The sequence below is a fragment of the Erythrolamprus reginae genome, chromosome 3, assembly GCF_031021105.1.
Source record: "Erythrolamprus reginae isolate rEryReg1 chromosome 3, rEryReg1.hap1, whole genome shotgun sequence".
Taxonomy (NCBI): Eukaryota; Metazoa; Chordata; class Lepidosauria; order Squamata; family Dipsadidae; genus Erythrolamprus; species Erythrolamprus reginae.
In genome coordinates this window covers 30,208,532-30,352,710 of record NC_091952.1, presented here as the reverse complement: position 1 = coordinate 30,352,710, position 144,179 = coordinate 30,208,532, and the positions used below count along the sequence as shown (strand labels likewise).

The 144,179-nt window shown below is 40.1% G+C and overlaps 1 protein-coding gene across 2 annotated transcripts; it reads left to right on the top strand.

Annotated features, from left to right (window-relative positions):
* The first annotated feature begins 24,243 nt into the window (after positions 1–24,243).
* RIMS4 (regulating synaptic membrane exocytosis 4) lies at positions 24,244–142,012 on the top strand. 2 transcript variants are annotated; one of them, XM_070748811.1, is made up of 6 exons: positions 24,244–24,340; positions 104,222–104,360; positions 129,593–129,705; positions 132,686–132,787; positions 136,141–136,280; positions 141,472–142,012. In XM_070748811.1, the coding sequence occupies exons 1-6, from the start codon at positions 24,244–24,246 to the stop codon at positions 141,688–141,690; spliced, it is 810 nt and encodes a 269-aa protein (XP_070604912.1). In that variant the 3' UTR covers positions 141,691–142,012. The 2 variants fall into 2 exon arrangements, with proteins under 2 accessions (XP_070604912.1, XP_070604910.1); XM_070748809.1 differs by having other exon boundaries at positions 104,219–104,360.
* Positions 142,013–144,179: the final 2,167 nt, after the last annotated feature.

Below are 144,179 nucleotides of genomic sequence, written 5' to 3'. Positions count from 1 at the left end.
CGGCGAGCCTGCGCGCACAATCGGTGCGTCTAATGGCCTATTTGGACGACATCGTGATCTTGTCCAAATCACGTGCCCAGGCTCAACAAGATCTCGCACTGACGATGAGGACCTTGACGGAGCACGGCTTTACCATCAATGTGCCCAAGAGTCAGCTGATTCCATCTACCACACTCCTACATCTGGGCTCCATCATCGACACGACTTCGTGCATGGTGTACCTCTCCCCAGAGAGAAGGAAGAACATAAGGTCTCTCATATCATCCGTCCAGAGAGACAAACGGTCATCTCTGGCCTTTTTGTCCAAGGTGCTGGGGACCTTGGTCTCCTGCATCGGGATAATTCCGTGGGCCAGACACCACATCCGGAGCCTTCAATGGTTTCTACTACCAGCCCAGAAGGTTCGGACCAGCCATTCCACCATGCGGGTTCGTCTTCCAAAGGAGGTAAAGGACTCTCTAGCGTGGTGGGTCTCCCCAGCCTTGTGCCGTGGACTATCGTTCAGCACGCACGACCTAGTCACTCTAACTACAGACGCCAGTCTCTCGGGTTGGGGAGCGCATATTGGCCAACAGTGCGCCCAAGGCCTCTGGTCCAAGGAGGACCTCAACCCGGTAAACATAAACTTTCTGGAGCTCAGGGCAGTTTTCCTGGCTCTCCAGCACTTTGTTCCTTTTCTTCACAACAAACATGTTCTGGTCCTGACGGACAACATCGCGACCAAGGCCTACCTCAACCATCAGGGGGGTACGAGGTCGCGACGTCTCATGCAGGAAGCCTCGGCCCTTTTCACCTGGGCCGAGAGGAATCTGGCATCATTATCAGCGGAACATATCGCGGGGGTCGACAATACTCAGGCCGATTGGCTGAGCAGGACCACTCTCGACCCGACAGAATGGAAACTGGATTCGCGATTGTTCCAAAGAATCACGGAGATTTTCGGTACGCCTCTGGTGGACATGTTCGCGACACACACCAATGCGCAGCTCCCCAGATTTTACACCCGTTTCCCTTCGCCCAGGGCGGAGGAAGTAGATGCTCTCACCTCCCGCTGGCCGCAGGGTCTCCTCTACGCCTACCCGCCGACGAAGATTCTACCGAAGGTGGTGGACAAGATTTTGCGGGAGAGGGCAGAGGTGATTCTGGTCGCTCCGTACTGGCCACGCAGACCGTGGTTTTCGGATCTAGTGTCTCTTTCAACATCCCCACCGTGGAGGATCCCGGACACAGAGATATCCCTCAGCCAGGGATCGGTCAATCATCCGGAACCCCAATGGTTTCAACTGACCGTCTGGAGATTGAACGGAACAGGTTGAGGGGACATCATTTACCTGATGACATCATTTCAACGATACAGGCGGCTCGACGACCATCCACCTCGAGAATATACCAGGCCACCTGGTCAGCCTTCTGTAAGTTCTGCCAGGAGAACAGTACTGACACGGAGGCGGCTTCGGTGTTGCAGGTATTGGGGTTCCTCCAGGCGGGTCTGGATCGGGGATTAGCCCCCAATACCCTCCGGAGACAAGTTGCAGCCTTGTCCACAATCATTAGAACAGGGGAGCAGCGATCCTTATCTTTCCATCCTTGGGTCAAGGACTTCCTTAAGGGCGCTGCAAACACGCATCCTCCCACAATCCATCGTTTTCCATCGTGGGACCTGTCGTTAGTGTTAAATGCATTGACTGGTCCACCGTTCGAGCCATTGAGGTCCATACCACTTAGGTTCTTAACGATTAAGACAGCCTTTCTAGTGGCTGTGACATCGGCTAGGAGGGTTTCGGACATCTCTGCGCTCTCTGTACGTTCTGATCTTTGTATATTTTATCCTGACAGGCTAGTCCTACGGTTAGATCCAGCGTTCCTGCCCAAGATTAACTCTTTATTCCACAGGAAGCAGGAGATAGTGTTGCCTGATTTTTGTGCTGGTGGGAATCATCCGTTAGAACTCAGGTGGCACAAACTGGATGTCAGGAGAGCCGTAAAAATTTATATTCGACGGACAGAGCCATTTAGGCGGTCCGAAAGGATGTTTATCTCTTTTTCACAGACTAAATCAGGGCTTGGGGTTTCCCCCAAGTCAATCAGTCGCTGGATTCGTGAGTGTATTGCTGAAGCCTACGAAACCACCACTCAGACTCTACCTCAGGGGATCACTGCTCATTCCACTCGCAGTGCAGCCACTTCAGCAGCCTGGAGGACCCAGGCTTCGGCTGAGGATATATGCCGGGCAGCAACGTGGTCCGCGCCTTCTACCTTCATCCGGCATTACAAACTGGACACGTATGCCTCAGCTGAGGCTTCCTTTGGGAGAAGAGTTTTGCAGACGGTTTGTTCTACTGTTAATCCCTGAATCTGCACTCTCCCACCCTTGGACTAGAACTGGGGCATATCCCATCCTGGACTCTCCTTCCAGAAGCAGTGGAGAAGAACCGTTGTACCTACCTGAACGGTCTTCTCGATGCTCTGGAAGGAGAGTCCAGACCCACCCAAGTAATCGTTTGATTCAAGGGATTTGGGTTGTGTTTTGTCTAATCGTTATGTTTCATAAGGGTTCAATAAAATTGTGTTGGATATTAATGACTTCGTTTTTTAAAACTGAGCCCTTGGGGGCAGGCAAGGGGCGGTGCCTAATTAACATGTTAATTTATAACTCAGTCTCAACCAATAAGATTGAGGGTTAACCCATCCTGGACTCTCCTTCCAGAGCATCGAGAAGACCGTTCAGGTAGGTACAACGGTTCTTCTCATTCTCCATCCTATTTCTTAAAATGCTCCTTATATATACTGCATTTAACAGCACTGCAGAAATTTTGAAAGCTAGCATCTTGCAGGAGGACCTGCTGGTAATTACATGGGCAAAATTATTCATTTCTTGGCAACAATATGGAAATTCTCACCCCACTCTGGGGCCCAGAGGTGGTATTTGCCGATTCTCCAAACAAAATTTCTGCTACCGGTTCTCCAAAACTTGTCAGAACCTGCTAGATTTAACCCCTGGTACAGAAGGATTTTCTTTTTATTTCATAATCTAGCTACCAAATTAAGGATTCCCTTGATTTGTTTGATCCAGATAATCAGCAATTAGTGCGAGCTGCACTGGTTGCTGATTAGTCTCCAAACATAATTCAAAATGTTGGTTATGACCTATAAAGCCCTACATGGCACGGGGCAAGATTACTTACGGGACCGTCTTCTGCCTCATACATCCCAGTGGCTGGTCAGGTCCCACAGAGTTGACTTTCTCCAAGTCCCGTAAGCCACACAATATTGTCTGGCAGAGCCTAGGAGAAGAGCCTTCTCTGTGGTGGCCTCGGCCCTTTGGAATGAGTACCTCCCAGAGATTGTACTGCCTCCACTCTCCCTGCTTTCCATAAGCCACTCCAAGTCCTCGGAGAGTGATGGCATACAAATCTAATTATTATTATTATTATTATTATTATTATTATTATTATTATTATTTATTATTATTATAAAGCTTTAAAGACCCATCTGTGCTGGCAGGCTTGGGGCCATTGAAACTTTGATATTTTGCCCCGCCCAATGAATGAATGTAGGATGTATGAGATATGGATCTGTTTGTCCCCTTTTGCCTTTCTACACCCAGATGCTCCGGGAGGCAACCTTGCACCTGGTGTATGGGAGGCAGCACGAGGGAGTCACCACAGTGAAATGGTTTATTCCCACTCCAAGCACCCAGAGAAAGGAAAACGTACCATTCACTCTGGGCTTCCAAAGCCTCCTTAAGTGCCACCGAAAGGCTCCTCTGGCAGCCCAGAAAAGCCAGAAATGGCTGGGATTAAAGGGGGAATGGCAGGAAAATGGCCGGGCCTTTGTGACGCTCTCAAATTTCCTGGGAAATTTTTCCGGGCTCAGGTTCTTAAGTAGAAAATGGTTCTTAAATTGCGGCAAAAAGATCTTGAACACCTAGTTCTTATCTAGAAAAGTTCTTAAGTAGAGGCATTCTTAAGTAGAGGTACCACTGTATAAGGATTTTAATGCTTATAATTCTAAAGTGAGATTTAGAAGCAGCGAAAGGAGCAACTCTACCAAGTTACATATGAAAGATTTTAAATGAAGACATGAAGTTGTAATATATGTTTTGCTTTTATAATGTTGAGTGAACCCACCTCATTATGTTTTGTTCATCTATGGTGTATCTGAACCCAGCTAATAATAGTCTAATCAAATCATAGTTAAACAGATTAAACAATTGATACTTGGTGATTATCTACAATTGTGACATTAAAAATACAGGACATTGATGCATGGTGATTGTATTCAATTCATCACACTGAGCAAAAGTGTGTGTGGGTTTAGCTTTTTGTGTAAGGTGAACATAGTCATTGTGTTTGCATACCTTGCATGGTGGCTTAATATAATAGCATAAGCCCAGTCAAAAGAACCTTATTAAACAAAACATATTTAGGATATAGTCATTTGCATCCAATTTGTTACAGACATTAACACCCTTGAAAATGTCCAAAAATACTTCACCAGAAGAGCCCTTCACTCCTCCACTCGAAATAGAATACCCTATGAGACTAGACTTTCAATCCTGGGGCTAGAAAGTTTAGAACTAAGACGCCTTAAACAAGATCTAAGTATTGCCCACAAGATCATATGCTGCAATGTCCTGCCTGTCGGCGATTACTTCAGCTTCAACCACAACAACACAAGAGCACACAACAGATTTAAACTTAATATTAACCGCTCTAAACTTGACTGTAAAAAATATGACTTCAGTAACCGAGTTGTCGAAGCATGGAACTCATTACCGGACTCCATAGTGTCATCCCCAAACCCCCAACACTTTACCCTTAGATTATCTACGGTTGACCTATCCAGATTCCTAAGAGGTCAGTAAGGGGCGAGTACAAGTGCACTAGAGTGCCTTCCGTCCCCTGTCCTATTGCTCTCCTATATCTCCTATACTTTTCTTCTATTCCTATATCTCTTATATTCTTTCATTGATATGTTCTATTACTATACCTTCTTTTCTATTATTTCTTAGATATATTTTACTATGAGTATCTCCTTTATAACCATCATCATGTATTTTACTATGTGTATATAGATATACAGTATACCCACTAAAACCCTCATTGTGTATTGGACAAAATAAATAAATAAATAAATAAATAAAATAAATAATGGGCTTTGTCAGTTTGGAAGGGTCACTGGGAATCCTAATTCCCATTCCTTGTGAGTCTCTATCAATAACTGACAAATTCAGACAATCCATTTAATAGCAGATGAGAGGCCAGGAATACATCCTGATATAACTAAGAGTAAGGTTAATAATTCCAAGGCCTTTCTAACTAATTCGGATTACACTTCTATCCATATGATGTTACAACACTATATTTCTCCTTAGATTTTCATTTATACATGAGAGAAAAAAATATTCTTGCTTTTCTCAGTATTGATCCATCAGTTATGTAAATGGTAATTATTTTTCCAATAAATTCATATTTTAAAAAATGAGCACATATACCGTACTCAAAAGTATTTTTTAGGATATATTTCATGTGCCGTAGAAGGTTTTTAGTGAATGAACAAGCCTATGCAGTTCACTATAAATAGCACAGCAAACATTAATTGATTAAATTCATGTGACAGACTATTTATTGTTTCCATCCCAGATAAAAATAGACCTCTCCTTAACAAGAGCAAGTTCTTTAGATCTGGACTTTTAAATGCCCACTGCTAGGCCCAAGTTAGATACATTTACCCTATCAAAGCCCCATTTCACTTCTCAATTCCTTGCTCAGGCTTTCAATATATTTGCTATGAAGGATCAAGACCTACAGATAGAATTACATTATAATGGAATTGGATTTTCCTGCCTGTGTAAATATTTTTTATTATTTTTATTTTTATTTTTATTTATTGGGTTTGTATGCCGCCCCTCTCCGTGGACTCGGGGCGGCTAACAACAGTGATAAAAACAGCATGTAACAATCCAATACTAAAACAACTAAAAAAAACCTTATTTATAAAACCAAACATACATACAAACATACCATGCATAAATTGTAGAGGCCTAGGGGGAAAGAATATCTCAGTTCCCCCATGCCTGAGAGCAGAGGTGGGTTTTAAGGAGCTTACGAAAGGCGAGGAGGGTGGGGGCAATTCTAATCTCTGGGGGGAGTTGGTTCCAGAGTGCCAGGGCAGCCACAGAGAAGGCTCTTCCCCTGGGTCCCCCCAAACAACATTGTTTAGTTGACGGGACCAGGAGAAGGCCTACTCTGTGGGACCTAACTGGTCGCTGGGATTCGTGCGACAGAAGGCGGTCCCGGAGATAATCTGGTCCGGTGCCATGAAGGGCTTTATGGGTCATAACAAACACTTATTATTATTTGTATCCTGCCTTTTTATTATTTTTATACAACTCAGGGCAGAGAACATATCCAATACATCTTCTATTTTCCCCGCAATAATCACAATGTGAAGTAAATTGGCCTGAGAGTGAGTGACTGGCCCAAACCCACCCAGCCAGGTTTCATGACGAAGGCAGAACTAGAACTCATTAGTCTCCCAGTTTCTAACTTAGTGCCTTAACCATTAGATCAAACTGGCTTTCCATATACAGTACATTACATCCTTTTTTCAGTATTTTCCGCTGTGTCTTTCAATTGCTATAATACGTAAGCACATTAAATGTGTATACTCGTGTATACTGCATGAGTTAAAAACAGGACCGTGAAAATGTTTACTGACTCCTCGCATCCTGGATATAAATTGTTTCAACTCCTACCCTCAAAACAATGCTATAGAGCAGAGGTCCCCAACCTTTTTAGCACCAGGGACCGGCTTTAAGTTAGACGAGTTTTCCACGGCCCGGTGGGGGGGGGGGGCTTTGGTCATATGGGGGTGGGGTTATGGAGGGGTGGAGCTTAGTGACGCAGCCCTCCACACTTCTCCACAGGGCGGGGAGAATCAGGAGGCTCCTTTGGCGGCTGGGGGCTGCCTGGCTTTGTGATTTTGGCTGGGGGGGGGGAGTTAGGAAGGTCCTACTTCTCCCCCCCCAGCCAAAAATTCAAAGCCTATCTGCTGGATACGGGCGATGAGTGGGACAGAGCGGCGCCGAAGCCTCTTGCAGCAGCTGCCACAGCCACCGGCTTCGGCGCCGTTCGTCCCGCCCATCGCCCGTATCCAGCAGAAGCTGCTGCCCGAGTGCTCTTGGCCGGCGGGATTTAAAGTGCTGCGGTGGGGGGTGTCCCAGCGGGAGGCGAAGCACTGGGGTGGGGGGGCTGTCAGGACACCCCCACCGCAGCACTTTGAATCCCGCCGGCCAAGAGCACTCGGGCAGCAGCTTCTGCTGGATACGGGCGATGGGCGGGACGAACGGCGCCGAAGCCGGTGGCTGTGGCAGCTGCTGCAAGAGGCTTCCGCGCCGCTCTGTCCCACTCATCGCCCGTATCCAGCAGATAGGCTTTGAATTTTTGGCTGGGGGAGGAGAAGTAGGACCTTCCTAACTCCCCCCCAGCCAAAATCACAAAGCCAGGCAGCCCCCAGCCGCCAAAGGAGCCTCCTGATTCTCCCCGCCCTGTGGAGAAGTGTGGAGGGCTGCGTCACCGCCCGACGCCCCACCCCGTCCTGCATAATGTTCTCTGCCGGGAGGGCAGCGCCGCCGCGGACCGGCTGAAAACCCCCAACGGCCCGGTCCTGGTCCGCGGACCGGCGGTTGGGGACCTCTGCTATAGAGCACAGCACACCAAGACAACTAGACACAAGAACAATTTTCCCCCGAATGCCATCTGTTCGGTCCCAGCATCAAGCCCCCCAAAATAAGTTTAGTACTAAAAGTTTACTACAAATAAAAGTCTTTGCAGTGTTGAGTCTCTTCTAAAATAAAGTAAAATCTAATAAAGTCTTCACCATGCTGCTAATAATGTCTTAGCAGCTGGCCAGAGTCCTAGGAATAGACAAACACAACAGTAATTACTAGATTGCAACAGAGTTCCTTATCATAGACTTACAGAGATTGGCTGGAAGCCCGGAGCTAATGAATATAGACAAGAATATGGTTCTTTTAAAATCACAAGCCAAAAACAGGAGATGCAGCCAAAGTCTGGAATGAAATGTCGTCCTTTGCACTGAAGCGTTGTGTGATGCAGCCTTAAATAGCCTGAGGGCGTGGCCCAGTAGCCAGCAGTGCTACTCACAAGGAAGCCTCCTCCTGAGTAATGACTCTTGCCTCCTATAGGCCCTGTGAGTCCTATTATCAAGAAGAGGCTCCTCCTCTTCTCCTGAGTCACTCATCTCAGGAGGTGCAGAAGGCCCTGATTGCTCTTCAGCCTCTGACACAATGTCCTCTAGGCTCTCATGTTCGGGCTGCTTGTACCACCCCACCACTGCCTTTGAGTCCTCTGGATCTATTGCTAGTTGCGCAGGACATGAACGGGTCACAACAACACTATCCCTCACCGCAGAGCCCCTGGGTCTTCCCCTTCCCCTGGGTCTGTTGGTCGAGATGCAGTTTGGACGGGAAACACTTGTGGAACACCCGGACGAGATCAGGAGCATGAAAAGAGGTTGCATCCTCCCATGCAAAGTCTTCCAGCTTATGCCCCTTCCATTCTACAAGGTATTTGGAACTGGCCCTTCGACCATCGAATACCAGAGACCTCGGACTCTGGTGGAGCATCCCAAACACTGGGCACTGACGGGGATCGAGCAGAAGCATGGAGTGGGCAGGCAAGATGGGCTGGGACAAGAAGGGAGTGATGGAACACAGGATGCATCCAGAGCATGTGGGGCAAGGTTAGTCAATAGACCACTGGATGAATGACTGCTTCCAACAGAAATGGGCTCAAGAACTGATGATTGAACTCCTGGTGAATTGCACCACCTTTGGCAGTAGGGGATCACGTCTGGCTGTCCACAAAGCATCTCCCCACCAACTGACCGGGTCATAAGCTCAATCATCAGTTCTTGAGCCCATTCCTGTTGGAAGCAAAGGTGGTGCAATTCACCAGGAGTGGTCTGCTAACCTCTTATAGTCCTCCTTGACCTGATTCAGAGGCTCCTGCTCGTCTCCTGAGTCACTCATCTAAAGAGGTGCAGAAGGCCCTGGTTGCTCTTCAGCCTCTGACACTACGTCCTCGCTCTCAGCTTCAGGTGCCAGGAACACAGGCCGCTTGTACAGCGCCACCACTGCCCCTGGGTCCTCTGGATCCATTGCTAGTTGCACAGGATGTGAACAGGCCACTACACCATCAATTTGCTAAACAAGCAGTTCCCCCACTACTGTCAAACTATTCACTAAGGCTGCATTGCTATTACTATTAGTCTTCTCATCATTTCTATCAGCCATCTTCTCTCCATCACTGTATAGGATGTCCTAATTGAGCAGGGGGATAGACTACAAGACTTCCAAGATCCCTTCCAACTCTGTTTTGTTGTTATCCTATAAAGCAGTGGTGGCGAACCTTTTTTTCCTCGGGTGCCAAACAGTGTGCACATGCACTATCGCACATGCACGAGTGCCCACACCCATAATTCAATGCCTGGGGAGGGCGAAAACAGCATCTTCTGCTCTCTGGAAGCCCTCTGGAGGTCAGAAATGGCCTGTTTCCCAAATTCGGGTGGACCCAGTAGGCTTGTGTTTCACCCTCCCCATGCTCCAAATGCTTCCCTAGAGCCAGGGGAGGGTAAAAATGCCCTTCCCCATCTCCCTGGAGATTCTCTGGAAGCCAAAAAGAGCCTCTGTGTAAGCCAAAAATCAACTGGCTGGCACACACATGTACATTGGAGCTGAGCTAAGTCAATGGTTCGCATGCCAGCAGATATGCTCCTCGTGCCCCCTGTGGTATCCGTGCCATAGGTTCGCCATCACTGGTATAGGGTGTCCTAATTGAGCAGGGGTTTAGACTAGAAGACCTCCAAGATCCCTTCCAACTCTGTTATGTTGTTGTCAGTAATGGGCAGCCAAAAGTTTTAGTGCCACATCTGTAGGTGTGGCTTATTTTGTGGGAGTGGCTTGATGGTCATGTGAATGGGTAGGAGTGGTTTCCCAGCAATGTGACCAGGTGGGAGAGGCTTGAATTATTATCATCATTCAAGTCAACTGTTAAGTCCTCGACTTACAACCTCACCAGTGTCTCGTTTCCTGTGTTCTCCTTCCTGGATCAACCCCTGCCTCAGGCTGGGTAGCTAGGTGAACTGATGCCAATCAGCTGTTGCGAAAAGAGGGTGGAGGGAGGAAATGGGCTCCCTGCTGCTTTTCGAGGAGGTGAAAGAGGGTGAGAGTGGGGGATAGTCAGCTGGAGCTGGGCACACAGCTTCATTTCCGCCGGCGGAACTGTGTTCCACCCCGTCCTGCCTGCTGCCCACCCCTGGTTGTTATCCTATAAAGTGTTGCACTTAGGAACCTTTCCCTTCTACCCTTCAAGCATTCCTGGGCCACCTTTCTTTGTATTATCCTTCCACATATACCATGAAGCCCTAACAGGTGGGAAATTTACATGGAATTAGATTTAAATTATGTCCAGCCACTGTGCTTGTTATTCTTTGTGGGTAAAGTGCTTATTAAAATTCAGACAGTTGAAAATGCGCCTGTCTTTTCAACACTGCCGCTATTTGTAACACTGCCAGAGATATGAGTGGGAATGAATGAAAGTCATGTGAAGGAAGCAGATTGCCTGCACAATAACCACACTTCCATTCTGCTAGGTTTTTTTTAAAAATTATGTTTTCCAACTCCTCCTATACATAGCCCAAAACGTCTGTTCCACATTTTGCAAAAGGAAGCTATATGGGTCAATCTTTTCCCCCCATAAACAAGCAACTTCTGCTTTTGCATACGCAAGCAGTACCAATTTCCAAAGATAACAGAAACAAAGCTGGCAACAGCTTCCTATCGAAGATCAGATGAGATTAAGTGTAATGAATTAGGTAACAAATGAGGCTCACCTGGTAATACCTTAACAGGATTCCAAATGTCATGAAACACTGAATAATGAAATAATGTATTACCGAACAATACCGAACTAGAAAGGCACAGCTTGCCAAACAGTGCAAGTGATTAACTGGCTATTCAGATTCAATAGTTCATATGGAAATGACTTCACTGAAAACAATAGCTCAAAGGTCCGTTACCCTAAGCCAGAAACAACATCAGTATGCAGAATAATCTAACCCAGCATGAGGAATAAGTAAGTGGATTGCTGATTTTGCCACTTCCGGAAATGGAAATCTTCATTAGATTTTTGTATTCTTCTCCAAAACTAAACTATTGAAATTGTAACTGACTCATTAGGGCAGTGATGGTGAACCTTTTTTCCCTCAGGTGCCGAAAGCCCCCGCACTCACCCATAATTCAATGTCTGAGGAGGGCAAAAACAGCTTAACCTTGACCCCAAGGCCCTCCAGAGGCCGGAAATGGCCCATTACCTGACTTCCGGTGGGCCTACTAGGCCCAGTTTTCGCCCTCCCCAGGCTCCAGATGCTTCCCTTGATCCTGGGGAGAGAGAGAATGCTCTCCCCTGCCTGCTAGGAGGCCCCCTGGAAGCCGAAAAAGCTTTCCCAGAGCCTCTGCATGAGCTGAAAATCAGCTGGCCGGAACGCACATGGCGCTAAGCTAGGGCAATGGCTCTTGCACCAGCCGATATGCCTCCACGTGCCACCTGTGGCATGCATGCCATAGGCTTTCCATCACTGCATTAGGGGTTTTCACAGGATATAATGAAAAAAAAGAGGAAATATGGCATTGTGACTCCCATGTTATCTTTTTTTTTTTAACCGTATCCCATGGACACCCCTTCACTCTTCAGAAGTAACTTCCCTTCAGAAATAATTGTTCTGTGTCTGAAACCTTTATATGTACAATAAGGCACAGAAATAACAATTGTAATGGGAAAGCTTGTTCCTAGATTAATAAAATTCAGGAGATGTTTATGAAAGCATTTATTCAGGAGATGTTTCTTTGTGAAAGCCTTTTGGCACCCTATTCTTCTTCTATGTTATTCAGGATATTATGCATGATCTACCACAGTGTTTCCCAACCTTGGCAACTTGAAGATATTTGGACTTCAACTCCCAGAATTCCCCAGCCAGCGAATGCTGGCAGGGGAATTCTGGGAGATGAAGTCCAGATATCTTCAAGTTGCCAAGGTTGGGAAACACTGATCTACCATATTGAACAGAACATTATATCTAAACATATTAATTTCTCAGGTTTCTTGTCCATTATTACATCATATGGTTTCAATATTAGTAAAAATCCAATAGTACCCTTTCTTAAGAAACGTCTGCAAATCCTAGAAAAGCCAATTGAAGAACGAACCAACACCTTGTTTTTCATTTGAAGTTTGAGTCATTCAGATTCTCTACAGCAGCAAGAGATCCCTCCATCCAAATCGAAGCACACGATGCAATTGTGCCTACACTACTTCTGAGTTTCCTGGATGAGCAATGCTCATCTTCTGAGGACAGCTGGCACTTTTGACCCACTGCCAGCTTTCCGAATGTGCTTCAAGAAAAGACAAGGGCAGAAAGAGGCCTTCAGAAGGAAAGATTGAAAGACGCTTCCACCTAAACCTTTGGCTATCTCTGTTTCATTCAAACGCTTCTAATCAGTAAATGTGGAAGTAATTAAAAGATTAACGATAAAGAGGGTTCTGGAATTCTTGCAGAGTGGTACATGTTTATAGGCAGACTGCTTGGATTTCCAGTAAAGTGGTACCTCCACCTACAAATGCCTCTACTTACCAACTTTTCTAGATAAGAACCCGGTGTTCAAGATTTTTTTGCCTCTTCTTAAGAACCATTTTCCACTTACAAACGTGAGCCTCTGAAACTGTAACCAGAAAAGGCAGGGAGAAGCATCCGTGGGGCCTCTCTAGGAATCTCCTGGGAAGAAACAGGGCCAGAAAAGGCTGGGAGAAGCCTCCGTGTGGCCACTCTAGGAATCTCCTGGGAAGAAACAGGGCCAGTAAAGGCGGGGAGAAGCCTCCATGGGGCCTCTCTAGGAATCTGCTGGGAGAAAACAGAGCCTCTACCCTCCCTGTGGTTTCCCCAATCGTACACATTTGCTTTTACATTGATTCCTATGGGGAAAATTGCTTCTTCTTACAAACTTTTCTACTTAAGAACCTGGTCACGGAATAAATTAAGTTTGTAAGTACCACTGTACTTCATGCCTACATGACACAAAGAATTTGATACGACAAAATATAAGACCCTGATATAAGACCCTAACTGAGACTGTATTGTGAATCAGACCACTTATCTCTTATTATAGACGTTGAAAATATTTTAATACATACATTAAAATAGTACACCAGGCTGCCCAACTAATTTAAAAATCAATGCACAGTTTATTAAAATCAAACACTTCCTTGAGAAACAGTAAGGTATACCAATACCTCCTCTTCTAGAACTCTTACATGGACATAAAGATGCAGGACAATTTTCATCAGTTTCCAGCGTTCTTATTTTAGGAAAAGCTGTTGAGAAGATGATTGGCTTACAACTCCAAAAGGTTCTGGGTAAAATGGATTATTTTGGCCCCTTCCACTCAGGTTACAAGAAGTTGCATTTATAGAGTATCCATCCTAGCCCTCTTTGACCTTTGGGGGCTTTCTATGCCATGGTCAGGATAACCTAGTTGCATCTGTTTAAATTTAGTTTATTTATTTAATTTATTTATTTATTTTGTCACTCATGTATTAGATAACAGATGTAGATAACTCATGTATTAGATAATAGATAAACATGGTTATTAATACTATACATAAAATGGATACAAATAAAAGGGGATATTAGGACAGGGATGGTAGGCACATTGGTGCGCTTATGTTTATTACAGACCTCTTAGGAATGCTTCGATAGTAGATAGTCTAAGGTTAAAGTTGAGGGTTTGGAGAAGAAACCACAGAGTCAGGTAGTGTATTCCAGGCATTGACCATTCTGTTGCTGAAGTTGTATTTCCTGCAATCGAGTTTGGAGAGGTTTACCCTAAGTTTGCATCTATTGTGTGCTCATGTGTTGTTGTGGTTGAAGCTGAAGTAGTCATTGACAGGTAGGACATTGTAGTAGAATAATTTTATGTACAATGCTTAGATCAGACCGAAGGTGGCGCAGTTCTAAATTGTCTAAACCCAAGGTTTCAGGTTACGAACAGAGGAGTAGAGGACTCTTCTTGTGAAATATTTCTGGACTCTCTCAATTGTATCAATGTCCAATATGCAGTGCGGGTTCCAGACAGATGAGCTGTATTTGAGAATTGGTCTGGCAAATGTTTTGTGTGCTCTAGTTAGCAGTACAATATTACCAGAGAAGAAGCTAGGCACAATTCTGTTAACACTCTTAATGCCTTTTTGGCAATGTTGTTACAATGGACTCTGGCACATAGATCATTAGAAAAGAAGTACTCCACGGTCCTTGACAGAGTGAGGGTCATGTCCATCCAACTTATATTTTATGTTCTGATATATTTTTTTTGCCAATATGTACAGTAAGACAGAGCATTTGTCTGGTCATTCAGTTCTAAAAACCCTTGCTGTGTCTGTTTCATGGACATGGTATGCAATTTATTTATTTATTTTTTATTTATTTGTTTTGTCCAATGCACAATGAGGGTTTTAGTGGGTATATATCTATATACACATAGTAAAATACATGATGAAGGTTATAGAGGAGATACTCATAGCAAAATATATCTAAGAAATAATAGAAGGTATAGTAATAGAACATATCAATGAAAGAATAGAAGAAGAGATATAGGAATAGAAGAAAGGTATAGGAGATATAGGAGAGCAATAGGACAGGGGACGGAAGGCACTCTAGTGCATTTGTACTCGCCCCTTACTGACCTCTTAGGAATCTGGATAGGTCAACCGTAGATAATCTAAGGGTAAAGTGTTGGGGGTTTGGGGATTCAATGATGATCCAACCATATTTTTGATACAGCCCCTACCATGAAATGCAAGTATTAATGAGAGGATGGAATAAACCAAATGTGAATCACTGAAGAAGAAAGGGGCAATTACTCTACAAAGCATTCACATCCAAGACAATAACAACTTGACATTAGAAGATGATTCTCCCAGGTTATTCTAGTGCATTTCTAGATATGCATCAAATGAATGAGGAACAGCAAAAGAGCATGTGTGAATAGCACAAAGATTTATCCAGTGGCTGGATTAAAGCTAAAGGGACGTTTGATTGCTGATATACCAAGAAACAAAAGGAAAATCTGAAGCTGTAAAGATTTCTGATAATGGAATATCAAAATCGTTCAAACTTGTTGTAAGAGCAGAAATGCCAAGTTTGAGCAGCAACATTCTGATAATCAGCTAGCTGAAAAAGGTAATTTTATATCAGAAGAGCATCAAATCTATTGCAGACAATAAAAACGTAGAAGACATTGAGTAGTCGTAACTATTAATAAAGAGGTGTCAAGATTAGTGCTGGAATACAACCTCCCAAATGGTATATAATTATCTCAATTCAAGTTCAAGGCCAGTGAATTGATGTCATGGTGATTCAGGTCTATGTGCCAATAGGATTTAGAGAAAACAGATTATTTTGATGATGACTAGCAACATCTTCTTGATGCAGTACCTTAAAAATATATCATACTAATTATAGGAAATTGGAATGCTGAAATAGGAAAAGTAATAGCATCTGAAATAACAGGAAAAACCATCCTTGGTACATGAAATTAAGCAGAAGACAGACTGAAAGAGTTCTGCTGAGGAAATTATAGTAAATACCTTCTTCGAGCCACCTAAAAGATTATTTTATTTCAGGGGTGGGTTCCAACTTACCTCGCTGCCAGTCCACTCCCTCCGGCACTGCATGGGTGCGCATGCGTGCATGCACAGTAACAAAAAATCTGGAGAAAAAAAAACATTCCCCCCAGGACCAGAACTCGGCTTCTGCACGTGCTCAGAAGGATTTTTTTAAAAAAAATATTATTATTATTTTTTAAAATTAACTATTGTTCTGTCGGGCTCTCTGGTAGACTTCTCCCAAAAATTCACAGGTACAAATTTCAGACACATACACGTTTGAAAATTCAAAACAATGTTCTTTATAATGAAAAGTCACTTAAACCAAGCTCTCTTTTGGTATAGCAAAGAGCACTCGCCTCCAAACAAACTGGTAATTTGTACAAGTCCCTTATCAGTTCTGTGATACTTAGCTTGCAGCTGTGAGGCAATTCACAGTCCTTCTTCTGTCACAAAGTGAAACACACTTTGCTCAGGTTTAGTTTCAAAGCGGGGAAAAATCAGCACACAAAAGGTCAAAGTCAGTAAAGCAGTCACGAAACACAACGATCAGATAATCCTCCACAATGGCCAAACCCACAGGCTGCTATTTATAGCAGCCTCACTAATTACCACAGCCCCACCCAACCACAGGTGGCCTCATTTTCTTTGATAATAATCTCTCAGTTGTTGTTGCCTATGTATCGCTCTCCGCATGCGTGGCTGTATCATTAACTCTTGTTCTGAATCCAAGGAGGAGCTAGATAATTGATCTCCTTCTGAGCTGTCTGCCACACTCTCCTCCTCCCTGTCACTCATGTCTTCTTGGTTAGAGGAGCCTTCATCAGTAGATTCCACCCGGGGGGGGCAAAACAGGCCTGCAGCATGTGGCTCTCTCCCCCACATCCACAGTCCTTGGGGCAGGAGCTGGGCCAGAGCTAACCACAACAACTATTATATTAACTATTAATTTATAAAAAATTATATTTAAAAAAAAAATATAAAATTAATTAAAATTAATTATATTTTTAAAAAGTTGGTGGCACCCATGGACTGGCACTGATGGAATCAGTTTGGTGACATCATCGTGACATCACCAGTGGGTTGCTACCAGTTCAAGCAAACTGATCCAAACCTGGAGGAACTCACCCTTGCTTTATTTACCTGAATATCACCAGATGGACCCACAAAATCAAATTAACTATGTACTGTACTGTGCAAGTTAAAATAGAGAAGTTATTTTCAATCAGCAAAAACAAGATGTGGTGCTGATCATGGCTGAGATTATGGTCGCTTTTCAAAGCAGCAAATTAAACTTCAAATAAACCATAATGATGAGACAATAAAATATTTATTTATTTATTTATTTATTTATTATTTATTTAGATTTGTATGCCGCCCCTCTTCACAGACTCGGGGCGGCTCACAACAGAATAAAAAAGCAATTGATAACAAATCTAAATTGTAGTTTAAAATATTTTAAAAAACTCATATACTAAACAAACATTACCTCAGCAATATTCCACATGACCAAATATTAAGGCAAAGAACAAGTGTAATAGGTCAGACGTCATTAACAGGATGCCTGAAGGCTAAAACTCATGACAAGATTAAAGATGAAGTGAATAAAAATATCCTGAAAGCTGTAAGCAAAAGAATGCAGAATATTTTCTGCTGATACAGTGAAAATAGATTAAAAACAAAGTGAAAAAACACCAAGTCATGAAAATATGCCCAATAAAAACTAAATTCTAAAAAACATCAAGTTTCAAAAATTCATATCAAAAGTAACTATAGATATGAAATGACACCTGCTTGGTTGGTAGACCACAGGTATCAAACTCACTTCACCATGGCAGTGTCATGCAATGTATTGGGACTTTCCCCCCTTCACTAAACCAGGCATGGGTGTGGCCAGCACATGACACCTCCAGTCCTTGGGCCAGGAGTTTGACTGCTATGGTCTAGACAAAAATTTGAAATGTAGAAACATCACAATTACAATGAAGAATTACATTGCCAGGGACTTGGGAAAACTCTCAGTTATAACAAGAGTCAAGGTAAAGCTACCATATTTTTTGGAGTACAAGACGCCACGGAGTATAAGACGCACCTTAGTTTTTAGGGAGGAAAATAGGGAAAAGAATCTGCTTACCAGGTATTCATCTGGCTAGCATCCTTAGTCTTCCACATATTGTTTTATCCCCTGGTTAGGGCTTTTAAAAAAACTTTATTCAGAGAGAGTAACAATGAAAGAATTGTACCACTGTAATAGGCAATCCAGGTAAAATTATGTCTATGTGGTCAGATAAAGTCAAAACAGACCAAAGAATAATAGATTCTCCAATGATACAAGTGGAGATAAGATTGAGAATGATATCCTGAAATATTGGAGTTGCTTTGCATTAAGAAGAGACAAGTACTAGAATGAATAAGCAGTGGGGAGGAGGAAGTTGGACAGACTCAGGATAAAAAAAAGTACCACTAAGTTCTTTAGTTTAGGTCAAAATTCTCTACATGATGTTTATGTAGAGCATCAAGTGACCTATGCCCATCTCTCATTCAGCTCATCTGTAGATAATTTAAAAAATAAAGATGATATCTTTTTTTGATTGGATATGTGCACTACACAAAAAAACAAAGATTAATTGAAATGATAAGGATCATCTTAGCCTGGAAGGAATACTGGTAGCATCCTCACCCAGACTATGTTTTGAAAATGAGTATCTTGTGAGCATTCATGTTCACTATCTCAGGCATTTCATGCACATTTAAAGTTTTCAGAACAGCTATTTTGATAATGACCAATAATGATCTTTTTAGAATTAAACCGATTCTGATTTTTTTATATCTAAATCTCTAAGTTAAAGGATGACAGTTTGAAAATATATATAAATAAATGTAATAAAAGATAATAAAATGAAGAGATCTGTGCTATAACTGATCTTTATGTTTGTGTTTCATTCTTTCATGAGCCAAATTTGTTTATTTCTTACTTGTCTTTCTTTTACAGTTTTCTTAAAGCTTGACTGCTAATCAAAAGTTAATATTACAGCAAAGCATAGATATGTGCCTCGATTCTGATTATTTCAGCGGTTATCTTCTACTGATATACATTAACACCTCATTCATTCAGCTGACATGTTCAAACTGACAACATTGCCATCTGAAATAAGTGCAAATAAATATGTACAATATATGACTTAAAAAGTGCTGCTGCTTTTCTAGAATACCGCTGGTGGTCTTCATCCCCCGGCGCGTTTTGCGGGAGGGCCGGGGGACACGGATACCAGCATAGCTGCCATTTTGAAGAAGGGGCCAAGATCTCGCGAGACTTTGGCGAGATCTCGGCCAAATTCGGGTGGCTTTGGCTTACCCGATGACGAGTCCGGGGAGGAGCCTGCCAGCCCTATAAAAGGGCTAGCAGGCTCGAGATCTTTCTTTCACTCCGGACTCATCAGAAAGCAAACACCCACCCGCCCTCCCTATCTTGCAGTGTGCCACTGAGGGTCGCCCTAGGGGGCCGAATAGGAATTTTAGGCGGTCTTGGCATTTTGCCACGATCGTTTTTTCGCCTATTCCACACTGTGGAGACGGATAAGCGGTTAGGGGGTGCTTTGCCCCTGTTTAGGCTAATTGGCTTACCTTTGGTCATTTGGGTAGGCAGGTTAGGGGCGGAAAACTGGGTGGTGGTTTAGCAACTGCGTGTTCTCTGTTGGGCATCTTTGGGGATTGTTCTGTCTGGGTCCCCCCAGATGCCAACACCAACAAAAAAGAGTATCCAGACACACTGGTAAAAAGCAAAGGCAGTTTATATACTGGAAAGCAAACATAGGTAACAAAAACTGTTCTTACAGACAGGAACACGATGCAGTTTCACAGAGGTTTCACGAAGGCCAGGCAATAAAACAGGATTCTTGCTGGCAAAAACAACTCTGGAGATAATAAAACCCACGCCTCCCCCAAGTCTTCCAGGCTTCTAGGCCACAAGCCAAGATCAGAGACACCAAGAATCGAAGCAAGGTCACAGGACCCCCAGTTGATAACTCTCCACGAGACTGTAAGGGCGGGCCTGCCTTTTCAACCCTGCTGAGGAGAACCACACCCAAACCCAGCTGTTGCCAATTCAGGGATGGAAATATCTTTCTAATTGGTCTGCCTCTGAGCTGCACGTCTCTGCCTCATGTCTATTATAGCCTGTGCGTCTTCATCCAAGGAATCCAGGCTACTAGCTGGGGAGAGGGCCCCCCCCCGGGGGTCTCAGGCTGCTCTCCCTCCTCCTCCTCCTGACGTTCCTCTCCCCCGTCTGCCTGGTCCTCCCCCTCCTGGTCACTGTCCTCTTCCTCTGGGCATGGATCTGGCAGAGCTCCAGCCGGTCCCTGAGGAGCCTCAGGCTGAATCACAACAGGGATGATTGACAGGTTCTCTCCAAAGGATTGTGGTGTGAGCGACCTGAGCAATTGGGGGGAACCTGTCTTTGGGTCCCGCCTATTTAATTCCCCTTGTAGGGGTTAGCCGGCGGGACCTCCCACATGCAAGTGCATGGCAATGTCTCAGGTGAGGGAGTGGTCCCTCACCTGGATCAGCATGGAGCTACGCCCATAAGTTGCCCCAGAAGTTTTTCTGATGTCATTTTCCGCCCCAGAAGCAATTGTTTGACCCTGCGGGTCCTTGTTAGGGTTATAGTTAATTATGCTAAATATGCTAATTTATTTAAACAAATTATGCAAATTTAATTAATAAAAATGACCCAGTTTTAAATCCAGCTCTTGTGTCCGTGTCGTTACTCCGCCTCTCCTGCAATAGTGTATCTTATTGTTACTTTCTTAGCAGTCTTTAAAAAGTTTGGCCCATGTGACCTCTTAATTTTTGTGCAGCACTTTATCTATTTATTACTCTTTTACTCCAGCCTCATGATTTACTGCTGTGATGGATTTACCCTGCCACCTTTAAATTTCAGCTAGCTAGCTGCATTTGGAAGTGTAATTTCTGTTATAATGACTCTGGCATTTCTTGACCTACTCACCATAAGAGGCAGACAGAGTCAAAGATTTATTCTGTCTCCCTTATATCACTTTGCCTCTTGTCTGTGACATCGTTTCAGGATGGGGTCCCTCTGCCTTTGCTCCCAGGCCTTCACATATACACTCTTACTTTCTAATTCTCCTCCTGGTAGGATGCAATTAGCCAGGTGCTAGGCTTTTTGTATCTTTAAAATGTATATCCTTAAACAAATCTTTGTGTATAGTTAGAAAACCTGTTCCTCTATTGCTCAGGTTGGATTCCTTGTCTAATTAAGGTGTACCTATAAATCCTCTCCTTCCAGCTAAACATATCAGCAGGGCATTGCTTTAAGGCATAGGTGCAATCCAGCAGGTTCTGATTTTGAGTAGTTTGGGGAAATTTTGAGTAGTTTGGAGAACCGGTAGTGGACATTTTGAGTAGTCCAGGAACTGGCAAATACCACCTCTGGTTGACCCCAGAGTGGGGTGGGAATGGAGATTTTGCAGCATCCTTCCCCTGTCACACCTACCAAGCTACACCCTCAGAACTGGTAGTAAAATATTTGGATTCCACCACTGCTTTAAGCTATAAAGCCCTTCATGGCATTGGGCCAGAATATCTCCAGGACCTCCTTCTGGCGCACGAATCCCAGCGACCGATTAGGTCCCACAGAGTTGGCCTTCTCCGGGTCCCGTCAACTAAACAATGCCGTTTGGCGGGTCCCAGGGGAAGAGCCTTCTCTGTGGTGGCCCCGACCCTCTGGAACCAGCTCCCCCCAGAGATCAGAACTGCCCCCACCCTCCTCGCCTTTCGTAAACTCCTTAAAACCCACCTTTGTTGGCAGGCATGGGGGGAATTGAAACATCTCCCCCGGGCCTATATAGTTATGTATGGTATGCTTGTGTGTATGTTTGCTTTTAATAATGGGGCTTTTAGCGTTTCTTTTAAATTATTAGATTTGTTATATATTGTTTATTATTGCTGTGAGCCGCCCCGAGTCTACGGAGAGGGGCGGCATACAAATCAAATCAAATCAAATCAAATCAAATCAAATCAAATCAAATAAATAAATAAATAAATAAATAAATAAATAAATAAATAAATAAATAAGGTACACCAACTTATCTTGGCATTAAAGGTTAAAAAAAACCCCTTGAATACAGCTCAACTCAAAAACGTCCATATTACTGTCCACAGCTTTCTTCCAGTAGGTCTTTTGCCCCATTCCAGTCTACTTTAGAAATGTACTGTGTTAACCAAATACTAACCAGGCCTGACTCTATGTATTTAGCTCCCAAGAATAGAAGCCATAGCATTGGAAGAAACCAAAGGATTATCTAGTTCAAGCTTCAGACATGGGCAGGAAAAGCAAATCAACAACAATTGGCCATTGAGCAATACCATCCAGCTCGAGCCCAAAATAAATGATTTTATTCTTAGGGGTTTTAATAGTTTTTATATTGTTTTTTATTGCTGTACGCCTCTCAGAGTCCAGAAGACGTTGGGCGGCTTATTAATCAAACACAATCAATCTATCTATCTATCTATGAGAGGTTGAGGTCCAGAGATGGAGAACCTGTAGCCTCTCTAGACAAGACTTTTCCACGGGTCTATAAATCCTGTCACCCTGAAGTTTCTTTCTTATAGTTTTGGTTTTTTTTAAAAAGTCCAAGGTAGTACAACCCCTATTGCTTTTTTAATTCAGGGAGTTAGGTGCTGAATAAAATTGTAGGGTTTGCCCTTAAATTCTCCCCCCCCAGCCATCTGATAGTGCAGCTAAATAGAATGGAATAGAATAAAATAGGATAGAATAGAATAGAATAGAATTGGAATAGAAATGGAATAGAATAGAAATAGAATAGAATTCTTTACTGCCCAAGTGTGGACACACAAGGAATTTGTCTTTGGTGCATATGCTCTCAGTGTACATAAAAGAAAAGATACATTGGTCAAGAATCACCAGGTACAACCAGGGGTGGGCTACTGCCCAGACAGGTGGGGAACCCAGTGGGGTAGTGAAAATGGAGTTCCACCCCAGAGCACCCAATTTGGATTGAAAGATGTTGAAAGAAAATGCAGGGTGTCCTGCATAAGCCATGTCCACAGTGTAGTAGTAAAAATTTTGGTAGCCCTTCACTGGCTACAACACTTAATGATTGTCATAGGGGTCAAATAAGCAACAATCAATATTAATACAAATCTTAAGGATACAAGCAACAAGTTACAGTCATACAGTCATAAGTGGGAGGAAATGGGTGATGGGAATGATGAGAAAAACCTAGTAGTAATAGTGCAGACTTAGTAAATAGTTTGACAGTGTTGAGGGAATTATTTGTTTAGCAGAGTGATGGTGTTGGTGTGCAGTGCTCTGTAGCGACGTTTTGAGGGTAGGAGTTGAAACAGTTTATGTCCAGGATGCGAGGGGTCAGTATTTTCACTGCCCTCTCTTTGACTCGTGCAGTATACAGGTCCTCAATGGAAGGCAGGTTGGCAGCAGTTGTTTTTTCTGCAGTTCTGATCCTCCTCTGAAGTCTGTGTCGGTCTTGTTGGGTTGCAGAACAAATCATTCCAGATGACGGGCGGTATTTTAATAGTCCACAGCGCGCTCTGGAAGCCAAACTTCCCTAGCCGAAAACTGGACAGCGGATTCCGAAAAAGGGAGGGAGGGATGGGGGGGGGGGACGCTGGCGCCTTTGCTTTTCGCTTAGCAACAACCCCCGCCAACCAGCGTAGTAGCTCGGCCCCTTTTAAGACTAGCGACTCTCTCACACTGCCCCCCCTCCCCTTCGCCTTTCGCCAGCCGGCTACGATTGGAGGCCCTGCCTTTCCAGGAATGACTTCACGGGCAGACTCCGCCCCCGCCCTCCCCCGAGGCTGGAGTGAATGAAGGAGCGGAGCGAGTGCAGCCTCCGCGCCGCAAGGAGTTGCAAGGGGACGGAGTCGACTGGGAAGCCGGGCGGCGGAGGCGAGGGCGTCCGGGGAAGACGGGACTGAGCGAGCATCAGGTGGTCCTCTCGCCTGCATCCTCCGGAGCAGCGGAAGCGTCCGCGGGGGTCTCCGGCGGCGTCAGCAACTTCGAGCATCCCAGCGGTGCTGCATCCAGCGGCAAACCGTAGCCTCTGTATCCCTCTGGCCGGCTGCAGCATCAGACTCCCCCCCACCCCCCAGCATCCCTCAACCCAGCCTTGGGTACCGCTCTCAGCATCCTTCAACCCAGCCTTGGGTACCACTCTCTCTCTCCCGCCCTGCGGCTCTTTCCCATCCTCTCCATCGCCGCCCGGCTCTTTTTTTAATCCCCTGCCGTCTCTTGGACTCGCTTCCACCTTTCCTCCCGGCGCCCCTTTATTTTTTTTTCTCACCTCCCCGAGGCCCCCCCTCAGCAGCCAAGACGCCGCGGGCTGTACTCCGCGTGAAGAATGGGGCGTCGAAGCTGGCCAAATCGCAGGCGGCTGTGGCGGCGGCGGCCGCTGCGGCCGAAGCCCCCGGCGGCGGTGGCGCCCCCGGCACGGGGCTCTTCATGGAGCGCTCGCAAAGTCGCCTCAGCTTGTCCGCCTCCTTCGAAGCCCTGGCCATTTACTTCCCCTGCATGAACAGCTTCGATGAGGAAGAGACAGGTAAGCGGGGGGGGGGGGGGTGTTGAGGGGGGGGAAGGAGGAGGCTGATGACCTGTTTGGAGAGGGAGTGGGGGAAGCAGGAGTACAGCTCCAACACCCCTCGGAGTGAAGTCAAGGAGGTGGCCTACCTTACAGGCAATCGGGGTACCTACAGCCCAAACTCCTCCACCCCTCGAATAAAAAGCACCAACTTTCTCCAAAAAGGTGCCCTCCTACTAAAAGCCCCTGAGCCTCAGACAGTAGGATGGTACCCAGGGGGAGAATTAGCTTAAACCTCCTTCCGCCCTGAGGTGGGGCTTTTTGGGGTGGGGGAGAAAGAGGACCAAGCTGAAGAACCTGTCTGCCGTTTGGAGAGGGAGTAGGGGAAGCAGGAAGAGCCCCCCCCCATTGGAATGAAGTCAAGGAGGTGGCCTACCATACAGGATGTAAGGTGCCTACATCCCAAACTTCTCCACCTCTCGAATAAAAGGCACCAACTTTCTCCAACCAGGTGCCCTTCTACTAAAAGCCCCTGAGCTTCAGACAGTAGGATGGTACCCAGGGGGAGAATTAGCTTAAACCTCCTTCCGCCCTGAGGTGGGGGGTTTTTTTGGGAGGGGGGAGGTATTCTCCATTTCTGGCTGATGGTTAGAGAAGAAAAACAGAGTGAGAAAAAGATTGTCTCCAGGAGCACTCATCCTCCTTTCCTACATCAGGGTGCAAAGGGAATGATTCTGGTGTGGTTTTTCCCCCCTGCTGGATGCATTTCAATCTCCCACCATAGTGGTGAAAACCATGGTGAATGGTACTATCTCTCTCCCTCCCTCTCTCTCTGTCTCTATCTATCTATCTATCTATCTATCTATCTATCTATCTATCTATCTATCTATCTATCTATCCATCCATCCTTTTGGACTTATATGCTACCCTACTCCCAAAGGACTCTGGGAGGACTCTGGGAACCAAATACACATAAAATGCATCACTAAATGAGAATGTATCTCACTAAAACGCATCTCACTAAAAATGAGAAAGCTTAACATTTTGCAAAGGCCGCTGGCTGGGGAAGAGTTCACCCACCTTTGTGAAAGCTTTTCTTCCCTGTGATGTGTGGAAACAGGGCATTGGTGAAATTAAATAAGCTGGTAGGAAATAGGCAGGTTTCGTGTTGGATGATCCAAGGGATAAACAACCAAGAAATGGAAAAGTGGCATCCAGTCACGTCAAAGTAGAAAGAGAGAGAAAGTAAGTCAGGGTGCCAGCTTTACCCAACTTCCAAGCCTTCCGGAGATGTTGAGTGACAGCTTCCACCCAACATGGCCATTAAATGTACTGGCTGCTGCTAAGAGGAGTTGCTGGTCAATCATCAGTTTGAGGAAACCTGTAATATGCAGTGGTTGAATTCTAGAGTGGAATGAATGGAAGGTGGGAGTAAATGGTGGAGGAGGCTAATATATTAATGGAATTGTGTTATGGGATAGCAGTGTTGAAATCCAGGATGTGAATAAGATGGGTGTCTATGTGTGCAGTTTCCTTCTCTGGGTTTATAAAGCTAGCATGACCTCTATTAACCTGTAAGACAACTGTCTGCAATCTGGTGGCCCCAGGTATTGAACATGTGTGCTCCCATAAATTCTCAGCCAGTATGACTAAAGTGTAGAATACAGGATGGACTAGATTTTAAAGTTTTGTTTGCCTATCAATAGAAATGGTACGGTCATGGATGCGCTGAGTCAGTATGATGACAATTTTATTTAATCTGGCTAATATCTTTTTTGCAAGCTGCCAGATGCAGCTCTTTGTACATGTTGTCTATGTGTCCTGGGAAGCATGCCGTGCTAGATTTCAGAATTACTGTGCATAAGATTAAAGGGTCATTTTTACCCATAATCAAACTCCTTACCTTTTGATTTTTACTGAATTCAGTGTATTTATAAAAGTATCACACGTACTTTAATCCTTTTATTTTACTCCTCAGCCTTCTGAGAAAAATACTGAAACGCTAAAGTTTAAATATGATGAAAAGGCCTCATTTGACAATGAATCTTTCCACGCATCCTAAGCATCGCTTGTTGTCATATACTGATTAAGAATATGCCTTTTGCATAGCAATCACAGCAAATATTTTATACACATAAGTGAATTCATGCTAATTGAAGAGCAACATTTTAATGTTTGCTTAAGCTTGCAAATTAAATGAAAACTTTATCCATCAATACAGTGGCACAGAGCTACAATAAAGATTTTTATTCAGTTAGTAAATCAATGTGGCTAAAATTCAAGCAAATATGTGCATTATAAAAATAATACCGGATGTGAAAAATACAATCTGGGACTTAGTTGACTTTGAAAAGCTAGAGGTTCTTTTTTATTATTATTCCTTTGGAGGAGCAAAAAGTCTGCTTCCTGAAGGAGAGATAAAAGCATTAATTAATGGATTTACTCAATTAATGGATTTACTCAAATTTAAAATGCCAGATGTTAATTTCATAGATAGACTCTTTATGAGCCAGTGCTAGCTATCTCTTCCGGTACAGCTTACATTTTGTGGACCAGTGAGATTGATTTGTAGAATCTAAGAGGAAAAAACCCTATACTCTAAAATTAATTAATCATACATTCTTATATACTGGTATCTAGCATTTAAGCTATTCTTCAGGTTGAAGTTTTTGAATATGGGAGAAAACGTAGAAGCACTTCTAATGAAAAAGTCTTATCCTTATTGTCTTTCCTTGAATTTTCATGTTTAGTGTCTCCTTGCTTTTTGTTGTTGTTGATAAAAGTATAAAATGGAAAGTGAGTGTGTAGATTTGCTTGCTACAGCTACATGCAAACTGTTCTGCAGAATCAGAGTTGCCAATTAATGAAGACAAATGTTCACCCATGCTATTGGGTCAATTGTGTTGACTGCCTCAGGCAGCAATAAATGCTTTGGGGAGGGACAAATTGGGAAGGCTATACTACCTGCCTTCCACTTCTAGTTTTAACTTGCCATCTCCAAGCAGTGGAAATTATCCGTCAACAACCTTTTGAGAAAAATGACATTATTGCATTTAAGTTCTATATATGGACTGGACGGCATGCAATTTAAATTCTTTGCTTTTATAAAGTACCTTGGATTGTATCCTTGTATCTAAACTTGTGGCCCTACATTAAAAGTTTTCATTTAGTTTAACAGTAACTTTCTTTTGATGTCTTACTGCTATTTTCATATTTCTTTTCTAGCTATCATTTCTAATCTTGGTTCTCTCTTTTAAATGATGGTTAACGTGCAACCCTTGTAACCATGAGTTATTAACTTTATTTCTAATCATGATTTCTCTAATGTGACCTCCACTGATAACTCTTTCTTTGTCAAAGAGTAATGTCTGAAGAAGCAACATATATTGTGTGTGAAAAGGGGAAGGATGAGGCCAATTTGATGAGTAATTGGATGAAAATGCACATATTAAGCTTTTCTTTAAGAAAAAGGAAAAGTATCAGTTATGGAAGAATACCGGTGTCCAAAAATAGTCTCACAAATAAACTGTCATAAAGGGCATCACACAGAAATTTGAAACTGTGTGAAATTGGAACATGGACAATTGGACATAGAAAAACATGAGCTGAACAAATACTTTCATTAACATAGCTAATCAATTGAAAAGAACAACTGAATTAAGGTAAAACTCGAAAAATTAGAATATCGTACAAAAGTTCATTTATTTCCGTGATGCAACTTAAAAGATGAAATGTAATATATGAGAGAGACTGATTTACATGCAAAGCAGGATAGCTCAAGCCATGATTTGTTATAATTGTGATGATTATGGGGTAGAGCTCATGAAAACTCCAAATCCATCATCTCAGAAAATTAGAATATTATCTTATATCCTATATCCTAAGATTTTTATTAATATTTATTAATATTGCTTCTTCATTGCTTATTTGACCCCTATGACAATAATTAAGTGTTGTACCACATGATTCTTGACAAATGTATATTTTATTTTATGTTCGCTGAAAGCATATGCACCAAGAAAAATTCCTTGTGTGTCCAATCACACTTGGCCAATAAAATTCTATTCTATTCTATCTATAATATTACATGTGATCAATAAAACAAGGATTGTAGCATAGCATAGCATAGCATAGCACAGAATAGAATAGAATAGAATAGAATTTTTTATTGGCCAAGTGTGATTGGACACACAAGGAATTTTGTCTTTGGTGCATATGCTCTCAGTGTACATAAAAGAAAATATACATTTGTTAAGAATCATGAGGTACAACACTTAATGATTGTCATAGGGGTCAAATGAGCATAAGGTCAAACAAGTCAAATCGAACAATCAACATAGACTATGGAAACTTTTGCATCTCATTTGGAAACCAAGACCCAGAGAATGGAGGAAGAATGGAGAGGCACACACTGCAAGATGCTTGAAGTCCAGTATGAAGTTTCCATAGTCTGATGATTTGGGGAGCCATGCCATCTGCTGGTGTTGGTCCACTGTGCTTTCAAGTCCAGGATCAACACAGCCATCTACCAGGAGATTTTGGAGCAATTCATGCTCCCTTCTGCAGATGAGCTTTATGAGGATGCTGATTTCATTTTCCAGCATGACTTGGCACCTACCCAAACTGCCCAAAGCACCAAAGCCTGGTTCAATGACTGCGTGATTACTGTGCTTGATTAGCCAGCAAACCCGCCTGACCTGAACCCCATAGAGAATCTATGGGGCATTGCCAAGAGAAAGACGAGAGACATGAGACCAAACAATGCAGAAGAGCTGAAGGCCCTTTTGAAGCATCCTGGTCTTTCATAACACCCCAGCAGTGTGATAGGCTGATAGCTTCCATGCCACGTCGCATTGAGGCAGTAATTGCTGCAAAAGGGACCAAACCAAGTACTGAGTACATATGCATGCTTATACTTTTCAGAGGTCCAATATTGTTCTATGTACAGTCTTTGTTGTATTGATTGCATATAATATTTTAATTTTCTGAGATGGTGGATATAGGATTTTCATGAGCTGTACCCCATAATCATCACAATTATGACAAATGACGGCTTGAAATATCTTGCTTTGCATGTAATGAGTCTCTCATATATTACATTTCACCTTTTAAGTTAAATTATTGAAATACTTTTGCACGATATTTCGAATTTAACCTGTAAGTCAGTACAGGACTAACTGATAACACCAAATGTGAGAATATTTTACCTGGGTCAGAAAAATCTTACATTAGACCTCAACTTAAAATTCCCTAAATATGCTATGACTGTGGCTTCAGACATAGAATACCAACTTAGTAGAGATTGATCTACATTTATGATTTCATCTTTCAAATGTGTATTCTTTGATTAATTTTATCTGCCTTAACATGGGGATAGAGTCAAGGTCACATGAAATGTTAATACTACTTTATAATGCCTTGGTAATGCCACACTTGGAATATTGCATCCAGGTTTGGTTGCCACAATCTAAAAAAAATGTTGAGACTCTAGAAAGAGTGCAGAGAAAAGCAACAGAGATGATTAGGAGACTGGAGGCTAAAACACAAGGAATGATTGCTGGAATTGAGTATGTCTAATTTAATTAAAAGGACTGGAATGATATGATAGCAGTGTTCCACTATCTCAGGGGTTGCCACAAAGAAGAGGGAGTCAAGCTATTCTCCAAAGCACCTGAGGGCAGGATAAGAAGCAATAGATGGAAACTAATCAAGGAGTGAAGCAATTTAGAATTAAGGAGAATTTTTATTTTATTTATTTTATTTTATTTTATTATTTAGATTTGTATGCCGCCCCTCTCCGTGAACTCGGGGTGGCTCACAACAAGGCATAAACAAATCGTACAAATCTAAATAGATTCAAATAAATTTAAATATTTTTAAAAAGTTTAAAAAAGAACCCCAATATACTAACAAGCACACACACAAACATACCATACATAAATTGTATGTGCCCGGGGGAGATGTTTCAGTTCCCCCATGCCTGACGACAAAGGTGGGTTTTAAGAACTTTACGGAAGGCAGGGAGAGTAGGGGCAGTTCTAATCTCCGGGGGGAGTTGGTTCCAGAGAGTTGGGGCCGCCACAGAGAAGGCTCTTCCCCTGGGGCCCGCCAACCGACATTGTTTAGTTGACGGGACCAGGAGAAGGCAGTTAGAACAATTAATCAGTGGAAGAGCTTGCCTCCAAAAGATGTAAATGCTCCAACAACTGGACGTTTTTAAGAAGAGTTTGGACAACAATTTGTGTCTAAAGTGGTAGGGCTTCCTACCTATGCAGCAGGTTGGACTACAAGACCTCCAAGACCTCTGTTATTCTGTTTTATTCTACTTCTAAATAAAGATATGAAACAAAATAAATTGGGAAGTATGCATGCATTTGGGTAGCTAATTGATCATAGCCTGATGTAGAAAAGAAACAATATATTAATATGAAAAGAACAATACGTTATAGAAAACATTACATTTCTAATTTTTTATCCCTATTTATGAATGGAGTCAATAGTGATATTAAGTTAGTGATTCCAAAGGTTTTCTGTATATCTTGTGTGTGTGTGTGTGTTTGTGCACGCGTGTGAGTGCATGACTTTAATTATAGAACAGGTTGAATACATGAGAAGGGTTTTTTGCGTTATTACATGATCAGATGGAAAGTGAGCAATGTACAAAGCTCTAAAAGATTGCAGTTCTGTTTCCATAAATTCTATGTTTACAGAGTGAATTTGTTGAAAAGACAAAAACTAATACAGCGTTAACATATTTTAAATAACTACAATGTACCACACACACATGCTGACAGCAATAGGTTACTGGGCAATTGTCTTATGTCCTCTCATCCTTTTTAATTGGGGACAGAGTAATAAAGCGAAAACAACCCTGTGTTCTGTTCTGCATGTGATCTGATGTTATTCTAGAGGAGTGCTAACTTAAGCAAATAATTGAATGTTGTAAGATCTTCTTAAAGTAATATCTTTACCCTGTAATGCCATTCCTGTTCTCATAATTCCTTATATTTTCCCCATTTCCTTGGTACCATTTTTATTTATTTTATTTATTTTTATTTTATTTATTTGACTTCTATGCTGCCCAATCCCCAATGGGACACAGGGTGGCTAATATTATAATATTTAATATTATGCTACATTTTTTGTGTACAATTATGCTTGCAAATTCATTTTTCATGCAAATGCACTAGGATTATTGTCATGTTGTTTTCAGAATGCTGAAAGGGAAATGGGGTATGTCTCAAGTTGTGCCAGTCAATACAGTGGCTTTAACAAAGTCAGATTTTCTTTTTGCTTTGTGAAACAAGAGCATCTTCTGGTTCATATTTCTTGAATTGCATCTAGAAAATATAAGATAAAATGCATATTATGTCCAACAGTAAACCTTTAAGACGTTTCTCAAGGAATAACAAAATGAACTATTGCAGATTAAAAATTCTATAAATCATATAAATATAAATATTTATATAGACAGTTAAAGCAATCATGACAGTCCTGAAACAAATGGATAAAATAAACTATGCAGTAATTTAATAAGGGGAAATAGAGGGAAGACTAAAGGAGAACCAGCTCAGCTTCGTTAGAAATTTCTGAAAACACAGACTGTAGGCAACCCCATATAAAATAATGATTTTATAGCATTTTTTAATGCATCCAAAACACTTTTAGATATATTATTTAAGAATCCTTAAGGTAGCCATGGAAAACACATTAGCATTATCATTCTTATATTAGAGATGAGAGCTGAAGTTCATTGTTAGTATCTTATTCTAGTAGGTCAAAGCAAATGAACCTTGTATAATGATTGTGATCAGAGAAGCAGAAGACTTTAATAGCAGATGGAAGACAGCAAGAACAGTCAATCCCACCCATGACTTTAAAAACAAAGGCATTACCATTGAACTTATATAACAGACATAGAAAAGGTTCAGAAATCTAGGTGTGTATTATAAGTCAAAGTCCTGGCCAGACCGCTCCCCCAAAGGCTGAAAATGTGATTTCCCCACACTATTTTGAGAGCTTTTTATATTAATGTTCTCTGAGGCCTCCACTCCACTTTAACTAATCCACATTCTTGCTCAAAGTGCAGGGATACGTAGGAGTAATAGCAGTTCTCAAGGAAATTATTCCAACATAACTCTTCACTGCAAACTTATAATACATAAACAATTTAAGGGCATTTTAAAGTTGGTGTAAAATAATCCAAAGTGGAGTTTCAGGAATCAGATCCTAGGATTGTAAAAAAAAATGAGTTGGAGATTGGATCTGTGAGTACCAAAGTGGGTTCCTCCCAGATCGCACAAATTCTATATTATTCTGGTAATAAACCAGTGGTAAAGTCATGGAGCCAGCTCTGTTAGTGCTGGTCCTTGAATGCCGCCATCTTGTTCTTTGCTCTTTTTGATTGCTTGTTTTTGCTTGTTTTTGCTTCTGCGCATGTGCAGAAGCAGAGTTTTTGGCACTGTGCATGTGAAGCGCACACCCATGCCCATACGACATAGCTGGTGTGGGAAGAAGTGAACTGATGGCGAGGTAAGTTAGAACCCACCCCTTGCACAGATAATCTGAAGGGCACCTGCCTTTGAGAATCAGTCATTTAAGAGACCAGTGAAAATGCTGGTTTATCAAAGATAATTTTGTGAATTATTGTTGTAATTCACTTAGGGAATTCCAAGGTCCTTTTTAAAAAGGAAAGTGAACACAAGAACAAGGGGTCACAATCTGAGGTTAGTTGGGGGAAAGATCAGAAGTAACGTGAGAAAATATTATTTTACTGAAAGAGTAGTAAGTGCTTGGAACAAACTTCCAGCAGATGTGGTTGGTAAATCCACAGTAACTGAATTTAAACATGCCTGGGATAAACATATATCCATCCTAAGATAAAATACAGGAAGTAGTATAAGGGAAGACTAGATGGACCATGAGGTCTTTTTCTGCTGTCAATCTTCTATATTTCTATGTTTCAATGTTTCTAGGTCACATAATTGTTGCTATACTAGTGACTATGATATACTCACAGTTCTGAAAGTTGAAAGGCAGAAAAAAAAGTAAGAGTAAGCCAAAAAAGCAAGGAACTTGAAACTTGCTTGATCCCAGTGGATTCATGAGCAAGCAAATTATTTGTAAGAGCAAGAAACAACTTAGTTGCTACCAAGAAATTATGTAAGAGCTCTAAACTAGGATCAATTATTTGTCGCAATACAGCTGTAATCTTCCTTCTTTTCCCCCCTGTAGTTTGCACTGAGGATTGTTTTAGAGAAGTATTCTATGAACTGGGCTGTGAGCCAGAGTTTCAACTGATCTGTATGGACATTAGTTGCAGGGGGATTAAAATATTAATTCTTAAAGACCTACAAAGTTTGAGCTGGTTTATATGATAGAAGATCTTGGCTGAGATGTTTGAAAGAGGTCTTCTTCCAAAGGATGCTCTTGAGTTGAGGCCAAAATCATAGCTGTATGGTAGAGTTTGGCTTGCAGAAAGTCCTTGGAATTTCAGTTTGAAATGACCAGGGATCAAGTGATAAGAAATCTGAACCCTTAGATCAGGGATGGCGAACCTATGGCACCCTATCTGCCGGCACGCGAGCGCTACCCTAGCTCAGCTCCAACACACATTTGTGTGCTGGTCAGCTAATTTTTGGCTCGCATATATGTTCTGGGGGGCATTTTTGGCTTCTAGAGAGCCTCTGGGGAATGGGGGAGGACATTTTTACCCTCCCCAGGCAACAGGGAAGCCTTTTGAGCCTGGGGAGGGAGAAACACGAGCCAACTGGGCCCATCAGAAGTTGAGGAACAAGCCATTTCCAGCCTCCAGTGGGCCACGGGGTGGGGTGGGGTGGGGGAAGAATCTGTTTTCACCCTCCCTAGGCATTGAATTATGGGTGTGGGCACTCGTGCAAGCATGATAGCATGCGTGCACACTCTTTTAGCACCCAAGGAAAAAAAGGTTTGCTATGACTGGTTCGATGGTTCGATGAACAATATTTTCATCATTGATTAACTTTATGTAGTTATCTTTTTTATACTTTTTATTTGTATACTTACCTAATTTCTCACATAGTGGAAAAGTAATCCAAAATATACCAAATAAAATTGTAAAAAATAATTTAAAGATGAGTCACTTTGGGCTGAAGCACTAATAAAAACACTGACCACAGTCATTACTCAGGCGATGAGAAGCCGCTGGCAATCTCAACTTATTTATTTATTTATTTATTTATTTATTTATTTATTTATTTATTTATTTATTTATTTATTTATTTATTTTGTCCAATATGCAATACATATTGAAGAGAATAGACATGAAGTATTATATATAAAGAGAAGATATAAAAATAGAGGAGAAGATATATGAGGGAAGAAAGGATATATGATATATGAGATAAGGAGAGACAATTGGACAGGGGACGAAAGGCAGGCTAGTGCACTTATGTACATCCCTTACTGACCTCTTAGGAACCTGGAGAGGTCAATCGTGGATAGTCAAAGGGAGAATGGCAACTTTACTGGCATTCGCGTCATTTGAACCAGTGACAGAAACTTGGGATGATTTACCTCACATGCTTCGAATGTATGCTAAGGGCTAATGACTTTGCAGTCAACTCCCCAAAACTAGGCTATTTCCTCAGCTACTGTGGTTGGGAGATGTTTGCAACAGCGCGAACCCTGATAGCGCCTCAGCCAGTCTACACAATGCCATGGGAGACGTCAATAGAAAAATTTTAAAACCACTATTCTCCGGCACCAGCCTGTATTGCAAGGCACCATGCATTTCACCAGAATGCGTTCCAAAAAGATGGTGAATCGGTAAATGATTACATGGCCGCCATTTGAACTGCGGCCTTCAACTGGGAATTCACTATCTAGATGAGTTACTGTTAAACCAATTGGTCTGCAGGGTATGTGATATAAGGCTCCAGTGACATTTGCTGGCTAGAAAAGAGCTGACTTTCCAAACAGCCTTTGATGAAATCAAACCTTAGACATGTTAGTGCATAATTTATCCTAGTAGAAACCAGTTTATTCAATGTTTTGCTTAGGAACTTGCAGTTCCTTGAAAAATTTAAGAGAAGACTGAGTAGAAAATTCAGTTAATGAAAGTGCTGTTTCAGTTACATGCAGCATATAAAATGATTTGTCTTATATACACTGCTCAAAAAAAATAAAGGGAACACTCAAAGAACACATCCTAGATCTGAATGAATGAAATATTCTCATTGAATGTGCTGACAACATGTGAAATTTATTGTCAATCAAAGTTGCTTCCTAAGTGGACAGTTTGATTTCACAGAAGTTTGATTTACTTGGAATTATATTGTGTTGTTTAAGTGTTCCCTTTATTTTTTTGAGCAGTATATATTTGTGAAGCTGCCTTGTGTTTTGTTTTTAATTATTTCTTAGCCAGGAAATATCCAAACACCAACTGTTTAAGAATTCTCCCATTGCAAAGGTGGTCAGATATTGCAATTGTATTTTATGTACTAAATCCATATATTATAAGAAAGATGAATAAATATTTTAAAAATTCAGTGATAATCATTTTATATAAAGGTATTATTTATTTCAGTTAAGGTAATTTGACACATTTGCAAAACCTTCCTTGCCCTTGTAATTGGCTTTTAGTGTTAACTAAATTAAAGTCTGTAGTTTCTTAGATTAGCACTTTTAAAATCTGTACCATTACAGTTTGCAGCTATCCAACCAGTAAACAAGTACATAATTCAGCTGGATTTGTTTATAGAGGAATCATGTTTATATACAATAATATAAAATTTAATGCATGCATGCATGCTCCTACGGGTACGGTCAGGTACATAGAAACAGTAGAAACATTTTGAATTTTTTTCTTTTTTTCCCTTCTGAAGCTAGAAGTAACACCAGTTGTCTCTTTCGTTTAAAATTAAGTTTATTTAACATAAATAATTTTGTATTTTCTATCTTTATTGATAATTGAAGGAGGCTACTGTTTCAAGATTTGGAGGCTCCTCGTATTATCTTCCTTTTAAACACTTATAAACAATTATAGGTTATAAACAATTTCATTACTAGATTCACAAAAGTGAAGTTTAATCATTAATTTTAATGAAAGAGCATCGCTGTTCTTTAGAAGGCAACAGATGCAGCAGGGTGATACCAGAGACATTTTAATTAGAAGTCTTGGTATGTCATTTCTGAACACAGAATTTGAGATTAGTTGTATTCAGGGTGACTCTTAGTGCCGTTAATCAAAAGAAATTCAGCAATGTTTCTGTGTTTGTCTCTTTAGTGGATTGTTTTGATAAGTAACAAGCTTAGTAGAAGAAACAGGAAGATGGAAAAGGGATCAATAAAGGGATCTCAGTTACTATTTATTTATTTATTACATCTGTTTATGATATCTTTTAAATACTACTTCTCTATGACCAGATTGGTATATTAAACTAAGATTTGGAATCTGTATCTTTAGAATAGAATAGAATAGAATTTTTATTGGCCAAGTATGATTGGACACACAAGGAATTTGTCTTGGTGCATATGCTCTCAAGGTACATAAAATAAAATATACATTTGTCAAGAATCATGTGGTACGACACTTAATGATTGTCATAGGGGTCAAATAAGCAATGAAGAAGCAATATTAATAAAAATCTTAGGATATAAGCAACAACTTACAGTCATACAGTCAACATGGGAGGAAATGGGTGAAAGGAATGATGAGAAAAACTAGTAGAATAGAAGTGCAGATTTAGTAGAAAGTCTGACAGCGTTGAGGGAATTGTTTAGTAGAGCGATGGCGTTAGGAAAAAAAACTGTTCTTGTGTCTAGTTGTCTTGGTGTGCAGTGCTCTGCAGCGACGTTTTGAAGGTAGGAGTTGAAACAATTTGTGTCCAGGATGTGAGGGGTCAGTAAATATTTTCTCCGCCCTCTTTTTGACTCGTGCAGTATACAGGTCCTCAATGGAAGGCAGGTTGGCAGCAATTGTTTTTTCTGCAATTCTGATTATCCTCTGAAGTCTGTGTCGGTCCTGTTGGGTTCCAGCACCAAACCAGACAGTTATAGAGGTGCAGATGACAGACTAGATTAGATTAATCAACAAAGATTTCTCCTTCAAATTACAAATAATTTGGCCTATTTTATTTTGAACACATTGTGGAAAAAACCCTCACCTTTTTCTGACAAGTTTATAATGATGGAAGAAAAGAGAAAAAGTTGTCAACCAGCAGTAAAAGTGATAGAAGGGTTTTCCCATGGCTCATATTTTTTTTATCCAAAAAGAACGTAACCTTCACAGTCTCATCTAGAAAGTAAAGTAGTAATAACTTTTCAGCTTTTTGAAGATTAACTATATAATTAGAAGGTTGCACTATAAATATGTACAAAAGTTCCTGTGTTTCTAATCCTGCCCTCTATGGTTTTCAACTCGCAATGAAGTCAATGCTCAGCATTTTTTTCTTACAACAAATTTGCACATAATACAACATCTGCATGTGCCATTAAGTGCCTGCATACAGTATATGCAATGCTGAGAGTCTTTAACCAAAGAAGAATAGGTTAAAGGAAGGGAAATTCACTTAACATTAATCGAATTAATGACTACAGAATAAAATTAATTGCCTGTAAATTATTGTACAAACACAGACAATATAGACACTTACTGGTGGTAGTAATAGTAGTAGTACTTGTATTAGTAATTGAATACCTTCTGTATAGGAACCATTCTTGCAGACCCCCTGTAGTCTCATACATTCGTACAAATATACAGATTCTCACAAAGAGGGGGAAAAATACTTTGAAGAAATATGAGCTCAGCAAGCATGACCTTATACTGTACTAGCCTACTTTTAATATTTCTCACTGAGTTTGATTTATCTTCACTGCAATCAGTATAACTCTCAGGTGTTGACAGCAAAATACAAAGATATAATAAAGCATCTGTGATAAAAATAAACTTTTTAAAATGATTGCCAGTGTGAAATACCAATGCAAAATACCAAATCAGAAATACAGTCCTGTCCACTGATCAATTGGGTTCCTTGTTTGTTTCATTGGCTGCCCATCTTATGACATGGTAGTGATTATTGGTAATAATTTTGAACAGAGTGAGCTCTATCTTCTGTGTTGTGGACCAGTAAGGGCGAACCTATGGCACGGGTGCCACAGCTGGCAAGGGGAGCCATATCTGCTGGCACGCGAGCCATTACCCTAGCTCAGCTCCAATGTGCATGTGTGTGCTGGCCAGCTGATTTTGGGCTGACAGAAGCTCTGGGAGAGCATTTTTTAATTCCAGAGAACCTCTCAGGGGGATGGGGAGGGCGTTTTTACTCTTCCCTGGCTCTAGGGTAAGGTGAACAGATGTCCCGCTTTTGGTGGGACAGTCCCGCCATTGAACAATTTATCCTGCATCCCGCGGCGTTTTTAAAAAGTCCCAATATTTTTTACAAAGGGGAATCTGGTCATCTTACTCTAGAGCAGTATTTCCCAACCTTGGCAACTTGAAGATATTTGGACTTCAACTCCCAGAATTCCTCAGCCAGCGAATGCTGGCTGGGGAATTCTGGGAATTGAAGTCCAAATATCTTCAAGTTGCCAAGGTTGGGAAATACTGCTCTAGGGAAACCTTTGGAGCCTGGGGAGGGTAAAATATGAGCCTACTAGGCCCACCAGAAGTTGGGAAACAGGCCATTTCCAGCCTCCAGAGGGCCTCTGGGGGGTAGCAGTTTTCACCTTCCCCAGGCATTAAATTATAAGTGTGGGCCCTCACACATGCGCGATAGTGCACATGGTCGTTCTTTCAGCACTCGAGGAAAAAAAAGGTTTGCCATCACTGTTATAGACAATGTTTATAGAATAGAATAGAATAGAATAGAATTCTTTACTGGCCAAGTGTCATTGGACACACAAGGAATTTGTCTTGGTGCATATGCTTTCAGTGTACATAAAAGATTATGTTCATATTTTAAAATGAAAATGAGCCAGACATCAAAACGTGTGTGATCCAATGGTTTAAATTGTCAACATTTTAGGTCTGATCACTTTAATCTTGGTACAACATTTCTGATTTTAAAGGTTTGCCTGGGGCAACTTAATCAATTTGAATGGAAACATAGCTCTCTCTGAGCAGCCGTTGAGCACAGGGGAGCTGTCCATCTCTGTTGGAATGTATTTTCAGAGAATATGATTCCGCTAGAATCTCTCATTGTATCTGATCATGTATTTAATGGCACTTCAAATCCAGCCATCTTGTTTCATCTATCCTCCTTGACTATGCAGAAATGGAAGAGTATTTACAGTATCATATGTTTGAAAGGGTGTGGAGGAAATTGCATGGGGTAGGATTACTTAAATCTAGAAATCATAAGAATAAAGACTTCTCAAAGAAAAATATAGGGTTAGTGTCTCTTTTGGATTGTGTTTCCTTCTAACAAATTAGTTCTGAATACATATACAGCTTCAGAATCAACAGTGGAAGCTTTTGTTCCATTTTAAATGAGAAAATGTTGGCAGGATGCAGATTTCAATGGTTAATTACCTATTTATATGTCGAACATGATAAGAGCAGGCATGCATTTTATCCCCTGCAAAGCAATGTTGGTCTCTTCCACCTAAAGCAAACAACACCCCTTGAAGCTCATTATGGCATACCTCAAAGCAGGAACAAAAACTTAGATCTGGTTTTCACTGAGGTTGTTGTATTGCATTTTTCCACATTGGGTTCTCTCAGTTGCTCTCTGCTTAATGTTTTGTGTTGGGTGTATCCATCATTTAGCCATTAAAAATCATTGCATTTTTTGTAGTTTTCACAAGAGTTGTAATGGCTGTTAAGCCAGTTCAATTTGAATGGTAAGGGAACACTTTTCAAATAATTATGGTCAACTAGGATGTTTTATTAGGATTTGTCTATGTGTGCACTAGGAATTGAAAATGATTTGATGGCATAAAATCAGTGAGGATATTTTAACCAGCAAAACCTAGCATTCAAAATACTAATTAAGCTTGTTTGTTACCCAACTTTCAACAATTTTGGAGGCTTAGCATAAGTAAAAATAAGGAGAATATGGTAATACAGTGTTCCCTCAATTTTCGCGGATGATGCGTTCTGAGACCACCCGCAAGTCGAATTTCCGCGAAGTAGAGATGCGGAAGTATATTATTATTATTATTATTATTATTATTATTATTATTATTATTATTATTATTTATTGGATTTGTATGCCGCCCCTCTCCGCAGACTCGGGGCAGCTAACAACAGCAGAAAAACAGTACAACAAAATCCAATACTAAAAAAAACAGTTAAAAACCCATTATATAAAAACCAATCATACATACAAACATACCATACATAAAATTGTGAAGGCCTAGGGGGAAAGTGTATCTTAGTTCCCACATGCCTGGCGGCAGAGGTGGGTTTTAAGCAGCTTACGAAAGGCAAGGAGGGTGGGGGCAATTCTAATCTCTGGGGGGAGTTGGTTCCAGAGGGTTGTGGCCGCCAAAGAGAAGGCTCTTCCTCTGGGTCCCGCCAAGCGACATTGTTTGGTTGACGGGACCCGGAGAAGACCCACTCTGTGGGACCTAACTGGTCGCTGGGATTCGTGCAGCAGAAGGCGGTCCCTGAGATCCCTAAATACAGTATTTTTTGCTATGAACAGTATCACAAGACTTCCCTTAACACTTTAACCCCTAAACTGCAATTTCCCATTCCCTTAGCAACCATTTACATTATTACTCACCATGTTTATTTATTAAAGTTTATTTATTAAAGGCGGATGAAAGTTTGGCAATGACATATGACATCGGGCGAGAGAAACCATGGTATAGGGAAAAAACCCGCAAAGTATTTTTTAATTAATATTTTTGAAAAACCGTGGTATAGACTTTTCGCGAAGTTCGAACCCACGAAAATCGAAGGAACACTGTAACTAGTTTAAAATAAGACCGGTGGCAATAACCCCCCAGTAAAGCACTACCTTGAAGTATAGAAACAACAATAGGGTTGCCTGCATTGAAGCCTGCACAAGTTCACGCAAATATTAAAAGATGCCAATACTATCAGAGATAAGTACCAGCTCACTGTAAGAAACCAACCAAGTGATGTATGGCACAGCTGCAATTATAATTGAAGATGCATGCAAAATCAACAAACAAGAACAAGAAGCCAAACAGTGCACTGCCAAAATGGAAATCAGATTGGAAAATAAGATTAGCATGCTAAGATCAAATGCAAGCAGGCTAGGACAAATGAAAGAAAAGAAGCTGAAAAACAAGAAGACTCAAAACTATCTGATCGAGGAATTGAGATAAGGAAGATCAAGCAACCACTGTTCCAAATCACATAAGGCAACCAATAATAGCTATAAAGAAGCCACTAATAACATCCATAGCAAAGAAAATTGGCAAATATGAAGCTCCAATGGCACCCTACAGGAAAAATTCCCAACTTCAGTCGAATCAGAAAAATTTCTACCCCTTCATATTGGAGAGACTGCCGTGAATCAACCAATTCCTGACAAGGGACAAACAATGCAGTTTGAGACAACCCAAAGAAATGCCATGCGAATGCAGTTTGGATAAAGGAAGATGAGAATGGAACAAAGAAGCTGAAATTAAACAACTTGTAATTATAGCAGAAATGCTAGAAAAAAAGGCAAGGAAGATCGAGAATTGATTGGCACCAACTGAAAATGAGTTAGAATTTTTTTATTTTATTTATTTGTTTTGTCCAACAATACACAATGAGGGTTATAGAGGATATAATCAGGTAGAATGTATTGAAGGGGGAATAGAGGAGAAAATTCACAATTCAAAGTGTTGGTTATGACCTTTAAAGCCCTTCATGGCATTGGACCAGAATATCTCCGAGACCGCCTCCTGCCGCACGAATCCCAGCGACTGATTAGGTCCCACAGAGTGGGCCTTCTCCGGGTCCTGTCAACGAAACAATGTTGGTTGGCGGGCCCCAGGGGAAGAGCCTTCTCTGTGGCGGCACCGGCCCTCTGGAACCAACTCCCCCCGGAGATTAGAACTGTCCCTACTCTTCCTGCCTTCCGTAAACTCCTTAAAACCCACCTTTGCCGTCAGGCATGGGGGAACTGAAACATCTTCCCCTGGGCATGTTTAATTTACATATGGTATGCTTGTGTGTATGTCTGTTAGTATATGGGATCTTTCTTAAATCTTTAAATATTTTAAATTGTCAGATTATTTATGATTTGTTTCCACGTGTTGTGAGCCGCCCCGAGTCTTCGGAGAGGGGCGGCATACAAATCTAAGTAATAAATAAATAAAATAAATAATAAAATAAAGGAGTGAAATATAACTATGAGAGAATAGCAGAAAAAGATATAGTTATAGAAGAGAAGATATAGGAGATATAGGAGAGACAATAGGACAATCGACGGTAGGCACTCTGGTGCACTTATGTACGCCCCTTACTGACCTCTTAGGAACTTGGTGAGGTCAACCGTGGATAGTCTAAGGATAAAGTGTTGGGGGTTGGGGATGATACTACAGAGTCCGATAGTGGATTCCACACTTCGACAACTCGATTACTAAAGTCGTATTTTTTACAGAGCAGAATAGGAAAGAAAAGAAAAGAAAAAAGAACAGAACAGAATTGGACAAACAAGGAATTTTGTCTTTGGTGCATATGCTCTCAGTGTACATAAAAGAAAAGATACATTTGTCAAGAATAATGATTGTCATAGGGTACAAATAAGCAATCAGGAAACAATCAATATTAATATAAATCGTACAGATACAAGCAACAAGTTACAGTCATAAGTGGGAGGAGATGGGTGACAGGAACAATGAGAAGATGAATAGTAATAGCAATGCAACTTTAGTGATTAGTTTGACAGTGGGGAGAGGGTTATTTATTTAGCAGAGTGAAAGTGTTCAGGAAAAAAAACTGTTCTTGTGTCTAGTTGTCTTGATGTGCAGTGCTCTATAGCAGTGTTTCCCAACCTTGGCCACTTGAAGGTATCTGGACTTCAACTCCCAGAATTCCCCAGCCAGCATTTGAGCAAGGGAAAATGCTTAAACAGCAGAGGGAGAAAAGATCAGTTCCTAATTGACCAAAAGAAACAATAGACCACCTAGTTAGCTGCTGCAAGGAAATGGCACTGACTGATTACAAACTGTGGCATGACAAAGTAGCAAGAACAGTAGTAATCACACTTGGCCAATAAAGAATTCTATTCTATTCTATTCTATTCTATTCTATTCACACAGTAAAATAGAAGAGAAAGAACTGGAGAAAGTGTCAAAAGGAAGCAAATATTGTATCAATAATGTTAGGTTTCTTGGTTGCAATCCCAACATATCTGGAGCTACAGGGTCAGATTGTTTTTATCTGAATATTGGTGCGCTACACATGCATGTTGATGAATCTGGTGGGCACATGCACTTGCACACAATATAGGAGCATAAACTAGCCAAATAACTTCAGGTTTGCACTTTAGGGTAAGTCACAAATCATTAGGTAAAACAGTCCAACTGCACATGCTGTAGATTTGCAACTAGATTTACAAGTGACCTTGTTAAGCATGATGTGTGAACACAGCTATTCACTAGCATCAGGCTTACCTAAACATATCTGAAAGATTAAAACCTTTCGGAACGTGCTACACTAGGCAGACAAACAAGCAGTGTACCTAATAGATATTGGGTCTTGTGATCCGTTATGAGATTCTTCATTTTAAAAGGATTTCTTGGGTGTTTTAGAGCTGAAAGCTTTCAGACTGGTGGGGATCCAATGGCCACACAGCTTGAATTGTCTGTCCGTTCCTGCGGTAATTGTGGTGAGCTACTGAGACGTTTTGATCTGAGTGGTATTCAAGCTGCTTGCAATAAAACCGCCTGTGTCAAAGTGATGCACTATATGAGGACATTTCCATGGCAACGTGCAGATCCCAAGGTACATCGCCTTGAACTTCAGAATCAGCACTGGCTTCTGTAGCCACCTATAGAGTCTTCTCCCAGAAGATTGCTTGCAAACAGCATAAAAATCCTAAACTAGGTTCTAGCAAGGCTACACGGGGAGGGGGGGAGAGGAGGGGGAGATTATGAAACTTTGCCTGACCAGGTGTAAATAAGGTTGGTCAGACTGTATTCAGGCAATCATATCTCATCGTGTCATGGTATATTACAGGAAACCTGACAGTGTTTATATCTGATCATACATGATACGTTTTGCCTACCTAGTAGCCAACACATTGTACACAATTTTTGTCTGAATATTCTACCACTTCTTGAATTGCCAGAATTCATACTGGGATGATTATAGTAATTTATTTATGTTGTCAAAGATTTGTAGACTAGCCTTTTAATGCTTTATAACCTAAACAAGATAATGCCAAGCAGTCACATTTAAGGGTAATTGTAATTTTTAAAATGAGGCAACAAAAAACAAAACTGGGAGGAATATTTAAAAAATGCAAATTGAGATGTATGTGGAAATACTGTATACCGTATTTTTTGGAGAAGATGCATCTTAGTTTTTGGGGAGGAAAATAGGAAAATATTCATCTGGCTAGCATCCTTAATAGGGTCAGCTCCAGCACATTATTTTATTCCCTGGTTTAGGGTTTAAAAAAACCTTTATTCAGAGAGAGTAACAATGAAAGAGCTTGCAAGCCAGTAAGAGCTGGGAACATCATTATCATATGGAAAGAAACATTAGGAGCAAGTAGAGCAATTAAAATAACCCTGCAAAGACTTGGGGCTTGGAAAAACATTTTTTGCAGAGAGAAACTATGAAAGAGCCTGCAAGGTAAGAGCTGGGAAGATCGTTAGCAGCTAGTTAGGGCTGGGGGGAAAAGCTACCCAAATTATCAGCCTCTTTTAGGGAGGAAAAAGTCTTATACTCTGAAAAATATGATAGTTCCAGATTTCTCTAGGACAAACATTTCAGTTGATGGAGTCACTGGATGAATTATGTGCAGTAGAGACAGAACAAATTGCCTATGGAGATTCTCAATCATCCAGTTCATGGTTCCGAAGATGCTTTTTCAAACGATACCTGGACTTTATTTTTCCTTGAAGATGTTTCGCTTCTCATCCAAGAAACCTCTTCCATTTCTTCAGCTACAAATATTCTATTTTTTGGCTTCAGTTAACTTTCATGCATTGCTAGGAATCTCACAAATGACAAGTAGCAGATTCGGAAATTAGCTTGTATTTATGGTATGGTACTGGTAATGTAACCAACCTACCTCAAACTTCAGGATCTGTTCTGAGTTGATGTTTTAATAGTGGAAAAAATCCCCCCTTAGTATATTTTACTTCCTATCTCCTTTGAGCTGAAATGAAGTTCTTACAAGAAAGAACCAGACATAACATAAATCTTTGATAAAGATGCTTATGATGCTCCTTTTCATTTATTCAAAATGTAATGTAATGAAACAAAATGAAATGAAATGCAAAAGTATGTTACAATTTCATGGCAAACTCAGCAAAGGCAGGCAACAGATGGAGAAGCAAAGGGGGTTTTGTCGCCTTCTTCCCCATTCAATTCTTTATTAAAAATTTAAAATGGAGAAATAAAATACGGCTTTCCCACATTTCAGTGAGCTGCTTGGGGTTTTGAAGCCAGTCAAATATGGTAGCTTAACAGGTACTTAATTTTTTTTCTATATATGTGATCAGCCAAAGCAAAAAAGTTGTGAAGACCCTAATATGTTATTGGTAAGTATTGCTAAATTTGGTAATTAGAAGTAGAGTTAAACCTGTTTTTGTAAATGGATGCTTAAATAGTAAGTGTTTGTAGCCTTTTGAATTTTTAAAGTTTGATTTTCACTTTAACTTGCTTCTAATTCTGTTTTTAGTTTTACATTGTTTTATTATGTTGATGTAAACCAGAGCCATTAGGTGAAATGCGTAGCGCAGAAATTTGATACCTAAATAAAGTGTGAAAAAACAGGATGCGTTTAAAAATTCAAACATCTGATCTTTTATGTAGTTGAAAGCAAGAATAGATATGAACTCTCTGACCCAGATTCTTCCTTTTGTATTTTGCAATTTCCTTTTTTTGTTATTTGTTGGTTTTTTATGTTTTCTTTTCTTTCTTTCTTTCTTTCTTTCTTTCTTTCTTTCTCCTTCATAGATATAGAAAGTTTGAAAGGGGCACCAAGGATATTCTCCATCATTTTGGTTGGAAACCTCTTTGGGAGTCTGACTCCTATGATAGCACAGATTAACTGAAGCCCAGCTAAAATTTGACTTGTCCTTGAAAACATCCTCAAAGATATGGATAGATCTTGGAAATCCCACTAATTTTACTTTATTTTATTTTATTTATATTTATTTGTTTAGTTAGTTAGTTAGTCCAATACAAATTGAAAGTTAAAGAGAATAAAAACATGTAGTAGTAAATATCAGGGAAGGGATAGAAGAAGAGATGTGAGAATAGAATACATCAATGAGGAGTAGAGGAAAGGATATATGAATGGGAGAAAAGATATATAAAGTATACAAGAGACAATTGGACAGGGGACAGAAGGCACACTAGTGCACTTATGCTCACCCCTTACTGACCTCTAAGGAATCTGGAGAAGTCAACCGTGGAAAGTCTAAGGGAAAAATGTTGGGGGTTGGGGGTTGACACCACGGAGTCTGGTAATGAGTTCCACGCTTCAACAACTCGATTGCTAAAGTCATATTTTTTACAGTCAAGTTTGGAGCGATTGATATTAGGTTTGAACCTGTTGTGTGCTCTTGTGTTATTGCAGTTGAAGCTGAAGTAGTGGTTGACAGGCAGGATGTTGCAGCATATAATTCTTATCAATGTCCGATTATCCTGAATGATGCTATTCTGCATTTGCTTTTTCTTTAATATTTAAAGCACCACTCCAATTTATTGGAATGCCCAAGTGATGACGTATTGTCACCCAATATAGGAATTCTGTGAAGTGCTCTGTAAGGTGGAATCTTTGATCAAAAAGACCCATTTTCCCCTGAGTACTAGGCATTGATTGTTTTAAGGACTACAGTGAGGAAAACAGATTTCCTATTTGAGCCAGTTATGGCTATAGTGGGTGGATGGGTGGGAACAGACCAGCAAAATTGGACAGTGAAATAGAACAAATACAATCTGACTCTTTGTATAATTTTTGGACTCAGATTATGCTGGGTATTAAATTGTATGCAGTGTAGGCATGTAACTCATATTACATATTTCCTTTTTTAGACATGGTCCCTATACCAATTTTGGATGAGGTTGAGGGTCTGTGAGTGTGACTCTGTAGTGGGAAGCCTAAACAGAGCTTCAGTCTTGTGATTGTTGTATTTAAATGTTTGTTATAAAACAGAAATTCTTGTCTTTTGTTCCCTACTTTAAGAAAACCTTTGTTTTTTGTTGGCCGTCTGTTCTGAAATATTCTGTTTCTCCATCTCTTCTTTCTACATTTCTTAAAAGTGTCAAGTTTACCATTGGTTAGATCTGCTATTCTGCTGCCTATGTTGTTTTGTAAAAAATTTAATGTCAATTCAATATGCAAGCTGACAGGGCAACTGACTTTGCAGCTGAATATCAGATATTTGTTGACACTGCTGACATTTTTTCCTTTTACAAGGCATTTCAGCCTTTTTATAGTGTCTGCGTTCTTCCATCTTTTGTCTACAACTCTCCCTTGGTTTTGTTATGTTTCTGGCATTACTACAAATATGTGAAAAAAAATCCTGCCATTTTGGCGTATGGCCTGATCCCTCCAGGAGTTTTCAATTCCCATCCATGCTACAACAATATTTTATGGTATTTGGGTTTTTAAAAAAAATATTGCAGTACTGTAATACATTTTCCCCATGGATACAGTTATTAAACTGTCTATTATGAAGGACCTTTGCCTGTATTGGCAATTGTTTACCCTATTTATATAAAAAAGAATATGTTCTTTACATCTGTTTCATTCATTAACAGTTTGTCAGTATATAATTGCTATTTGATGTGCATAAGTTATTTTTTTTATTTGATCTTATTTTGTTTCTTTTTTTTCCAAAACATAAGGCTGCAGTACTCGGTAAAATTAGTTGGAAGAACATCCTATTTAACTCATATTTTACTTCTAGCAAAAATACTGAAATGCCTACGCATCAGTTTCATCAGAAACAAAACAGTCTTTGAAGCATAATTCTGTATACATCTACTTAGGAATAAATCACAGATTGGTATTTCAAGCTTAATCTTTACAGTCTTGTACAGTATCCTGTTACATGGGCTTATATTCTTTTAATTCAATGGTTCCTCTTCTAAGTAGAGAATTGTAGGATAGCTTCTGATTAAAGTATTGTTGAGACCAAGCATAATCTGATAGAATTTACTTTTTTTTAAATAATAATAATAATAATGATTAAATATTTCGCTGCCATCAGACAATGTAGGAGTACTAATATGTGAAGGAGAAAGTTTTCATTGAAATATTGTGCATCAGAAAAGAGAGCCAGTATGGTCCAGTAGTTAAGGCAATAGGCTAGTCCTGCCTTGGGCATGAAAGCTGGCTGGGTAACTTTGGGTCAGTCACTCTCTTTCAGCCCATGACATTAGGATCATACAATAAGCCTGTAGGCCAATTTCTGTCGCAACTGATGGAACAAACATTCACTTGATTTTTTTGGGGGGGGGGGAAGGGAGGAGGAAAATGCTGCATTTGCAGGAAAATGCTAGGAAGAAAGAAAACATGCACTAGAAAAGCTAAATGTGAAACCTAACTGGATGAAAACTATAGTTTTGGGAAGAGAAAATGTGAATTCATTCTGCCTACATGTAACATTTATTCAAGAAAAAAGTAACCATGTAGAATTGACATATTATTCAGTAAATCTTTATTTTTTTCCTTCTTACTGTTGACATAAGGCAGTGAAGGGCTGCAAAACATTTTAATACCACACTGTAGGCATGGCTTATTTTGTGGGTGTGGCTTGCCAGCCATGTGACCAGGTAGGAGTGGCTTGACAATCATGCAACTGGGGGGGGTGGTGGCTTAAAGGTCATGTGACTTAAAGGTCATGTAAAGTGGCCAACCTGATGTCACTCATATCAAGGGTTTGGGTGCCTGGCCTCTCTTCGCCTCAAAGAGATACAATTTCCCTTACTATTGCTATTGCTATTGCTATTGCTATTACTGAACATCCAAATATACTATTTAATTCTATGTATACAGTGTTCCCTTGATTTTTGCGGGGGATGCGTTCCGAGACCGCCCGCGAAAGTCGAATTTCCACGAAGTAGAGATGCGGAAGTAAATACACTATTTTTGGCTATGAACAGTGTCCCAAGCCTTCCCTTAACACTTTAAACCCCTAAATTGCAATTTCCAATTCTCTTAGAAACCATTTAGATTATTACTCACCATGTTTATTTATTAAAGTTTATTTAAAAAAATATTTATTAAAGGCAGATGAAAGTTTGGCGATGACACATGACGTCATCGGGCAGGAAAAAACGTGGTATAGGGGAAAAACCCGCAAAGTATTTTTTAATTAATATTTTTGAAAAACCGTGGTATAGACTTTTCGCGAAGTTTGAACCCTCGAAAATCGAGGGAACACTGTATATGCCATATGTGTACATACATATTATACACAGGCACACAAAAATATACATTATCTACTATATAAAGTATATTAACACGGACGCACACACACAGAGCTCTTCTAAAATTATACACATTCAACCTCATTTACTGCGATAGGAAAAACATACTCAGAGCTCAGAAGGGGAAAAAGACAAAATTCAAAATTTTTATATTGGTTCTGCATTCCTGATCGTACCCATAGGAGCCCATCACATAAATCATGTCGTAGGATTCAGTATGTTAGATACCTCAAGTCTTGAGGTATCTAACATACTGAATCCTACACCATGGTTTATAACAGCGTTTCCCAACCGGTGTGCCGCGGCACACCGGTGTGCCGCGAGACATGGCCAGGTGTGCCGCTAAGCTCCAGCTGGGCGGGGCGCTGCCGGTACTTCCGTCCTGGGGCTCCCGCTCGCAGCTGTCCCCTGCCTCCTGCTCGATGCCGCGGTTTTCGGTGCTCTCCTGCTGGGCGCCAAAGAAGGAAGGCAGGAAGAAGGAGAGCTTTATTCTTCGCGCCTTTTCCCCGCCTTCCTTCTTTGGGACCCAGCAGGAGAGCGCCGAAAACCGCGGCATCGAGCAGGAGCCGGTTGACAGCTGCGAGCGGGAGCCCCAAGACGGAAGTACCGGCAGCGCCCCGCCCAGCTGGAGCTTCTCCTGCGTCGACGGCAAGTTTCCTTTGTGGCCCGGTGGGAGGGCACTGGCGATGGGAGCAGGGGGCGGGGGCGGCCGCAGTGGCCGCAGGCAGTCGTGGGGAGATGGCGGCGGCGAGAGGGAGCGCTCTCTCTCTCTCTCTCAGCTGACTGCAAGCGGGAGCCCTGACGGTGGCGGTTGGACGTGCTGCTAGACGTCGTACATGCTGGCGCTGCGGGCCTGGCATATACGGTGTCCAGCAGCACGTCCAGCTGCCGCCGTCAGGGCTCCCGCTTGCAGTCAGCTGAGAGAGAGAAAGAAAGAGAGACATATAAGAGAGGCAGAGAGAGAGAGAAAGAGAGACATAGCAAGAGAGGCAGAGAAAGAGACAGAGCAAGAAAGAGAGGCAGAGAAAGAGAGAGAGAGAAAGAGAGACATAGCAAGAGAGGCAGAGAGAGACAGAGCAAGAAAGAGAGGCAGAGAAAGAGAGACATAGCAAGAGAGGCAGAGAGAGAGAAAAAGAAAGAGAGACATAGCAAGAGAAAAAGAGAGACTTAGCAAGAGAGGCACAGAGAGAGAGAGAAAGAGAAAGAAAGAGAGACATAGCAAGAGAGACAGAGAGAGAGAAAGAGAGAAAGAGAAAGAAAGAGAGATAGCAAGAGAGGCAAAGAGAAAGAAAGAGACATATAGCAAGACAGTGAAAGAGAGAGAGAGAGCAAGAGAGAGAGAAAAGCAAGAAAGAGATAGCAAGAGAGACAGAGAGAGAGAGAGAGCAAAGGAGAGAGAAAGACATAGAGGAAGGGAAGGAGGGAGAGAGAAAGAGAGCAAAAAAGAGAGAAAGAAAGAAAGGGATGGAGAGAGAGAAAGAAGGGAAGGAAGGAAAAGAGAAAGAGGGAGAAATAGAGCGAAAGGGAGGAAGAGAGAGGGTTTTTTTGTCCAAACTTTTCTTTAGCCCTCCCCCCCGCCCCGCCCCCCCCTTTCAGTGTTCCCCGGGATTTTGAAAATATGAATAATGTGCCGCGACTCAAAAAAGGTTGGGAAACACTGGTTTATAAGACACAGTAACTAGATGTATACAATAAACTGTCAAAACCAAGCACACTACATTGTTACAAAATTCTCAGTTTATTGTTCATTCAGTTTTACTTTCAGACATCCCTCAGAGCAGTGTTTCCCAACCTTGGTAACTTGAAGATATCTGGACTTCAACTCCCAGAATTCCCCAGCCAGCATTCGCTGGCTGGGGAATTCTGGGAGTTGAAGCCCAAATATCTTCAAGTTGCCAAGGTTGGGAAACACTGCCTCAAAGGCACATATGCATTGCATCTCCCTTGCATTCTACCTACTCCAGGTCTAGATATTTGCAGCTGGGACTTTGTGGTGCAGTGTTGGTTGGGCTGATTTATTAGTGGATTTTCTCACACACCTATCCAACGAAATGGCCAAAGTATACCCATATTATTTCTATTAGCCTACAAAAGCTTTTTTGAATATTTAGTCACATATTCTCATGCAAATTGGCCAAGGGCTTTTTGGGAAAGATGATGTGCAAATATCCAAAGATTCCAGGCACAAATTGTGAAGACTTTCAAAATGAGGTTCCTTGCATCCCTATTTTTTTTTAAAGCTAACAGCATTTGTGTACTGTAATGGTAAATAGAAATGACCTTGGGAGACAGGAAGAGGAGTGCAGACCAGACAACTGTCAGAAAGGAGGCAGATGTGTCCATAGAAGGGATGGGGGAATTTCAAATGTCTCACTAGTTTCTTGGTTTGTGTGTTTCTTGGACGTCTGATATGCAAAGTTCTGTTAATGTAACCTTACAATAAAGTTAAAGGGACTTCCGGTGGATGTCACAGTTCCCATGTGTTGTCTGCCTTGCACCCCAACTCAGCTGCCTTCTCCTGCCTACAGCTAAGTTGTTGTCATGCTAGCCCCATGCCCCATCCCCAGAGCTTCCTGCGCCCCACCAAGCTCACATGGCTGGCTAAGCCACCAAAGGCTGACGCAACAGAGTGGGGGAGAAAAACCAGGTTGCTAGATAACACATGAAGACAGGGGTGGGCCACCATTCTCCACTCTACCAGAATGGGCCAGGAGTGCGTGTGTGCACAGGATTTCCAGGTTTTTTCATGCAGATGTCCTGCTATGTGCTCCATTGCTACGTGGCTACGTGTGCCATTGCCACCCCTGGAATGGCATTTCCCCCTGTTCCAGGTCCTGCCCATCCCTGCGTGGAGGGCTCCATCATGTGCTCTCCAGGTCAGCGGCTGCTGCTTCCCCCTCTACTGGGGGAGAGGAAGCAAGGTAAGGCAGGGCAGGGCAGGGCAAGGTGAAAAGGGAAGGGAACATAAGGAAAGGAAAAAAGGAAAGGAAAAAAGGTAAAGAAAGGAAGGGTGAGAGGAGGGAAGGAAAAGAAAGGAAAAGAACAGGGGAAAGGAATGGAACAGGGGAAACTAAAGGAAATGAAAGAAGGATATGGAAAGGGAGGGGAATGAAAGAAAAAGGAAGGGAAGGAAATGAAAGAAGGAATAGAAAGGGGAAGAAAGGGAAGGAAAAGGAAGGGAAGGAAAGGAAAGAAGGAAAGGAAAGTAGGAAAAAAGGGAAGGGGAGAAGAGGAGAGGAGAGGGAAAGGGAGACAGATACACAGAGAGGTGGAAGAGAGAGAAGAGAGTGGGGAAGGGAAAGAGAGACAGACACGGAGAGAGGGGGAAAGAAAGAGAGAAGAGGGAAAGAGAAACAAAAGAGAGAGATAGCTCTTTAAAAGAAAATAAAACACGGATCTTTGAGTGTTTAAGGTTGCAGACCCCTGAGTTAGGAAAACATTATGGCCGCTAGATGAACCTTGTGGTCATTAAGCGAACACTGTGGTTCTTAAACATGTCCATTTTCTCCAATGAGCATTTTTAAATGGAAATCAGAAGAAATTGTTGGAAACTGCCAAAAACATAGAAAACCCCAGTCACATGACTGTGTGAGATGTAACTGGGCATAAGTGTCTGTATGGGTGTGTGTTTGTGTGTGTGTGTATATGGTTGTCAAAACTCCAAAAACAGATCAAGTAGCTTTTGCGAGGTCAGTCATAAATTTGAACACTTGCTAAGCAACAGGGCACAAGGAAAGCTTGTATTTGGTTTGCCTTAAGGGTTCAGAGCTGTATGGAATCTGGTTTCCTTTAATCCTTTGGGGGATTGCAAAAGATTGCAGGAATCTGATCGTGATCAGGAATGGGCAGCCAAAAGTTTTACTGCCACACTGTGGGTGTGGCTTATTTTTGGGGTGTAACTTGATGGTCATGTGACTGGGTGGGAGTGGCTTGCCAGTCATGTGACCAGGTGGGAGTGGCTTGTACGATCATCATCGTTCAAGTGAACTGTTAAATCCTCGACTGATAACCTCACCAGTGTTGCTCTCTGGGGTGACAATTTGCTTTGCATTTCGCACGCTCTCCTTCCTGGGTTGCCCTCTGCCTCAGGCTGGGTAGCTAGGCAAATGGATGCCAATCAGCTGTTGAGAAAAGAGGGGGGATGAAGTGGGCCCCCTGCAACTCCTGTTGGTGCTGGTCCCCCTGCTGATTTCCGAGGAAGAGGAGGAGGATGGGAGGGGGGATAGACAGCTGGAACTGGGCACACAGTTTCATTTCCACCGGTGGAACTGCATTCCACTCCATCCTCCTGCTGCCCACCCCTGATCATGACCATCTAGCCCCGCCCACCCAATCAAATGACAATGAAGCCCTGCCCACTGTCACATGACCATCAATTCATACCCACAAATAAGCCACACCCACAGTAAAAATAATTAGAACCCACCTCTGATTAATGCGTATACGTAAAATAATAAAAACCTTGAAACAAAAATAAATAAAGTTAAAGCTTGGTTTGTTTTTTAAAAAAATGTAAAAATACTTTATTAATTATATACATTAAAAAAAGAGAAAAGACAAAACAACAATACAATATTTACAGAATGTACATGCATGGAAATCTATAAAGAGATAGTAAGAAAGAAATAATAACACGTATACACTCATAACAAAAATAAAGCATTATGCTTTATACAAGGTTTATTTTGGTATCAGAACTTAATATTTACACCTGCTAAATGGCAGGATGATTGATTTTGCAGCTCATTCATTTATAGCAGTATTTTTCCTTTGTTAATTGTTAAAGCTTGTACTTCTGGGTGTGTTTCTTGTCTGGACCATCACACAAGGTTGATAATTTGTCTTTCCAGTTCACCTTCTGTTGACCATTATGTAGTCTGCAGGATGGTTTATTTCCTTGTTGTATGTTGCATAGTAGTTTTTTTTCTTTTTTCTGTCTATTTTGAATTAAGAAATTCTTTGCAAATTGTTATTTGCTAAAATATTCTGATTAAGCATTCCATTTCTTTGTTGTGCTTGACTCTCAAAGCAGAGAGTCAAGTGTTCACTGACCTAGGAAATTTAAATGTCATCTGTCCTGACGTTATTGAAAATGTTCTCTCTGAGGGGTTTTTGTCCCTCTAACTTCTGGTATTCAGCAAATGGCAAAGATGTAACTGTATGTACCTTGTGTAAGCCTTTTTATTGAGTTATAGAATATTATAAAATACAAAATACAAAAGTAAATAGAAGAGCAGTGAGGAGAAGGAGAAAGCAAAAGAAAAGTGAAGAAAGGGGGAGAGAGAGAGAGAGAAAGAAAGAAGCATTGACTTCCAACTCTCTGTTACAGTAAAATAAAGCATTAAAATCAAGTCACAACTTTTTGCTTTTCCATAATAGTATAAATAAGTCATTTCTATAAAGGTTTATCAGTCTAATCTGTAAAACCCGAAGTCAGAGTTTCATTCTTTTCCACATCGAGCACAAAGTTTAGAAGCGGTCTCCGTGTGGAAGCAAAAATATTTATTTCATCAATGTAGGCAGTTTTGCTGTTTCAACCAACTCCATCAACCTCTACAACCATTCTTCCAGGGTAGGAATCAAAGCGTCCTTCCATCTTCGTGCATACAATAGTTTTGCTGCTATCAGCATAATAGTAACAAAGCTCCAAAGTGCCAAAGTCCACTGCAACAACATAACCAAGAAGGCTTCAAGAGTTGTAAACCTAGTCTTACGTAGCTTCTCACACTACTTACCAGAGCTTACAAAACTTTTGCCAGATCCATCCTCGAATACAGCTCATCTGTTTGGAACCCATATCGCATCTCAGACATTAACACCCTTGAAAATGTCCAAAGATACTTCACCAGAAGAGCCCTTCACTCCTCCACTCGAAACAGAATACTCTATGAGACTAGACTTTCAATCCTGGGCCTAGAAAGCCTAGAACTAAGATGCCTTAAACAAGATCTAAGTATTGCCCACAAGATCATATGCTGCAATTTCCTGCCTGTCGTCGACTACTTCAGCTTCAACCACAACAACACAAGAGCACACAACAGATTTAAACTTAATATTAACTACTCCAAACTTGACTGTAAAAAATATGACTTCAGTAACTGAGTTGTCGAAGCGTGGAACTCATAGTGTCATCCCCAAACCCCCAACACTTTACCATTGGATTATCCATGGTTGACCCATTCAAATTCCTAAGAAGTCAATAAGGGGTAAGTACAAGTGCACTAGAGTGCCTTCCGTCCCCTGTCCTATTGCTCTCCTATATCTCCTATACCTTTCTTCTATTCCCATATCTCTTCTATTCTTTCACTGATATGTTCTATTCCTATAACTTCTCTTCTCTTCTTTCTTAGATATATTTTACTATGAGTATATCCTCTATGACCTTCATCATGTATTTTACTATGTGTATACCCACTAAAACCCTCATTGTGTATTGGACAAAATAAATCAATCAATAAATAAAAATAATAAAATATGAATCACACTCCCCCCCTTTTTTTTGCTTTTTCACATATCCACATGTATAGATGATTAAAAAGTCCATTCTTTGCTTTTGCACTTCCAATATTAATTTGGCATGCCTTTATACATCTTGGATAACTAATCTGGTGCTAAATACCAACGATACATCATCTTATAGAAATTTTCTTTTAGATAATTTAATGTTAATTTTAAACATATTGTTTAAATATTGTTTCAGCATCACATTATATCCAAAATTCACATATTGTTGTTCACATATTGTTCACATATTGTTTAAGCATCACATTATATCCAAAATTCTTTGGCCACTGAATCATACAATGTTTTACATGTTCATTTTCCAAATCCAATTTGAATAACCTGTTTTAGATCTTAGCAATAATATGTTCATCGTTGCAACATAATACAATTTCCAACTTATTTTTAACAAAGTCAAATCCATAAAAGTTTTATCTAGTTTAAACCTTTCTTTCAGTTGCTGCTAAGTAAACCAATGGCAAATGTAACCTTCTGATTCAAGTTCTTCTCTCGACTTTAATATTGGGTCATCAGAATTAAAAGGCAAAATTTTACCATGCATTGCCCAGTTTGGCTTTGCCACCATTCCTTTTCTTAAAAAAAAAATCTTCCTGTGGTGACACCCAAAGGGGCAGCTTCATAGAGCGTCTTGTTGTAATAATGTACCTTTATTAAAAATATTAAAAATCGGGACATCTGGTCACCTTATTCTTAAGGCTTGGCTTTGTGCAGCCAGATTTAATCCCCCAGCTCTTCACCTTTCCTGCTCTTAACTATTAGCAGCTCTTGTTGTTATCTGCTTTCCCTGGTAGTTTTCTTTTTTCTTTTTAATATTCTGGCCATGTAATGTTTTGCCTTGCCATATCTCTTTTCTATTTTTAATTTGGTCTTTCGTATAGGGCAGTTTGATCTCTTTTCTATTCAGTAAGCCTTAATGATGCATTAACTTCAGTGTAGCTTCTTCACTGCCCTTCAGATAGTCGTCTGATGTCCTTTTCTTCTTCATCAATTGTTTAATGTACTTGCAACATTCCATGCCCACCTATACACCATACAGTCTTGCTGCATAAATGGATATAGAAACATAGAAATATAGAAGACTGATGGCAGAAAAAGACCTCATGGTCCATCTAGTCTGCCCTTATACTATTTCCTGTATTTTATCTTACAATGGATATATGTTTATCCCAGGCATGTTTAAATTCAGCTACTGTGGATTTACCAACCACGTCTGCTGGAAGTTTGTTCCAAGGATCTACTACTCTTTCAGTGAAATAATATTTTCTCACGTTGCTTTTGATCTTTCCCCCAACTAACTTCAGATTGTGTCCCCTTGTTCTTGTGTTCACTTTCCTATTAAAAACACTTCCCTCCTGAACCTTATTTAACCCTTTAACATATTTAAATGTTTCGATCATGTCCCCCTTTTCCTTCTGTCCTCCAGACTATACAGATTGAGTTCATTAAGTCTTTCCTGATACGTTTTATGCTTGAGACCTTCCACCATTCTTGTAGCCCATCTTTGGACCCGTTCAATTTTGTCAATATCTTTTTGTAGGTGAGGTCTCCAGAACTGAACACAGTATTCCAAATGTGGTCTCACCAGCGCTCTATATAAGGGGATTACAATCTCCCTCTTCCTGCTTGATGATTCATTGTCATTATTTTTCTGACCTTTTTCTGTCTAGGGCTTTGAGTTCAGCTTGAATCCAGTCCACTATTCTATCTGTATTTAAATTCTATCTGTATTTAAATGACTGGATTCAAAACTCCTTTTAAATATATTGACTGCATATTTTGACACTGTTTAGCAGTAATTCCATTTCAGATCATGTTTTTCCATGTGGCTTCCTATCATCCATGTAAGAGGTGGGACAGCTTTGGATGTTTGTTAGTCATGGCCTGTCCTGTTCAGTAGTGTTGATAGATGAATCAATGCAATGGCAAACATTAGTGATGATAATGAGTCTTCTTGAAAGATTTATCTCTTGATTTTAAACTCTCTCAATCTATCATAGAAACATACAAGATTGATGGCAGAAAAAGACATCATGGTTCATCTAGTCTGCACTTATACTATTTCCTGTATGCATATATGTTTATTCAGGGGTGGGCTGCTGTCCAGATTGGGGGGGGGGAACGCAGTGGGGTAGCAAAAATGGAGCTCCACTCCAGAGCACCTAATTTGCATGAAAGATGTTGAAAGAAAGAAAATGTAGGGTGTCCGGCATAAGCCACGCCCACAGTGTGGTGGTAAAAAATTTGGTAGTCCTTCACTGTGTTTATCCCAGGCATGTTTAAATTCAATTACTGTGAATTTACCAACCACATCTGCTGGACGTTTGTTCCAAGCATCTACTACTCTTTCAGTAAAATAATATTTTCTCACGTTGCTCCTGATCTTTCCTCCAACTAACGTCAGATTGTGCCCCCTTGTTCTTGTGTTCACTTTCCTATTAAAAACACTTCTCTCCTGAACCTTATCTAACCCTTTAACATATTTAAATGTTTCAATCATGTCCCGCCTTTTCCTTCTGTCCTCCAGACTATACAGATTGAGTTCATTAAGTCTTTCCTGATAAGTTTTATGCTTAAGACCTTCCACCATTTTTGTAGCCCATCTTTGGACCCATTCAATTTTATCAATATCTTTTTACAATATCTTTCACAATTGATGAGCAATTGTGTCTTCCAATGTGCCATGGATGTTTGTACATTTTTCAGGGAGGCCTATTAGGCCCAAAATGGTGCATGGTGGATGTCGCTTGGTGAGCATGGCAGGGGAAGGATACTGTAAAAACTCTATTCCCTCATTACTCCAGGAGAAGGATACTGCAAAATCTTCATTTCCTCCCAATCAGCAGGGACTTGGAAGGCAGATAATAGATGGGGGTGGGGCCAGTCAGAGATGGTATCTATTCTATCTGTCCATCCATTACCTGGGGGGGGGATTATTGACCTGCTCATAGAGGGTTCGCAAACTTGGGCATCCTCCTCGATCCACAGCTAACATTAGAGCACCATCTTTCGGCTGTGGCGAGGAGGACGTTTGCCCAGGTTCGCCTGGTGCACCAGTTGCGGCCCTATTTGGACCAGGAGTCACTGCTCACAGTCACTCATGCCCTCATCACCTCGAGGTTTGACTACTGTAATGCTCTCTATATGGGGCTACCTTTAAAAAGTGTTCGGAAACTTCAGATCGTGCAGAATGCAGCTGCAAGAGCAATCATGGGCCTCCCCAGATATGCCCATGTTTCATCAACACTCCGCAGTCTGCATTGGTTGCTGATCAGTTTCTGGTCACAATTCAAAGTGTTGGTTATGATCTATAAAGCCCTACATGGCATCGGACCAGAATACCTTCGGGACCGCCTTCTGCCGCACAAATCCCAGCGACCGGTTAGGTCCCACAGAGTTGGCCTTCTCCGGGTCCCGTCGACTAAGCAATGCCATCTGGTGGGACCAAGGGGAAGAGCCTTCTCTGTGGCGGCCCCGACCCTCTGGAATCAACTCCCCCTAGAGATTAGGACTGCCCCCACCCTCCTTGCCTTTTGCAAGCTCCTAAAAACCCATCTATGTCGCCAGGCTTGGGGAAGTTGATATGCCTCTTAGCTAGGATTTATGTATGGTTTATTGGGTTGTGTGATTAATTTTTTATGATAAGGGTTTTAATCTGTTTTTTAATATTGGATTTGTACATTGTGTATTGTGTTGTGAGCCGCCCCGAGTCTTCGGAGAGGAGTAGTATACAAATCTAATAATAGAATAGAATAGCATACAAATCTAATAATAGAACTACTCAATATTTCCACTACTGGTCCTCCAGAACTGGTCAGAACCTGCTGAATACCACCTGTGGCATGGAATTCAACTCCCATAATTCCTCAACCACCAAAGATTGAAGTTGCTAAGGTTGAGAAAGAGTAAGGTAGAATGTCTATAACCAAGAATTTTGAACATGGACTACAGTTATGGAGGAAATAAAAGAACTGAAAAGTATTATTTCTGGAAAGTATTTTGATAAATGATAGTGTTGAAAGCAGGCAGATCTGGATTTAATCCCCTTTTCAGCGCAGGAATTCTAATTAAGGTTACCTCAACAAATCTGTGCACACTCTATCTCTTTGCAAACAATCCCAGAGCAGTTTGTAACATTTCAGAATAAAATCTATTAAATCACAAGTATTGTAAGGAGTTAACAACTGTGGAAAGCCGACATAAAAATGTAGTTTTAAAGATGAGTGAAACAGAAGGCAACCAGCCTGGAAAACTGTACAATCTGTTTCATTGCTACACTCATTCTCCATCAAGTATTGTAGTGCCAGAAGAAGATACTGGATGATGGACTATCTGTGCCAGGAGGTTTGTGTAATGGAAGAAAGATATTGCAGTGTAGGGCCTGAACAGGTGAGGTGCTTAAGTTTAATAGAGCTTGAAGCAGGTGAATGTTACATATGAATACTTTGACTCTATAAAGGCTCCTTTATTAAGTGCTGTAACTCCAGAAATGTTGCCATAGAATTTGATCAAGTGCACAAGAAAGCTTGTCATAATTTTGTGTAGGAAATTACACTGATATATCTATTTCTGTAGACTGAAGCAAGACAAAGAATAATTTCATGCTAGACACAAATACATCTTTCTAGGGTCAGGTTTCATAGAATAATCAATTTTCGTAGAAAATTTATATTTCTGGAAGGAGAAAAACTGAAAGCACAAAGTAAAATGTGTTAAATTATGCTAATAAAAATTAGATAATTTCAATTTAACTAGTTGTTGTTTTGGTTTCTTGGTGCTTATATTGTAAGTTTTGAAGCTGTACGAGTAAGCTACTTTTATTGTTATTTTTTTAAAGACAAAAATCTAGGCCAGATCTGGATTATATTTAACACTGTTCTGTTTCAACTTGACAACTAGTTATCATGTTGATCACCCAAATGAGACTTGAATCTGTGAAACATTCCAAAAGGGATGTGTTTAATTTCACTGGGTATATATAGCCACATAATTGTACCCATAGTTAGGAAACAGCTTTATTAATTACTTCTACAAACAAATACCAGTGATTTCAAAGACATGGGCATAAGATGCATACTTTTTCTGATAGCCATTTTTTATGCTTCCATTCTTGTTCTAGGCAGAATTCTTACTTAAAATAGATACTTTAATTCTTTAAATTCATGTTTGGAATAAAAGAGCTGTAATTGCATACTGATCTGACGGGTTCTGTTTTGTAAAACAGCTTAGTTGAATAAAAGTGTTATTTGCTTGTAAAGCATCTTTGTTTGGTAATGCGAAAACTAGATCATAAGACTGCTATTATATTTGTTTTAGTTTGTGAGTTTACAATTTTTGTTTAAATCATATGATGAAACTTGCTTTATAGATGACGTTTGATCCACCTGGGTAATTTGGTTTAGGGTTTCAGGTATGTAGCCTGAAGTCATCATGGACTGAACTGATTTTTCATGCAAATTATTAACTTTTGAGCTCTTTTCAATGGACTGTTTCACAAAAAAACCCCAACATTAAAACATGATTTAATGCTGTAGAAATTAACAAACCTTTTGCATCTTTGATTTCTTTTTCAGTTATAGTTCATTTGATCCAAAAGGACAAATCATGAACCTTCTAAACCTGAATTGAACAACACCTTGAAGTCATTTGCAGGGCAAGCCTACATTATTGAAACCAGCTGAGATGTAACAGCAACCCATGGGCTCTGTTTGACTAATTAAACATGAAGAGGTGAAACAATATGAAGCAAAAGAAAATGCTAGCAGGGAAACAAAAAAAAATAAAAATCAGAATCAGCAATAAGAAGCAGCAATAAGCAATAAGAATATGGCCTATAATTACAATCGACAATAATATACAGTACAATAAAGTAACTATAAAATGTCAAAAATGTAAAACATCAAAATGGTTTTCAAATACTTGGGAAAATACAATATTTCACCTGGCACTGTAGAGTCGTGGTGGCGCAGTAGTTAGAATGCAGTATTGCAGGTTAGTTAGTTAGTTAGCTGTTTGTTTGTTTGTTTGTTTGTTTGTTTGTTTATGTATGTATGTATGTATGTATGTATGTATGTATGTATTTATTGATTTGATTTGATTTGATTTGATTTGATTTGATTTTTATGCCGCCCTTATCCTTAGACTCAGGGTGGCTTACAACATGTTAGCAATAGCACTTTTTAACAGAGCCAGCATATTGCCCCCACAATCCGGGTCTTCATTTTACCCACCTCGAAAGGATGGAAGGCTGAGTCAACCTTGAGCCGGTGATGAGATTTGAACCGTTGACCTTCAGATCTACAGTCAGCTTCAGTGGCCTGAAATACAGCACTCTACCTGCTGCACCACCCCAGCTCTATATTAATTAGGTTAATTCTGCCGACTGCCAGAAATTTGATCCTGACCTGCTCCAGGTTGATGCAGCCTTCTATTCTTCCCAGGTTGGTAAAATGAGGACTCAGGTTGTCTGGGGCAATATGCTGATTCTGTAAACCACTTAGAGAGGGCCATAAACCACTATGAAGTGTATGTAAGTCTAAGTGCTATTGCTATTTCACCTGGCATTGTAAGCCTCTCTTGAGAGACAGTTCCACAGATGGAACACAACCCCTGAAAAGATCCTTCCTCTGGTAGCCACCCATTTTGCCATTTCACAAGATGAAAATCTTAATATTTTGATTAGTGAATAAAGTTAAAATAGTGAAGATACTCCTTGAGATAGTCCAAAGCCAACCCTGGGTGTTTTAAAAAAAGATAAATAAGGTTGGACGTGATTACGACTGTAAAGACTGAAGTTTCCAAATCTGAAAGCAAAGAATTTGAGATTAGACAAAACCAATCACTAAATATGACACAAGAAGGATGAGATACCCGATTCTCTTACATTAAGCAATATTGCTAGATTCCACAGTAGCTGATTTCCATTAGAGCAGTGTTTCCCAACCTTAGGAACTTGAAGATATCAGGACTTCAACTCCCAGAATTCCCCAGCCAGTATTTGCTGGCTGGAGAATTCTGGGAGTTGAAGTCCAAATATTTTCAAATTGCCAAGGTTGGGAAACATTGCATTAAAGTTCCTGATATCTCTAATAAAAGCACATTTTCTATGTGAATAGAGCCCTTGATGCTTTTGTTACTAGCACATCTGAGTGCTGGTTGAGTTACTACCGTATAAAGAAATTTATTGTTCTAAAGGCATTCTAAGAGTTCAGGCTAGACTGCAACATTTTAAAAACAATCTTTTCATAGTGTTGCCAAGAAAACTAAATTGATGTATCCATTCAGTCATTAAGATATAATGAAAGAAGTGGAATACATGAATTGAGTAGGGAATGTATTTTAAAATTTCTAATAACAACCCTTCCTCTTATGTATGGATTAAGATATGATATGAATAGCGTTTTTTCTTTTCCTATTCTTTTCTGCTCTTCTTTTTTCTTTTCTTTTGTCTTTTTCTTTTCTTTTGTTTCTCTTTTATTCTTTCTTTATTTTTATTTTTTTCTCTTTCCTTCCTGGGCTTTTAAAGAGTCATAAATTTGGATATTTTCTATTGTTAAGGGCAGCTATGATAAAATGAGGTTTTGGGGTTTTTCTAAAAAAAATGAAAGTAGGAATTTGTTTTCTAAGAAGGGACTGAAACACGATGGCATAGTTAACAAAAATAGCAAATAGCCAAGAGAAATTTAGATAGCTATAGCACTTTAAACATAAATGAATGTGAAGAACATTATCTAAAATCGGGATGATAGCATTTGGAAAGGAGGTAGCATAGGATGAATGATATGTACCAGAAAATAATTGGATGAATAATTTGAAAAAAATTGTTTAATTTGACTAAGAAATTGGCATTTGATATTGTATGGTATTATATTTTAATTTGAGGTATGTAAATTGGAATCTCTGCAAGGTGTGAAAAACAATAAAAAATATATACCCCCCCCCCCCAAAAAAAGAGTTGATCTTGACTTGACCCATTTGAGCCATTTTTAGGTTAATGCCTCTTTGAAGATTTGTAGCCAGTACTGAGCATGAACTGTTGGCATAATAGGATTGCTGTGGCTAGTCCTAGTTAGCCAGTTAGTTAATTGAAATTTCTGAAAGACAGTCCCATATGTAATATATGGCTTCCTCTAGTTTTCACCAGTGTTGTAAATATTTAAGAAACAAGATTGCTCTGAAATATATAGTCGGGTGAGCCAAATAGTTACATGAAGTCTCTCTCGTTGGCTTCCTAATGCTTGACTGGAGAAGAGAATGTCTCCCTCACAATTTCACAGTTCAGACCTTTGGAAAATGATGGCTTAAAAATGCATAAATACATAATAACAACTTTACAGTCTCCTTTCTATAAAAAGAGATAAAATGGTGTGCCTTATTTTGCTTTAGATATAGTAATCATTGCAAAAGAATGGATTGTAAGCTGAAGGCAAACATCCCTCCCCCAGTGGGTCGACCTCTAGGGAGGCACAGAATGCCATGATTGCCACATCAGAATGAAGCAACAGAGAAAATTTTATCTCAATGAGACGACCTCGATCGTATCAAGATCTCTCCTTTTATTGTATTTCACTTTTCCTGACATGTGGTACAGAATAACCAATTTGTGAACGCCACATACATTAAGCCATCCTCCAACTACCATTCACTCATGCGCTGTATAAGGCAACCTCCTCGTGACTTCCCTATAGATAATTAACAGAAGCTCCATTCTTTGCCTTTTCCTGGATTGTGTGTTTACTGATGATTAGCAAAGGAATGAGAGTAAGGCATATATTTCCTTATATGGAAGTTAGCTATACGTTTTCTTCATGCTGTATATCAAGTTAATTATTTTCCACGTGGTCATGGATTCTGCAGCTTGCTTACTCAGCCTGGACTTTGCTTCCTTTCAATAGAGGAAGAATAAGGTTTATACAGCACCCATTAGGCTAAAACATCACCCTTCAGCAATATTCCATTCCTAAAGTTCAGTGCCTAAAAACCTATGATTACAACAGTAAGCCAAAGTTATTTGTTTATGTTCTAAACAAATAACTAAATGTATTAAAATTAGGTGCAAAACATTCCATGCATAAAATGTTTTGTACATGGGACTGTCACTTCTAGGAGATCCTTTTCAGCCTGAAACAGGTTGTTCTGGATTCAAATGTTTTGGGGTGGAATAACTGGAAAAATAGTGCAGTATGTGGCAGTAATGATGGCTAGAGGAAAAGAAAGGTGCTAAGAAAATAAGGGAGAAGCTCGTGGGGCAATGGATATACTTAGCTTGTTTTCAAGGGTGGCAACATATAGTGGCTAAGGAGTGGTGGGAAATAATGTTGGGAGATAAAGATAAGCAGTAGTCAGGCTGCCACCCTTACATCTGTTCTGTCGGGCTCTCTGGTAGAATCCTCCCAAAAATTCACAGGTACAAATTTCAGACACACACACCTTTGAAAATTCAAAACAGTGTTCTTTATAATGAAAATTCACTTAACCTAAGCCCTCTTTTGGTATAGCAAAAAGCACTCGTCTCCAAACAAACTGGTAATTTGTACACGTCCCTTATCAGTTCTGTGATACTTAGCTTGCAGCTGTGAGGCAATTCACAGTCCTTCTTCTTTCACAAAGTGAAACACACTTTGCTCTGGTTTAGTTTCAAAGCGGGGGAAAATCAGCACACAAAAGATCAAAGTCAGTAAAGCAGTCACGAAACACAACCATCAGATAATCCTCCACAATGGCCAAACCCACAGGCTGCTCTTTATAGCAGCCTCACTAATTACCACAGCCCCACCCAACCACAGGTGGCCTCATTTTCTTTGATAATAATCTCTCAGTTGTTGTTGCTTATGCATCGCTCTCCGCGTGCGTGGCTGTATCATTAACTCTTGTTCTGAATCCAAGGAGGAGCTAGATAATTGATCTCCTTCTGCCACACTCTCCTCCTCCCTGTCACTCATGTTTTCTTGGTCAGAGGAGCCTTCATTAGCAGATTCCACTTGGTGGGGGCAAAACAGGCCTGCAGCATGTGGATGTCTCCCCCACATCTACAGTCCTTGGGGCAGGAGCTGGGCCAGAGCTAACCACAACAACATCCAAATGCAGTTTGTCCCCCACCCCATAAACAATTTCTGGCACTACACATGTGTTGCCATCTTGTTTCTGACTTTATTTTTATATAAAAAAATAATTTTCAGCCACAGGGCACAGGAGGAAGCAAACCAGCTTCAGTTAGAACCCATCCCAACCAAACCAGATATAGCAATAGCATTTAGACTTATATGCCACTTCATAGTGCTTTTACAGCCCTCTCTAAGCCAGTAGTTCTCAACCTTTCTAATGCCGTGACCCCTTAATATAGTTCCTCATATTGTGGTGACCCCCAACCATACGTCTAGCATTAATTCTCCAAGTAGAGCTTTAAGCTGATTGGCAGGAAGGTCAGAGGAACACCCCCACTGTTAACGCCTGATTGGTTAGATTGTAAATATATGTTCAAGGCACCGGAATAGAAGCTTTAGTTCCTAAATGTGTCTTTTTCCATGGTCTTAAACGGTGAAACAGTCGTTTGACCCCCAAAGTGTTCCCGACCCCTAGGTTGAGAACCACTGCTCTAAGCGGTTTACAGAATCAGCATGTTGCCCCCAACAATATGGATCATCATTTTACCCACCTCGGAAGGATGAAAGGCTGAGACAATCTTGAGCCGGTGGTGAGATTTGAACTGGTCAACTACAGCTAGTAGTTAGCTGAATTAGCCTGCAGTGCTGCACTCTAACCACTGTGCCACCCCTGCTCTGATATGCCTTGTTCTTTTTTCATTTGATCTGTGTTTCCATGAATTATTTCTCAATTGTGTCGGTTAATCTTTGTTTCATTATTCTCTGCTCTGCCTTAGCTGTCAAGTTCAAATTTTATTTCTGTCTTCTAAGGTATTGTATTATTTATTCCCTCGTAATCATATCAGTTGCAGTTTGATAAACATTCCCTTCACTTTCTCATTCAAGCCATCTATAAATGTGGAGGAATGATGGGCCAAGATTCTTGTGGCTCCCATTGTAAACCTAACTCTAGTTTGAAGAACTGTTCATAAGCACTCTGGACATGATTTTTCAGCTTTAGTTCTCAATTTCAACTTCCCTATCACTATCGATTGATACCATGCATATGTTGAAAAATGTTCTTATCAATAGACGAGCCATGCTTTAGATGTTAAAAGTTCAAAGAGTAGAAGAGTCTTTGCAACTTTTCAAGCCAGCAGGGTTTCCATTCGATTGTCAGCTTATCCGGCTCATAGTTAAATACTTCGTAAATCAGGCTGTCAGTTTGCTAATCACTTTTTGGTCTAACACTTTGCTGAAGATTTATATCCTCCATAGCACTTTTATCAAGGAAAAGCGCCCATTTAAAGTATAACCTTTTTTGAACAAATCTATACTGATTTTTGATCATCAATGCACTGTTTTCAAGCTACCTATAATCCTTCTCTTTCTCTAATCTGAATGCAGGGACATTTATATTCCTCAAACATCTGGGGCTTATTGTTATTTTTGAGAAATCCTAGTTCCAGCCAGGCCATCATCAATTTCCTTCAGATTCTACAATGCAATTTGTCTAGCTTCAGGGAATCGAAATAACCATATCTCAGTCCAAAGTGACTTCTCTGACGGTATTTCAGGAATATATGTTGCCATTCCATCTTGCCTTATCATAGTTATTTTTAATAGCAGGGAATTTGGGCTGGTGTGTCTCAAGCTGAGGTGGGATGCTCCAGGTTCACTCGGGTTCAGGCAATCCCCTAGCAAAGATTCTGCGCAGTTTGGCGAACCCATTCCTGACTGTCAAACCCCCCCCCCCCTGCTGCCATGGTGCAGGATGCCAGTTAGGCCATGCCCACCCAGCAACCAGGCAGAGAATCTGTTGCTAAAATTTTTGAAGTTCACCCCTGGTCTCAAGTACTACTGTGGTTTGTAGGAGTTGGTGAGTTGCATAATTTCTTGTATTTTTCTGATTTCACTCTTTTTAGCTACCCTTATTTTCCTTATTTCTATTCTGCCTTTTTCCTCCTTCTGATTCATCCACATTTCTTAAGTTTTTTTGCAAACTACATCATCATTCTGTCTTTGATATTTATAAAAACACTTGACACGTTGGTATGACTCTGTTTTTCCTGACCTATAGTTATTGAGAAAAACCTCGGTGGTTATCTATTTTTCATTGTGGAGCCATATTTGCCCTATTGGAATGTTTTACAAATTGTACAAACTATTATTCTCTGTAGCCATTATAAGTGAGCTATAAGGAGAACTCATAGCATCATTCCCAATTTAGTACCTCTAGTTGGTTATAGCCAGCACTGGAAACCATAAAGCAGGGATCCCCAAACTTGGCAACTTTAAGACTTGTGGACTTCAACTCCCAGAATTCTCCAGCCAGCTATTCTGGCTAGAGAATTTTGAGAGTTGAAGTCCACAAGTCTTCATGTTGCCAAGTTTGAAGACCTCTGCCATAAAGAAAACCTGCTCTCTGCAAAAAAGAAAGCTTTTTTGTTTAAAAAAGACAAAAGACAAACATATATTGATTTTTAAAATATGATTTATAGCACCATTTTCCCTCAATGGCCATGAGCAATGTATCTACATAATTCAAATATTCTAGATACATCTTTCGACAGATAACATACTTGCATCTGTCAGAGTGTATTTTGAAATGAGTTAATAAAATATCTCTGTCATTTAGTGTCAGGCTCACTATAAGTACGGATCTTTGCCGATCTTTCCTATTTTTCAGATGGGAAAGACGTAACAGGTTGAGATATAAATGGGTCACATTTGCTGTCCACTCCTTCATAGTTTGCCTGTCCGTATTCTTGTTAGAAGCACCTACAAAGCTAACCAGAGGGTTTTTCTGAACTGATTTACTGGTGACAAAAATCTGTTTCCCAGGGGACATACAATTTCTGGAAGTAATGCAATGTTTGGGAAGGCTCCTTTCATGTCTCCCTCATAGTTTGCCAATGACCTGTTTAGCATTTAGAATTAGAATTATATTTGATGATATCTTTCATTTCTGTTGCATAAATGTTCAGAAATCGTTGATATACTCAGCATTCAAAGCATCAAGTCATTTTCTGGTGCAAATTTGGTGGATTTCATCCGCATGTGATACTGAAAGGTGTAATTAACAAGGTATGTAACACCAACTTGGAAACAGAGGTGAAAATAAAAAGTATTTGAAAAGGACAAAGTGGAGGTTAATGATGCAGGATTAATGTCAGGCAAAATTGTTCACTAAGCTATTGTGATTTAATGATGCCTGCTCGGGTGCATAACAAAATCTTCAAATGGTTCATGACTTTCCTATCTTGGATCTTAAAGGATGCATGGGCAAAGCGGGTGCTAATAGCTTTCTTGAGCCAGAGGACAGTAGAAGTCATTACAAAGCTACTTAGTGTTTCCATTAGGAGAAGATAAATGCAGTTCTGGGGTTGAACTGTGACATCCTTGATACTCTCTGAGCTTAGTTGTTTACTTGAAGATGTTTCTGTTACTGACTAGGCAATATCATCAGTGCTAGTGGGTGAGAGGTTTGCTCCCTGTTCAGTGGTGGAATACAGCTCATCTGTTTGGAACCCATATCGCATCTCAGACATCAACACCCTTGAAAATGTCCAAAGATACTTCACCAGCAGAGCCCTTCACTCCTCCACTCGAAATAGAACACCCTACGAGACTAGACTTTCAATCCTGGGCCTAGAAAGTTTAGAACTAAGATGCCTTAAACAAGATCTAAGTATTGCCCATAATATCATATGCTGCAACATCCTGCCTGTTGGCGACTACTTCAGCTTCAACCACAACAACACAAGAGCACACAACAGATTTAAACTTAATATTAACCGCTCCAAACTTGACTGTAAAAAATATGACTTCAGTAACTGAGTTGTCGAAGTGTGGAACTCATTACCGGACTCCATAGTGTCATCCCCAAACCCCCAACACTTTACCCTCAGATTATCTACGGTTGACCTGTCCAGATTCCTAAGAGATCAGTAAGGGACGAGTACAAGTGCACTAGAGTGCCTTCCGTCCCCTGTCCTATTGCTCTCCTATATCTCCTATACCTTTCTTCTATTCCTATATCTCTTCTTCTATTCTTTCATTGATATGTTCTATTACTATATCTTCTTTTCTATTATATCTTAGATATATTTTACTATGAGTATCTCCTCTATAACCTTCATCATGTATATTACTATGTGTATATAGATATATACCCACTAAAACCCTCATTGTGTATTGGACTAAATAAATAAGTAAGTAAGTAAGTAAGTAAGTAAGTAAGTAAGTAAGTAAGTAAGTAAGTAAGTAAGTAAGTAAATAATTTTTTTTTTTTACTACCAGTTGGCCTAATGGGCGTGACATGGGAAGCATACTGCAAAATCTCCATTCTCAACCCATTCCTTGGGGAAGAATGTTGCAAAATCTCCATTCCCACCCCACTCTGGGGCCAGACAGAGGTGGTAATTGCCGGTTCTCTGAACTATTCAAAATTTCCACTAGGGTTCCCCATAACTTGTCAGAATCTGCTGAATAGCACCCCTGTCCCTGTCATTGCATTGCATTGGCATCCTTCAGTCTCGAAATACCATGGTATCATGCTCTGGATTCCCCAGTCATATATATATATGCCATAAATAGCCGTGTCTGTGTTGGTGGAGGGTCTAGTTTTCTCCTTGGTAGTTCATTGATTATAAGGTATTGGTTTTGTTGTTGTTGAGATTACCTAGTTAAGTAACGAAACAACTGCAAGCAAACACTCAAACACCAAAAACTGCAACTATACATTGTCTCTGTTAGTCAGTGGATGAGATGAATCAGGAAAACTCTGGATCCAATTCTGCTTCTGCCATAACAAGCTTCCATAGTTTAGTGCTAGACTATTTGTCTTTCCATCCAAAAGTGCTTTTATCCCCCCCCCCCCCGAAAGGCAACAGGGGACGTTTCACTTCTCATCCAAAAAGCTTCTTTGGTCAGAGCTGAAGAAGCTTTTTGGATGAGAAGCGAAACATCTTCAAGGAAAAATCGTCCAGGTGCCTTTTTTGGGGGGAGGGGAGCACTTTCCATCCAATATTATTTTTTCTAAAAGGAAAGATACTTCCAGCCTCTTCCCATAAACTCTGCATTTAATCCAATCTATGTCAGAAATACCATATTTACTCAAAGTATTTCTCCCCTTAAGTAGCTACCTGAGAATTAGGTAAAGGTCATCTCATACTCAACTGAGGATAGTGAGATAGAAGAAGGTGAAAAATGGCTGGAAGAGAAGCAGGAGAAAGACAGAGGCTTCTGCTTGGAGCTTCAATAAAAAAAACTGGCCTACTTACCTGCTCTTATCACTTTCACTTGTAAATGACCAATGAGTGTCTACAGTGTATAATGTCTTCATTTCTTCTCGCATGAATGGTGATGGAAGAAAATCAGAATCCCCATTTGATATAGCAGCTCCATTGACAGAAAGGTTATCAATTGTGAAGTCTGACCTTTGACACATCAAAAGCTGCAGGGGGAAATGATATTTTATCATTTTTTCCTGCTTCTTCAAAGTCCCATTTTTATTTTCATGGAATGTCATGGGGAAAAACTATCAGTTGCATAATTCAAATCTTTTTAGGTGCGGTGGTACCTCTACCTATGAACTTAATTCGTTCCGTGACCAGGTTCTTAAGCAGAAAAGTTTGTAAGAAGAAGCAATTTTTCCCATAGAAATCGATGTAAATGTAAATAATGTATATAATTGGGGAAACCACAGGGAGGGTGGAGGCCCTGTTTCCTCCCAGGAGATTCCTACAGAGGCCCTACAGAGGCTTCTCCCTGCCTTTTCTGGCCCTGTTTCCTCCCATGAGATTCCTACAAAGGCCCCACAGAGGCTTCTCCCTGCCTTTTCTGGCCCTATTTCCTCCCAGGAGATTCCTAGAGAGGCCCTACAGAGGCCCTACTGCCTTTTCCATTTACCGTTTTGGAGGCTCAGGTTTGTAAGTGGAAAATAGTTCTTGAGAAGAGGCAAAAAAATCTTGAACACCTGGTTCTTATCTAGAAAAGTTTGTAAGTAGAGGCGTTTGTAGGTAGAGGTACCAATCTATAGGCACATCATGGAACCTGAATATATTTTCCAAGATGTCCATTACTGCAATATAGAAGGCATACCTCTTGGGTTCTGTCAGATGTTACTGTTTACTAGAAGGAAATTCCAAAGCATGTTCACCCTGTCTGATCTCATAGGAGGGCTGGTAAAAATGGGGAAAGGTAGTCCTGCCAATAATGGGGCTCTGGGTTGTGAAGGATTGTGCCATGAAGGACTAACCAGCTACTTAAAATGGTAACCAGAGAACCCGTACAGCTCATTCTTCAGGAAGGCTACATACCCATTTGCAGTACTTGAGTGCCCTGATGGTATATGTTCTGTCTGGGTCACTCCAGAAGCCAATACCAACCCAAAAAGAGAAGCCAGACACACTGGTAAAAGGCAAAGGCAGTTTATATAATTCAAGGAAAACACAGGTAACAGAAAATGTCCTTACAGACAGGAAAAACGCTGGAACTTCAAATATATACACGAAGGGAATAGTCCATGAAGCAATACCAGATTCTTGCTGCCAAGACGAAGCTGTAGATAGCAAACAGACGCCTCCCACGAGTCTTCCAGACTGCGAGGCCACAAGCCAAGATCAGAGACGCTGAGAATAAAAACAGGTCACCGCAACTCCAATTGATAACGCTCCACATGGCTTCAAGGCCTTGCCTGCCTTTTAAACCCTGCTGATGAGGACCACACCCAAACCCAGCTGTTTCTAATTCAATGGTGAAAATATTTCTTTAACTGCTCCTTTCGTTGCTCTGAACGTCTCTGTCTCATGTCAATGACAGCTTGTGCGTCATCACCTAATGACTCCAAGCTACTGGCTGGGGAGAGCCCCCCCCCCCAGGGCTCTCATGCTGTTCTCCTTCATCCCATTCCTGACTCTCCTTTCCCCCGTCCGACTGTTCAGCCCCCTCCTCTGCGCTGTCATCCTCCTCCGGGCATGGAGCCAGCAGAGACACAGCTGGTCCCTGAGCAGCCTCAGGCTGAATCACAACAGTATAGATCAGTGATGGCCAACCTTTTTTGGTTTCCATGCCAAAAGGGTGTGTGTAGGTGTGTTAGCATGCCCACACCCCTTCTCCCCCTCCACATGCACATCCCATTACAGGCTGCCCCTTCACATATGCACAGGCAGTGAAGGGCTACCAATTTTTTTACTACCACACTGTGGGCGTGGCTTATACAGGACGCCCTGCATTTTTTTTCAACTTCTTTCAGTGCAAATTGGGTGCTCTGGGGTGCGTTTCCCCCTATCCGAGCAGTACCCCACCCCTGTGCACAGGCCTATCTGAAGCTTGGTGGGCAGTGGTGAGTTCCTACCGGTGTGATCCAGAGAGCCGCACCAGTATGAATCCACAATGCTCTTGTGGTTGGCTCTGGCCCAGCTCCTGCCCCAGGGAATGGGGAGGTGGATGCAGGGGGAAATTCAACATGTCACAGGCCTGTGTTATTGCTGACAGAATCAGATCAGATTTTAGTTTCATCGGACGAAGAAGAAGGTGGGAGTGACTCGGCAGAGGAGGGCTTGGCGCACAGCCAAGGCAGTCAATCTTCCTTATCTTCTATAGCTTCAGATGATGACATTTTGGACCCAAGCAAGCGCATAATTATGCATAGAAGAGACCAAGTAAGAACATATTACAGGAAATAAGGGAGGCCACCTGTGTTTGGGTGGGGCTCCAGTAATTAGGGCTGCTGCTATAATAGCAGCATGTGGGTTTGGCCATTGTGGAAGAATATCTGTTTCGTCAGGAATCTTGTGTGCTGGACTTTGTTGCTTTTTCACGCCTTTGAAACCAAAACAGAGCAGTATGTGTGTGTGTGTGTCTCCATTGGAAGAAGAAGGGGTGTGAAGTTTCTTCACAGCTGCTAGCTAAGTACTTAATGACTGCTTAAGGGACATTGTACAGGCTACCTGGTTGTTTTGGGAAGAGTGCTATTTGCAATACAAAAAGTGTGCTTAGTTTATTTTGACTTTTGGGATAAAGAACATTGTTTTGAATTTTCAAACGTGTGCGTGTCTGAAATTTGTATCCTTGAATTTTCGGGAGGCTCCTATCAGAGAGCCCGGCAGAACAAATGCCGACCTTTATTCTTCATCCGCAACACAGCTGAGGGCTTCTTCCATACAAAGATGCCAGAAAAAAAAAAGATGGCAGAAAATCAGTGGGTTCATACTGATCCGCCTCTCTGGACCACACCAGTATGAACCTACCACTGCTAGTAGGTGGGAAAAAATGCCCAAATGGGCAAACCGGAAGTGTGTTTTCCCCAACTTCCGGTTTGTCCATTGGGCAATTTTTTTTGCCTCTGGGGCTTCAGGGAAGCTTCCTTGAAGCATCCAGAGGATGAAACTGGCTGAAAATCAACTGACGAGCTGACAGGACAAAATCTCGCCTGCCGTCCTATAGGGTCCCATATTAGTCATGTTTGGAGTAGATCTATTTAAATAATTGGGAGGAGTTAGTGTGATTTGATTTGATTTGATTTGATTTTATTGGATTTGTATGCCGCCCCTCTCCGTAGACTCGGGGCGGCTAACAACAGTAGTAAAACAGCATATGAAAATCCAATATTAAAACAGTTAAAAACCCTTATTGTAAAACCAAACATAAATACAGACATATCATGCATAAAATTGTAAAGGCCTAGATGGAAAGAGTATCTCAGTTCCCCCATGCCTGGTGGCAGAGGTGGGTTTTAAGAAGCTTACGAAAGGCAAGGAGGGTGGGGGCAATTCTAATCTCTGGGGGGAGTTGGTTCCAGAGGGCCGGGGCTGCCACAGAGAAGGCTCTTCCCCTGGGTCCCGCCAAGCAACATTGTTTAGTTGACGGGACCCGGAGAAGACCCACTCTGTGGGACCTAACTGGTCGCTGGGATTGGTGCAGCAGAAGGCAGTCCCTGAGATAGTCTGGTCCGGTGCCATGAAGGGCTTTATAGTGTGACTACATTCAAGAAAACTTGCTGGCATTAATATACTGCCATAATGTACATTTCTCAGATTCTTTGCTATTTCTACTGGTCAGGAACACATGCACAGAAATACACAGCAAACAGTGTATATCATCTGTACTGTTTGTTGCTTGCTGTGTGCTGGGAGGCTGAGGCCTTTTTTCTTTGTTTTCCTCCCCCCAAATTAAGGTGCCTCTTATACTCTAGTGTGTCTTATACTCCAAAAAATATGGTAGATAAGAACAGAAAAGCTCTTGGCTGACTATAGAAAATACTTGGAAGCTATTATTTTTGCTATAGGAATATTTGGAAAGAAAGTCTAATAGTAAGAGAAGGATTTAGGGGTAGTGATTTCTGACAGTCTCAAAATGGGTGAACAGTGCAGTCAGGCGGTAGGGAAAGCAAGTAGAATGCTTGGCTGCATAGTTAGAGGTATAACAAGCAGGAAGAGGGAGATTGTGATCCCGCTATATAGAGCACTGGTGAGACCACATTTGGAATACTACTGCGTTCAATTCTGGAGACCTCACCTACAAAAAGATATTGATCAAATTGAACGGGTCCAAGGCGGGCTACAAAAATGGTGAAAGGTCTTAAGCATAAAACGTATCAAGAAAGACTTAATGAACTCAATCTGCAGGGAAAGGGGGGATATTATCAAAACATTTAAATATGTTAAAGGGTTAAATAAGATTCAGGAGGGAAGTGTTTTAATAGGAAAGTGAACACAAGAACAAGGGGGCACAGTCTGAGATTAGTTGGGGGAAAGATTAGAAGTAACGTGAGAAAATATTATTTTACTGAAAGAGTAGTAGATACTTGAAACAAACTTCCAGCAGACGTGGTTGGTAAATCCATAGTAACAGAATTTAAACATGCCTGGGATAAACATGTTTGTTTGTTTGTTTGTTTGTTTGTTTATTCATTCATTCATTCATTCATTCATTCATTCATTCATTCATTCATTCATTCATTCATTCATTCATTTATTAGATTTGTATGCCGCCCCTCTCCGTAGATAAAATACAGGAAATAGTATAAGGGCAGACTAGATGGACCATGAGGTCTTTATCTGCCGTCAATCTTCTATGTTTCTATGTAAGCTGAGATATATGCACCTGCTGTATACAAAGTTTTCCTATGCTGAATCCTTAAACAACTACCATAAATAAATATTCATTCAAGTTTGGTGAAAGATGTTGCGTTTAACATTTTTGCCATGCAAGAGATGGAACTTATATTTTCTTAGGGAATTATCAAAGCATGCAGTTTGATTAGAAGAGCTTAAAAATTTGCATGCAGCTGTGCAATAGTTCATATCATGCAATTAAAATAGTGGAAAAACTAATTGGTTTAGCATTGGTCCTAAAATAACATTCCTGACCACTACAAAGAAGATCCACTACTGATTTGTTCTATAAATTTGTTCTATAAATATACGTTGATGTCTTGAAAAAGTATTCTTCGGAGAGGGGCGGTATACAAATCTAATAAATTATTATTATTATTATTATTATTATTATTATTATTATTATTATTATTATTATTATTTGAAGTTATGGAATATATATAATATAGAAAAAATACGACTTTGTGTATTTCAGTTCCATGCCATCTAGGTTTTAAAGGAAAAACATAAGATTCTGATAAATATATGCAGGCATTTAAAAACAATCCAAACATCATATTTGATCTGCTTTTAAAAAAACTTTCCACAATATCTTAGAGATATTAAAATGCAACTGTAATACTTAAAGTGCACCAAATCTAATAAATATAAAAGTTCCTAATGATTTAGACAGGTGTAAAATTCTGCCTTGTTGCATTAAAGAATTATTAACTTTTTCTCTTTTTGTGTATAGAATGTCATTATTACTCTTACTTTAATTATGGAGGCCAAAAGTGTTATTTCAATCCCAGTTAATATTTACTAGATTGGCAATTTATAGCCGATCAATAAAAGCATCCCTGGGCAATCAGTTCCTACATTGGTTAGTGCACTTTTAGGTTTGTGCCTGGCTTAGTAAATTACTTTCCGCTCAATAATTCATTGCCCTCGAACTGTTTATTGTCATTTTGATTTATTAACGTGTTTGGCTGTCCTTGTACTGGGGGTAAAACAGAGTCTTGCAGTGATCACATTTTGCAAATTCACAGCCTTTCCTTTAAGAACACCATACCATTTGTGGCTAAGAGAGCCTGATGTGAAAAGGGGGGAAAGCTACAATTTTTCAGCTAAGTGGCAAAGAAATTTGGAATTCTCCCACCAATAGGTTTTTAATTGGACACTGCAAGCCACAGGTGGTAGGTTGAATGAACTGAATCCATTTTGTTTATTGGGTTGATGATGAACTTTTCTCCCTTGGGGAGGGCTGTTTACAATGAGACATATTAAACAACTAGTTGCAAACGATAGGGGTAGGAGAAGGGGACATTCCTTGTTTTTGAAAATTGATTGTTTCTAGGGGGGGTTTTTTTGAAGTAAGGAAGCAACAATGTGGATTCTGATAGTGTGACTCTAATGAGAATTGGTTCAAGGTAATAACAATAATAATAATTAATAATAATTTATTAGATTTGTATGCCGCCCTCTCCAAGGACTCGGAGTGGCCAAAGACAAAAACTATTCAGAAAGTTAAACTTTAATAACCTGAAAAATCCTTATAATGTGAAAAACACACCTCCTGAATATGCAATTAGACACTAACAAGATCATGCTAACATTATTATGGGATGCTATGAACATGTTACATGCAGTGGTGGGTTCCTACCGGTCCGGTCTGGTGTGCCACTCTGGTAGCGGCCTATCAATTGTGCAATTCTGGTGCGACAGTTCCAGTCTATCTTTGCTGGTTCATGTCCGCTGCCACCCACCTTTGCCGCCAGGCATGGGGGAATTGAGATACTCTTTCCCCCTAGGCCTTTACAATTTTATGCATGGCATGTCTGTATGTATGTTTGGTTTTTATATTAATGGGTTTTTAATCATTTTTAGTATTGGATTATTATTGTACGCTGTCTTATTATTGCTGTTAGCTGCCCCGAGTCTCCGGAGAGGGGCGGCATACAAATCCAATCAATCAATCAATCAATCAATCAATCAATCAATATTTCTCATGATTTTTGGCTCTCTGAGCATGCACAGAAGAAAAATTGTTCCTCTGCACATGCGCAGAAACAAGATTGGGCTGGGGATGTGCGCATGCACGAAATGTTATGATGCACACGCAGTGCACCAGTAGGTAAGGAACCCGCCCCTGGTTACATGGTACATATATAGTTATTGAGCATGTTAATGAGCTGTGGTGAGGGGGACGTTTGCCCAGGTTCGCCTGGTGCACCAGTTGCGGCCCTATCTGTATTGGGACTCACTACTCACAGTCACTCATGCCCTCATCACCTCGAGATTTGACTACTGCAATGCTCTCTACATGGGGCTACCTTTGAAAAGTGTTCAGAAACTTCAGATTGTGCAGAATGCATCTGCGAGAGCAATCATGGGCTTCCCAAGGTATTCCCATGTTACACCAACACTCCGCAGTCTGCATTGGTTGCCGATCAATTTCCGGTCACAATTCAAAGTGTTGGTCTTGACCTATAAAGCCCTTCATGGCATTGGACCAGAATATCTCCGGCACCGCCTTCTGCCGCACAAATCCCAGCGACCGATTAGGTCCCACAGAGTTGGCCTTCTCCGGGTCCCGTCGACTAAACAATGTCGTTTGGCGAGTCCCAGGGGAAGAGCCTTCTCTGTGGCAGCCCCGACCCTCTGGAACCAGTTCCCCCCTGATATTAGAACTGCCCCCACCCTCCCTGCCTTCCGCAAACTCCTTAAAACCCACCTCTGCCGTCAGGCATGGGGGAACTGAAATATCTTCCCCAGGCCTATACTGTTTATGTATGGTATGTTGTGTGCATGTTTTTTTTTAATCATGGGTTTTTAGCTTTCTAATTATTGAATTTGTATTATATATTGTTTTCTGTTGCTGTTGTGAGCCGCCCCGAGTCTGCGGAGAGGGGCGGCATACAAATTTAATAAATAAATAAATGTTGACTAGATGCTTGATGAGGCAAATGATACTGAACCATTGAAGAATACATTCCAAACTCAATGTGTTTGAACTCTATAGAAAGTGGTTTCTCCCTTTTCTAAGGGTTTCTATCTTATATCCATGAGATATTTATTTATGCAGAAATAAAGAGATACTATTCTTCTTTTCTGGCCCAGATCCTATTTTGGCAAAAGCTCACCAGACTAAGTACCTTGCTGTGGTTTACACAACTAACACAATAAGGATATTGCACTGCTCTCTGTTTGAGGCAAGCTTGCTCATAACATTCCCTTTCCAAAAGATGCTCATGGAGGAATGATGCCCAGTATCTGATATAAATCTACAGAGTGAACTTTTTTTACAGCTCTAATTTGCAACATATTTGAAAATTAGGATAAATGCAGTGTCAGAAATAAATTGCAGTTGCTGTTTTTACTTCACATTTATAGCTGTTGCAAAACACAGATGGGAGAAATGCAATGATTGAACCAAAAAAATTGAATTTACCCACAATTTTTTATTCAGTTCAGGTCAATTCAATTCCAATGACCTGTTTCATGTGTAAGATGCCCTACATGGCATCGGGCCAGAATACCTACGGGACCGCCTCCTGCCTCATGAATCCCAGCGACCAGTTAGGTCCCACAGAGTTGGCCTTCTCCAGGTCCCATCAACTTGAAAATGCCGGTTGGCGGGGCCTAGGGGAAGAGCCTTCTCTGTGTGAGCCCCGGCCCTCTGAAATCAACTCCCCCTGGAGATCCATAAGAGTCACAAGACTCACTTATGTCACCAGGCCTGGGGCCATTAGATTCTTGCCCCTTGGCCAATAAATGGACTGAAGGAAACTGATTGAATGAGAATGACTGGTTTTTTAGGGTTTTTTAGTTTTAGATTTTATATTTAATTAATTTGACCCGAAATGTTATGTATTGTTTTATTATATGTTGTGAGCTGCCCCGAGTCCTCGGAGAGGGGCAGCATAAAAGTCCAATAAATAATTAATAAACAAACAAACAAATAAATAACATTGATTCATGGAGAATGTGCACTGAGTAAACCCGCTACATACTGATGTATAGAGTACGCATTTGCGTGGCCGCCGCTGATTGACTAATCTAGCGACAGGAGAAATGAACTGCTGTCAGTGGCCAACCAACTACATCCTGCCCGCAGTTCGTATTGCTCTCAGCTTTGGAGAAACAAATGGGGTTAACTGTTCCTGCGTCTTGCTCCTTCATTTCCGTATGAATCTGACACTGGCGACAAAGCTGGTTGAAGAAGGACAACAGGACAAAGACACCTCATGGCATCTGTGGCCATCTTATTTATTTGTTTATTTGTACAAATCTCTGAGGGGAGCTGATTCCAGAGGACTGGAGCCCCCACAAAGAAGGCTCTTCCCCTAGGCCCTGCCAAACAACATTGTATAGTTGACGGATCCAGAGAAGGCCGACTCTGTGGGACCTAACCGGTCGCTGGGGCTCATAGCATACATTCCCAACTGATGTTATTTTTTTCTTAGTATTTTCTGGAAATATGTAGTCTTTTCTCTTTTTTCCCCTTTTATTATATCTATCTTCTTTTCTTACTTCCCTTTTTGCTCCTCCTGAGATGATAAAGCTACGAGCATATTTAAATATTAAAAATGGCCTTCCTTCTTGGCAATTCTGTCATGATGCAGTCACTCCAACATGTGATTCACTAATTGATTATGGCTTTGACTTGGTGGAACTTTTGTGCCAATAGTGAATGTGCTGCCTTACATGTTAATAAACAGCAAGAATTATGTTGCAGTAATTGCTCTTGCAATTCAGTGTCTGTTTATGAAGAATGATTAATTTGCTCCACACAAGCTGCAATGTGCTAGCAGTAGCATTAGGGTAGATGGATAACAGAAAATATTTAAAATGGCATACAGCTCCTATTTTATTTAACAAGTATGAATCACTGCTCTGTTGTTTTGGAAAATAAAGAGGGAAATCTCATACTTCATAGTAAGAGGAAAAAGCATTCTTTCCGCTGTGCTTTCTCTTTAATCGGATGCAACAAGAGGGCAAGGATTGGCTAATAGGCTTCAACATAGAGAAAATCTAAATAAGTTGCAAGTGGAATATGATTAAGCTCTGAATCAGTGGTGAAATCCAATTATTTTTTACTACCATTTCTGTGGGCGTGGCTTGTTAGGTGTGGTGTGGTGTGGCTTGGTGGGCGTGGCAGGGGAAGGATACTGCGAAATCTCTATTCCCTCTCCATTCTTGAGGGAAGGATGTGGCAAAATCTCCATTCCCACCCCACTGTGGGCCCAGCCAAAGATGGTATCTGCCTGTTCTCCAAACTATTCTATAACTGTACCTCTATAATTGTCTGGTTTGGTTCTGCAACCCAACAAGACCGACACAGACTTCAAAGGATAATCAGAACTGCAGAAAAAACAATTGCTGCCAATCTGCCTTCCATTGAGGACCTGTATACTGCATGAGTCAAAAAGAGGGTGGGGAAAATATTTACTGACCCCTCACATCCTGGACACAAACTGTTTCAACTCCTACCCTAAAAATGTTGCCACAGAGCACTGCACACCAAGACCACTAGACACAATAACAGTTTTTCCCCGAATGCCATCACTCTGTTAAACAAATAATACCGTCAAACTATTTACTAAGTCTGCACTACTATTACTACTAGTTTTTTCTCATTATTCCTATCACACATTTCCTCCCACTTATGACTGTATGACTGTAACCTGTTGCTTGTATCCTTAAGATTTTTATAAATATTGCTTGTTTCCTCATTACTTATTTGACCCCTATAATCATTAAGTGTTGTACCTCATGATTCTTGACAAATGTATCTTTTCTTTTATGTACACTGAGAGCATATGCACCAAAGACAAATTCCTTGTGTGTCCAATCATACTTGGCCAATAAAGAATTCTATTCTATTCTATTCTATTCTATTCTATTCTACTCTACCCTACCCTACTCTATTTGATCAGATCCGATTCTAGTCAAAATTTCCACTTCCAGTTCTCCAGAACCTGTCAGAACCTGCTGAATTTCACCCCTGGTTTGAACACATCTAAGTTAGAACAGAAAGGCATTTGAAAACCAAGTAGGGGATTATGTGATTTTTCAAAGAACGAACTGCAGAGATTAAATAGTTCAAATGCCAATAAAAAAAGCTTCATTTAGAGCTAACCAAATAATATTCTGCAGTAGAAAAAAAATGATTTCAATCATAATTTAACATTACAATAGTCCTAGTTTAGTGACTAAATGTTTGCTTAAGCGTCTGTGCTCAAGATCTTATTTCAGTTTTCCTTTGCTTTACAGACCTGCAAAACTCATAAATCTGAGGACTAATTGCAAATTTACTTATTTTATTACTGTTGTAACTGTGAATGGATACAATTGCTAAATAGATAGATATAGAATATAGCAGTGATGGCGAACCTATAGTATGGGTGCCACAGGTGGCACGTGGAGCCATATCTGCTGGCACGCGAGCTGTTACCCTAGATCAGTGATTTTCAACCTTTTTTGAGCCGCGGCACATTTTTTACATTTTAAAATCCTGGGGCACACCACCAACCAAAATGACACAAAATGACACCCTAAGACACTCTTCTCTCTTTTTCCATCCCTGTCTCCTCCCCATGCTTGTGTGTGTGTGTGTGTGTGTGTCCAAAAACAGGTGAGGGCTGGGGTTTTTTTCTATCTTATTCTTTGGGTGCTTTTTATCATATGCTTTAAATCAGGAGTCACTTCTCTCTCTCTCTCGTTTCTCTCTCTTTCCTCTCATTCTCTGTCTCAATCATTTTCTCATTTCTCTTTTTTTCTTCCCCTTTTTGCTCATTTATCTCTCTCTCTCTTGCTTTCTTTCTCTCTGACACACTTGCTTTCTCTCTCTCTCTTTTCTTTCTCTTGCTTTCTCTCTCTCACTCTTTCTCTCTCTCTTTCTTTCTCTCTCTCACTCTCTCTCTCTCTCACTCAGCAAAAAGTTGCGAGACTGGAACCTGAGCTTCCTTTTTCGCGGCACACCTGACCATGTCTCGCGGCACACTAGTGTGCCACCGCACACTGGTTGAAAAACACTGCCCCAGATTACCCTGTAATATGCATGTGTGTGCCAGCCAGCTGATTTTTGGCTCACAAAGAAGTTCTGGCAGGGCATTTTTTTTGCATCCAGAGAGCCTCGGGGGGGGGGGGATGAGGGAAAGGAATTTTTACTTTTTCCAGCTGCAGGGAAGTCTTTGAAGCCTGGTGAGGGCGAAACACGTGTCTACTGGGTCCACCAGAAGTTTGGAAACAGGCTGTTTCCAGCTTCCAGAGGGACTTGGGGGAGCGAGAGAAGCTGTTTTCGCCCTCCCCAGGCATTGAATTATGGGTGTGGGCACTCACGCATGCGCAATAGCACCCCCCCCCGCTCTTTCGGCACCCGAGAAAAAAAGGTTTGCCATCACTGAAATATAGAATTCTTTACATGGGGGTGCGCATGTCCATGTTAGGGGCTCGCAGCTGTGCACGATCCCAAAAATCACTACCGGAACATAGCATCTTACTGTTCCGGTAGCAGGCAATCAGTGAGTCATACAGTCTTAAGTGGAAGGAGATGGGTGATAGGAACAATGAGAAGATTAAGAGTAATAGTAATAGTAATGCAGCCTTAGTGAGCCTAGATAGCTTCAAGGCAGGATTAGACAGATTCATGGATTCCAAGTGTATTGGTGATTATTGAAACAGATGTCCAAGTGCCGCCTCTATGTTGATGCAGGCAGGATTCCCTTGGATACCATTTGTTGGGGGGTCAAGGGAAAGGGAGGGTTTTGCCTTCTCTTTCTGCTCAAGATCCCCATGGACAATTGGTGGGACACTGGGTGACACAGAATGCTGGACTCGATGGGTTTTGACCTGATTCAGCATGGCTCTTCTTATGTTCTTATGTTCAGAACAATGGTTTAACTTAATCAGGAGTGGTTAAGCCAACCATAATACTTTGGTTCATATTTCAGACTAAGTTATGATTATGAGTTTAGAAAAGTGTGTTTCATGTAAAATGCCAAGTCAAATCATAAATGGCTTTGTTTGTGTTGGGTATAGATGTAGCCTTTTTCTTGTTAGGATTACTTCTACTTCTATCTTAGTGGACTACATTAGTAAAAATTCTGTTCTGATAATGTTTTACTGGATCACTGTGTATTTAATACTGCTTTTAACTGAAACAGTCTAATGGTTATTGCAACAGACGTTCATCAAAACAAAAAGTAAGTGTGTCTTCACTCAGTTTTGGTTTGCAGTTGTCTCTTGCTCTGGCTGGGGTGGCTTCAGCTCAGACATTTTATGGCCACTTATGAGTCAAGTCAGTCACATTTGCATTTATGGAAATGTTCTGCACAGAATCCACGTAGGCTTGCCAGAGGTCTGCCAGACTACATAGAACAAATTGCAATAGTTTATTATCTGGCATTGTCAACTGCATGCTACAAAAGGGATATTATGAATGCAAAATACTACCTTGGCCAGAAGACTGTTACTGAACTTTGCACAAGTCATAATCTCTCTTGCATGCTTCCGCAATTGTATAACCATAAAAGATAAGAATAAGTGACACAATGATTGAAATCTGTCTCTTGGCAGAGATACTTTTTAAAAATATAGATGGGTAATTTTTCTTCCTACATTCTTTAAAATTATGGATTAGTGATGTTTTACTAAAAGTAAACATGCACCACATTACTAACAACATAATAAGAGCCCATTGAGTGTAGCGGTTAAAACAGGGCGTCCTCCTCGATCCACAGCTAACATTGGAACACCATCTTTTGGCTGTAGCAAGGAGGGCGCTTGCCCAGGTTCGCCTGGTGCACCAGTTGCGGCCCTACCTGGACAGGGAGTCATTGCTCACAGTCACTCATGCCCTCATCACCTTGAGGTTCGATTACTGCAACGCTCTCTACATGGGGCTACCCTTGAAAAGTGTCCGGAAACTTCAGATCGTGCAGAATGTGGCCGCGAGAGCCATCATGGGGCTCCCTAGATTCGCCCACGTTTCTGCAACACTCCGTGGCCTGCACTGGCTGCCGATCAGTTTCCGGTCACAATTCAAAGTGTTGGTTATGACCTTTAAAGCCCTACATGGCATTGGACCAGAATACCTCCGGAACCGCCTTCTACTGCACGAATACCAGTGGCCGATAAGGTCCCACAGAGTTGGCCTTCTCTGGGTCCCGTCGACCAAACAAAGTTGTTTGGTGGGCCCCAGGGGAAGAGCCTTCTCTGTGGCGGCCCCGGCCCTCTGGAATCAACTCCCCCCAGAGATTAGAACGGCCCTCACCCTCCTTGTCTTTTGCAAATTACTCAAGACCCACCTTTATCACCAGGCATGGGGGAACTGAGACATCCTCCCCCAGGCTTTTATATTTTATGTTTGGTATGTATGTGTTGTATGGTTTTAAATTGCTGGTGGTTTAGATATGTTTTATTTTAATATTAGATTTGTCTCACTGTTATATTGTTTCTATTACTGTTGTGAGCCGCCCCGAATCTTCGGAGAGGGGCGGCATACAAATCTAATAAATAATAATAAATAATAATAAATAAATAAATAATAATAATAATAATAATAATAATAATAATAATAATAATAATAATAATAAAAGGCATCAGGTTAGGACCAGGAGGCTGAGTTCCAGATCTGTTTTAGGATGGATCAGTCTTCCTTAAGCCTAGGAAGAAAGCAATGAAAAACATCTGAAAATATTTGCTAAGAAAACATCATGGACTTATCCAAGCAGACTCCAACTTGAGTTCAGGAGGTACAATCCAAAATATGAATGGAACCCAAGGAAAATGTGCTAAGTGATGACAAAAATTATATAGCATTTAATTTTGATCAAGATCTAATTAAGCTTTAATTAAATATATTTTAAATGATTAAGTAATTACAATTATTTCCATGCATTTAAAAATTCTATGTCACATTGAAACTAAAGATTGTGGAAATGCTGTTAGGAATACAGTGTGATGTATCTCTGCTCTAGAAATCACACCTGGCTGAGTCCCGAAGTGAAAATGAATACCTGGAGTGAAAATGACATTGTATGCTAATAGTCTTTTCTCCATGCCATGTAGTAACTGTGTATGATATTCCCAAATACCGAATTAAGTACAAGTAAAATTATGTGTTCTTAACACCAATACGCCAATTTCTCTGAACTGCAGGTATTGTCAGCGCTGAATCAATTGTGTGATAAATTATTCTTGCATTTCCTCCGGGCCAATGGAATTTCAGCGTTTCCACTGGGTAGCTGCTGGCAGCCTCAGAGCATAGTTCCCTCTAAGCTGAGCAGTGAGCAATCGCTCACTTAAAAATCATCATCAACTCAGAGTTTTTCAAACCTGCCCAGAAGCCGAGAGGGAAAGAGTGAGAGGGAAGGAGAGAGAGAGGAAGAGAGGAAGGGAGAGAAACAGATAGGAAAAAGAGAGGAAGGAAAAGAGAAAGAAAAAGAATGGGAGTAAGGAAGAGAGAAAGAAAATCAAAATCTAGTTTGAAACTAGCTCAACTATTTAAGTGGCATTTTGATATTGATAGAGTTGCCCTATTATGAGCTCACTGTTATAGACACACAGTACAGTATTTTATTTTGAAATTCTCTGAGGCAAAACAGGGTGGGTTTTTTTGTTTGTTTGTTTGTTTGTTTATTATTTCTGTGCCACCCAGTCCCGAAGGGACTGCCGCTCAGACACTATACTTTTCCGCCCACCCCCCCAAAAAATTAGAGGGAACACTGCCTCAGAGTATAGTTCAATTGGTACAGAACCATAACAGCGCCTATCACGAGGAAGTTCATGTTGCTCCAGATTTCCATGCAGAAAATTTGTTGTGCTGCATATTAAATTAATTTTCTTTGTTGACAGCACCCATCCTTCCACAGAAATAAAGAAAAATCCAATGTGTTAGATTCCCAAAAGCTCCTCGGTTAATTATGAAAACCTGTAAACATGAATAACGACAAAAAGATGTCAAGAATAAAGCAAGCAAACTGCATCCCTGGCACAGCATCAAAATAATTTACAGGGCCTTAAATAATCCAGCCTCTCTGTACAGGCTGACCTTGTTTTAATCACAGTTTATTGCAGATTGTTTCCAGTGCGCTCTATAAATCTGTCCCCATGAAATCTATTTCAGTAGCGATGGCAAAATGAAAATTCCCCTTTCGCCTCCCTTGAGACGGCATGCTGATACGTGACAAATGAGTTTCACGAGATTATATTTAGGCACAGGTATGACATGCTTCCTTCCCATACTGCAAGCACTTGTGATGAGAAGCCTGAAGCTATTCCTGTTTTCAGAAAAAGCAGGATGGATTTAGTTTTGAGGGTTGATTACTTTCAGGCTTGACTAATAATAGGACGTTCTCTTTCTGGGGTCAGAGTTTGTTGTGGTGATCGATGGTTAGGTTTTGGCATAATAAGGCAGCAAAGGCCTGGCAAGGGAGTGGTGGGGTAGGCAAGTAGAAAAGCTCTGTTTTGTCACTGGATCTGTCCTGTATCATTCAGCTCATGTGTTGCCTTTAGATGCCACAGAAATGGCACAGTGTTACCTGTGCTAGAGGAAAATTGGGCTAATTTGGGGACAAAATCTCTTGGGCCAGCACGAAATTTGTGACCTCCCCTGAAAAAGACAAGAAAAAAATTGGTATTTTTATATGGTACAGAATTCCACATTCCAGCATGTACTATAATAACTATTGTGATCCCCTCTGCTTACGACCTTGGTTTTCTATTGTCAACTCAGAAGCTTTTGCCAGACCCATCCTCGAATACAGCTCATCTGTTTGGAACCCATATCGCATCTCAGACATTAACACCCTTGAAAATGTCCAAAGATACTTCACCAGAAGAGCCCTTCACTCCTCCACTCGAAATAGAATACCCTACGAGACTAGACTTTCAATCCTGGGCCTAGAAAGTTTAGAACTAAGACGCCTTAAACAAGATCTAAGTATTGCCCACAAGATCATATGCTGCAAAGTCCTGCCTGTCGGCGACTACTTCAGCTTCAACCACAACAACACAAGAGCACACAACAGATTTAAACTTAATATTAACCGCTCCAAACTTGACTGTAAAAAATATGATTTCAGTAACCGAGTTATCAAAGCGTGGAACTCATTACTGGACTCCATAGTGTCATGTCCAAACCCCCAACACTTTACCCTTAGATTATCTACGGTTGACCTATCCAGATTCCTAAGAGGTCAGTAAGGGGCCAGTACAAGTGCACTAGAGTGCCTTCCGTCCTCTGTCCTATTGCTCTCCTATATCTCCTATACCTTTCTTCTATTCCTATATCTCTTCTTCTATTCTTTCATTGATATGTTCTATTACTATACCTTCTTTTCTATTATTTCTTAGATATATTTTACTATGAGTATCTCCTCTATAACCTTCATCATGTATTTTACTATGTGTATATAGATATATACCCACTAAAACCCTTATTGTGTATTGGACTAACTAACTAACTAACTAACTAACTAACGAACGAACGAACGAACGAACGAACGAACGAACGAACGAACGAACGAATAAATAAATAAATAAATAAATGCTGGCCTAACTGCACCCATTTTCTTTTCCATAGCTTTCTTCTAAGGAGGTTTCTTTTTGCATTGCTTCAGGGCTGACATAGCCTAGAGCAGTGATGGCGAACCTATGGCACAGGTGCCACAGGTGGCATGCGGAGCCATATCTTCTGCCATGCAAGCTGTTTGCCCTAGCTCAGTTCCAACATGCATTTGTGTGCCAGCCAGCTGATTTTTGGCTCAGACAGAGGTTCTGGGAGGCGTTTTTGGCTCCCAGAGAGCTTCCGGGGGCTCCAGGGAAGCCTTTGAAAAGTGTTTGGAAACTTCAGATCGTGCAGAATGCAGCTGCGAGAGCAATCATGGGCTTCCCTAAATATGCCCATGTTACTCCAACACTCCGCAGTCTGCATTGGCTGCCGATCAGTTTCCGGTCACAATTCAAAGTGTTGGTCATCACCTATAAAGCCCTTCATGGCATCGGACCAGGATATCTGCGAGACTGCCTTCTGCTGCACGAATCCCAGCGACCGGTTAGGTCCCACAGAGTTGGCCTTCTCCGGGTCCCGTCGACTAAACAATGTCATCTGGCAGGACCCAGGGGAAGAGCCTTCTTTGTGGTGGCTCTGACCCTCTGGAACCAGCTCCCCCCAAAGATCAGGATTGCCCCCACCCTCCTTGCCTTTCGTAAACTTCTTAAAACCCATCTCTGCCGTCAGGCATGGGGGAATTGAAACATCTCCCCCTTGCCCATGTAGTTTTTGTGTATGATTCGATTGTGTGTTGTTTTTTATATATTGGGGTTTCTTTTTTTGGACTTTTTAATCTAAAACTGTAACCTAGATTTTTAAATATTAGATTTGTTACTATGTATTGTTCTTCACCATTGTTGTGAGCCGCCCCGAGTCTGCGGAGAGGGGCGGCATATAAATCCAATAAATCTAATCTAATCTTTGGAGCCTGGAGAGGGCGAAACACAAGCCTACTGGGCCCACCAGAAGTTGGGAAACAGGCCATTTCTGGCCTCCAGAGGGCCTTTGGGGGGTGAGAGAAGCTGTTTTCACTCTCCTCAAGCATTAAATTATGGATGTGGGCACTCGCGCATGTGCGATAGCTCACACCCATGCTCTTTTGGCACCTGAGGTAAAAAAGGTTCACCGTCACTGGCCTAGAGCTAAGAGGCAGGGAGGGAGGGGTGTCGTAGGCAAAAGAAAATTGTTTCCTCTGGGAATCAAGGACCTTCATGCAGGCGTTAGAAAGGTGAAGACTGAAGTCACCTAGCAACTGAACTATATGCTGATTGGACCATGTGACTGGGGATATATTACTTGGTACCTTGACATCCATTTGCTTTCAGGCCCAGTTTATGATGCTGCACTTCAAGATTTAGCACTTCTTTATTCTCTGGAGCTATTACATATCATTAGCTAAATTTCACTTATTGGCTTAAGCCAGAGGATTATCTAAAAGTGACCATTTTCAAGTTCCACTCCTTTTATTTTATTTGCATAGCAAGTTCATTTTTATCTATCATCTTCTTTCCAGCACACAAGGTCAAGGAATGTGGTCGGAAGCTTTCTGTTGTGCTGGAAAGATAGCAGCCCCCACTATTTGACTAAAAAATTGGGATAATTGCATACTGCTTATTTTTTTTCATCTCTGCCTGAATTTAATTAACTCTCTATAAGAAAATCTTTTGTACCTAATGCTCATATGAGCACATTTGCACCTTTGTGTCAGAATATTTCTCTGTTCCTTTTCTACAGTGGATTCAGCTACTCTGGAAAGAAGTCAGGAATTTAATTTTCTGCAATGATTTCCGTAAAATATAGAACTGCCTCCATCCAGAGCTGAGAATTATTTTCTCCTGCATTTGGAATTGGTTGTGAGCTCCCCCAATTTGACTTTCATGGAGAAATATTCTTTCTTTGCCTGTTTAATTGGCAATGTTGTTGTGATACTATTTGGATTCACGCAGTGCAAAACTCCTTAAGAACTCACTCTATGGGTTGCTTTAATTTGTATTCCTGCACCAAGCAGGATATTGGAGTCGATGGTATAAATGGCCTATTCCATTTTTGTTTTTCCTGGAAAAGTAGCATGAATATGTTCTGACATAATAAGCACATTTTAGTAAAGGCATTGGCTCACCTGATTTCAGACGTTTTAAATGATTCCAGAATACAGTAGTACCTCTAGATACAAGTTGCTCTACATGCGAGTATTTCTAGATATGAGCTAGGAGGGGAGAGACATTTCTGTTCTATTCCCGAGCTGAAATTCGAGATACGAGCCGAGCGTCCACTAGGTGGCGCAAGAATCCTTGCTTTTAGTTATCTCCGAGGGGAAAAAGTTATTTGTTCCAGAATACGAGTTGCCTCGAGATACAAGCTCCCTTATGTTGTGATTCAGTCTGAGACTCCTCAGGGAACGGCTGGAACTCTGCCGGCTCCATGCTCAGAGGGGGAGGACGAGGAACAGGAGGAGGAGGAGGAGAACCAGGCAGACGGGGAACAGGAATGTCAGGACGAGGAGGAGGGGGAACAGTCTGAGACCCCCGGGGGGGAGCTCTCCCCAGCAAGCAGCCTGGAGTCATTAGATGAGAACGCACAAGCCATCATAGATATGAGGCAGAGAAGGGCAGCACAACGAAGGGGACAATTAGCCAGGTATTTCCATCCCTAATAGGCAACAGTTGGGTTTGGGCGTGGTTCTCCTCAGAAAGGTTGAAAAGGCAGGCCCGTCCTTCCTGTATTGTGGAGAGTTATCTTTTGGGAGTCCTGTGACCTTGCTTCGATCCTTGGCGTTTCTGATTTTGGCTTGTGGCCTCGAAGGCTGAAAACTTGGGGGAGGCGTGGGTTTTATTATCTACAGTGGTGTGTGTGCCAGCAAGAAGCTTGTTGTATTGTCTGGCCGTTGTGACTCTTCTGTGAAGCTTCATAGCATTCCAGTTTGTAAGAACAGTTTTTGTTATCTGTGTTTGTTTTCAAAGATATTAAATGACTTTGCTTTTTACCAATGTGTCTGGATACCCTTTTTAGTTGGTGTTGACGTCTGGGGGAACCCAGACAGAACACCTTATGGAACCAATTATGCTTGTATCTAGGGGTACTACTGTACCGAAACAACATTCTGACATCAATTCTAACAGATCAGTTTTACCAGGTTTGAAAAACAACATTGTGTTGGGACTTATGTCACCCAAGTCCACAGATGGTGATCTCTGAAATTGAAACTTAATTGTTCAGAATCTAATGCAAGGTGAGGAATGATGGTCCTTTTATGACTTGTGGACTTCAACTCCCAGAATTCCCAAGCTAATCTAAGAAATAATAATAATAATAATGATAATAATAATAATAATAATAATAATAATAATAATAATAATAATAATAATCCCATGACTCAAGTTCCAGACTACTCTACCTGGATGACTAAGATTCTTCATTTATATTATAGCCTTGGGCTATACATTTGGGGTTTTTTTTAAATTAAACTAATAACCAATGATAATTTAATAATGATTTTGCTTTCACTTTTTAGATATAGGAAACTCTGGTCATTTTTAATGCTGTTTCTTAAAGTCTTGTTTAACCTTTCATATGAGAACATTTAAAAAAGAAAAAGATTGCCATACGAAAAGGTCAGTCCAAAGATAATGATGCTGTACAGAATTCAGAAGATTAGTTCTGTCCCAGAGGGGGGTCTGGATATGACAGGGGACAGTCATCTCCACTTAGTTATCCTTAGTGTGGCAATAACCTCTGTTCTTTCTTCCTTGCCATTAGAGGAAAATGGTCTGGGTTTAGTTATTTCTTTCTTTCTTTTACTTCCTATCTGCTCTTCAACTCTGATATTCTTTTGTAGTCTCCCTTCCAAGTAATAACAAGACCAATCTTGTTTAGCTTTCAGAAGTTAGTCAAGGTCATTTATTTATTGACCCTAACTGGGCTTCTTAAGAATAAAGGCTCTTAAATGGTTGTCAATGACATCTTAGCTCTTCTTACATACTCAGTCACTTAAGCTTCATTGATTACATTGTTTTTTTCATTAAACCTCAGGGGCATCTCATTAGAACTGAAAGCAATTTCGGAATACATAAAGGACTCATTGTCATGGGATATAGAAATGGCCAAACTGGTTTAGGTGGAATGAACATCAATCTGTATAGTCTGGAGGACAAAAGGGAAAGTGGGGACATGATCGAAACATTTAAATATGTTAAAGGGTTAAATAAGGTTCAGGAGGGAAATGTTTTTAATAAGAAAATGAACACAAGTACAAGGGGGGCACAATCTGAGGTTAGTTGGGGGAAAGATCAGAAGCAATGTGAGAAAATATTACTTTACTGAAATAGTAATAGATGCTTGGAACAAACTTCCAGCAGACGTGGTTGGTAAATTATTATTACTTATTATTTATTAGATTTGTATGCCGCCCCTCTCTGAAGACTCGGGGCGGCTCACAACAGCAATAAAAACAATATAACAGTGGAACAAATCTAATATTAAAAACATATAAAACCCTATCATTACTTAAAAACCAAACAGCAACATTCATACCAAACATAAAACAAAGTATAATAAATAGCCTGGGGGGGAAGTGTCTCAACTCCCCCATGCCTGGCGGTATAAGTGAGTCTTAAGTAGTTTACGAAAGACAGGAAGGGTGGGGGCAGTTCTATTCTTCGGGGGGAGTTGGTTCTAGAGGGCCAGGGCCGTTACAGAGAAGGCTCTTCCCCTGGGGCCCGCCAAACGACATTGTTTAGTCGACGGGACCTGGAGAAGGCCAACTCTGTGGGACCTTATCGGTCGCTGGGATTCGTGCGATTCCGGAGTTACTCTGGTCCAATGCCATGTAGGGCTTTAAAGGTCATGACCAACACTTTGAATTGTGACCAGAAACTGATCGGCAGCCAATGCAAGCCACAGAGTGTTGAAGAAACGTGGGCAAATCTTGGAAGCTCCACGATGGCTCTCGCGGCTGCGTTCTGCACAATCTGAAGTTTCCGAACACTTTTCAAAGGTAGCCCCATGTAGAGAGCATTGCAGTAATCGAACCTTGAGGTGATGAGGGCATGAGTGACTGTGAACAGAGACTCCCTGTCCAAATAGGGCTGCAACTGGTGCACCAGGCGAACCTGGGCAAACGCCCTCCTCGCCACAGCTGAAAGATGATGTTCCAATGTCAGCTGTGGATTGAGGAGGATGCCCAAGTTGCGAACCCTCTGAGGGGGTCAGTAGTTCCCCCCCCCAGGGTAATGGACGGACAGATGGAATTGTCCTTGGGAGGCAAGACCTACAGCCACTCTGTCTTGTCTGGGTTGAGTCTGAGTTTGTTGACACCCATCCAGGCCCCAACTGCCTCCAGGCACCGGTACATTACTTCCACTGCTTCGTTGACTGGACATGGGGTGGAGATGTATAACTGGGTATCATCGGCGTATTGATGATACCTCACCCCATGCCCTTGGATGATCTCACCCAGCGGTTTCATGTAGATATTAAATAGCAGGGGGGAGAGGACCGACCCCTGAGGCACCCCACAAGGGAGAGACCTAGAGGTTGACCTCTGACCCCCCACTAACACCGACTGCGACCAGCCGGAGAGGTAGGAGGAGAACCACTGTAACTGAATTTAAACATGCCTGGGATAAACATATACCCATCCTAAGATAAAATACAGGACATAGTATAAGGGCAGACTAGATGGACCATGAGGTCTTTTTCTGCCGTCAATCTTCTATGTTTCTATGAACATAAATCCTAATTATGGAGTCTAATACGAAGCATTACATCTGATACTTAAATGACATCAATGGATTGCATACCTGCATCAAAAGTGGAAGGCTATGCCTGCCTTTGTGGGATATACTTTGCAGCACTAAACACACACCAACACGCATACAAAAACATTGGTCTGCTTCAATAGAGGGTTTTTGTTGCTGCTGTTCCTTTGACTTCAGTCATTGACTTTGGTTTCTCTCTACTAAAGCGTAAGCTTTTTTTATTCACTCTCCTTCCTTCTTTGTCAAATTTATAAAATATATCCTTGTTTGCTCCTAGTATACCAATCTACTGGGGTTAAACATACTAATACAAGAAAATGAAAACCTGCATAAAATGCCCCGCGAATTCAAATCATTTTGTGAACTTAGAGAATGCAGCAGGATGTTAAGTATTCATGTCATTCAGCTGAGTTACTATTTTTATCACTTGTCTTTTGAACAAAAGGGATTTTTTTTTAATTCAGCAAAGAATGAATGTGTAATGAAATACCTCCTGGCAAATAATCCATTGGATTTCTGTTGTCTGCATGTGAATTAGAGAGAAAAGGAAAATTAAAAATATATGCTATCAACAAAATCACATTGAACCAAGCTCCCTGAGACAAGAATCAAATTAAAGAATTGGATGGGGGGGGGGAGGTAGCTGTTCAGGACTAAAGGAGGCTCATCCTTGAAGTTCAGTAGTTGACCTTGAGCTGCTTTCCTTGTCACAGGGAAAGCTGGGAAGAACATCGCTATCTGAGTTTTGCTCCTTGGAAGAAAGGTGACAAATGCAAATGCTCAAAGTTTTGGATGTGACCTCTGAAAATAAAAGACTGATCTTGTTAAAGAAGGAGAGACCTGTTGGGACTCTGCAAAAAAGCTTTATATTCTTAATTCTCTAAGAAGCTTTAGGGTATATTATGCTGCCACATCAGAAGAAAGACATTAAAATCATCATAATGATTGTGTGTGTGTGTTGTGGTTAGCTCTGGCCCAGCTCCTGCCCCAAGGACTATGGATGTGGGGGAGACATCCACATGCTGCAGGCCTGTTTTGTCGTTCCCCCCCACGTGGAATCTGATGATGAAGGCTCCTCTGACCAAGAAGACATGAGTGACAGGGAGGAGGAGAGTGTGGCAGACAGCTCAGAAGGAGATCAATTATCTAGCTCCTCCTTGGATTCAGAACAAGAGTTAATGATACAGCCACGCATGTGGAGAGCGATGCATAGGCAACAACAACTGAGAGATTATTATCAAAGAAAATGAGGCCACCTGTGGTTGGGTGGGGCTGTGGTAATTAGTGAGGCTGCTATAAATAGCAGCCTGTGAGTTTGGCCATTGTGGAGGATTATCTGATTGTTGTGTTTTGTGCCTGCCTTGCTGCGTTTGACCTTTTGTGTGCTGATTTTTCTCAGCTTGGAAACTAAACCAGAGCAAAGTGTGTTTCACTTTGTGAAAGAAGAAGGACTGTGAATTGCCTCACAGCTGCAAGCTGAGTATCTCAGAACTGATAAGGGACTTGTACAAATTACCAGTTTGTTTGGAGACAAGTGCTCTTTGCTATACCAAAAGAGGGCTTAGGTTAAGTGAATTTTCATTATAAAGAACATTGTTTTGAATTTTCAAACGTGTGCGTGTCTGAAATTTGTACCCGTGAATTTTTGGGAGGAGTGTACCAGAGAGCCCGACAGAACATGTGGGTATATACTGTAAACACACACACACAAACACATTTTTGTTGATAAGTGTAAAGGAAGGGAACCTAGTATACATCTATTTCGAGTTTGTTACACTCTTGTCAGCTAGACATAACCTTACCAGGACTTGAACCTGTAGCCTGCTGCATGCAAGGCAAGATATTAACCTCTGAGCTATACACACACACACACACATACATACATATTTACATGCATACGTACATACGTACACACAAGGATTAATGCATCTTTTTCAAAGTTTAAATAATTAAATACTTATATTAATAAGGTGGGCATTTATGACCAAATGGCTGATGAACCTGTTCAGTTTGATGTACAAGACAAACTATTGATCAAAACATCTACTGGAGGTCCCTTCCTGTAGTTATTTACTCTTAAATGGACCTCCAAACAAAAATACCTTTGAACAAAATGTTCCCCTTTTAAAGTTCTTTCTTTTTTTTAAAAAAAATTAAAAATTGTAACTAGGCACAACAGCAATTTCTTAGTCTATAATAACATTTTTTTTTTAAAAAAATTGGAATGGTGACCTAAATTGGGATGGGAATGCTAGCTTTCTTGTCTATTTCTTAAAAATAGGCGGAAGAGACAACCCACAGAAATAAGATGAGCTAGAAGACTATTTAATGGCATTATGGGTCTTAATATATTTGGCTATTGCTAATGAGAACTCAAGTTATTGCCGGTACATTAATGAACTTTTGCTGAAAAATAAATTTTGGTTATATTAATGCACAGTGTGCCTTAAAACCAAATAAAAAAAATTGGACAGTAAGATTCTTTGCACCAAATGGTTTATTGTGTGTATGTGTTTCAGTCTTGAATCAGTAGTACAGTAATACCTCATGATACAAACTTAATTGGTGCAAGGAGGAGGTTCGTATGACGAAAGGTTCGTAAGATGAAACATTGTTTCCCATAGGAAACAATGTAAAGTCAATTAATCCGTGCAACCAAAACCCCCCCCGCAAAAAAACGGCTTTCGGTGACTGCTGGGAAGCCGCACGGCTGTTTTAAAAGGTGACAGCCGGCCTGGGGGGCTTCCCAGCACCCCCCCTGAACCCGGGTTCGGGGGGTGCTGGGAAGCCCCCCAGGCCGGCTGCGACCTTTTAAAACAGCCGCGCCCACTCCCAGCTGTCTCCTGAAGCTGAACGCCAAAGCCGAACTTTCGCGTTCAGCTTCGGGAGACAGCTGGGAAGCCGTGCGGCTGTTTTAAAAGGTGACAGCCGGGCTGGGGGGCTTCCCAGCAACCTCCTGAACCGAACCCGGGGTTCAGAAAAATTTTGCCTCTTCTTACGAACTTTGTTCGAGTTACGAACCGGCGTTCGGGAGGCTTCTGGGAAGCCCCGCCGCCCGGCTGTCACCTTTTAAAACAGCCGCGCGGCTTCCCAGCAGTCTCCGAACGCCGGTTCGTAACTCGAGAAAAGTTCGTAAGAAGAGGCAAAATTTTTCTGAACCCCGGGTTCGTATCACGAGTTGTTCATAAGACGAGGGGTTCGTATCTTGAGGTACCACTGTACTTAATTTAACTGTGAGAAAAGGCATTTCTCAAGTGTAACTTTTCTAAACTATTAAATAAATGTTATCTAGTAATATGAGAATAAAAGCCATGTATGGATCTGATGAAAACTGATGATCACAGCAAATGGAATTTATAACCAGAAAGGTCAAAAAGGGGAGGTGAAAAAAATGGCTTTTGGATAAAAAAAGTTTTCTTATTATGGCACAGCTGAATGAAACCAAACCAAACAATTTATAATATAATTTGGACTGAAGTAAGTTTGTGTTTTCACATATATTCTCCCAAATATTCATGTGTGTTATTTCAGTAATTTATACACTTGTAAAGTAAAAATAATCTTTTTTTAAATTTGTTATTAGAATTTTTGAATACAATAAAAGCATACAAATTATACTTTAATATAAATAAGTAAATAAGAAAAAGAGGAAAATAAGGGGGTAGAAAGAGAACAAAAAATAGAATTATAACTTCTGTCCTTTTTATTGGGTAGTTATTATCTTATTGTTTATCTTCCTTTTCTTCTTTCAACGAAAACGTTTCCATTTTTTTAAAAAAAGGTCTTTATCAGAGCATCTCTTTAAGCTTCATCAATTTTATAATCCAATCTTTTATTGTGGCATTTCATTATTCTTCCAGATGCATTATTAATTTCTCATATTTATTTTCTATTTCAATGTCCATAAAACTCAGTAGAAATTTCTGATTTCATTATAATGTTAATCTGCAATACCTTTTGGATATGATTTGTCCTCAAAATTCCTTTGCTTTTTCACAAGTCTATCACGCATAATAAAAAACTCTTCCTTTTCACATATCCAACACTAATTTGGAATTCCTTTACACATTTTTGACAGCTTGACCAGTGTCATATATCCATGAGACATCATTTTTTTTAAAAAAAATCCTCTTACATTGTGATAGAGTGTAAATTTAACACTACTTTCTTACATTTTCCCCATGTATCCGTATTTATAACTAGCATTTGCAGCCCGAAATAAATGTGATCTGGATGGCATTACAATTAGGTTGCTTGAAAACTGTATTCAAGCAGTTTCCATCAATAGTTATTCATCAAATTGAAGTGGTATCAAGTGGTATGCCACAAGGATCAGTTCTGGGTTCTCTTCAGCATTTTTATTAATGACCTAGATCAATAGGGAGAGAAAATGCTTATCAAATTTGCAGATGTTACAAAATGGGGTGCCATCACTAATACTATAAGACAGAAATACAATTAAGTGACCTTGATATGATATGGAAGGATGGACTGAAAATAAGAATAAATTGGTAACATAGTAGTGTAGAAAATTTCACTTAGAAGCAAAATTTAAATGCCAGGTGCAGGATCAGATAATAGGTGCTGTAGGATCAGATAATAGGAGGTGAAAAAATATTTTAATAATAGTCAGTGGCAAATTGAATCTGAGCCAGCAATATGAATTGGAGGGGGGGAGAGAAAGGAAGAAAGAAAGAAAGAGGGAAAGAAAGGAAGGGAGGGAGGAAGGAAGGAAAGAGAGGGAGAGAAAAAGAAAGAAAGAGGGAAAGAAAGAAAGGAAGGAAGGAAAGAGAGGGAGAGAAAAAAAAGAAAGAAAGAAAGAGGGAAAGAAAGGAAGGAAAGAGAGAGGGAGAGAAAGAAAGAAGGAAAGAAAGAAAGAAAGAAAGAAAGAAAGAAAGTCACACAGTCCTAGGCTGCATCATACACCAAGTATTATTTTCAGATTATGGGATGAAATCATTTCACTCTATTCTGCTTTGCTCAGATCTCACCTCAAGCGCTATGTTCAGTTCCCGACATGACATTTGAAGGACTCTGAGAAACTGGAATAGGTTTAGGAAAGGTGAAGAAGACTGAAGGATCCGGGCAGATATAAAAATTGAGAAAAGGCAGCTGAGAGGGGATATTGTCGTATGCTTCAGTTGCAAGAAAGGCTTTCACATAGAAAGTAAATATCTGTTTTCGATTATCCCAAAGTGCTGGATATGGAAGAACAGATACAAGTCAGAGAAAAGCACAAGTTCAACAACCAAGTACCAGTTGCTCACAGTTTTTATTAGCTATGTTCAAAGAAAGGTTAGAGAGCAGCGGTGAAATCTACTTACGTTCACTACCAGTTCAGAAGCCCACAATTTGCGTTTCACCCATACGCTTTGTGGCCACCGTCGTACACACTTTTTCATCCTCTGTGCATGCACAGAAGGTTTTGTGCATGTGCAGAGGGTTAGAAAAAGGAAATGCTGATATCCAGGGGGTGGGGGGGCAGAGCTTTATATGGCTGCTGCTACCAGTTCTCCCAACCATCAGCGATCAGCACTATCGGTATGCCCAAACTGGGCCAAACTGGTATCATTTCATCCCTGCTAGAGACCCAACTGTCTGGGAATCCTGGGATGTTTTATTTGGATTTCTGAATTGAGAAAAAAATATTTATTTATTTATTTATTTATTTATTTATTTATTTATTTATTTATTTATTTATTTATTTATTCATTCATTTGTCCAATACACAAATATATAGGATAGACATGTGATAATATAAAAGAGGGTGAGAGTGAACTTAGAGGAGAGGATATATGAAAGGAAGAGAATATATAAGATAGGTGGAAGAAAGGAAAGACAATTGGACAGGGGACGAAAGGCACATCAGTGCACTTATGTACGCCCCTTACTGGCCTCTTAGGAACCTAGAGAGGTCAATCGTGGAGAGTCTAAGGGAGAAGTGTTGGGGGTTAGGGGTTGACACAATTGAGTCCGGTAATGAGTTCCACGCTTCGATAACTCGATTGTTGAAATCATATTTTTTACAGTCAAGTTTGGAGCGGTTCATATTGAGTTTGAATCTGTTGCGTGCTCTTGTGTTATTGCGGTTGAAGCTGAAGTAGTCATTGACCGGTAGGACATTGCAGCATATGATCTTGTGGGCAATACTCAAATCGTGTTTTAGGTGCCGTAGTTCTAGGCTTTCTAGGCCCAGGATTGTTAGTCTATTTTTGTAGGATATTCTGTTTCGAGTGGAGGAGTGAAGGGCTCTTCTGGTGAAATATCTTTGGACATTTTCAAGGGTGTTGATGTCTGAGATGTGGTATGGGTTCCAGACAGATGAGCAGTCGTCTAGGATGGGTCTGGCAAAAGTTTTGTAGGGTCTTGTGAGTAGTGTGAGATTGCCTGAGCAGAAGCTGCGTAGGATCAGGTTAACAACTCTAGAAGCTTTTTTGGCGATGTTGTTGCAGTGGGCTTTAGCACTTAGGTCATTCGATATTAGTATTCCAAGGTATTTTACAGAATGTGGGTTAGCAGTGAAAGATTGTTTATTCAGTTCGTATGTGCGGTTTGGATTCTTTTTGCTGATGTGGAGGGTAGAGCATATTGCACTGATTGAGAGTAGTTCTATTGTACTGTATTTAACTAATTTGACCAGGTCAAATTTAGCGGTTCTTGTCTTTATTTATTTATTTATTTATTATTTAGATTTGTATGCCGCCCCTCTCCGCGGACTCGGGGCGGCTCACAGCAAAATATAACAATCGTAACAAATCCAAATAAATTTAAAATATTTTAAAAAGTTTTTTAAAAAAGAACCCCATTTACTAACAAGCACACACACAAACATACCATGCATAAATTGTACATGCCCGGGGGAGGTGTTTCAGTTCCCCCATGCCTGACGGCAAAGGTGGGTTTTAAGGAGTTTACGGAAGGCAGGGAGAGTAGGGGCAGTTCTAATCACTGGGGGGAGTTGGTTCCAGAGAGTCGGGGCCGCCACAGAGAAGGCTCTTCCCCTGTCCTCTTTGCCCTGTTCCCACCCATTTATTTCTTTTTTTAATCTAGTACACTTTTGAAAATTCTCAGGGTGGTCTTAGCCACCCAAATGTATACTCTGTTCCCTTGGCACAGAACTACTTAATATGTTTAAAGTGAATGAGGTTTTCACATCACTTAATCTTTTTAATCACTGCGTGACAGGAGCCTCTGATAAGGAGCAGCAAACATGTTCCCAGAAGACTGGAATAAATAATCATTACTGATTGTAGTTTTAGATAAGTGGTGGCTTCATCTGTAATTACTGCTTGTAAGAACTCTCATGGTGGATAAATTGATATACAGTAAGGAAGAAAGACGTTGACAGGCTTTGACTTCAGCTGAAGCTGAAATTAACTGATATATTAGTGGGTCAAACATTTATTGTTTTACCAGCGATCACTCAGTGGCACTGTGTAAGACTTTTCTTTTCCTTAAGCTGGTCACATTTTGGTAAAATGGTTAGTCATCCCACACATACAGTATGACGTTAAGAAACAGGGGAAAATATTAAAACATGAACCACATTCAAGACAGGAATAAAATAAGAGTGGCTGAAAAGAAATTATTGCATAACTAATAGCACCCCATATCTTATTGGCTACATACAATTTTCATTACAGTACACATAAAGAGACGATGTTTTGAAATTTTTCACAGGAATAGAAGTTTTTTTAAAAAAATTATTTATTAAATTTGTATGCCGCCCCTCTCCGTAGACTCGGGGTGGCTCACAGCAGTAATAGAAAAACAATGTACAATACAAATCTAATAATTAAAACTAAAAACCCATAATTTTTAAAAAAACATGCACACAACATACCATACATAAATAATATAGGCCTGGGGAAGTTATCTCAGTTCCCCCATGCCTGACAGCAGAGGTGGGCTTTAAGGAGTTTACGAAAGGCAAGGAGGGTGGGGGCAGTTCTAATCTCAGGGGGGAGCTGGTTCCAGAGGGTCGGGGCCACCTCAGAGAAGCCCACCTCTGCCGTCAAGCATGGGGGAACTGAGATAACTTCCCCAGGCCTATATTGTTTATGTATGGTATGTTGTGTGCATGTTTTTTTAAAAATTATGGGTTTTTAGTTTTAATTATTAGATTTGTATTGTACATTGTTTTTCTATTACTGCTGTGAGCCGCCCCGAGTCTACGGAGCGAGGCAGCAAACAAATTTAATAAATAAATAAATAAATAAATAAATACTTCTATTCCTGTGAAAAATTTCAAAACATCGTCTCTTTATGTGTAATGAAAACTGTATGTAGCCAATAAGATGTGGGATGCTATTAGTTATGCAATAATTTCTTTTCAGGCGGGAACTGAGACATCTCTCCTGGGCCTATACAATTCATGTATGGTATGTTTGTGTGTATGTCTGCTTTAATAACGTTTTTTTAAATGTTTTTAAATTATTAGATTTGTCTTGAATTGTTTTATTGTTGTTGTGAGCCGCCCCGAGTCTACGGAGAGGGGAGGCATACAAATCTAATAAATAAATAAAATAAACTCAGCTTCTGCACATGTGCAGAAAAAGAAAAAACAGGGGGAAAATCTCCCACCCCCCAAAAGACCTAAAACAAGACGGTGGCACATGCACAGTACTGGAAACTCAGCTTCTACACATGTGCAGAAAAAAAATTCATTTTTTTTTTAAAAAGGTGGCGGCACCCATGGACCTGCACCAATAGAATCGGTTCAATGATGTCATCATGATATCACCAGCAGGTCATTATGGGGAGAAACTCATACTGGGGAAAAACCACCCCTGCTATGGTCAAAATCCAGGTGTTTGGCAACTGATTCATATCTATGTCCCAGGGCCATGTAATCACTTTTTGCGGACCTCTGACTAGCAAAGTCAATGGGGAAGTCAGATTCGTTTAACAACCGTGGCAAAAAAAGAAAAGAAAAGCATAAAATGGAGCAAAACTCACTTAACAAATGTCTCACTTTAGCAACAGAAATGTTGGGCTCAATTGTGGTCGTAGGTCGAAGACCGCCAGTATATCTGAAAAATATATTCAAATGAAATAATGGCTATGCTAGCTTCAAATTCCAGATTTCTAAGCATTGGTGTTTTAGGCATGTGTTAGTGTGTAGTGTTTCATAACTGAATTCTCTTCATTCAATATCTAAATGCCTAACCTGCTCTCTCTCTCTCTCCCTCCCTCCCTCCTTCTCCTCCTTCTTCTTCTCCCTCTCTATTCCTCTCTCCCTCCCTCCCTCTCTTCCCCCTCCCTCTCCTTCGTCTCTTCTCGCTTTCCCTTCCCCTCTCTCTCTTCCTCTTTGCTTTAGAAGGAGATGGCCGGAAACTCAAAGGTGCTATCCAGCGGAGTACAGAAACGGGGCTGGCTGTTGAAATGCCAAGTCGAACTATCCGCCAAGCCAGTCATGAATCCATTGAGGACAGTATGAACAGCTATGGATCAGAAGGAAAGTAAGTAGTGAGCAAAGAGACGAAGGAGCACAGGTTGAAAAACATGTTGTTCTACACTCTCTGCAATTCATGCCTTTGATGGTTTTCCACCAGTATCTACTGTACCTAAAAGTGGAGTTTCCTTTAGTTCATGTACATCACTTTATATTTGTTTATATGAACTGCATGAATCAATTTAGCCCCAGTTTGGGGAGTTGCTTATTGAGTTCTTACTGGTTTTTGTTTGTTTTCAACAACTGAAATAATTAATTAACTGTTTTCTTTATTTTTTTAAAAAACAGTTTCAATCATTGTTCCTTTTATTCCTAAGGCTGCCTTGAAAAAAAAACCACTTTTTTAACATATCCGAATGTTTTTTAGACAGACCCGTCCTTCTGGATGCTTTATACAACATGTTATATCTAAAAGTCACATATTCTGCTAAACAAAGCTCTGAGAACGATCTTGTCACTTAGAGCAGTGAAATTTCATATATTAAAATTCTATTTCTAAGGATCAGGATTGGGAATTGTCTGGTTTCCTTAACAATTATATTTCTAATTTATTTTATTTATTTATTTATTTATTCATTTGTCCAATACACAAATACATAGGAAGAAAAATAGACATGTAGTAATATATATAAGGGTAAAGTGAACTTAGAGGAGAGGATATATGAAAGGAAGAGAATATATATGATAGGTGAAAGAAAGGAAAGACAATTGGACAGGGGACAAAAGGCACACCAGTGCACTTATGTACGCCCCTTACTGGCCTCTTAGGAACCTGGAGAGGTCAATCGTGGAGAGTCTAAGGGAGAAATGTTGAATATTCACTATCGATATTCTCAATTTTAGCAGCTGTGGCCTCTCAGACGTCGTTTTTTATGGGAAAATCAGCAATATGCTGAACTCTTTCCTCCCACAAGATCCACATCCCTGTCACTCAGAGCCATTCTGCCTCATATAAATCTGGTGGCAATCTGTCTGAAACTTTTAAGATCAAAGAATGATAATTCCATGCTGGTGCCTGCCCAGTAATACTCCCATCACCTGTTAATATCCCTGTCCAGGTTCCAAATAATACACCCCATTCAATAATAGCAATAGCAATAGCACTTAAACTTATACACCGTTTCCTAGTGCTTTTACAGCCCTCTCTAAGCGGTTTACAGAGAGTTAGCATATTGCCCCCAACAATCTGGGTCCTCATTTTACCGACCTTGGAAGGATGGAAGGCTGAGTCAACCTTGAGCCTGGTGAGATTTCAATCTGCCAACAGCATGTGATCAACATAAGTAGCCTGCAGTACTGAACTCTAACCACTGCGCCACCGTGTCTCATAATAATAAGAACTCAGAGGCAGGCAATTCCTCAAAGAACATTTTATTGGGACCTATGATTATTATTATTACTTATTTATTAGATTTGTATGCCGCGCCTCTCCGAAGATTCAGGGCGGCTCACAACAACAATAATACAATATACAGAATACAAATCCAATATTAGATAAAAAGGTAAATTTAAAACCCATAAATATAAAAAACAATAGGTACTGCACAATCGCACCATTCTCATGTATTACAGTCAGGAAAAAAAGGTGATGGGGGGGGGGGAAGAGATAGTTAGTTCCCCCCCCATGCCTGGCAAAATAGATAGGTCTTCAACATCTTGCGGAAGGCGGGAAGAGTGGGGGCAAATCTCCGCAGGGAGTTGATTCCAGAGGGCCGGGGCTGCCACAGAGAAGGCTCTTCCCCCTGGGTCCCACCAAATGGCATTGTTTAGTCAATAGGACCCGGAGAAGGCCAACTCTGTGGGACCTGATTGGCAAATTGGATTCGTGCGGCAGAAGGTGGTCCCGCAGGAATTCTGGTCCGATGCCATGTAGGGCTTCATAGGCCATTACCAACACTTTGAATTGTGACCGGAAACTGATTGGCACGTTCTCTGTGGAAACCGCTTCTAAATTCTCAATGTTTTTTACATCCAATTAAAACTAAAACTTTGTCTCCCCCACCCCGCAGAGTCTCCACTCACATGATCCAATCAGCATACAGTCCAGTGGCTAGATGACCTCAGTCTCCCCCTTTCGAACATCTACACCAACGTCCTTTATTAACAAGGGAAAGGATTTTATTTAGGCTACAACAACCCAACTATCTCTGCACACACACCTGTTCCCTGGCCCCTTCGCTTCAGGCTGTGTCAGCCCTGAAGCAGTGGGAAGAGAAACCTTCCCAGAGAAAACAACTAAAAAGAAAATGGCCACATTTTGGCCAACTTCAGAATTGGCAATTTATTTTATTTATTTGTTTATTTATTCGATTTTTATGCCGCCCTTCTCCTTAGACTCAGGGCGGCTTACAACATGTTAGCAATAGCACTTTTTAACCGAGCCAGCATATTGCCCCCACAATCCGGGTCCTCATTTTACCCACCTCGGAAGAATGGAAGGCTGAGTCAACCTTGAGCCGGTGATGAGATTTGAACTGCTGACCTACAGATCTACAGTCAGCTTCAGTGGCTTGCAGTACAGCACTCTACCTGCTGCGCCACCCCGGCTCACTTATAATCCAATTATATTATCCGAGCAGCATTTACACGTTTTAATTTTTGCTTTAAAATTCCTTTTTAACCTTTAGGATCTTTTAATCTAAGTTCCTTTGGCATGTTTACCTTTCTGACTCTCTTTTTCCAGGTATAAGGCCCTTGCTGGTGTTTCTGCTTGACAATTTCACCAATCTTCCACTTTCTACATTTTTCCTTTAACTCTTAGCTTGTTCCTACACATCCATAGCATTTTTGAACCTGTTCCTGGCATTGTTTTCTTACTGAATGGTGAAAATGACTTTGACTCATTTCTGGATGTGCAGAGGACACAATTTTGCTCTTCTTCCTCCTTTCTCCAATTACTTTTTGAAATTGCTCTTTATTGTATGTTCTATCCCCTTAGCAACAATCTCCTAGCACTAGTTGCTGGGACTAGTCTTCCCAATGTTCCAATTTCTTGAACCATTTTGAACCAATGCCCCCCCCCCCTGCTGCAATTTCTTCCCATCAATTTGCTTAAAAACAGACACTTAAACTGGTCAACGTACAATTTTCCCAATCTCTTTTCCATTCCTTTTTTAAAATGGGTGTTAACACTGGCCACTTTCCAGTTTTCCAATATAAAGAAAGGCATGTTACCTGTTTGTACTGAAAAGTTCAAAATTTCACATTCACATTTTTGAAGAATGTATAGATGACTCTTATGTGGACCTGTTGATTGTTTGTTTGTTTGTTTGTTTATTCATTCATTCATTCATTCATTCATTCATTCATTCATTCATTCATTCATTTATTTGTCCAATACACAAATACATAGGAAGAAAAATAGACATTTGATAGTAAAAATGAGGGTGAAAGTGAAGTTAGAGGAGAGGATGTATGAAGGGAAGAGAATATATAAGGTAGGTGGAAGAAAGGAAAGACAATTGGACAGAGGACGAAAGGCACATCAGTGCACTTATGTACGCCCCTTACTGGCCTCTTAGGAACCTGGAGAGGTCAATCGTGGAGAATCTAAGGGAGAAGTGTTGGGGGTTGACACAATTGAATCCGGTAATGAGTTCCACGCTTCGATAACTCGATTGTTGAAATCATATTTTTTATAGTAAAGTTTGGAGCGGTTAGTATTAAGTTTAAATCTGTTGCGTGCTCTTGTGTTATTGCGGTTGAAGCTGAAGTAGTCATTGACCGGTAGGACGTTGCAGCATATGATCTTGTGAGCAATACTCAAATCATGTTTTCAGTTTGTCAATAAAATCTAGGTTTTAGATCCTAATCCTTCATCTCATTGCTTTATTCCTCTTTCTTCCTGAAAAGACAGTTGCAAAAAAATTCATTCAACCTCCTCTGCATATCCTTATTTAATTTTTGCCAACCCTTTCACTGTCTTATCATTCAGTATTTTGTCTGTTTCACTAGTTAATTTCCTTCTAACTGATATGTAGACAAGTGACTCAGTTAATTTTTGAAGGGTGATTTAAAGCTAAGAACCTTTACAGGATTGTTTTTTTCTCATCATCATATTACACCCATCACTGCCATCAAGTTGCTTTGCTCTATGTAACTATAACACAACTTACATTTTCCATCAAAATGCCTCCAGCAAATGATTCTCCTGTGTAATTTCAATAATGCAGCTCTGCTTCTTGTCTGTATTACAAAACTGATTAACAGGAATGCATTTGTATGCCTTTGACGGTGCTAAAAGCTGTTTGCCACATGACCACAGATTTTTCTATTCAGGATATTTAGACTTTTCCTGAGAAACAACAAACACCTTGTATCATCTCAGCAGCTTTATTGCTGCTTTTACTTCCCAGCTGTGATCAGAGGGGAGAAAGCAATAACAGTGCAATCCTAAAAATAGTATTGCATCTGGACAAAATATAAAGTTGCTCCCTTAATGGCATGCACCTGTGCTCTTGGCAGTAAAATCAGAGGGGGAATGAAGGAATTAAAAAAGCTGTCTCGTATTCAGCTAGACCTTCTCTTGTATTGATCCACAGAGTTCTTTTAGATTGTGCTGAAAATGTCGCATTTGGGGCATTTTTAAACAAACCAATGGGATGTAAGCCTAATGGTGGGAATTCATGCTTATCTGGAAATGCTCATTTTCATTCTCGATAGTTTGATTCCCTGCAGGTTATATTTTCCGTAATGTAAAATGTCAGTTGACAGACAGTTATGCCTCTGAAGTATTCGTGTCATGGGATTAATAGCTGTTAATACAACAGACAAAACGATGGCTCCATAAAACACGATAAAAAGCAGAATTATTGCCTTATACAATTCCTTAGTGAAAGCTTTCTTCCAAATTAAAAGGTTAAGGTCCCCAAATTCAGACGCGGGTTTCTGATAGTATCTCATTGTTGCAAAATTTATAGGCAGTTTAAGGAAAGTGTGAGATGTGAGTCCTTAAATTTATTCCAGTACCAATCTTGCTTTTATTTTCTAGACTTGGTCACTGATGGCTGTACTAGATATATTTTACTATGAGTATCTCCTCTATAACCTTCATCATGTATTTTACTATGTGTATATAGATATATACCCACTAAAACCCTCATTGTGTATTGGACTAAATAAATAAATGAATGAATGAATGAATGAATGAATGAATGAATAAATACACAAATACATAAATAAATAGAGAATATTCTATATTATTGCCTTTTCTGTGTTCAAAGAAGGAAGGCGCTAAATAAATATTTGCCATGGAATCTCCATTTTAATTTCCTTTTCAATTGATTGCCAAAACCAATCAATGCTAAAGGATGAATAAAGAAGTGTTTGAATTAAGATTTCAGTTATGGCTGACTAAACCTGTATCATGGGAAATAGTACTGTGCAATAATTTATTTAAGGCAATATTTGATTGATTGATTGATTGATTGATTGATTGATTATATGCCATTAAGTAATTTTTGACTCCTAGCAACAACATATGTAGTTTTTTTCCCCTTGATGAACTGTCCTTAGCTTTTACTTTCAAGTCTTTCAACAGTACTGTACACTGATTGCCACTGTAATTTATTTAAGGCAATATTGCTGAAGAACCAATGCATTATAGGTATAACTTAAATGATGTAATTATGAAGTCCTTGAAGTCCCCTGAGCGTTGTTGTTTACTGGCAAATATTGATGTAATTTCATTTTTCATAACCTATGGTTTGAATTAGTGCATTCCGAATATATGCGTTAATAATGACAATGCATCTTATGTTTTTCTTCATGGTCTTGTGATGTTATGATTTGATGTAAGAACTCATTCTTTCCATGTTGAAAGTTCAACATACAGTCCTGGCATCTTCACTAAGGATTGAATCTTTCCTGTTAGAAACATTGCTTATACCAGGCTAGATCTTACATAGTAGAATGCAGTTTTCAACCCTGACTTTAATATTCTTTCAATTAGATTTGAATTCATAAAAAATAAATTGCTTAATGAAGCTAAAAAACAGTTACATTGGCTCACCTATCTTATGCATTGCTTTTACCTTGACATAGTTTATGTGGAAATAAGTGCCCTTCATACACAAAGTGATACCTTGTCTTACAAACTTAATTGAGGTTCTTAAGGTGAAAAGTTTGTAAGACAAAGTTTGTAAGACAAAACAATGTTTCCCATAGAAATCAATGGAAAAGCGATTAATGCGTGCAAGCCCAAAATTCACCCCTTTTACCAGCCGAAGCGCCTGTTTTTGCGCTGCTGGGATTCCCCTGAGGCTCCCCTCCCACCTCCAGACCTCTGTGTTTTTGCGATGCTACGATTTCACTGAGGCTCCCCTCGCTGGGAAACCCCACCTCCAGACTTCCGTTGCCAGCGAAGCGCCCATTTTTTGCGCTGCTGGGATTCCCCTGCAGCATCACAAAAACACAGAAGTCTGGAGATGGGGTTTCACATGGAGGGGAGCCTCAGGGGTATCCCAGTAGCACAAAAACGGGTGCTTCGCTGGCAACGGAAGTCCGGAGGCGGGGCATCCCAGCGGCGGCGGTGGGTTTGTAAGGTGAAAATAGTTTGTAAGAAGAGGCAAAAAAATCTTAAACCTCGAGTTTGTATCTCGAAAAGTTTGTATGATGCATTTGTAAGACGAGGTATCACTGTATATATTCTCCACATGCAGGGAAGCAAAAAACCTCACCGATATATGGGCCCGCATATGCCCCAGTGCAAGATTTTGCTACCTGCACAGGTTTGGGAAGCAAAATTGCACTCGATCCCATACTTGTGCGCAATGAAGGGCTACCAAAGTTTTCACTACAACAACAACAACAACAACAACAACAACAACAACAACAATAATAATAATAATAATTTATTAGATTTGTATGCCACTCCTCTCCGCAGACTGAGGACATTCTGGGCATGGCTTATTTTGCAGGTGTGGCTGGATGGTCATGTGACTGGGTAGGAGTGACTTGCCAGCCATGTGACCAGGTGGGAGTGGCTTGACAATCATGTGACTTGACCAAGGATTTTCCAAGAACCTCAAAACAATATCCATATCAATGGACTCAAAACAAGCAGGTCATCGAATTCACCCACATCCTAGAAGTGAGCAGCTATAGAATAGTGAAATGACAGAAACATCTCACTTAGAATTTATTTATTTTATTTATTTGTTTGTTTTGTCAAGTACATATTGGAGGTATGTAAAGATATAATAATATTCATTTACATGATACTAGTGACAAGAAAATATAAGAAGAAACATGAGATATAATAACATTCATATGCACGGTATGCATATGAAAACACATTTTGAGCATTGTCATAAAGGTGCCTTCATGATTGAAATGGCCACTCACAAAATAATTACTTACTCAAAGGCAACAGTCTAAAGTGTTCCTTGCTATTTTCGCAGCCTAAGTGAACATCCCAAAATGCTTCATTACACATAACAGTCTTAACCCTCCTTCCTGCAGACTACCAAACAAAATCAAGGTTTCTGGCTAAACATTAGGTTTCAAGCATTATTCATTTTATTTTCTAGAGCAGGGGTCCCCAAACTTGGCAACTTTAAGACTTGTGAATTTCAACTCCCAGAATTCTCCAGCCAGCTATGAAGACCTCTGTTCTAGAGAATACTATATCCATTCTGAAAGGAGGGGGAGGCAGAAACCCAGATCACATAGAATTAATTCCAGATCTTATCTCCTACTTTGAGCTGTGCACAATTAGCCATACTGGCAAGAGCCCACCACTGCTCTCTTGGATGGTTATACATTATAGGGGATTAATCGGACTACTATAGATGACTTTTATGATTTTTTCCAATATGACATTTCTATTATTCTAGTTGGGCTATGTGTTATATATCAATACAGGTCCTAAAGAACAAATTGAGATACGAAAAGTTTCAGGATTGAAATTAGGATATTTAGGAGTTTGGTTATTAAAAAATCCTAATAGAATTGCGACGGTTAATTATAATTCAATATGGAAGTGAATCCAAAAGCAGATTAAAAAATGGAAGAAAAAAAGGTTGAGAAGAATGGCAAAGATTAGAGCTCTTAAAATGATGATTATTCCAAAAATGATGTATTTATTTCAGGTTTTCCCAGGTACCTTTCCAGGGGCAAAATTGAGGGAATGAGATAGTAAACTAAATTTTTGGATTGAAGGAAATAAAAGACCTAGAATAAGAAAAAGATGGCTGTTTGCCAATGAGAAAGAGGGGTGGGTGGGGAGCCCAAGCTTAGAGTTATATAGGGAAGCATTTCAAATAGAAAGATTAATACATGTCTAAAATTCCCTCATAGGCCTACAAACATCATTTTAACCATGAAGTACAAACACAATTTTATCTGTGAAGCATCCTCCTACCATGATTAGATATTGTATTGAAACAATTTATTTAGCCACCGTAGGAATAAACTGCTGAGCTAGACCTTTGCCCTCATTCAGCACAATTTTTTTGCTATGCTGACTGGAGAATTCTGGGAGTTGAAGTCCATAAGTCTTAAAGTTGCCAAGTTTGGGGACTCCTGGTCTATATGAAGACGTTCCTCAGAATTCTTTTATGTCTTCCTTTCATGTATTGTTGCCTTTAGAACGCCGGTTGCAGTGAAGAGAAGGTTTATATCAGAGTAGCACAGCTGATTTTTTTTTTTCCAGATTTGGAACTAACTCTGATAAAATTCAGTAAGCGTTTGTGGTTGTTGTTTTGTTTTTTCAGCAGATTATGTTTGTTTTATTGACTCTGTGGGATGTTTGCATCCTCCTACCATGATTTGATATTGTACTGAAATGATTTATTCAGCCACCGTAGGAATAAACTGCTGAGCTAGACCTTTGCCCTCATTCAGCACAATTTTTATGGTGCTTTCATGACTGTGTATGAATGAGGGAAGCTTTATTGTTTTAATTATAATTATCTTGAGGAGGATGTGGATGGGGCCAGAAAGTGGAGTGTAAGTGTTTAGATGAAATACAAGAGCCCCAATGTATAAGAGAACTCATGGATTATTGAAAACAGAATAAAGATAATTTTTCTACACTATCCTATAATATTTCTGGCATCGGACCAGAATATCTCCGGGACCGCCTTCTGCCGCACGAATCCCAGCGACCGGTTAGGTCCCACAGAGTTGGCCTTCTCCGGGTCCCGTCGACTAAGCAATGTCGTTTGGCGGGACCCAGGAGAAGAGCCTTCTCTGTGGCGGCCCCGACCCTCTGGAACCAGCTCCCCCCAGATATCAGAGTTGCCCCCACCCTCCTTGCCTTTCACAAGCTCCTTAAAAACCCACCTCTGTCGTCAGGCATGGGGGAATTGAAATTTCCCTTCCCCCTAGGCTTATAGAATTTATACATGGTATGCTTCTTTGTATGAGTGGTTCTTTAAATTGGGGTTTTTTAGATTGTTTTAATATTAGATTTGTTTACATTGTCTTTTTATATTGTTGTTAGCCGCCCCGAGTCTTCGGAGAGGGGCGGCATACAATCTAATAAATACAAATACAAATATTTACCCAATGTTTACAATGTGCTGACTAGCCCACAGGATACCAACAGCGCAAAAGTCTCATACATTCCACATTGAGTAGTATTTAAAGGCTTTCTTGTTTTCTAATTTACCACTGGCTTGTTTTGATTTCTGAAGCTAAGATAGCCTTCTTTAGAATAACTGAACAACAGTCTGTCACTGCAAGAAGTGGAGAGACATACGCCTGTTTGATAAGGGGAAGTAAAAAGAAACCCATTATTCAAGGACATTTTGTCATTGTATTCCACCTTCCCTTTCAGGTTTTATTTGAACTCTTAAAACAGAACGTTCTCTTGCTGCTTCCCTAGAGATTGTGTGAGCCTGTTTCTCATTTACTCCACTCAAAAAGGCAACTTGAGTGGCCGAAGAGCCTGCTGCTGTTTGTTACACATCTACTTGTGACACTATTTCTGTTCATAGCACATACAGGTGTGCTAAACACTAAGAAGTTCATCTGGGTGAAGCCCCCATTCAGTTGGACTAGATTAAAGCTACGTGAATTATCCAGACTCTGGGAAGGTGTCATTTACTTATTTATTTATTTATTTATTTATTTATTCATTCATTCATTCATTCATTCATTCATTCATTCATTCATTCATTCAATTTTTATGCCGTCCTTCTCCTTAGACTCAGGGCGGCTTACAACATGTTAGCAATAGCACTTTTTAACAGAGCCAGCATATTGCCCCCACAATCCGGGTCCTCATTTTACCCACCTCGCAAGGATGGAAGGCTGAGTCAACCTTGAGCCGGTGATGAGATTTGAACCACTGACCTTTAGATCTACAGTCAGCTTCAGTGGCCTGCAGTACAGTGCTCTACCTGCTGCGCCACCACGGCTCTTTTTTATACTAGTACTAAGGGTAAATAGAGAATCTGGGAAACCGTATGTTTATTAAAATAGATTATCTCAACATGATTTGAATCCATTTTTCCCAAGTTTGCTGTGTCAACTAAATTGCCATTTGAGCTAAAATGCCTGTAGATTTTTTGCTCTCTCTTGGGTTATGTCTAAAGTTCCTTCCAACTTTCTCACACCTGGCTACCTTAAAGTGAAGTAATGGTAGTGTTGTGGTTGGCTCTGGCCCAGCTCCTGCCCCAAGGAATGTGGAGGTGGATGTGGGGGAAACATCCACATGCCACAGGCCTGTTTTGCTCCTGATTGAATATCCCGATGAAGGCTCCTCTGACAAAGGAAGCATGAGTAGCAGGGAAGAGGGGAGTTTGACAGACAGCCCAGGAGGAGATCAATCATCCTTATCATCTTTGGATTCTGAACAAGAATGTATAACAGACCCATGCATGTGTAGAGTGATGCATAGGAGAGAACAACTGAAGGATTATTACAGGAGAGAGGTGAGGCCACCTGTGGTTGGGTGGGGCTGCTGTAATTAGTGCTACAGATAAAAAGAGCAGTGTGCTGATTTAGCCTCGTGGAAGTTTATCTGATTCATAGTTTCGTCAAGATTGTGGTTTTGCTGTTTCCCTGTTCAAGATTGTGTGTGGACTTTCTGGACTTTGGAATTGGACTCAATTTCCCAGTTACTGGGTGAGAAATTGGATTGCATTTAACCTGTGCATTGTGTGTACCAGAAAATCCCTTTGACATTTAAAAAGGGAGTTTTTTCTGCTTTTCTGTTGATAAAGACTTTTGGTTTTCCTTCTATCATGTGGTGTGTGTCTTTTTGGACCAATTACCCTGTAATTACGGGCGGTTGGTACACGCCGGCAGAACAGGTAGATCCAACTTTGGATTGCAGACTATAAGGGGGATAAACTCCTGTTAGACTTCATTGCTCTCCTTTAGTTATTTATGTCTAACCAGCCTTCTAGTCTTCTTACACCTTTTGTTCCAGGGGTGAAATCAGGGGTGGGCTGCTGCCCGGACCAAGGGGGGATGCAGTGGGGTAGCAAAAATGGAGCTCCACCCCACAGCACTCAATTTGCACTGAAAGATGTTGGAAAAAAATGCAGGGTCTTCTGCATAAGCCACACCCACAGTGTGGTAGTAAAAAAATTGGTAGCCCTTCACTGAGTGAAATCCAGCAGGTTCTGACAGGTTCTAGAGAACCAATAACAGAAATTTTGAGTAGTTTGGAGAACTGGCAAATCCCACTTCTGGCTGGCTCCAGAGTGGATTTTACAATATCCTTCCTCTGTCACGCCCACCAAACCACACCACGTCCAACCCAGGAGTGGAGGGGGAATTGGAATTTTGCAGTATCATTCCCCTGGAGTAAGGTGGGAATTGAGGTTTTGCAGTATGCTTCCTATGTCACATCCACCAAGCCAAAATCACAGCATGGCACCAAGCCATGCTCACAGAACCGATAATTTTTTTTAAAAAAAAGGATTTCGCCACTGTTTTGTTCCGAAGAAAACACATGATCACATCTATATGGTGGAACTGCACTCCAGGGAAGCCTTCTCTATGTAACTAGAAATGATTCCTCTCTATAGATCTATAATGGTCATTCGTTGCTGCAGAATCTAGCCAATTCATTTTTAAAATGGATTTCCAACTTTAAATTGGCTGGGACATGCTGGTTTAGAAAAAAAAACTGACAATGTGGTCCTATGCTTCCTAACACTAAGGAGGAAAATTATCTTGAAAATTGCCTGGGAAGAAGGGAAAATAGAAATACATTTAATTGTCTAAATTATACAACATCGGGAACAAAAAGAGCTAATCTCTTTTAAGAAGTAAACCAGTAAAATGCCACTTTAACAGATTATTTGCTCCATTTATTACGTTAGGTAATCAGGCATCTCAGTGCCTACAGATTTCGTAAAAGACCAATTTTAGAAAAAAAAATATGGTGATGCAGCATTTAACAATTAAGACAACGATTTTTGCTCTCATTTTTTTCTGATCATTGGTGCTTGCTTTATAAACTTTAATAAATAGTCTCCAGGAATAAGAGGAAGTTACTGCAATTTCCTTTTTTTTTTTTGACTGCATATAACATTATCTTTGATTCAGCTTCTCCCAATTCTCAGATTGATGTCTGATGAACATAAGGATGAAATTCACAGCAATTCTAAACAGTATTCTTGTATTGAACATTAGTATGCTCTGTCTTATGTTCCCTCTCACTGGTGATGGCATTTTGAATTTACTTTAGGGGTGGGCTGCTAGCTGGAACGCTAAACTGGGCTCACCACCACGGCTCATGAGTGCTAGTAGGGCCAGTGCGATTATATGTTGAAAACTCACTTTCTTCACTTTCATTTGGCCAACATATTGGGGCTTCTGACAATTAAATGACCATCTGCCAAAGTTGGGCTAGTAGATTTTTAAACTCTTGTAATTTTGATGCCATCTTGAAGTCATTCATAATTTTGTAATTCATAACTGGTGTATAGTTATCTTCCCAACCAACCAAAACCACAGCAGGATGATATGAACTTCTCTTCGTTAAGTCTCTTTCCACTTCATTTTACATCCAGCAGCAACCATGTATATGTTTCTTCCTGCAGTTTTCCAGTGGCATGCTTTCTTGTTATTATAATTATTATTAATGACCATTGGGCTAATTTTTTTATTATTCTCTTTCAATTTAGTGGGATTAAAAAAGGCTTGCTGGGTGGAATATTCACAAGAAGGGTGCAGGACTTTGTCACCTACTTTAGTTATCTGGTGACATGAAATATGGGAATTTTCTCTTTCCCCGTAGCATTGTTTTTTCCAAGGTCATAGTTGGAATCTTACTAAATCTCTAAGGCAGGATCCTTTCAATTAAAGTTACTGTTGTTATTATTATTATTATTATTTATTAGATTTGTATGCCGCCCCTCTCCGAAGACTCGGGACGGCTCACAACAATAATAAAAACAATATAGTAGTGGAACAAATCTAATATTAAAAAACATATAAAACCCTATCATTATTTTAAAAAAAACAAAACCAAACAGCACATTCATACCAAACATAAAACAAAGTATAAAAAAGCCTGGGGGAAAGGTGTCTCAATTCCCCCATGCCTGGCGGTATAAGTGAGTCTTGAGTAGTTTACGAAAGACAGGGAGGGTGGGGGCAGTTCTAATCTCCGGGGGGAGATTGAACTTGAAACTCTTTACACAGGAAATCAGGGTAATCTTACTAAGTTTAAGGCCTTAGCTTGCTACAGAAATGCCATAATGTAAGGCCAAGTAACCAGAAGGCAGGGCTTTTGAATGTCAATGAGGAGCTTCAACCTCTTTTGCTACATGAATCTTTTTTTTAAAGATATGGATCAATAGCTATTTGGGGTTTGGGAGAATTTAAGAAGCTGAATACTAAGTTCTTGGTCTGGCATCGCATAGCGATGCTTGGCATGCAAGATCTTAGAAGAGCATTAAAAATAGATTTGAAAAGAGGTCACAAACTCCACGCAGTCAAGAAAAGAAATTAATGATATGTTGGACTAAACTTAGCTGTGCAAAAGATGCTTTCCACCTGCTAATGTGTCACATTTGGCACATTGAAGGGGAACTGCTTCCACTTGGGATTTCTTCAAAGCCATTCCCTGCTGCGGGCAATTTCTTTCATTAGGCTCTTTGAAGACTGTCCTTCCAAAATAACAGTTTAAAAGCAGATCAAGAATACAGATAATTTAAAAAGGAATGTATGGGGGGGGGGGAAATATCATTAAACCCAGCAAAGACAACAAGGCAACCTGTTTAAATATCTATCTGATTTATGGTACAGAATAGATCTGATGCTGAGAGACATTGAGGCACCGGACCAGGGTATCTACGAGACCGCCTTCTGCCGCACGAATCCCAGCGACTGGTTAGGTCCCACAGAGTGGGCCTTCTCCGGGTCCCGTCAACAAAACAATGTCGCTTGGTGGGGCCCAGGGGAAAAGCCTTCTCTGTGGCAGCCCCGACCCTCTGAAATCAACTCCCCGCAGAGATCAGAATTGCCCCCACCCTCCTTGCCTTTCGTAAGCTCCTTAAAACCCACCTCTGTCGTCAGGCATGGGGGAATTGAGACATTCTTTCCCCCTAGGCCTTTATAATTTATGCATGATATGTTTGTTTGTTTGTATGGATGCTTAGTTTTATAATAAGGTTTTTTTAGTTGTTTTTAGTATTGGATTTACATGATGTTTTTTATTACTGTTGTTAGCCGCCCCGAGTCTATGGAGAGGGGCGGCATACAAATCCAATAAATAAATAAATTAAATAAATAAATAAATTGAGCTAGGATCGTGATGGTGAAACAATGGCACGTTTCCCAGAGGTGGCACACAGAACCCTCTCTGTGGGCATGAGCACGATCACAAGCTTCTCTTGGGTTCCAGCGTGCACAGCTGTCTGGCATACATGCGCATGGCAGAACCTGGAAGAGCAGCTGGCTGCTGCATGCATACACACAGGTCTTCTGGGTTTGGTGCTTTGGCATGCGCACATGTGCATGAGCACATGCGTGCATGATCCAGTTTCAGCACTCGGTACCGAAAAGGTTACCCATCACTGAGCAAGGAGAATATCAACATATTAGACATGTTCTATTCAACTAGGAACAGAACAGCAGGTTAACCAAGCTGGGATTAGCCACTAGGTAAGCATTAATGAATTGGCTGACCTAGTATTGTCATGTATAACTGCAACATCTGTGACATTGTTCTTTCTGTCTAACTTTATTGTTGATGCGGCTGCTGCTTCTATTTGTACATGGTTATATTTGTTCCACATGCTTTGTTATTTAATATTTGTGCCACTTCCTGTAAAAAAGCCTCTCGAAAAGATATACAAAACAAAGAATAAGAGCAATACACTAAAATAGGCTGACTCAGCCTTCCGTCCTTCCGAGGTGGGTAAAATGAGGACCCGAATTGTGGGGGCAATATGCTGGCTCTGCTAAAAAGTGCTATTTCTAACTTGTTGTAAGCCGCCCTGAGTCTAAGGAGAAGGGCGGCATAAAAATCAATCAATCAATCAAACAAACAAACAAGCAAACAAGCAAACAAATAAATAAATATAACCTATAAATAGAAATGGGAAGAATACTGGGGGGAAGGAAGTAATCCAAGATGGTGGATGAGATTACCCTAATGGCAGTAAAGGGAGATATTGTGGTTATGGGTGATTTCAACATGCCTGATGTTGACTGGAATATCCCTAGTGCCCTTACATGCAAAAGTAAGAATATAGTAGAGGCCTTTACAGGAGCAGCTATGGCACAGCTAGTTAAGACACCAACTAGAGGGGAGAATATTCTAGATTTAGTTTTTACCAATGGGAATCGGGTTTCAGAGGTCAAGGTGGGAGAAAATTTAGGTTGCAGTGACCATCTATGTTTGTGGTTTGATGTAAAAACTGATGGTGAGCAATCCTATACTGCAACCAAAGTATTGGATTTCAGAAAAACAAATTTTAATGCAATGGGGGAATATTTAAATAATGAATTAAAGGGGAGGGATAAAATGGCAGGAGCAAGCACCCAGTGGACTGTATTAAAAAAGGCCATCTTAAAAGCCACAAGACTTTATGTAAAGCAAGTAACTAAAGGTAAAAGGAAGAAGAAACCGCTATGGTTTAGCAATGATGTAAGGGCTATAGTCAATGAAAAAAAGGCTGCCTATAGGAGGTATAAAGAGTCTGGAAGTATAGCTGATAGAGAGGTGTATAAAATGAGACAGAAGGAGGCGAAACAGATAATATATGCTGCTAAAGCCTCAAAAGAGGAAGAAATAGCAAAATCTGTAAAGAAGGGGGATAAAACCTTCTTCAGATATATTAGTGATAGGAAGAAGAAAAACTGCAGCATCACAAAGCTTAGTACCGGGAATAATACATACATTGATGGGAATAAGGAGATCGCTGACCATTTCAATAGCTACTTCTGTTCAGTTTTCTCAAAAGACACCTTACAAAATAATAATAATACTATAGAGGGATATAGCATTGCTTCCAGCTGTACGGATTCAGCTCCAGTGATCTTAGAAGCCGATGTCTTAGAAGAACTTGAAAGATTAAAGATAAATAAGGCAATGGGTCCAGATGGCATCCACCCCAGAGTTCTTAAAGAACTCAGATCTGTCATTGCTACCCCCCTGACTGATTTGTTTAACAAATCCCTGTTAACAGGAGATGTTCCTGAGGATTGGAGAATGGCCAGTGTTGTGCCTATCCACAAGAAGGGCAGTAGAGATGAAGCTGGTAACTACAGGCCAGTTAGCTTGACATCAGTTGTAGTTAAAATGATGGAGACTCTACTCAAAAAGAGGATAAATCAGCATCTAAAAAACAATAACTTATTGGACCCAAATCAGCATGGCTTTACTGAAGGCAAATCGTGTCAGACTAATCTCATTGAGTTCTTTGACTATGTCACAAAGGTGCTGGATCAAGGTGGTGCCGTGGATATTGCCTATCTGGACTTCAGCAAAGCCTTTGATACGGTTCCACATAAAGAGCTGATAGATAAATTAGTGAAGATTGGACTTAATCCCTGGATAGTTCAGTGGATTTCAAGCTGGCTGAAGCATAGACATCAGAGAGTTATTGTTAATGGCGAGTATTCTGAGCAGAGTCAGGTTACAAGCGGTGTGCCACAAGGGTCTGTTCTGGGTCCTATTCTTTTTAATATGTTTGTGAGTGACATAGGGGAAGGTTTGGTAGGGAAGGTTTGCCTATTTGCCGATGACTCTAAAGTGTGCAATAGGGTTGATATTCCTGGAGGGGTCTGTAATATGGTAAATGATTTAGCGTTACTAGATAAATGGTCAAAGCAATGGAAACTGCAGTTTAATGTTTCCAAATGTAAAATAATGCACTTGGGGAAAAGGAATCCTAAATCTGAGTATTTAATTGGCAGTTCTGTGTTAGCAAAAACTTCAGAAGAGAAGGATTTAGGGGTAGTGATTTCTGACAGTCTCAAAATGGGTGAACAGTGTGGTCGGGCGGTAGGAAAGGCAAGTAGGATGCTTGGCTGCATAGCTAGGGGTATAACAAGCAGGAAGAGGGAGATTGTGATCCCCTTATATAGAGCGCTGGTGAGACCACATTTGGAGTACTGTGTTCAGTTCTGGAGACCTCACCTACAAAAAGATATTGACAAAATTGAACGGGTCCAAAGACGGGCTACAAGAATGGTGGAAGGTCTTAAGTATAAAACGTATCAGGAAAGACTGAATGAACTCAATCTGTATAGTCTGGAAGACAGAAGGAAAAGGGGGGACATGATCGAAACATTTAAATATGTTAAAGGGTTAAATAGGGTTCAGGAGGGAAGTGTTTTTAACAGGAAAGTGAACACAAGAACAAGGGGACACAATCTGAAGTTAGTTGGGGGAAAGATCAAAGGCAACATGAGAAAATATTATTTTACTGAAAGAGTAGTAGATCCTTGGAACAAACTTCCAGCAGACGTGGTTGCTAAATCCACAGTAACTGAATTTAAACATGCCTGGGATAAACATATATCCATCCTAAGATAAAATACAGGAAATAGTAAAAGGGCAGACTAGATGGACCAAGAGGTCTTTTTCTGCCGTCAGTCTTCTATGTTTCTATGTTTCTAATCCAATCTTCAAATAGACAATGGCTAGGTGAACAGAGGGGTTTTCAGCAGAGGTCTAAAAGATGATGAGAACCATAGGCCCCTTATGAATTTCAGGGACAAGATTATTTTGGAGCATAGCAGCCACTCAAGATTGGCCTTCCATGACAGTGAAATCTGCAAGAGCCACATCTCCATATTATTTAGCTGTTCTTTCTGACAACAAGCACACTTCCCAATTCGCCCACTGATCTTGTCATGATTTATTCTTAGTTTATTGGCTCTCATCCATCTCATTGCTGTCTTCAGACTATAGTTTGGAACATGTTGACATTCTTGATTCATGTTACATGGAGAAATATAGCATCATCAACATATTGATAATACCTGCCAGAGATCTTTTGGCATTCATGTTAAAATATCATTGAAGACTAATAAGTGGCCTGTGGTACTCCTGTCAATCACTTAATGTTAACCTTCATGTTTATCCTTGCAAGGATTCCTTGTCTCTGGTGCTACCGGTGTGCTCCTGGAGACCGGTGCGGCCATGCGTGTAAACTGGAAAAGGTGCAAAAAAGGACAACTAGTATGATCAAGGAAATGGAGCATCTCCCTTATGAAACCAGGTTGCAAGGCCTTGGTCTCTTTAGCCTTGAAAGACAGCGTTTAAGGGGTGACTTAATCGAAGTGTATAAAATAATGCATGGGATAGAAAAGGTGGATAGAGAAAAATTATTTTCTCTATCACACAATACTAGGATGAGGGGGCACTCCCTAAAGCTCATAGGTAAGAAAGCAAGGACAAATAAAGGGAAATATTTCTTCATCCAGAGGATCATTGATTTATGGAATTCACTTCCAGAAGAGGTCGTGACATCTGTCAGCCTTGATAGCTTTAAGGCAGGATTAGACAGATTGATGGATGCTAAGTGTATTGGTGATTGTTGAAATGGATGTCCAAGTGCTGCCTCTATGTTGGTTGAGGCAGGCAGGATTCCCTTGAGTACCATTTGTTGGGGGTCAAGGGAAAGGGAGGGTTTTGCCTTCTCTTTCTACTCTTTCTACTCAAGATCCCCATGGACAATTGGTGGGCCACTGTGGGACACAGAATGCTGGACTCGATGGGCTTTGGCCTGATTCAGCATTATATTAGGTGTGTCTTGTGATCAAATTTCAAGCTGAGATGGTTCAATATTGTGGTGGAAATGTTCAGAGGCACAACAGGGAGATATCTTTCCCAAGGAGCAAGGAGGCAGTTCAGGGTGCAAATTTTGATGTGTAGGAAGAGAGCCAAGGCAACCCTCCATTACATTTTACAGGGTGCAGATAATAATTATACAAATTTGTGCTTACATCTGGGAAGATTTCCATCTATAGGTGAGCAACAATACTTGGAGGTAACTTCTCATGTCATTCTTATTTTTATATTTATTTTATTTTATTTTATTTTATTTATTTTTTATTTTATTTTACTTTATTTTATTTTATTTTACTTTACTTTACTTTACTTTACTTTACTTTATTTTATTTTATTTTATTTTATTTTATTTTTTATTTGTTTTGTCAAGTACATATTGGTGGTATACAAAGATATAATAATATTCATACACATGATCCTAGTAAAAAGAAACATTAGGACAGGGGACGGAAGGTACGCTGGTACACTTATGCACGCCCTTTACTGACCTCTTAGGAATCGAGGTCAACAGTAGATAGTCTAAGAGTAAAGTTTTGGGGCTTAGGTGAAGATACTACAGAGTCTGGTAGTGAGTTCCATGCATCAACTACTCGGTTATTAAAGTCGTATTTCCTGCAGTCGAGTTTAGAGCGGTTTACATTAAGTTTGTATCTGTTGTGTGCTCGTGTGTTGTGGTTGAAGCTAAAGTAGTCGTTGACAGGAAGGACGTTGTAGCACATGATTTTGTGGGCTATGCTTAGATCGTGTTTAAGGCAATGTAGTTCTAAGCTTTCTAAACCTAGGATTGTAAGTCTAGTTGCATAGGATATTCTGTTGAGAGTGGAGGAGTGGAGTGGAGGGCTCTTCTGATAAAGTATCTCTGGACATTTTCTAGAGTGTTTATATCTGAAATGCGGTGTGGGTTCCAGACAGATGAGCTGTATTCAAGTATTGGTCTGGTGAAAGTTTTGTATGCTCTGGTCAGTAGTGTGAGATTATCAGAACAGAATCTACAAAAAAAATAAATAAAAAATCCCCAGTGCTTGACTGAAGCTACTGTGGGCTTACTTTTCCTTCACACCCTTCCTTTTCTTGCTGATTGCTTTCTTTCCACTACAATGGCCCAGCAACACGTTCTGCCCTCTGCTGACCTTGTTCAAACCTGATGATAGAGCCCTTATTGGTTTATCAGATGCTCCTGAGGGCAGGTTTTTTCCATCAGTATAAAGTTTTGAGGAGGACTTTTCCTTAAGCCATCTGATCTAATTTCCTAAAAATCATTAACATGCTGCTGAAATAAGTACATCATTAATTATACTGACCAGAAGGCAAAAAAAAAAGATAGAAGGCAAGAGATTGAAGGGATTTATAAGAGGTGGCTCACTTAGTTTAGCATTGTTTTTGTTCCTTGCTTGCATATGTAAAGATTAGAGAGCCAAGCACAGGGGACAAAGCCATTGTTACATAAAGAATGCAGAGGTTTCTTCAAGTCTGGTAGAATTAATAGAACTGTGAACTTAATATTTTATGTAATAGAGAATATGTAGAGCCTCCCCATCAATTTCTTTCTTCCCTGATTTATCTTTTCTGGAATGTACAAGAAGCAATTTGTCTTAATCCTTTGGGTTGGGTTTTTTTTTGTTTATTTGTTTTGGTCAAGTTGCATAGGAACCTGGTTATGATTTAGTTAAGTGCAACAAGTCAGTCTTGACCTTCATTGATTGCATGGATAAATCCTATCTCAACCTGTCTCTAGTAATAATACGGACCTTCTGAAGTTTCTTTTAAGGATATAATTAATAATGAAAATAGTTTTGCATAGGATTTGTTGTGCTAATGAATAAACCCAGAAGAGATTCTAGAATAAAGGAGAAGGGATATTTGGGAATTATTTATCCAAATCAAATTTTCCTCACACAGCAGATACAAACTTAAAGTAAACCACTCTAAACTCAACTGCAGGAAATATGAAGTAACCGAGTAGCTGATGCATGAACTCACTACCAGACTCTGTAGTATCATCACCTAACCCCCAAAACTTTACTCTTACTTAGACTATCCACTGTTGATCTCTCCCGATTCCTAAGAGGTCAGTAAGGGGCGTGCATAAGTGCACCAGAGTGCCTTCCGTCCCCTGTCCTAATGTTTCTCTTTTACTAGTATCATATATATAAATATTATTATATCTTTCTATACCACCAATATGTACTTGACAAAACAAATAAATTTTAAAAATAAAATAAAAAGAATTGAGGGTTATAACACATCGGATTATAAATTAACTACCATCTAACAGCTGATGAAATATATCTATAGCTAATGTTAACTAACTACAGTACGTAAATTTGTTCTTATAATCCACACGTTTGGCTCCCTATATTCATATAATTGAGTGAAATGGAATATCATAGTGTTAGCCTGTTATAACACTAACATGGTGGTGAAACAAACACATTTTGCAGGAAATGCATTGTTATTAGCATTCTGTTGTGCAGACTAAGCCTATTTATTTTTGCACTGATGACTGAAGACAACACTTGAGTCAGTTTCTCATTAGTGATTTCCACTCTCTTTTATGTCATTCAAACACCCTTGTACTGACTTAACAGTAATGAGGACAGGTTTTGTACTATCACAGTGATGGTTAGATGATGCCATAAAGATGCTCTAGCTTTCTAATGAAGAACAGCAGGAAGTGTAGCATAAGGCTAAAACAAATGATGGAACAGGATGTATCACTTTAAATTGCAAATAAAGATGATGTTATTCATGAAGGTTTCTTTACATAAAATTCTGTAGCTCCTTAAATAGAATGCCAGCATAATATGCTGGGATGAAATCTTTCTGTGTCCCACCCATTTTTATTTATTTTTTACAAGGGATTTGGAGATAAAGGTTAAAATCTCCCATTCCGTTTCTAAAAGGATTCCCACCAATTGATTGAAATGGTATAATTAATTTTCTGCTTTTTTCTTCTGCAAGATGTGTTCATCAGACATCTGACAAAGGAGCTTACCGAATAAAATTCCCAATAAAATCATACAAACACATTGAAAGCAAACATTACAATATCTGTATGGGAATTCTAAAAAACCACAAAGGTAGAGTTGATGTTTTCCCAAGGCCAATTTCAATAACATTATAAACATTATACAATTCCAGTTTATTTTTTTAAAAGGGCCCAAAAAGGAAGTCACTGGCTTACAGTCTCTTCTAGATAATTGCTGCAAAAGTTAATAAAAACCACATTATCAAGGAAACGTCAAGGACAGATCTTAAGGATCAATATGGCTTCTGCAAAGAAAGTCTGCAAACATAATGTTTAATCAGGTTCTAATTCATCAAGACTATCAAAAGCATGTAGACTAAAGATATTGCAATTATTATTAATCTGGATTTTCCAAAGAGCATATGATTAAAATTCCTCCAAAAAAAATATATTCCATCTATAGTTACCATGTAGCACAGAAATGGAGGTCTTGTAGTGTAGGAGTCTCCAACCATGGCACCTTTATGACTTCTGGGCTGGTTGAGGAATTCTGGAAGTTGAAGCTCGCTAGTCATAAAGTTGCCAAGGTTGGAGACCCCCCTGCTCTAGTGGTCAATATTTAGCTGTAGAGTGTGTGTGTGTGTGTGTGTGTGTGTGTGTGTAAGGGTTTAAAAAGTATTAATCCCTCCCTGCTCTGTTAGAAGCATAAATTGTTAATTATTTTATATATGATGTATGGTAAATGACAAGAAGTGGTCCAGATTTATTCAAGAAGATTAACCTGAAACTGAAGACTAAAGATGATTTAAGAAGATTTCATCAAACTGATGGAACAGACATCCCTCTCAACCCTAGTTATGAGTAAAAAGGCCAAAGTAATGATTTATTTTCATTTACAATACAATGAACAGAGTATAGATGCAAAGTACCTATAACCTCATTTAATTAAATTAACAAGGAACCTAGAATTGGGTAATAAACAGCAGTTAAACCTTTGTTGTGCAGTTAATATGGGTTTTTTTGTTTAGTTTAATATGTTTAAACTTGAGGATTAAAAGGTGATTTCTTTTCCCTCACCTATTTATTTTTAATAAACATTTTTAAAGTGTTAAAAAACCTAAACATTTTTAAGGTATTGCTTGCTTGTTTTATTCCTTTGCTTTTATTTTTGTTGTTACTTCAGATTGTATTGGGGTCATTGGGAGAAAACGTGAGTCAGCGGTCCCAAGAAATAGATCTTGACACTGTGGTTTATGGTTTGATGAAACTGTTCACAGGATGTGATTACTGTGCAAAACACGGTGGAAGTTCTTAAGACAGGAATTGAAAATACTGTGGTATCTCTACCTAAGAACGCCTTTACTTACGAACTTTCTAGATAAGAACCAGGGGTTCAAGATTTTTTTGCCTCTTCTCAAGAACCATTTTCCACTTACAAACCCGAGCCTCTGAAACTGTAACTGGAAAAGGCAGGGAGAAGCCTCCGTGGGGCCTCTCTGGGAATCTCCTGGGAGGAAACAGGGCAGGAAAAGGTGGGGAGAAGCTTCCATGGGGCCCCTCTAGGAATCTCCTGGGAGGAAAAAAAATCTAAAAAAAAAAAATCTTCTCCTAAAAAAAATCTTTTTTATACAATTAAAGATTTTAATTCTAAAGATATTTTTTTTAGATTTTTTTTTAGGTTATAATAGTGCTAGATAAGTTAAGTTTGGTTTAGAAACATATTAGAATTAGTTTATATATAAAGAATTATTAGAAGAAGAATTTTCTTTAATGAAAAGTTTAACAAATCTTTTTTTTCTTAACACTCAATTATATATTCAATTATGTATTCTTTCTTCTGTACTTAAATTCATACTTTTGAGATAAGCGGGGAGAATACATCCCCACCTTTTTATGTTGAATGTATGTATGTCTGTTTGTCTATTTTATGAAAAATTAATAAAAAGATTGGGGGGGAAAAAGGAATCTCCTGGGGGGAAACAGGGCCTCCACCCTCCCTGTGATTTCCCCAATTGCACACATTATTTGCTTTTACATTCATTCCTATGGGAAAACTTGCTTCTTCTTACAAACTTTTCTACTTAAGAACCTGGTCACAGAACGAATTAAGTTCGTAAGTAGAGGTACCACTGCACATCAAGGAAATCTCTTTATAAAAGTACCGTATATAGTGCAGTGTTTAAAATTTTAAACTGGTTGCTGCCTCTCAAACGATTGTATTATATTGTATTATGCAGCTGAAAAGGCTGCATAATCAAAATGATGAAGAGAATATGAGCAATTATTTGGGAGCAGTGAGCCCAATTCTCCCCCCCCCCCAAAAAAACCCACCAAGGAGCATGATTTGGGAGACATTTTATATTAGAGAGAAAAAAACACCCTTGAATAAGATGTGGAGTGATATTTGATTATAAAATTATATATTAGTTGGGGTTTCCCCCCCTCCCTCTCCAGCTGGGACAAAGAGGTGCCAAAATAAAATTAAGAAAATTATCTGCTTATTCCGTAGCAGGATCTTTAAAAGAATAAAAAGCTTAGCTTTTCAAAAAACAATTCTGAAAGAGTAGATAGATTCCGCTTCCCTCCCCATTCCCAGCATTTTCATTGACTATAAATAACAAATAGCTGGTCTGTGCAATATTTGATTTCTTCTAAAATGTATACCTCAGAAGAAAAGCTTCATTAAAACATTAATTGCAAACTACTTGGCTCTGCAGATAGATATTTTGTATTTTTCTGCAGTATTGTGGGAGGTGGAGTACAGTTGAGAAAGGGCAAACATCTAAGATTGGCGTAGAAAATTCTATTTTCCTCACATTCTTTTACCAAGGATTTGCCAGTAATTATCTGTACCTGCTCACAGAAAGATATTTCCTAAATTAGAAAGAGAAATTGACTGAGAAAGATATGTAACAATCTGTGTGAAATCAGTGAGAACAGTATCTATAGAAATAGTTATTCATTCTATGCATATCTTCAAGTAATTGTCGACTATTTAATTATCAGGCCATTGTAAAGACTTGAAATAATAGACAGTGCTAACTTACTGATTTTGCAGCTTGAATTTCAATGGAGTTCATCTGGCGTCCACTGGGCAGTTCAGTGATTTCTTGGGCAGCATGGGACCAGCACAGTTTGTGGGTCGTCAGACCTTGGCCACTACCTCCATGGGTAAGAAACATTTTTTCTCTCTCTCTGAATGTAAGTATCCATTCATTCACTCATTCACTCACTCACTCACTCACTCACTCATTCATTCATTCATTCATCTGTCTCAGTGGTGCTTTGGAAAGAATTAGTTAGATCAGGGCTGTTAAACTCAAGGCCCATAGGCCGAATCGGAGGTGCTTAGATCTGGCCTAGCAAATAAATAGCAAAGGACTGTGCCTCTGCTACTGAAAGTGGGGCGTGGGGGCAGCATGCAAGTTCCCCATGCCCCATTTTTTGCCTGAATGGCCTCCTGCAATGCCCTGCTGGCCCAAACAGGGTGTGATGGAGCTGCATATGCCTCCCCTGTGCTCCAATTTAGCCAGCAGGGTAGTGCAGGAGGCATCCTTCCTCTCTGCCATCTGCCGTCTCCTCCCCTTCCCCGGCCAGCCCAGGAAGAACTATAATGCTGATCTACCTTCAAAGAAATCCAGTTTGACACTCTTGGGTTAGATGAATCCATATCACAAAGAGTTGAAGAAAACAATTTAGAGAAATATGGACAAAACCAGGAAAGGAATAAGTCCTAATTTCAATTATATATATATGAGCCGGGGTGGCGCAGCAGGTAGAGTGCTGTACTGCAGGCCACTGAAGCTGACTTGTAGATCTGAAGGTCAGCGGTTCAAATCTCATCACCGGCTCAAGGTTGACTCAGCCTTCCATCCTTCCGAGGTGGGTAAAATGAGGACCCGGATTGTGGGGGCAATAGCCTTGCTCTGTTAAAAAAAGTGCTATTGCTAACATGTTGTAAGCTGCACTGAGTCTAAGGAGAAGGGCGGCATAAAAATTGAATGAATGAATGAACGAATGAATGAATGAATGGATAAATAGATAGATAGACAGACAGACAGAAAAATAAATAAATATGCTTTGCCGTAGTAGTTAAAAGGAAACAGAGATTAAAAGGTTTTCCAATGTTCATAAGGAAGCAACCAGCAATTGAGATGGAGATGCAATTGAAATGAAGGAGAAACAGATGAAAAGGTTTAAATTATATTGTCTTCAACTTGGTGACCTGCAGCTGTAATCTTCTCTTATCTGAATGCTGTAACATTCCGTTTTCTTCTTAGTTTGCCAACACCTCCTTATATATAGGACAGCTAAGGGATCAAGGGCTCTCTTATTTACAGGCCCTAATATTTATTTATTTGATTTTTATGTCACCCAACTCCCTAGGCCCTGGGACTCTAATAATGGGCACTGCATTGCAATCAGAACCTTGCTCATATTGTGTATGGATGCAAGGTGGCATAACCGCTGCCACAGTGCCAGAACCACCATTTTATAGATTTTGCCACTGCTATCTACACCATGGTGACCAATTTACATGGTAATCTGTGATCAGATATCAGTTTAAAAAGAGCTATGCTCTGTTTTGTAGAATTGTCTACTACCGTACTTTACTATAATAATATATCCAATTATGCTATGAAGTTAGGGAGGGATGGAGGGAAGAAAGAAGGAAGGAAAGAAGAAAAATGCAGGCAATTTTTTTGTAATCCTGTCGCAGAAACGGGGAAGGATTGTTGAAATTAGCTAAGGCAAGGAGGCAAAACAGAATGATTATTTCAGTATATTTCAGAGTATTTCTTGAGGAAAAGGTCAAAGAGAAACAGATGGAAAAAGTGCAAGCATGTTCTTCCTGGGCAGATGGTCTCTTTTCCTTGTTGATTCAGATAATATCTAATTGTAGCTGTTTTCTCCCCTCTTATTTGCACTATTGCCACTGTAGTATTGTTAGGGGAAATGTAGCAGCTAAGATGCTGCTCTGTAGATCAAAACAACTCGCTTTCTTCACGTGACCATAGAGTGTTTTTTGTGTGTGTGTGCTAGTTCTTTCACAGCCTAACCTATCTCAAAAGGTTAATATTGAATAAAATCATGGCAGAACTCCATTCAAACTTGTTAGAGCTACATTTTTCAGAAGCTGCCCAACCCAAATATGCCAGGCACAGACCAGGATACCAGGAGATAATTGCAGATAATTGAAGACAAACTGAGCAGAAGGTTCTTTAAAAAATATTTACTACTTCTTAGAAAAACTAATCTATCTATTTAGTGTACACTGTAACTATCTCACTAGACGATTCTACTATACACTACAATCACAAGCTACACAATAACTACTTCAAGCTAAACTAACCTTCAAGCCACAATATCTTCAAGCCACATCTATGCAAAGGTGTATCATGTTATATACATTAGTCAACCAATCAGGTTATAGCTCACTCTGTAGAATCAGGGTGATTAAGCATTCTTTCAGTATTACATTCATTATGCTAATTACAATCTTTCTTTCTTTCTTTCTTTCTTCAATTGGAATATTACATCAGGCTAGTCCTAGTCCTGACAAAACTGTCTTTTATTTAATTATTTATTTATTTTGTCCAATACATTCTTGAACTTGTCCAATACAGTCTTGAACTTCCCAAGAAAAGGTGATCAGTAAAATAAATAGCAATTGTATTTAAACTTATATACTGTACTTATATAGCACTTTATAGCACTTTTGTTTACAAGGTAAGCATTATTTGCACATTGCCCCCAACAATCTGGATTCTCATTTTACTGATCTCAGAAGGATGGAAAACTGAGTCAACCTTGAGCCCATCAGGATCAAACTCCAGACTGTGGGCAGAGCTGCACCACCAGGGCCCCAATAAAAAAAAACACATTTTTTTGTTTAAATTGAGGATTTAGGTCTCACATGAATAATTGCCAAGGTGATGAGTAAAGACAAAATGTCTGGAAGGAAGTGTTTGGAAAAGCTATCACTAACTGTTGCAATTTCTTTTAGAAATAACAATGTTCAACAGACCTCCTTATATTTAAAAGCCTTTTAAAAGTAAAGAATCTGTTGAATGTTGCTCTTTTCTATGGGATAGTGGGATTAAACATTAAGACTATTTGGCTTTTAATTTATACTTTGCTTGGTGTGCAGGAGATGTGGAAATTGGATTGCAAGAACGAAATGGACAGCTGGAAGTGGATATTATTCAAGCCCGCGGATTGACCGCAAAGCCTGGTTCTAAAACCCTTCCAGGTACTATATTTCAATCTCAGTTCTTTCTTCCTTTTAATAAACTGTTGTTTTCTCACTGTTGTTACAAAATGCTGGACAATAGCTGCATCTCTGTTACTGTTAGCAGAAGCTGCATGATTCTAAAAAGAATAATCAGTAAAGATGGGTGATTTTACCACAATTTATTTCTCTTTATAGTACAGCTAAATATTTTAGTGATAGCTGAGAAATATTCAGACATGGATAAGCACTTCTAAAGATGCTTAAAGTGAAATCCACACCTTTTGAAAAGTTGCAATCCATTCTAAGATAGTCCCAGATCCAAGGAAGTCTAGATTAAGGCTTGAAATCGTTTGCCAATATTCTGTATGCAAAACCAGCTATTCTTTTTCTGCCAATCCCTTCCCAAAAGTACCCCTTCACCTTTCCTTACCATTGTACAGGGTATAACCTGGGGACTAATCTGAGAAGATATTGATTAGCCAACTTTGCCAGTGACAATTTACCCAAACAATTCCTGGATTTGTTAATACAGGGTACATGGTTGTTAGGGATTGCCATTGTAAACTGCATATTGTACACTTGTACCAAACTTGTACTTAAAGAGTTAATGTGCACTTAAAGAGTTAACTTGTACTTGAAGAGTTAATATTCAAGGCTGTTTCGTCACTTCCTCATTGAAGCTATAAAAGCTCATTATTCTGCTCAGTCACTTCCTTTTACTTTTGCCTGAGAAGGGGGAGTTGTGTTTAAGCTTCGTGCTTGTATAAGCTTTGTGCTTATTATCTATATTGTATTTTGCTTTGTGCTTCCATCTTGTGATTGCTCAGTGCTTATTATTCTGTATTCGCTACATGCTTATTCTAGATTGTTTATATTTTGTTTATATGTAAATAATACTTATTTAACTAAGTCTGTGTCTTGGCTTTATCACACATCCACTCTCTTTTAAAATTCTCTGCTTGGTGTTGTCGAAGGTTTCATAGCCTAGCTAACCGAGACAAGCCAACAATAAGCATTCAAGAACAGATATGGCTGGATAGGCAGGGGTATTAGCTAGTCTGCTAGCTGATGTGACTACATGGAGTAAACAATCTATTAGGACACTTCTTTGCTTGCGAAAGGGATGAGAAAGGGAGGATCAAACCATTTTGTTACTCTCCTTATAGGCATTTCCCACATTTTTGCATTTCTGTTTCAAGGAATTGGGAAGTATCATTGCAAGATAATGAACCATGAGCAAGAACAGTCCACCAACTACTAAAACCTAGCAAGAACTGTTGGTTGATATCATATCATTGGTTAACTTTATTATAAAGTCTCCTATAGGGATAAAAAGGTTCATTCAAGATAGTGAGTGGTTGATATCATATCATTGATTAACTTTATTATAAAGTCTCCTATACGGATAAAAAGGTTCATGCAAGATAGTGAGAAAAATTCTTCCAATCATTGCTAAGAATTGAGCTTTTCATTATGATTGTGAACTGTCATTGTAGCTGTAAACAAATCAAGCTATCGCTATGGGAAATTAATTGCACTCCACGTAACTCAATTCAATTACATATGAGTGGTCTTATGATGTGTGATCTGTAGCAGAAACACAGTACATGAAGATTATGGTTCATCTTTTTTCCCTCCCTGCTGTGATTGGAACAAAAATTCATCCCTTTCTGCAATTAAGATCCCTAGGAACCAAACCCCTTTCTACCTTTCTTACTGGGATACTTAATTTTCATAAGCTCTCTAGCTATGAGAATGAAATTAAATTTTTATTCCAATAAGACCGACAGAACAGCCAGAGCTGGCTGAAAGTTCCCTGGCCACAGATCAAATTTGCTGTTCTACTGAAGCTGGGAAACCAGAAGAACCCTTATTTTGTACTTCTTCAGATGAACACAATTCCGCCAAGAGTAATAAATGAAGGAAATGGGGCCTAGAAAACATTTGTATAAATAGTAACATTGTCTTTCAGTGGTTCTCAACCTTTCTAATGTTGCAACCTCTTTATACAGTGCCTAATGTTGTGGTGACCCTCAACCATAAGTCTAGCGCCAATTCTCCCAACAGAGCTTTAAGCTGTTTGGCAGAAAGTTCAGAGGGACACCCCCACTGTAAACGCCTGATTGGTCAGATTGTAAAAATATGTTCCAAGGCACAAGAATAGAAGCTTGAGTTCCTAATACCATGGGAAATTTGTCTTTTCCCATGGTCTTAGATGACCCCTGTGAAACGATCATTCGACCTCCAAAAGGGTCCCGACCCCGAGGTTGAGAAACACTATTAATGGAATTCAGTTTCACTCTGCTCACTCTTCACAAACTTCAGGCACTAGATCAGGGCAGCCATCAAGCAAACTACAAACAGAAATCTTTAAGTGAAGCTCAGCATCAGTTTAGTTTCTTGTTAGCAATGCAGAATTGGTTTGCTGCTGCCTTTTTCTAAAATATATTTTGACTTTTCAGCCTAGCTTACAACCTTGATATTTTCCTGAGATTCAAGTAAGAGTCAGGTTTGATCTTGCACAGATCATTTAAGCCAAGTATCACCTTTTGCTGAAACACAGGTGAAGAAACCTTTTTTAAACTTCTTAAAAATAAAGCCAGTAACTATACAGGAAACTCTTTCCACAAAGCAACTTCCTGCCTGTGAAAAAAGTCACTTATTTATTTATTTATTTATTTATTTATTTATTTATTTATTTATTTATTTATTTATTTATTTATTTATTTATTTATTTATTTATTTATTTATTTATTTATTTATTTATTTATTTATTTATTTATTTATTTATTTATTTATTTATTTATTTATTTATTTATTTATTTATTTATTTATTTATTTATTTATTTATTTATTTATTTATTTATTTATTTATTTATTTATTTATTTATTTATTTATTTATTTATTTATTTATTTATTTGATTTGTATGCCGCCCCTCTCCAAAGACTCGGGGCGGCTAACAACAATATAAAAAGACAATGTAAACAAACCTAATATTAAAAATAATCTAAAAAACCCAATTTAAAGAACCACTCATACATACAAATATACCATGTATAAATTCTAAAAGCCTAGGCGGAAGGGAAATTTCAATTCCCCCATGCCTGACGACAGAGGTGAGTTTTAAGGAGCTTGCGAAAGGCAAGGAGGGTGGAGGCAACTCTGATATCTGGGGGGAGCTGGTTCCAGAGGTTTGGGGCCGCCACAGAGAAGGCTCTTCTCCTGGGTCCCGCCAAACGACATTGCTTAGTCGACGGGACCCGGAGAAGGCCAACTCTGTGGGACCTAACCGGTCGCTGGGATTCATGCGGCATGGATTTTAAAAAAATAAGCTTTGAACTTTTCCTGAATCACATGTTTTTCTTACAGCGGCATACATCAAGGCCTATCTCCTAGAAAATGGGGTTTGCATTGCAAAGAAGAAAACTAAAGTGGCTCGCAAATCTTTAGACCCCCTGTACAATCAAGTGTTACTTTTCCCAGAAAGCCCGCAAGGCAAAGTACTTCAGGTAAGGTGCATTTTGTTCACTTTATTTCTATTCCCACTTTCCGTTAAAGTTGTTTTCAAGACACAATCAAACTGGATAAAATAACATTATGATCAATTATCCATTTGGTTCAGTTCCATTCTGGGAGGAAGGCACTGGAAATAAAATGGGGACTGGAGGCTGATTGGAGGTTCGATTACTGCACCGCTCTCTACATGGGGCTACCTTTGAAAAGTGTTCGGAAACTTCAGATCGTGCAGATTGCGGCCGCGAGAGCTATCGTGGGGCTTCCCAGATTTGCCCACGTTTCTACAACACTCCGTGGCCTGCACTGGCTGCAGTTTCTGGTCACAATTCAAAGTTTTGGAAATGACCTTTAAAGCCCTACATGGTATTGGACCAGAATACCTCCGGAACTGCCTTCTACCACACGAATCCCAGCGGCCGATAAGATCCCACAGAGTTGGCCTTCTCCGGGTCCCGTCGACCAAACAATGTCATTTGGTGGGCCCCAGGGGAAGAGCCTTCTCTGTGGTGGCCCCGGCCCTCTGAAATCAACTCTCCTCGGAGATTAGAATGGTCCCCACCCTCCTTGTCTTTCACAAATTACTCATGACCCACCTATATCGCCAGGCATGGGGGAATTAAAACATCTCCCCCAGGCTTTTATATTTTATGTTTGGTATGTATGTGCTGTATGGTTTTTAATTGTTGGGGTTTTATATATATTTTTATTATTAGATTTGTTCTATTGCTATACTGCTTTTTATTACTGTTGTGAGCCACCCCGAGTCTTCGGAGAGGGGCAGCATACAAATCTAATAAATTATTATTATTATTATTATTATTATTATTATTATTATTATGAGGGTGTATCTGTATGTCTGTCTGTCTATCTTATTTATTTATTTGTTTGTTTGTTTGTTTGTTTGTTTGTTTATTTATTTGCAGCCTTTTCTTCCCCCACACCCCACATGTAAACATCAATACATACTGTGTTTCCCAGAAAATAAGACCCTATCTTATATATTTTTTTGAACCCTGAAATTAGTGTTGGCCTTATTGCCGTGCACTCAAAAGCCCAATTGGACTTATTATCTATCAGTGAATGTCTTATTTTGATGAAAAGAGGGTACAATAAATGTATTAACATACATTTATACATTATTATCCAATAAACCAACGTAATAATCTTACATACATCATTGTCAAGTTGCCCGTCTGTTTCAATATCATATTACTCCCCTCTCTTCTGGGGAATTCTGGGGTTAAAGTTGGCATGGTTGGAGACCCCTGCTCTAAAAGAGATGCTGTTTTGAGGGCTTTGCCTGTCCATTTAGTAATCCAGCCAAAAGAAGCAGAGTAAATTTGATCAAAGTTTTCTGTTTCACTTTCTCTTCAGCAGCGAAATGTGTGTGTGTGTAACATATTTTTGCTGATGAGAGGAAACCCTTCTCGAAATAGATCTATACTAGTCTCCCTTCATTTTCAATTCATCAAAAATATGTTACACATACAGAATATAGTTTGTTGGCTATGAAAATATTAACTGCCTTGGATATGGCTCTGGGTTGGGCCGAGAGGCAAAAGGAAGCATTAAGCTCCTCCTGTATTTAGGTAGGCCAGGGTGATTCGATAGAAAAAACATATACAGTGGTACGTTCTGTGACCAGGTTCTTAAGTAGAAACATTCTTAAGTAGAAGCAATTTTTTCCATAGGAATCAATGTAAAAGCAAATAATGCACACAAACCCATTAGGAAAAAAATAAAAGCGCAGAATTTGGGTGGGAGGAGGAGGAAGAAGAAGAGGAGGAGGACAGTCGCTGCCGAAGGAAGAAAGTGAGGTGAGGGGAATTTTTAAAAATCCAAAACTTTAAGGCTTAAAAAAAAAAGAGGGACTCTGAGACAACGAGGAGGAGCATGCGCCTCCAATAACACCCAGCGCGAGGCTGCCTCCCATACACTGTCTCCCATACACTGGCTGCTGCTGTTGCTGCTACTACCTCCTGCCTCTCCCTTCCCATGCTAAAGGGCTCCCCTCTCTTCTCGCTTGCTTGCTTTGTAGCCTTTCCTTCGCTGTGGTGACTCCTCGGCTGCCCAGAGCGAAGGAAGCATTTCTTTTCTCTGGGCGCTGGCAGAGGTTTATTCCCTGTCCAAGCGCCCAGAGAAAGGAAAATACAAATCTAAATAAATAAATAAATAAATAAATAAAAATGCTTAATTCGCTCTGGACTGCCAAAGCCTCCTTAAGCACCACCCAAAGGCTCCTCTGGCAGCCCGAGATGGCCAGGATTAAAGGGGGAATGGCAGGAAACTGGCCGGGCCTTCATGTCGCTCTCAAATTTCCTGGGAAATTTTTCCGGGCTCGGGTTCTTAAGTAGAAAATGGTTCTTAAGTAGAGGCAAAAAAGTCTTGAACACCTGGTTCTTATCTAGAAAAGTTCTTAAAAAGAGGCGTTCTTAAGTAGAGGTACCACTGTATATATTTTATAATCTCACAGGCTGCTTCCTGCCTTTCCTGTGAAAACATTGCTGAGTGGTAAAAATATTGCTACAGGATCCTGAACAGCAACCTTAGAATTTCCTCTATGTTCTCAGCATTTCAAGTCAATAGAATAAACACATAATCACAATTGGTTTATAAACAGCTCTTGAAATTTTGGGAGGTGAAAATAGTAGTCATGTCAAGTACCTACTTGAAATCAAAGCTACATTTCCCTCCTTTTGCAGAGAATTTTTGAAACTATTTCTGGTATTCCTGACAAATATGCTTTCAGCTCAAGGGTGGGTTCGAACTTATCTTGCCGCCGGTTCACTTCCTCCTGTGCTGCGTGGGTACATGCGCATTGCATGTCACATGGGCACATTGGCACTGTGCATGCACACACATGTTCATGTGCAGTGCTGAAAACCAAGCTTTTGCACATACACAGAAGCGAGTCAATTCGGGAGCATGACCAACTGGTGATCGCTCCCTGTTTGGGGGGAAATTCATATTACCAGTTCAATAGAACCAGTCCGAACCGGGAGCAACCCACCTCTGTCCCAGCTTGTTTGTTTATTCTATTTCATGTATATTTCTAACAATATGTAAGAGTGACATTGGGCAATTTAAAAAAACATGAAAAAAATTAAAAAATGAAACAAAACACATTCTAAAAAGGTATGGCATCGGCATGTTAAAAACAAACAGGGTGATGAAATAGAAATAACAATAATAACAGAAGCAGTTGAGTCCAGCCAACACAAATCTCATTCTTAATCAGGTCTTAAACTCTGTTTGGATTCATCCCATGTTCTGATGCAATTTTCAGGAAGAAAGGCAGAGCTTTCATACCATGAGTAGGGAACGTTGGCTCTTCTATGACACGTGGACTTCAACTCCCAGAATTCCAGTCATGCTAGCTCAGGGATTGTGGGACTTGAAGTCCACATGTCATAGAAGAGCCAACATTCCCTACCCCTGTTACCCCTTGTGAAAAGAAACATCTTGATCTATTCCAGAGCTGGGAGGGGATAGGATTACAAGAGTCATTCAAATGCCATTCAAATGGGTTGCTATTGCATATAGCAGGCAATATGATAGAAAATATGCATTTCCTAGGATCCATTTGAAAATGTTACTGGATGAATGGGACTCTTTAAAGCATGCCTGGTGGGTCTTATAGAATGGATAGAAAGAGAAGAGAAAAGCAGCCCCTCAAACAACCATATCCTATAGTATGAACCCGTGTACTGTACATAAGTCATATAACCTATACTTGAATTGCCTTCAGAAAAAAAAAACCTTCAATGACCAGGGAAGTCCTATACTAACCCATAATCAACAGTCTTGCTGTAAAGTTCTGGGGCCAGCTGGACTTTCTAAACACTATTCAAAGGCACAACCCAGCCCTATAGTTAATGATGGTGGAGGTATAATCAAATCAGTAACAGTTACTAGCCTGAAAACATATTGACTATTTATAATCCTTCATTTATTTATATTTATGAATGACTCAGTTCCCAAAGAGTCTGGAAGGTATATAAAATGTAATCTTCAAAAACCTTGTTCAGTGTTGCTGATAAAAGGATAAATCAGCTGACTTGAGTAATTCATATGCCTTAAAAAGGGGAGGGATATAATAGCGAACCATTCCCCACTGCTTTTCATAATTAGAAAACGTTCCTTTTCTCAACTGTACCCTGATTTGTTTTTCTGGTTGTAATAGAAAATGACAAAAAGTGGAAGGAACTATAGCTCAATATGTAGTCACTTTTATGCAGGAGGTCTTCAAAATGTTATAATTAGAGGAAAAAATAGGCTGGATAGTAGGAGATAATGAGAGCCCTATTGTAAGAAAGAATAAACTATATTAGGATTAGGAGGACGAGTAATATAATGTAGATTAAAAGAGATGTCTATACTCCTATAGGTGGGCTGTTAGAAACTGTCTGCCCATGTCAAAAGTAGAAATGCAAGAGATAAACCAATAGGTTTTTCCATCTTATTTTATTTATTTATTTGTTTGTTTATTTGTTTATTTGTTTGTTTGTTTATTTGTTTATTGGTTTATTGGTTTATTGGTTTATTGGTTTATTGGTTTATTGGTTTATTGGTTTATTGGTTTATTGGTTTATTTATTAGATTTGTATGCCGCCCCTCTCCGAAGACTCGGGGTGGCTAACAACAATAAAGAAAACAATGTAACAAATCTAATATTAAAAAATAATCTAAAAAACCCCAATTTAAGAGACCAATCATACAAACAAGCATACCATGTATAAGTTCTATAAGCCTAGGGGGAAGGGAAAATTTCAATTCCCCCATGCCTGACGACAGAGGTGGGTTTTAAGGAGCTTGCAAAAGGCAAGGAGGGTGGGAGCAACTCCGATATCTGGGGGGAGCTGGTTCCAGAGGGTCGGGGCCACCACAGATAAGGCTCTTCTCCTGGGTCCCGCCAAATGACATTGTTTAATCGACAGGACCCGGAGAAGGCCAACTCTGTGGGACCTAACTGGTCGCTGGGATTCGTGCAGCAGAATTGACAATACTGGAAACAACTGGTGTCAACCTCCTCTGATATTTCCCTCAAGTTTCTCCTTTTGCTGTTGATTAGATCACAGCGCATGACCATTCTTGTCAAAAAAAATATCCCATATTAAAAATTCCTCAGAATCACTCATTTGTGTTCCTGGATCCAACTCAACCCCCATTCTTTTTGCTCCCAAGGTGATCGTCTGGGGAAACTATGGGCGCATGGAACGCAAATACTTCATGGGTGTTGCTCGGGTCCTCTTGGAAGAACTGGATTTGTCCACTCTGGCAGTTGGTTGGTATAAGCTTTTTCCAACCTCTTCAATGGTGGATCCTACTACTGCTCCCCTCCTGCGCCAGTCCTCACAGCTTTCCCTGGAGAGTACAGTAGGACCTTGTTGTGACAGATCTTAATGAGCAAGGAAGTACTAAGGGTACTGATTCTATTTTTAAGATCATGATCTCAAGGTTTTGTTTGCCTGAACGCTGTCCTCAAAGTGCATTGCATCTTCAATCAGTCCCTGGGGGAGTCTGAAGGTGAGGATAGCCAAGTAACCTTGATGAAATCAAAATGGAGGACACTGACCTTTCTCCATCCAAGTAGGAGGAGCTGTGGGGCACAAGTCCTAATTATTAAATGATGCTGATAAGACACACTTTTCAGTTTTTCATTTATTCACTGTCATCTACACATCTTCAGATCAATGTAACATCTTGAAATGTTGCAACTATTTATTTTCATTGGGGAAGATGTTCCTTTTTTTAATACTATTTTACAAATTTGAAAAGAAAATGAACTTTGGCTATTCTTAATTATACAAAGCAAACATCTGACCTAAATAACAGCAGTTTCAGGGAAACTTTACGGGGTTTGTAAACGTTCTTTTTCCTTTTAAAGAGTGGGGAGGCGGGAGAAAGAACTGCAACAATTTCTTAGAGCAAGTTGCATTTAGGGTACAAGTACCATTGCTGTATTTTTTTAATACTGTGCCAAATTACCAGCAGTGTCTTCTACTACTATAGGACTTAGGTCAACAATACTGCTGAAGAATTATTTTGTGGGAAGAACTAGAAAAGACTCTAGGTAACTCAGTTGCAACACAGAACATAGCAAACCACTTAACTGGAACACTGCAAAAAAAAAAATTACAAATTGGGAAATTTGTAGAGATTAGATTTATTATTGCATATGGACATTGTCAGCATACAAGACACACACCATACCTTACCTCAGCTTTTGCTGTGCTTCTTCTTGTTGTGTCTTCTTATTCCCATATTCTAGCCAGGCTTTTGATTTTTAGTGCATATCTTTTGATGTAGAATAGGGTTTGGTTTCAAGGTGATAATTAATTCCACGACTGCAAGTAAAATTACAATATAAAGGTTTGCTTTATTTAAGGGGAAGATACAAGAAGATGACATTCCATTTATCATCTGAGAGACATGTGCAAAAGGAAGCTACATTTAACACAAGGAAAATTTCTTTGATCTACCAGCGTTGAGCTACAACCTGGGGAGAGAAGAGGAAGAGTTGGATTTTTCCAAAGTTTAGTTGCAGGAAGTAGTAAAGGCATTTTCACAAGTGACTCTAAAAGCATCATGATGTCTTTGAAATTATTTGTGTTCATGTGTGAATTATTACAATGCACTTTTGAATTTATGAGCACAGGGAATAATAAAAATTGGCATTTTGACTTTCATGTGGCTTTGTACATATAGCTAATCTATGAGTGAACATGTTCTACTCATATTATATTCTTGATTCCTCCATACATCATTATACAATTGTACATGTTCCAGAAGCAGCAAATAAGAATATGGCTTCTGCTGTGCTAGATATACTGATCTACATCTAGCATAAAAAGAATGTTTATTTTTTAGCAGAGCTAGCTTTGAATTAGCAGAAGAGGTGGAATTATCACTAAAGGTTAGCAGATGGAATAATGACTTTCTAACAAGTCACTTGTGAAAATGTTCTAGTTGTTGCCGATTATGTTTGGGAGAATTTGAAACTTTAAGAATAATAATAATGTAAATATTTTAAATTAGCCAATTAAAAAGTTAGCTATCTGTACACATATATAATATACATCTAGACAACAAATATCAACAGTTGGTGGTCGATAATTTAATCACTATTCTAGATTACCTGAATATTGTTCTAAATGAAGGCAATAGAATTGCCTCTCCAAACTGGTCCCACCAAATGTTTAGATTACATGGCCCTAAATTCCCAGCCAGCATGATGGATGCCCATATTTGGCTGGGAATTCTGGGATTTATACCCCAACACATCTAGAAGGTAACATTCAGACTGCTTTAGAGACAGCTGTTTTAAATGGTGTTTCATGTCAGGATTAGAAATTCTATCTTGATGTTATTGTATATTCCTTTTAGTTTCTACTCTAATGATTGCTATATTTTTCTGTTAGAATGGCAATGTCTTCATTTCACAATTCAAGATTCCAGATATATCAATATTTGGAGCCATCTGAAAGTGGCTTCCTAACCTGTTATTACAGCAGAACGTAGTAATCAGGGGATACACAAAAAAAGCATGGATAAAGCATGACTATAGGGATACCCATAGAATGAAATCTAGACAGTTGTATGTTATATGTAGCATTTTAATGGTTTGTAAAATAGCAATCAAATGTCGATTGCAAAATCAATAGGTCTAGTATGAATTCTGCTAGAAATAATCTAATATAGATAATAGAATACAAGAATGATGTTAACTTTAAGCATTTACAATCATAAAACCTCCAGAGTTTCAGTTTGATTGTCTAAAATTATTTTATTTATATGCTTTCCAGAGAATTTCTTTCAACATTCATATCAAAGAATTTCTGTGTATAGACTGAAGGACAGTAGTTACAGTATAGATACTGGTCAAAGTATGT

Excerpts from the sequence above, each read along its gene's own strand:
- RIMS4 (XM_070748809.1), top strand. The coding sequence starts at position 24,244 with ATGGAGCGCTCGCAAAGTCGCCTCAGCTTGTCCGCCTCCTTCGAAGCC. Across the intron at positions 24,341-104,218 it reads CTTCGATGAGGAAGAGACAG|AAGGAGATGGCCGGAAACTC; the intron begins GTAAGCGGGGGG and ends TCTTTGCTTTAG. Across the intron at positions 129,706-132,685 it reads CTTGGCCACTACCTCCATGG|GAGATGTGGAAATTGGATTG; the intron begins GTAAGAAACATT and ends CTTGGTGTGCAG.